We start from the raw sequence: 144,179 nt of genomic DNA, 5'->3' as shown, positions 1-144,179 counted from the left end.
AAACACCTATCCCCCCCAAAAAAAAACCAAAAAAAAAAACCAAACAATATGCATCCCCCCCACCACTAAGTGAACATATTTCGTCCTTGTGTCAGTGGAAATTTCACTGTAGTGGTTTCTTTATGCATTAGCTAACATCCTCGATTTCAGTTGTTTATATACTTTAAATTTCGTACGATATTTTCTGTATAGCAAAGATAGTTTTAACTGTTTGTTTAAAACTGGTAGATAAGCTCCCCATCTCCTCACCCCCTAAAAAAACGTAGGCATTGATTCATCTGATTCCTTAGCCAATGGTCAAACTTGCAAATTTATGAACGAGTGACCTTTATCACCATGTACAACCGTATTACTTAAACTTACATAGTCACATCCCAGAAAAACTATTTGGCAAAAGCCTTTCGTCCTTATTATCAACGGGTTCTCTATACTACCTATTGTACATGGTGAACATACAGAATGTTCTACAGCTTTCGCGATTGGCTCAGACGTCTAGAGAAGGTAGGCCATTTCATTGATGTATGTCTATTTTTAGACGCAGTTTGTTATAAACAAATCCACATGTGTATCGGCATATATATACTCCACGCGCTTCAAGAAAGTTATAGAAGATTCGCGAATTTAATTAGTTTGTAATATATAAACGGGCCGACTCTCCACTCGACTATGCACACAAGATTCAAAAGTGAGCACAAAGAAAAGGGTTACAAGTCAGAGCAGTGACAATCTTCCTAAGCGAATTTCAGTGCGAATATAAATAGGGTAGATACCTTTGCACTTCACGCATAATAGTAAAAGACTGAAATAATGACTGGAAAAGCACCAGCTATCGGTATTGACTTGGGCACAACTTATTCTTGTGTCGGAGTTTTTCAGAATGGAAAAGTAGAGATTATTGCAAATGACCAGGGAAACAGAACGACACCGAGTTATGTCGCTTTTACAGACACGGAGAGAATGATCGGCGATGCTGCTAAAAATCAGGCTGCTCTCAACCCTGAGAACACCGTATTCGATGCAAAGCGACTTATCGGTCGACGATTTGACGACCCGAGCGTTCAAAATGATATTAAACATTGGCCATTCAAAGTTGTTAATGTGGAATCCAAGCCAAAGATACAGGTGGAATACAAGGGAGAGACCAAAGTTCTTGCTCCTGAAGAGATCAGCTCTATGGTTTTGACGAAAATGAAGGAGACGGCAGAAGCTTATCTTGGTAAGAAGGTCAAGGATGCTGTAATTACAGTGCCAGCCTATTTCAATGACGCACAGAGACGGGCCACTAATGACGCTGGAGTTATCGCCGGTTTGAATGTCCTGAGAATCATCAACGAGCCCACAGCCGCCGCCCTGGCATATGGACTTGACAAGAACCTTAAGGGAGAGATGAATGTGCTTGTGTTTGACTTAGGGGGTGGAACATTCGACGTATCTATTCTGACAATTGACGAGGGCTCCCTGTTTGAGGTAAGGTCCACAGCTGGAGACACCCATCTAGGTGGTGAGGACTTTGATAACAGAATGGTTAACTTCTTTGCAGAGGAATTCAAGAGAAAACATAAAAAGGACATCTCCAAGAATGCGCGTGCCCTACGGCGTCTACGCACAGCATGTGAACGTGCAAAGAGGACTCTGTCCAGCAGTACCGAGGCCAGTGTAGAGATTGACTCTTTGCACGATGGCATCGACTTCTACAGCAAAATTACAAGGGCTAGATTTGAGGAGCTGTGCATTGACCTGTTCCGAAGTACACTTGAACCCGTAGAGAAAGCTTTGAGGGACGCTAAGATGGACAAATCTATGATCCATGAGGTTGTGCTTGTTGGTGGTTCCACCCGTATTCCTAAAGTGCAGAAGCTGTTGCAAGAGTTTATGAACGGCAAGGAGCTGAATAAGTCCATTAATCCTGACGAGGCTGTAGCTTACGGTGCTGCAGTTCAAGCTGCTGTCCTGACTGGTGTTCAGAACGAGTCCATCAAAGACTTGCTTCTAGTGGACGTCGCTCCGCTTTCGCTTGGTATCGAAACGGCTGGTGGCGTAATGACAAAGCTCATCGAGCGCAACACAAGAATCCCAACCAAAACATCGCAGGTCTTCACAACTTACTCCGACAACCAACCGGCTGTATCCATTCAAGTATTCGAGGGGGAGAGGGCCATGACAAGGGACAATAACTTGCTCGGTCGTTTTGAATTGACTGGAATTCCACCAGCACCCCGTGGTGTGCCCCAGATTGAAGTAACGTTTGACATCGACGCTAATGGAATCCTTAACGTTTCCGCCGTAGATAAGAGCAGTGGCAAATCCAACAAAATTACAATCACAAATGACAGAGGTCGGCTTAGTAAAGAGGATATTGACAGAATGGTGGCCGACGCCGACAAATACAAAGCGGAAGACGATAAACAGAGAGAACGCGTGTCAGCTAGAAATGCTCTGGAAAACTACATTTTCAGCGTGAAACAGGCGGTATCAGACACTGGAGACAGATTATCAGTAGACGATAAAAAGAAAGTGTCGGATACTTGTGACCAGGCACTCAAATGGTTAGACAACAATTCTCTGGCAGAAAAAGAGGAGTTTGATCAAAAGTTACAAGATGTTCAGAAGACGTGTTCCCCCATCATGGTAAAATTACATGGCAGTCAACCCCAATATGGCGCCCATACTAGCCAACAGGGATCTCAGGGCAGGCAGGGACCCACAGTTGAGGAGATGGATTAAACTAAGATGAAAGGTCTAAATCTAACGAGTTATGACTGTGATAAAGTTTGAAAAAATTGCTAAAGTATTTTATATTTAATATGATTGTACTGGACGTAAAACAAAATGGAAGTACAGACTTCTGTTTTTTTATATATATAGAACTGATTCGTTATCAAATATCGAATTCTCAGGTATTGTGGTGTACAAGTTTACAATTAATCTCTGTGGTCATTGCAAGCGGCCAGTTACCATTATGTCATTGGCCAGTATAATTAAAGTAACATGTCCTATACATTCGTGCATATAATTTCATGATTTTATGTGCATTACTGTTATATTTTATATATTTTAACGAATGTTAAGATCTTTACGTTTTATATTTTTACTTGTTGTACCTCGTGTTTCATTTACTCGAACGTTTTGTATAGTGTATTATTTTTAGATTTTCCCCAACTACTTTTAGTTGGCACCACATACTTATACATTCATGTTAGACACATTCTGTGTTAATGTTCGCCTAATGTTTAATAAAAGCTTTTAAATTTTTCTTTGCTATTTTCGACTGGAGGTTTAACTTTTTTCCTATTTCGGCATATAATCACACTTAAATATGCACACATCACCACATGCAGCCGACATTTCTGAAATCTCTCTATCTCTCTCTGATGCCACTCGTCTGTGGCATCATGCCCCAGTGCTAGATATCACTATAAACTCCCACACTGCAGGCATCGTAGCGATATGACTACAATTGTTAAAGTATACATCTCCCTCTCTCTCTCTCTTTCTCTCTTTCTCTCTCTCATGTCAACACAAAAGCACACTCGTTTTTCATTGATTACCTCCAAAGACAAGGAAGTGGCCAACACACGACGAAGCGGTGAGGAGTGGAGAGAGCGGTTGAGTACAGAGTGAGTCAAGTTTGGACAAACGGTTATATATATATATATATATATATATATATATATATATATATATATATATATATATATATATATATATATATATATATATATATATATATATATATAATTAGCGAAGTACCAAAATGTAATGTTTAATTGTCTGTTTCGTGACAGAATATACTCTTTCGGTGTCATGAAAATGTGTCGATTTGTTTTCCAGTAGGTCTTGAAATTGTACCGCCTATCCCACACCTCCACCGTGCGTATCAACTGTTCCATAAACAACAGGAACGATACAATCTTTCACAAATGCACAACTGAATGATACACCTTAACAACAAAGTATGTATCGCTTCTTTAAACATTTATGATTACAAACCGATACAGATCTATTTTTATCTTCATGAACTCCAGTCATTGAACATTTATGATTTCACACCAATACAAATCTGTTTTTATCTTGAAGAACTCCAGTCTTGAAACATGTAGGATTCCACACCGATACTGATGGTGTTACCTTCAAGAACTCGGTATTGGAGTAAAATTGATTTGCAAAATTTGCACAACGTACGAATCACGATATTAACGTGATCTCTATAAAATTAGCACACTGCACTAAGTGATATCAGAAAGGACACTGCTAACACTTGATGATGTACGATGCGAGAAAGTTAGTACCTAAAAGAAATCTATTCAGTGCCACAGCCTAATCTCACTCAGTGCTGCCTTTTGTCGCTAATAGTTACGTTTAAGTACTAACTTTTTCATAATTAAAATCAGGGATGCGGACAAATCGAGAAGAAAGAGAAAACAAAACCCCCTAGCCAATTAAGATATTTATGCACATTTTAAAAATATTACCACTGTTAAATCTGTTCTCACACAAAGATTTGCGAAATTATTATCCATCTCTTTCGCTATGTTGGATTTTTTAGCCAGTTAATAAAATAACATTTTGCTCAATACAAAAATTGAGCGAAATTTGTTATCTTTGTAATTAGTGTTGGTAATTCAGTAATTTACTAATTGGTTTTGAGTGCCCCACATGTACTCTACTCTGCCAGCTAAATCCAATGAACGGGCAAATTCAACGTGTGGGGTCTCATGAATGTTTCATTTGTGGTATGTCGAATACTTTAGACAGAAAACTACAAACTACAGCGAGGTTAATATCAAAATAATTTTAAGCATCGCTGCATATTTGATTGGACGGTTATGATAAATACTTTCTTTTCCTATTGACAGATCTACACGGGTGGAAAATTGTCAGACAGACGAATAGATAGATCTGCCGATAGACATGTTTGAAGACAAATAAAGGCAGACCGACAGAAAGATGGATACATACACGAAAACATAGATGCATGCTGCGTGTTCACTGTTCTCTAATAAATCTCAGGTGTTGTCGGAATAAGGTCTTGCAGGGCACTATCATTGAAAGTATTATGCCCCACCCCAACCACTCCTACAATATATGAAGGTCACAAAAACATAAAAGACAAGAACAAACAAACAAAAAAAAGAACAAACCAACGAGAAAAGAAAGAAAAAACGATAAAAGCTAATAAGGTTAGACAATACCAGTGTTGTCGTCATTCCAAATCAACATACCCTAACATGCAGATCGAAATGGCCATATATAATTCATTCCATTTTATAGTCAACAATTAATTTGATTTTTTTCTGGTGCCCCTGTTGGGTTGATGCCCATAAGCACGTGCTTAGCGTGCTTAATGTATCGTCCGGCACTGATCCCAGGAACATTAGAGGACAGTATTCGACTACTGTTTATAACCACCTATGACTGTTTAGAACTTGCTGCAAAGCATGTAGACCGATAAATAGAGTAGAAGATTGTCGGTAAGACAGGCAGAAAGGAAGGAAAACAAATAAAGATTAAAGAAAGATACATGCTAGTTCCTTGACAAGATGTTTGCCAATTCTCTCCTTGTCAGATTAATAGATATATACTGGGGAAAGAAAGACAGAAAGTAAGAACAGAGGTCAGATAACCAGACATAGGAATAAAAATTGGTTAGAGAAATGGTATACATATTGATAATTAGAAAAATGACACAGGAATTTAAATATCTGTACATCTGAGCCTATTGCAGTAATTCCTGCGGAATTAATCAAATATGATACCTGTCTTGTAGAAGATTACTTTGGCAACAGATTTCCAATGGTTCACGAATTTCCATCTAGTGGTTTACGAGGCGTGGTAACAAGCAGGCGGATGGAGGGACAGACGGGGAGATATTGAGAGAGTGTCACAATATCACCGTTAAAAACCCAGATGAGAATAAAATATATATATATGTATGTATATATATATATATCGAGAGAGAGAGATATAATATATATATATATATATATATATATATATATATATATATATATATATATATATATATATATATATATATATGTATATATGTATATATATATATATATATATATATATATATATATATATATATATATATATATATATATATATATATATATATATAGGAGAGAGAGAGAGAGAGAGAAAGCATCCTTCCTAAGGCGTCAAAACAGATTGGAATGGGCTAATGAAAAAGAATTTAGGCCTAGCTGTATCAGTAATACAAATGACAACTGTAACTATCATTTTATTAGAATTCTATGTTTGTCAAACACACAATACTCGCGCTTCTCTGTTTTAGACTCCACCTCAAAGTTTGAACCTCTTGCATAGGCATCCGTGATTGGATTTGCCACGAGGTAAACGTCAGTTGAATGTTTGTGAAAATCTCGATAATTTGGAAGCTAACCCCCGTTAGGTAGGTGTGTCAGTGATTTTGTTTATTTTGTGGGGTGGGTGGGGGAGAGGAGAACGTAGTGTGACTCAATGTCCGCTGCATGTATAAAACTGTATTTCGGTTTGTCATCCTTAGTATAGATTTTATTATATAAATTTATAATGTGACGTGTGGGGTAGACTATGTCATGGACTAGGGAATAAGTCTCCGAGAAGTAGAGGTAAGATCCTAGGGTATGTTCCAGGGGGTTCCAGTCTGATATTAGACCACGAAGTTGTTCTCCACCCTTCTTTTTGGCCGCCAGTCAACCCCCAACCCCCCCCCAAAAAAAGGTGGAGAACAACTTGCTGGTCTAGTCTGATATGTGTTGACAGTTGGTTCATCTATTGCGCATGCTATTTCTCAGACAAGTGAGGAAAATAACTTGTCTGAGACTTATCTACAACCACCCCCCCCATCAGCCTTTCACCACATGGAGGAAGGAAGAAGAAAACATTCCAAAGTGAAGGCACAATCTACACCCAAAGAATTATCATTCACCCAAGCTGAGTGTGTCAAGATTTATTGGTGTAGACGTGTTCAAGAAAATTACAATAGTACAGACGGATGGGTGCACTGTAATGAAACGCTTGTTTTGAAAGCAAGGGGATAACTAGAAAACGCGTGCACTGGCCTTTATTGCGAAGGTTTTTTCTTTCTTATTGTCTGCCACTCTTTCTGGTGTTTGTTCTGCGAAGAAAGAATGATTAATTAATATATAGGAGTTGTTGTGATGAAAAAGTAAAGAAAAGAACAGGAATATAATGACGGAAGAAAAGACCAAAACGTCCACATCAGAAGATTTCTCTACATTTCGATGGAAGACGGAGAAAAGCATTTATAAAATTGTGTGCATGTAATGTATTATGTGTGTATGTAAGCCTGTATGTGTGTTATTTTTGGGTGAGGTGCAGTCCACATTACAAAGTACAGTTCCCTCTTCAAATGGGGCATGATGAGGCTGACTGTTACTCACTGCCTATGTGTGTCGATATGTCCCATACTAATAGGAATAAAAAACATAATCAGTTCGTTATATATATATATATATATATATATATATATATATATATATGACTAAGAAGTTAAGTAAACAACCCACCACGCTCCCCCAACACCGATATAAATTATTTGTGCATAAATAGTAAAATATTAACAGCCTTATTCCGTTTCAGCACAAACTAAAAATTCTGGTATAGATTTACTTCATGGGTCCATGAATCACTATAAATGCTTCAGTTGACAATTAATTGTTTTATTTGTAATCTTTTCATATAAGGTCCTTGTCGGCAATAACAATCCAACTTCAATGCCCTAACCCCTCCCCTCTCGCTGTTTCGCCCCCTAACTAAATAGTCTAAATAATACTACGTGCAAGTAGTACTGGTCTCTCTCTTTCTCTCTCTCTCTTTCTCTCTCTCTCTCTCTGAAAGAAGACCATGTAAGACGGCTACATGAAAGGTCGAACTTCATGTCCAGTGAGAGAAAGTGAATGGATGGGTGGAGGAAGTTAACTCTCAAAATAATATACAAATTAGAATTTACATTAATATGTGATATGGGTGTAGTTTTTCTCTGCGTTGTAATAAAGAATATGGTTTCTTCTTTGCGGTATAAAATTGACATGAATTAGTAATTTGAAGAAAGAAAAAAAGCAGAAGAAACAAACAACCCACACAAAACACATATTCCCACCCCCACCCCTAAAAAAAAATTGCAAATAAAAACAACACGCTCCCCCACTCACTATGTGAACATATTTCGTCTTTGTGTCATTGGAAATTTCAGTGTAGCGGTTTCTTGATGCATTAGACTGATGATATCCACGTCTCCTCTCTCTTTCGCTCCCTTACTAGATAGACTAAATAATGCTACGTGCAACTACTAATGGTCCCTCTCTCTCTCTCTCTCCCCCCCCCCTCTCTCTCTCTCTCTCTACGTAAGAAGACCATGTAAGACGGCTACATGAAAGGTTGAACTTCATGTCCAGAGAGACAGAGAAAGTGAATGGAATGGGTGGGTGGAGGAAGTTAGCTCTAAAAAATATACATATCAGAATTTAGATCAATATGTGATATGGGTCTAGTCTTTCTCTGCGTTGTAATACAGAATATGGTTGTTTCTTTGCGGCATAAAATTGACATGAAGTAGTAATTTTGAAGAAGAAAAAAAACCCACACAAAACACCTATCCCCCCCCAAAAAAAACCCAAAAAAAACCCCAAACAATATGCATCCCCCCCACCACTAAGTGAACATATTTCGTCCTTGTGTCAGTGGAAATTTCACTGTAGTGGTTTCTTTATGCATTAGCTAACATCCTCGATTTCAGTTGTTTATATACTTTAAATTTCGTACGATATTTTCTGTATAGCAAAGATAGTTTTAACTGTTTGTTTAAAACTGGTAGATAAGCTCCCCATCTCCTCACCCCCTAAAAAAACGTAGGCATTGATTCATCTGATTCCTTAGCCAATGGTCAAACTTGCAAATTTATGAACGAGTGACCTTTATCACCATGTACAACCGTATTACTTAAACTTACATAGTCACATCCTAGAAAAACTATTTGGCAAAAGCCTTTCGTCCTTATTATCAACGGGTTCTCTATACTACCTATTGTACATGGTGAACATACAGAATGTTCTACAGCTTTCGCGATTGGCTCAGACGTCTAGAGAAGGTAGGCCATTTCATTGATGTATGTCTATTTTTAGACGCAGTTTGTTATAAACAAATCCACATGTGTATCGGCATATATATACTCCACGCGCCTCAAGAAAGTTATAGAAGATTCGCGAATTTAATTAGTTTGTAATATATAAACGGGCCGACTCTCCACTCGACTATGCATACAAGATTCAAAAGTGAGCACAAAGAAAAGGGTTACGAGTCAGAGAAGTGACAATCTTCCTAAGCGAATTTCAGTGCGAATATAAATAGGGTAGATACCTTTGCACTTCACGCATAATAGTAAAAGACTGAAATAATGACTGGAAAAGCACCAGCTATCGGTATTGACTTGGGCACAACTTATTCTTGTGTCGGAGTTTTTCAGAATGGAAAAGTAGAGATTATTGCAAATGACCAGGGAAACAGAACGACACCGAGTTATGTCGCTTTTACAGACACGGAGAGAATGATCGGCGATGCTGCTAAAAATCAGGCGGCTCTCAACCCTGAGAACACCGTATTCGATGCAAAGCGACTTATCGGTCGACGATTTGACGACCCGAGCGTTCAAAATGATATTAAACATTGGCCATTCAAAGTTGTTAATGTGGAATCCAAGCCAAAGATACAGGTGGAATACAAGGGAGAGACCAAAGTTCTTGCTCCTGAAGAGATCAGCTCTATGGTTTTGACGAAAATGAAGGAGACGGCAGAAGCTTATCTTGGTAAGAAGGTCAAGGATGCTGTAATTACAGTGCCAGCCTATTTCAATGACGCACAGAGACGGGCCACTAATGACGCTGGAGTTATCGCCGGTTTGAATGTCCTGAGAATCATCAACGAGCCCACAGCCGCCGCCCTGGCATATGGACTTGACAAGAACCTTAAGGGAGAGATGAATGTGCTTGTGTTTGACTTAGGGGGTGGAACATTCGACGTATCTATTCTGACAATTGACGAGGGCTCCCTGTTTGAGGTAAGGTCCACAGCTGGAGACACCCATCTAGGTGGTGAGGACTTTGATAACAGAATGGTTAACTTCTTTGCAGAGGAATTCAAGAGAAAACATAAAAAGGACATCTCCAAGAATGCGCGTGCCCTACGGCGTCTACGCACAGCATGTGAACGTGCAAAGAGGACTCTGTCCAGCAGTACCGAGGCCAGTGTAGAGATTGACTCTTTGCACGATGGCATCGACTTCTACAGCAAAATTACAAGGGCTAGATTTGAGGAGCTGTGCATTGACCTGTTCCGAAGTACACTTGAACCCGTAGAGAAAGCTTTGAGGGACGCTAAGATGGACAAATCTATGATCCATGAGGTTGTGCTTGTTGGTGGTTCCACCCGTATTCCTAAAGTGCAGAAACTGTTGCAAGAGTTTATGAACGGCAAGGAGCTGAATAAGTCCATTAATCCTGACGAGGCTGTAGCTTACGGTGCTGCAGTTCAAGCTGCTGTCCTGACTGGTGTTCAGAACGAGTCCATCAAAGACTTGCTTCTAGTGGACGTCGCTCCGCTTTCGCTTGGTATCGAAACGGCTGGTGGCGTAATGACAAAGCTCATCGAGCGCAACACAAGAATCCCAACCAAAACATCGCAGGTCTTCACAACTTACTCCGACAACCAACCGGCTGTATCCATTCAAGTATTCGAGGGGGAGAGGGCCATGACAAGGGACAATAACTTGCTCGGTCGTTTTGAATTGACTGGAATTCCACCAGCACCCCGTGGTGTGCCCCAGATTGAAGTAACGTTTGACATCGACGCTAACGGAATCCTTAACGTTTCCGCCGTAGATAAGAGCAGTGGCAAATCCAACAAAATTACAATCACAAATGACAGAGGTCGGCTTAGTAAAGAGGATATTGACAGAATGGTGGCCGACGCCGACAAATACAAAGCGGAAGACGATAAACAGAGAGAACGCGTGTCAGCTAGAAATGCTCTGGAAAACTACATTTTCAGCGTGAAACAGGCGGTATCAGACACTGGAGACAGATTATCAGTAGACGACAAAAAGAAAGTGTCGGATACTTGTGACCAGGCACTCAAATGGTTAGACAACAATTCTCTGGCAGAAAAAGAGGAGTTTGATCAAAAGTTACAAGATGTTCAGAAGACGTGTTCCCCAATCATGGTAAAATTACATGGCAGTCAACCCCAATATGGCCCCCATACTAGCCAACAGGGATCTCAGGGCAGGCAGGGACCCACAGTTGAGGAGATGGATTAAACTAAGATGAAAGGTCTAAATCTAACGAGTTATGACTGTGATAAAGTTTGAAAAAATTGCCAAAGTATTTTATATTTAATATGATTGTACTGGACGTAAAACAAAATGGAAGTACAGACTTCTGTTTTTTTATATATATAGAACTGATTCGTTATCAAATATCGAATTCTCAGGTATTGTGGTGTACAAGTTTACAATTAATCTCTGTGGTCATTGCAAGCGGCCAGTTACCATTATGTCATTGGCCAGTATAATTAAAGTAACATGTCCTATACATTCGTGCATATAATTTCATGATTTTATGTGCATTACTGTTATATTTTATATATTTTAACGAATGTTAAGATCTTTACGTTTTATATTTTTACTTGTTGTACCTCGTGTTTCATTTACTCGAACGTTTTGTATAGTGTATTATTTTTAGATTTTCCCCAACTACTTTTAGTTGGCACCACATACTTATACATTCATGTTAGACACATTCTGTGTTAATGTTCGCCTAATGTTTAATAAAAGCTTTTAAATTTTTCTTTGCTATTTTCGACTGGAGGTTTAACTTTTTTCCTATTTCGGCATATAATCACACTTAAATATGCACACATCACCACATGCAGCCGACATTTCTGAAATCTCTCTATCTCTCTCTGATGCCACTCGTCTGTGGCATCATGCCCCAGTGCTAGATATCACTATAAACTCCCACACTGCAGGCATCGTAGCGATATGACTACAATTGTTAAAGTATACATCTCCCTCTCTCTTTCTCTCTTTCTCTCTCTCATGTCAACACAAAAGCACACTCGTTTTTCATTGATTACCTCCAAAGACAAGGAAGTGGCCAACACACGACGAAGCGGTGAGGGGTGGAGAGAGCGGTTGAGTACAGAGTGAGTCAAGTTTGGACACACGGTTATATATATATATATATATATATATATATATATATATATATATATATATATATATATATATATATATATATATATATATATATATATATATATATATATATATATATATATGGGAAGTACCAAAATGTAATGTTTAATTGTCTGTTTCGTGACAGAATATACTCTTTCGGTGTCATGAAAATGTGTCGATTTGTTTTCCAGTAGGTCTTGAAATTATACCGCCTATCCCACACCTCCACCGTGCGTATCAACTGTTCCATAAACAACAGAAACGATACAATCTTTCACAAATGCACAACTGAATGATACACCTTAACAACAAAGTATGTATCGCTTCTTTAAACATTTATGATTACAAACCGATACAGATCTATTTTTATCTTCATGAACTCCAGTCATTGAACATTTATGATTTCACACCAATACAAATCTGTTTTTATCTTGAAGAACTCCAGTCTTGAAACATGTAGGATTCCACACCGATACTGATGGTGTTACCTTCAAGAACTCGGTATTGGAGTAAAATTGATTTGCAAAATTTGCACAACGCACGAATCACGATATTAACGTGATCTCTATAAAATGAGCACACTGCACTAAGTGATATCAGAAAGGACACTGCTAACACTTGATGATGTACGATGCGAGAAAGTTAGTACCTAAAAGAAATCTATTCAGTGCCACAGCCTAATCTCACTCAGTGCTGCCTTTTGTCGCTAATAGTTACGTTTAAGTACTAACTTTTTCATAATTAAAATCAGGGATGCGGACAAATCGAGAAGAAAGAGAAAACAAAACCCCCTAGCCAATTAAGATATTTATGCACATTTTAAAAATATTACCACTGTTAAATCTGTTCTCACACAAAGATTTGCGAAATTATTATCCATCTCTTTCGCTATGTTGGATTTTTTAGCCAGTTAATAAAATAACATTTTGCTCAATACAAAAATTGAGCGAAATTTGTTATCTTTGTAATTAGTGTTGGTAATTCAGTAATTTACTAACTGGTTTTGAGTGCCCCACATGTACTCTACTCTGCCAGCTAAATCCAATGAACGGGCAAATTCAACGTGTGGGGTCTCATGAATGTTTCATTTGTGGTATGTCGAATACTTTAGACAGAAAACTACAAACTACAGCGAGGTTAATATCAAAATAATTTTAAGCATCGCTGCATATTTGATTGGACGGTTATGATAAATACTTTCTTTTCCTATTGACAGATCTACACGGGTGGAAAATTGTCAGACAGACGAATAGATAGATCTGCCGATAGACATGTTTGAAGACAAATAAAGGCAGACCGACAGAAAGATGGATACATACACGAAAACATAGATGCATGCTGCGTGTTCACTGTTCTCTAATAAATCTCAGGTGTTGTCGGAATAAGGTCTTGCAGGGCACTATCATTGAAAGTATTATGCCCCACCCCAACCACTCCTACAATATATGAAGGTCACAAAAACATAAAAGACAAGAACAAACAAACAAAAAAAAGAACAAACCAACGAGAAAAGAAAGAAAAAACGATAAAAGCTAATAAGGTTAGACAATACCAGTGTTGTCGTCATTCCAAATCAACATACCCTAACATGCAGATCGAAATGGCCATATATAATTCATTCCATTTTATAGTCAACAATTAATTTGATTTTTTTCTGGTGCCCCTGTTGGGGTGATGCCCATAAGCACGTGCTTAGCGTGCTTAATGTATCGTCCGGCACTGATCCCAGGAACATTAGAGGACAGTATTCGACTACTGTTTATAACCACCTATGACTGTTTAGAACTTGCTGCAAAGCATGTAGACCGATAAATAGAGTAGAAGATTGTCGGTAAGACAGGCAGAAAGGAAGGAAAACAAATAAAGATTAAAGAAAGATACATGCTAGTTCCTTGACAAGATGTTTGCCAATTCTCTCCTTGTCAGATTAATAGATATATACTGGGGAAAGAAAGACAGAAAGTAAGAACAGAGGTCAGATAACCAGACATAGGAATAAAAATTGGTTAGAGAAATGGTATACATATTGATAATTAGAAAAATGACACAGGAATTTAAATATCTGTACATCTGAGCCTATTGCAGTAATTCCTGCGGAATTAATCAAATATGATACCTGTCTTGTAGAAGATTACTTTGGCAACAGATTTCCAATGGTTCACGAATTTCCATCTAGTGGTTTACGAGGCGTTGTAACAAGCAGGCGGATGGAGGGACAGACGGGGAGATATTGAGAGAGTGTCACAATATCACCGTTAAAAACCCAGATGAAAATAAAATAAATAAATAAATATATATATATATATATATATATATATATATATATATATATATATATATATATATATATATATATATATATATATATATATAAGAGAGAGAGAGAGAGAGAGAGAGAGAGAGAGAGAGAGAGCATCCTTCCTAAGGCGTGAAAACAGATTGGAATGGGCTAATGAAAAAGAATTTAGGCCTAGCTGTATCAATAATACAAATGACAATTGTAACTATCATTTTATTAGAATTCTATGTTTGTCAAACACACAATCCTCGCGTTTCTCTGTTTTAGACTCCACCTCAAAGTTTGAACCTCTTGCATAGGCATCCGTGATTGGATTTGCCACGAGGTAAACGTCAGTTGAATGTTTGTGAAAATCTCGATAATTTGGAAGCTAACCCCCGTTAGGTAGGTGTGTCAGTGATTTTGTTTATTTTGTGGGGTGGGTGGGGGAGAGGAGAACGTAGTGTGACTCAATGTCCGCTGCATGTATAAAACTGTATTTCGGTTTGTCATCCTTAGTATAGATTTTATTATATAAATTTATAATGTGACGTGTGGGGTAGACTATGTCATGGACTAGGGAATAAGTCTCCGAGGAGTAGAGGTAAGATCCTAGGGTATGTTCCAGGGGGTTCCAGTCTGATATTAGACCACGAAGTTGTTCTCCACCCTTCTTTTTGGCCGCCAGTCACCCCCCCCCCCAAAAAAAAAATAAATAAAAAAAAAACGAAAGGTGGAGAACAACTTGCTGGTCTAGTCTGATATGTGTTGACAGTTGGTTCATCTATTGCGCATGCTATTTCTCAGACAAGTGAGGAAAATAACTTGTCTGAGACTTATCTACAAACCCCCCCCCCATCAGCCTTTCACCACATGGAGGAAGGAAGAAGAAAACATTCCAAAGTGAAGGCACAATCTACACCCAAAGAATTATCATTCACCCAAGCTGAGTGTGTCAAGATTTATTGGTGTAGAAGTGTTCAAGAAAATTACAATAGTACAGACGGATGGGTGCACTGTAATGAAACGCTTGTTTTGAAAGCAAGGGGATAACTAGAAAACTCGTTCACTGGCCTTTATTGCGAAGGTTTTTTCTTTCTTATTGTCTGCCACTCTTTCTGGTGTTTGTTCTGCGAAGAAAGAATGATTAATTAATATATAGGAGTTGTTGTGATGAAAAAGTAAAGAAAAGAACAGGAATATAATGACGGAAGAAAAGACCAAAACGTCCACATCAGAAGATTTCTCTACATTTCGATGGAAGACGGAGAAAAGCATTTATAAAATTGTGTGCATGTAATGTATTATGTGTGTATGTAATCGTGTATGTGTGTTATTTTTGGGTGAGGTGCAGTCCACATTATAAAGTACAGTTCCCTCTTCAAATGGGGCATGATGAGGCTGACTGTTACTCACTGCCTATGTGTGTCGATATGTCCCATACTAATAGGAATAAAAAACATAATCAGTTCGTTATATATATATATATATATATATATATATATATATATATATATATATATATATATATATATATATATATATATATATATGACTAAGAAGTTAAGTAAACAACCCACCACGCTCCCCCAACACCGATATAAATTATTTGTGCATAAATAGTAAAATATTAACAGCCTTAGTCCGTTTCAGCACAAACTAAAAATTATGGTATAGATTTACTTCATGGGTCCATGAATCACTATAAATGCTTCAGCTGACAATTAATTGTTTTATTTGTAATCTTTTCATATAAGGTCCTTGTCGGCAATAACAATCCAACTTCAATGCCCTAACCCCTCCCCCCTCGCTGTTTCGCCCCCTAACTAAATAGTCTAAATAATACTACGTGCAAGTAATACTGGTCTCTCTCTTTCTCTCTCTCTCTTTCTCTCTCTCTCTCTCTGAAAGAAGACCATGTAAGACGGCTACATGAAAGGTCGAACTTCATGTCCAGTGAGAGAAAGTGAATGGATGGGTGGAGGAAGTTAACTCTCAAAATAATATACAAATTAGAATTTACATTAATATGTGATATGGGTGTAGTTTTTCTCTGCGTTGTAATAAAGAATATGGTTTCTTCTTTGCGGTATAAAATTGACATGAATTAGTAATTTGAAGAAAGAAAAAAAGCCGAAGAAACAAACAACCCACACAAAACACATATTCCCACCCCCCACCCCCCAAAAAAAATTGCAAATAAAAACAACACGCTCCCCCACTCACTATGTGAACATATTTCGTCTTTGTGTCATTGGAAATTTCAGTGTAGCGGTTTCTTGATGCATTAGACTGATGATATCCACGTCTCCTCTCTCTTTCGCTCCCTTACTAGATAGACTAAATAATGCTACGTGCAACTACTAATGGTCCCTCTCTCTCTCTCTCTCCCCCTCTCTCTCTCTCTCTCTCTCTCTACGTAAGAAGACCATGTAAGACGGCTACATGAAAGGTTGAACTTCATGTCCAGAGAGACAGAGAAAGTGAATGGAATGGGTGGGTGGAGGAAGTTAGCTCTAAAAAATATACATATCAGAATTTAGATCAATATGTGATATGGGTCTAGTCTTTCTCTGCGTTGTAATACAGAATATGGTTGTTTCTTTGCGGCATAAAATTGACATGAAGTAGTAATTTTGAAGAAGAAAAAAACCCCACACAAAACACCTATCCCCCCCCAAAAAAAAACAAAAAAAACAAAAACAATATGCATCCCCACCACCACCACTAAGTGGACATATTTCGTCCTTGTGTCAGTGGAAATTTCACTGTAGTGGTTTCTTTATGCATTAGCTAACATCCTCGATTTCAGTTGTTTATATACTTTAAATTTCGTACGATATTTTCTGTATAGCAAAGATAGTTTTAACTGTTTGTTTAAAACTGGTAGATAAGCTCCCCATCTCCTCACCCTCTAAAAAAACGTAGGCATTGATTCATCTGATTCCTTAGCCAATGGTCAAACTTGCAAATTTATGAACGAGTGACCTTTATCACCATGTACAACCGTATTACTTAAACTTACATAGTCACATCCCAGAAAAACTATTTGGCAAAAGCCTTTCGTCCTTATTATCAACGGGTTCTCTATACTACCTATTGTACATGGTGAACATACAGAATGTTCTACAGCTTTCGCGATTGGCTCAGACGTCTAGAGAAGGTAGGCCATTTCAGTGATGGTATCACGGTACCAATTGTTTTTCCATAGACCTTAATGCTAATGTTTGGGGAAATAAATATATTTTCTATCCTACTTTAGCATGCATGTCACACATTTTTCTAGAGAGCAGTGTTAGATTGTCAATTTGACAATGACAGAACCAGGTACTCCATTGCATTTGAGAGAGATAACTCCACTGGAACTAGACAGGGGTGAGAGTTATCTAGTCACAACAGGCACATTTTCAGCCATGTGTACCATATTTTAAAAAAATCATACAAAATACAAAATATAATCTAAATAGAAATTAACATACACTCACATGTTGCCAAGAGGCTACACTTTTTTTTAAGCCTAACAGAAAGTATAACTCTTACATAAGGCACCAATCACAGCTAGTGTTGTTCTTTATTTCTGAATGCAATCTTCCCTACACCTTAGGCTCCGCCCACCTGGTCTTGCGCAATTGGTACCGTTATACCTAAAGCAAACCTTAATTTTTCCTATAATCTGCAAAATGGTTCGGGACTGTATAAGTAACAAATGTACTTAGTCTCACTTGTGAAAAACAGTTTTATGAGTTGCTAAGCTATGTCTTATATGAATGTGTATAGAAATGTCATTGAGCTGTTTTCAACTCTTGTTTTCATACTTTAGCTTCACTAGCAAAATCATATTTTGAAATAAAATGAATTCCTTTAACTATGAGTTGTGTCTTATTCATATCAACACTTATCTAACTTCACTTTGGCAATATGGGATAAATCACATTATGTCATATTATGTAATAGCAAGGTCAAAGGTCAATGCACTAGTTAGCATGTACCTGTTCTACGCTTAAAAGGACATTTTGATCTAAAATAAAGGACTTTATATTTGTTTCATAAACACAGAACTTAACATCAGGGACAGGTTGATATGACCCAATCTTAAAAAATTGTCTAGGCTATCAACAACTTTCACTGCCTCTTAATAAATGGGGTCACTAACCCCAGTCCTTTCACACAGTTCAGCCTCCCCCATCCCTTCTGTAACACAAACAACAAACTTTCCTCCCCTAAATAGTAACTAATATTCATACAATAAGCCACACTGTAATCATACCTTATACAGTACAACTTTTAACCACTTTGGATTGGAATTTTTAATAATTTGGGGAATCAAGACCAGAAAAATGCCAAGAAAAAGTACTAAGCCTGGCAAATCCAAGGGAGTTAAAAACAGGAGGACAGTGTGTTTCTAAAAGGGACATGTACCTCACAATAAAGGGTTCACATACGACAACAATAATGATCAGAAAACAGAGAATAGAAAGTTTATAAGACTCACATCAGATCAGTATGTGGAGGCTGTGCCAAATCATAGCAATGAGAATCCATTGGCACCGGTACTGCTACGCCCGCTACCTGCATCAAGACTTCAGGTGGAACAGTGTGCATATCCATCTGTAATAAAAGGGTAAATAATGTCAAGCATACAGACACATGCAATTTGTATGGGTCATACACATTAAGTTCATATTAATTGGCTTCAATTAAACTGGAGTAAGAATAATTTAAAAAAAAACCAAAACAAACAAATAAATAGTAAGCTTTGCTCTGACAAATTATGGAAGCAGTTTTACTATAATTTGCATAGTTATTTAGTGATACTGTAATACTGTATCATTAATCTTCTGATTATTGGCAGAAAAAGTACTGAAAATGTAACTTTTTATTTCTTGAAAAGATTTGTGCTATGAAGGGAGATAACTTAATGAGATGCCCACACATGTGTAGTAATTTTCTTTTCATGTCTTAATTATCCATGTCATACAAGTCATTTCACATAAAAGTGATTTAAATTACATGCACTAAATCAAAGAAAATTACAATGCCAGAATGTGAGTGTTTACATAATCAAAGATCTATATATATACATATATCTTTATATAAGTACAGCAGAGAGTCTCAGGGTAGTTATTATTGTTCTTGTTTTTTGTCAGAGATGAGGAGTCATCCACTAATCGCATTATAAATGTTCATCAGAATGAAATAATGTGGAACAGCGTCTTCAGAGAACATGCACAAATATCCCCAAAGTGTTTGGGGTTTTTGAAATGGGACCAACAGTCTGAGGAACAATGGGGCCTTGGTTGGAGAGAACGGGCAATATGCAACACATGCAGTTATAAATCAGCAATGTTTAATCTGTATGAAGAAATGTACAATAAAAATCCTGGAAGTAAATCAGCCAATATAAATAGAGGGCTACAAGTGGGGCTGACACAAGTGTCCATGGGAAATGCTGGCCTAAGGAAATTACTCTTGTCTGCCAGTATTCCTGCCCCTTCCACAAAGGGGATGCAAAAGGTTTCAAACAAAATTTGTAAAGAGATTATACAAGAAAATATTTTGGATATGAGAAGTCGGAGACAAAAGCTAAGAGAAATTAATATCGCAAGGGGAAATCCACCTGATATCATTGATGTACAAGGAGATGGTTTATACAATAATCCTTTGTATTCTGGTGTTGGAAAAACTCCATTTCAGCCAGCAACACAAGTTTGCTACTTACAGGCTGAAAATGTAACATCAAAGAATGACATTATTGCCCTAACAACTAAAAATAAATTGTGTTCTCATCACATACAACACCAATCAGATGAACTTAATATGACAAATAAGACCTGTGATTGCACTGCAAATATAAGTATGGAAACTAATATTGGTGATGAGGAAACTTGGGCCTCGGAATGTCTTCTCAACCTAAAAGAAGATAATTTTGAAGTGCGGAACATAACAACTGATCCAGATACAAGCAGCTATAGGGCTGCAGTCAACCTATACAATGAGGGGATCACTCAGACTATCCCTAAACAGTTTATTGACACAAGACATTTCTCTGAAAACCATAGGAAATATATAAAAAGGTGCCCAAATTTGGTTCACATGATGCCAGGGCTTACCAAAGCTGCTAGACAAAAAATGTGTCAAAGGTTTGCCATTGACTTGAGTCAGCGGTGTCAGGTGGAGTTTGAAAATGCTTTTAATAAACTTAACGGGGATACTGACAGAGTCAAGGGTTGCCTTTCATACAGTGTAGATGCTATTGTACAGTGTTACCAAGGAGATCATAGTCTGTGTACTGATAATTCATATGCATGCAATGGTAACTGGTTGGAGAAAAGTCCATACTTGCCATCTAATTTTAAAATGCATGTAACAAAACTGTCTGAGGGCATATTGCGGGGTTGTATTAATTATCGTTTGGGACCATTAAATTTGGAAAAAACAAAATTAAACACAAATACTCAAAAGGTTGAGGCAGCAAATAGGGTTTTAAGGCGTTCATTACCAAGATGTATAACATGGACAAGAAATTTTCCTGGTAGAGCACACAGTGCAGTGCACTCTTTAAATAATGGGCCTGGGGAATCCATACTAAAACTATGCAATGCAATTGGCTGTAGCATTTCATCTGGAACTAGGGTTGCTCAAAGACTAGCTCAGGAGCAGAGAATTTTTACACGATATAAAGCATACAAAAAGTCAATGGCATTTAAAAGAAGAAGGTGTGAGAAAAGAACTTAACTTTATAAATTGTATGAAGAATTTCAAGAGAAAAAAAATTACAAGAAAGGGCTATTAATGCCAAATGTCAAAAAGAAAAGGGGAAAAGAAGACCATGTAAATAATAAATTACCAAAAATCACTTAAGCCTGCATTACCTATATGACACAAAGTGGTCTATGGCAACCGGTACAGCCTCCTTGAGTCCTACAGTGTTCTCTATCCTGGTTTATGGCATGTTGTTCTAGAACTAGATGTATACTATTTATACATGATTTATTATGACATATATGTGAAATATCTAAAAGGTGACCATAATCATCCATACGTGGTATATTGTGTTTAAATAAATTATTTTGTCGCATGTATGACAGTCTATGAGCAGACACAACTGATATTGAGCCATCTGGCCATACAACTTTCTGTCTGCCATAGCCGTCTTTATCAAATGCCCCTCTCCAAAACCAGCATGTGTTTTTTTCTGAAGATTTTATACATTTTCTATGTAAAAGTCTGTCAATATTAGACCAAAACTTCTCAATATCCATTGTTTTACCAAATGACACTATGACAGTTTATAAATGGCGGCTATGTATACTCGTTACTATGGATACACTGTGAAGCTGATCTTACCTTTAGGTATCACGGTACCAATTGTTTTTCCATAGACCTTAATGCTAATGTTTGGGGAAATAAATATATTTTCTATCCTACTTTAGCATGCATGTCACACATTTTTCTAGAGAGCAGTGTTAGATTGTCAATTTGACAATGACAGAACCAGGTACTCCATTGCATTTAAGAGAGATAACTCCAGTGGAACTAGACAGGGGTGAGAGTTATCTAGTCACAACAGGCACATTTTCAGCCATGTGTACCATATTTTAAAAAAATCATAAAAAATACAAAATATAATCTAAATAGAAATTAACATACACTCACATGTTGCCAAGAGGCTACACTTTTTTTTAAGCCTAACAGAAAGTATAACTCTTACATAAGGCACCAATCACAGCTAGTGTTGTTCTTTATTTCTGAATGCAATATTCCCTACACCTTAGGCTCCGCCCACCTGGTCTTGCGCAATTGGTACCGTTATACCTGATATATGTCTATTTTTAGACGCAGTTTGTTATAAACAAATCCACATGTATATCGCATATATATACTCCACGCGCTTCAAGAAAGTTATAGAAGATTCGCGAATTTAATTAGTTTGTAATATATAAACGGGCCGACTCTCCACTCGACTATGCATACAAGATTCAAAAGTGAGCACAAAGAAAAGGGTTACGAGTCAGAGAAGTGACAATCTTCCTAAGCGAATTTCAGTGCGAATATAAATAGGGTAGATACCTTTGCACTTCACGCATAATAGTAAAAGACTGAAATAATGACTGGAAAAGCACCAGCTATCGGTATTGACTTGGGCACAACTTATTCTTGTGTCGGAGTTTTTCAGAATGGAAAAGTAGAGATTATTGCAAATGACCAGGGAAACAGAACGACACCGAGTTATGTCGCTTTTACAGACACGGAGAGAATGATCGGCGATGCTGCTAAAAATCAGGCGGCTCTCAACCCTGAGAACACCGTATTCGATGCAAAGCGACTTATCGGTCGACGATTTGACGACCCGAGCGTTCAAAATGATATTAAACATTGGCCATTCAAAGTTGTTAATGTGGAATCCAAGCCAAAGATACAGGTGGAATACAAGGGAGAGACCAAAGTTCTTGCTCCTGAAGAGATCAGCTCTATGGTTTTGACGAAAATGAAGGAGACGGCAGAAGCTTATCTTGGTAAGAAGGTCAAGGATGCTGTAATTACAGTGCCAGCCTATTTCAATGACGCACAGAGACGGGCCACTAATGACGCTGGAGTTATCGCCGGTTTGAATGTCCTGAGAATCATCAACGAGCCCACAGCCGCCGCCCTGGCATATGGACTTGACAAGAACCTTAAGGGAGAGATGAATGTGCTTGTGTTTGACTTAGGGGGTGGAACATTCGACGTATCTATTCTGACAATTGACGAGGGCTCCCTGTTTGAGGTAAGGTCCACAGCTGGAGACACACATCTAGGTGGTGAGGACTTTGATAACAGAATGGTTAACTTCTTTGCAGAGGAATTCAAGAGAAAACATAAAAAGGACATCTCCAAGAATGCGCGTGCCCTACGGCGTCTACGCACAGCATGTGAACGTGCAAAGAGGACTCTGTCCAGCAGTACCGAGGCCAGTGTAGAGATTGACTCTTTGCACGATGGCATCGACTTCTACAGCAAAATTACAAGGGCTAGATTTGAGGAGCTGTGCATTGACCTGTTCCGAAGTACACTTGAACCCGTAGAGAAAGCTTTGAGGGACGCTAAGATGGACAAATCTATGATCCATGAGGTTGTGCTTGTTGGTGGTTCCACCCGTATTCCTAAAGTGCAGAAACTGTTGCAAGAGTTTATGAACGGCAAGGAGCTGAATAAGTCCATTAATCCTGACGAGGCTGTAGCTTACGGTGCTGCAGTTCAAGCTGCTGTCCTGACTGGTGTTCAGAACGAGTCCATCAAAGACTTGCTTCTAGTGGACGTCGCTCCGCTTTCGCTTGGTATCGAAACGGCTGGTGGCGTAATGACAAAGCTCATCGAGCGCAACACAAGAATCCCAACCAAAACATCGCAGGTCTTCACAACTTACTCCGACAACCAACCGGCTGTATCCATTCAAGTATTCGAGGGGGAGAGGGCCATGACAAGGGACAATAACTTGCTCGGTCGTTTTGAATTGACTGGAATTCCACCAGCACCCCGTGGTGTGCCCCAGATTGAAGTAACGTTTGACATCGACGCTAACGGAATCCTTAACGTTTCCGCCGTAGATAAGAGCAGTGGCAAATCCAACAAAATTACAATCACAAATGACAGAGGTCGGCTTAGTAAAGAGGATATTGACAGAATGGTGGCCGACGCCGACAAATACAAAGCGGAAGACGATAAACAGAGAGAACGCGTGTCAGCTAGAAATGCTCTGGAAAACTACATTTTCAGCGTGAAACAGGCGGTATCAGACACTGGAGACAGATTATCAGTAGACGACAAAAAGAAAGTGTCGGATACTTGTGACCAGGCACTCAAATGGTTAGACAACAATTCTCTGGCAGAAAAAGAGGAGTTTGATCAAAAGTTACAAGATGTTCAGAAGACGTGTTCCCCCATCATGGTAAAATTACATGGCAGTCAACCCCAATATGGCGCCCATACTAGCCAACAGGGATCTCAGGGCAGGCAGGGACCCACAGTTGAGGAGATGGATTAAACTAAGATGAAAGGTCTAAATCTAACGAGTTATGACTGTGATAAAGTTTGAAAAAATTGCCAAAGTATTTTATATTTAATATGATTGTACTGGACGTAAAACAAAATGGAAGTACAGACTTCTGTTTTTTTATATATATAGAACTGATTCGTTATCAAATATCGAATTCTCAGGTATTGTGGTGTACAAGTTTACAATTAATCTCTGTGGTCATTGCAAGCGGCCAGTTACCATTATGTCATTGGCCAGTATAATTAAAGTAACATGTCCTATACATTCGTGCATATAATTTCATGATTTTATGTGCATTACTGTTATATTTTATATATTTTAACGAATGTTAAGATCTTTACGTTTTATATTTTTACTTGTTGTACCTCGTGTTTCATTTACTCGAACGTTTTGTATAGTGTATTATTTTTAGATTTTCCCCAACTACTTTTAGTTGGCACCACATACTTATACATTCATGTTAGACACATTCTGTGTTAATGTTCGCCTAATGTTTAATAAAAGCTTTTAAATTTTTCTTTGCTATTTTCGACTGGAGGTTTAACTTTTTTCCTATTTCGGCATATAATCACACTTAAATATGCACACATCACCACATGCAGCCGACATTTCTGAAATCTCTCTATCTCTCTCTCTGATGCCACTCGTCTGTGGCATCATGCCCCAGTGCTAGATATCACTATAAACTCCCACACTGCAGGCATCGTAGCGATATGACTACAATTGTTAAAGCATACATCTCCCTCTCTTTCTCTCTTTCTCTCTCTCGTGTCAACACAAAAGCACACTCGTTTTTCATTGATTACCTCCAAAGACAAGGAAGTGGCCAACACACGACGAAGCGGTGAGGGGTGGAGAGCGCGGTTGAGTACAGGGTGAGTCAAGTTTGGACAAACGGTTTTATATATATATATATATATATATATATATATATATATATATATATATATATATATATAATTAGCGAAGTACCAAAATGTAATGTTTAACTGTCTGTTTCGTGACAGAATATACTCTTTTGGTGTCATGAAAATGTGTCGATTTGTTTTCCAGTAGGTCTTGAAATTATACCGCCTATCCCACACCTCCACCGTGCGTATCAACTGTTCCATAAACAACAGGAACGATACAATCTTTCACAAATGCACAACTGAATGATACACATTAACAACAAAGTATGTATCGCTTCTTTAAACATTTATGATTACAAACCGATACAGATCTATTTTTATCTTCATGAACTCCAGTCATTGAACATTTATGATTTCACACCAATACAAATCTGTTTTTATCTTGAAGAACTCCAGTCTTGAAACATGTAGGATTCCACACCGATACTGATGGTGTTACCTTCAAGAACTCGGTATTGGAGTAAAATTGATTTGCAAAATTTGCACAACGTACGAATCACGATATTAACGTGATCTCTATAAAATTAGCACACTGCACTAAGTGATATCAGAAAGGACACTGCTAACACTTGATGATGTACGATGCGAGAAAGTTAGTACCTAAAAGAAATCTATTCAGTGCCACAGCCTAATCTCACTCAGTGCTGCCTTTTGTCGCTAATAGTTACGTTTAAGTACTAACTTTTTCATAATTAAAATCAGGGATGCGGACAAGTCGAGAAGAAAGAGAAAACAAAACCCCCTAGCCAATTAAGATATTTATGCACATTTTAAAAATATTACCACTGTTAAATCTGTTCTCACACAAAGATTTGCGAAATTATTATCCATCTCTTTCGCTATGTTGGATTTTTTAGCCAGTTAATAAAATAACATTTTGCTCAATACAAAAATTGAGCGAAATTTGTTATCTTTGTAATTAGTGTTGGTAATTCAGTAATTTACTAATTGGTTTTGAGTGCCCCACATGTACTATACTCTGCCAGCTAAATCCAATGAACGGGCAAATTCAACGTGTGGGGTCTCATGAATGTTTCATTTGTGGTATGTCGAATACTTTAGACAGAAAACTACAAACTACAGCGAGGTTAATATCAAAATAATTTTAAGCATCGCTACATATTTGATTGGACGGTTATGATAAATACTTTCTTTTCCTATTGACAGATCTACACGGGTGGAAAATTGTCAGACAGACGAATAGATAGATCTGCCGATAGACATGTTTGAAGACAAATAAAGGCAGACCGACAGAAAGATGGATACATACACGAAAACATAGATGCATGCTGCGTGTTCACTGTTCTCTAATAAATCTCAGGTGTTGTCGGAATAAGGTCTTGCAGGGCACTATCATTGAAAGTATTATGCCCCACCCCAACCACTCCTACAATATATGAAGGTCACAAAAACATAAAAGACAAGAACAAACAAACAAAAAAAAAAAGAACAAACCAACGAGAAAAGAAAGAAAAAACGATAAAAGCTAATAAGGTTAGACAATACCAGTGTTGTCGTCATTCCAAATCAACATACCCTAACATGCAGATCGAAATGGCCATATATAATTCATTCCATTTTATAGTCAACAATTAATTTGATTTTTTTCTGGTGCCCCTGTTGGGTTGATGCCCATAAGCACGTGCTTAGCGTGCTTAATGTATCGTCCGGCACTGATCCCAGGAACATTAGAGGACAGTATTCGACTACTGTTTATAACCACCTATGACTGTTTAGAACTTGCTGCAAAGCATGTAGACCGATAAATAGAGTAGAAGATTGTCGGTAAGACAGGCAGAAAGGAAGGAAAACAAATAAAGATTAAAGAAAGATACATGCTAGTTCCTTGACAAGATGTTTGCCAATTTTCTCCTTGTCAGATTAATAGATATATACTGGGGAAAGAAAGACAGAAAGTAAGAACAGAGGTCAGATAACCAGACATAGGAATAAAAATTGGTTAGAGGAATGGTATACACATTGATAATTAGAAAAATGACACAGGAATTTAAATATCTGTACATCTGAGCCTATTGCAGTAATTCCTGGGGAATTAATCAAATATGATACCTGTCTTGCAGAAGATTACTTTGGCAACAGATTTCCAATGGTTCACGAATTTCCATCTAGTGGTTTACGAGGCGTGGTAACAAGCAGGCGGATGGAGGGACAGACGGGGAGATATTGAGAGAGTGTCACAATATCACCGTTAAAAACCCAGATGAAAATAAAATAAATAAATAAATAAATAAATATATATATATATATATATATATATATATATATATATATATATATATATATATATATATATATATATATATATATATATATATATATATATATATATATACATATATATATATAAGAGAGAGAGAGAGAGAGAGAGAGAGAGCATCCTTCCTAAGGCGTCAAAACAGATTGGAATGGGCTAATGAAAAAGAATTTAGGCCTAGCTGTATCAATAATACAAATGACAATTGTAACTATCATTTTATTAGAATTCTATGTTTGTCAAACACACAATCCTCGCGTTTCTCTGTTTTAGACTCCACCTCAAAGTTTGAACCTCTTGCATAGGCATCCGTGATTGGATTTGCCACGAGGTAAACGTCAGTTGAATGTTTGTGAAAATCTCGATAATTTGGAAGCTAACCCCCGTTAGGTAGGTGTGTCAGTGATTTTGTTTATTTTGTGGGGTGGGTGGGGGAGAGGAGAACGTAGTGTGACTCAATGTCCGCTGCATGTATAAAACTGTATTTCGGTTTGTCATCCTTAGTATAGATTTTATTATATAAATTTATAATGTGACGTGTGGGGTAGACTATGTCATGGACTAGGGAATAAGTCTCCGAGGAGTAGAGGTAAGATCCTAGGGTATGTTCCAGGGGGTTCCAGTCTGATATTAGACCACGAAGTTGTTCTCCACCCTTCTTTTTGGCCGCCAGTCAACCCCCCCCCCAAAAAAAAAAAATAAATTAAAAAAAAAACAAAAGGTGGAGAACAACTTGCTGGTCTAGTCTGATATGTGTTGACAGTTGGTTCATCTATTGCGCATGCTATTTCTCAGACAAGTGAGGAAAATAACTTGTCTGAGACTTATCTACAACCCCCCCCCCCCCATCAGCCTTTCACCACATGGAGGAAGGAAGAAGAAAACATTCCAAAGTGAAGGCACAATCTACACCCAAAGAATTATCATTCACCCAAGCTGAGTGTGTCAAGATTTATTGGTGTAGACGTGTTCAAGAAAATTACAATAGTACAGACGGATGGGTGCACTGTAATGAAACGCTTGTTTTGAAAGCAAGGGGATAACTAGAAAACGTGTGCACTGGCCTTTATTGCGAAGGTTTTTTCTTTCTTATTGTCTGCCACTCTTTCTGGTGTTTGTTCTGCGAAGAAAGAATGATTAATTAATATATAGGAGTTGTTGTGATGAAAAAGTAAAGAAAAGAACAGGAATATAATGACGGAAGAAAAGACCAAAACGTCCACATCAGAAGATTTCTCTACATTTCGATGGAAGACGGAGAAAAGCATTTATAAAATTGTGTGCATGTAATGTATTATGTGTGTATGTAATCGTGTATGTGTGTTATTTTTGGGTGAGGTGCAGTCCACATTATAAAGTACAGTTCCCTCTTCAAATGGGGCATGATGAGGCTGACTGTTACTCATTGCCTATGTGTGTCGATATGTCCCATACTAATAGGAATAAAAAACATAATCAGTTCGTTATATATATATATATATATATATATATATATATATATATATATATATATATATATATATATATATGACTAAGAAGTTAAGTAAACAACCCACCACGCTCCCCCAACACCGATATAAATTATTTGTGCATAAATAGTAAAATATTAACAGCCTTAGTCCGTTTCAGCACAAACTAAAAATTCTGGTATAGATTTACTTCATGGGTCCATGAATCACTATAAATGCTTCAGTTGACAATTAATTGTTTTATTTGTAATCTTTTCATATAAGGTCCTTGTCGGCAATAACAATCCAACTTCAATACCCTAACCCCTCCCCCCTCGCTGTTTCGCCCCCTAACTAAATAGTCTAAATAATACTACGTGCAAGTAATACTGGTCTCTCTCTTTCTCTCTCTCTCTTTCTCTCTCTCTCTCTCTGAAAGAAGACCATGTAAGACGCCTACATGAAAGGTCGAACTTCATGTCCAGTGAGAGAAAGTGAATGGATGGGTGGAGGAAGTTAACTCTCAAAATAATATACAAATTAGAATTTACATTAATATGTGATATGGGTGTAGTTTTTCTCTGCGTTGTAATAAAGAATATGGTTTCTTCTTTGCGGTATAAAATTGACATGAATTAGTAATTTGAAGAAAGAAAAAACGCCGAAGAAACAAACAACCCACACAAAACACATATCCCCCCCCAAAAAAAAAATGCAAATAAAAACAACACGCTCCCCCACTCACTATGTGAACATATTTCGTCTTTGTGTCATTGGAAATTTCAGTGTAGCGGTTTCTTGATGCATTAGGCTGATGATATCCACGTCTCCTCTCCCTTTCGCTCCCTTACTAGATAGACTAAATAATGCTACGTGCAACTACTACTGGTCCCTCTCTCTCTCTCTCTCTCCCCCTCCCTCTCTCTCTCTCTCTCTCTCTGTCTCTCTCTCTCTACGTAAGAAGACCATGTAAGACGGCTACATGAAAGGTTGAACTTCATGTCCAGAGAGACAGAGAAAGTGAATGGAATGGGTGGGTGGAGGAAGTTAGCTCTAAAAAATATACATATCAGAATTTAGATCAATATGTGATATGGGTCTAGTCTTTCTCTGCGTTGTAATACAGAATATGGTTGTTTCTTTGCGGCATAAAAGTGACATGAAGTAGTAATTTTGAAGAAGAAAAAAAACCCACACAAAACACCTATCTCCCCCAAAAAAAACTAAAACAAAAAACAAACAATATGCATCCCCCTCACCACTAAGTGGACATATTTCGTCCTTGTGTCAGTGGAAATTTCACTGTAGTGGTTTCTTTATGCATTAGCTAACATCCTCGATTTCAGTTGTTTATATACTTTAAATTTCGTACGATATTTTCTGTATAGCAAAGATAGTTTTAACTGTTTGTTTAAAACTGGTAGATAAGCTCCCCATCTCCTCACCCCTAAAAAAAATGTAGGCATTGATTCATCTGATTCCTTAGCCAATGGTCAAACTTGCAAATTTATGAACGAGTGACCTTTATCACCATGTACAACCGTATTACTTAAACTTACATAGTCACATCCCAGAAAAACTATTTGGCAAAAGCCTTTCGTCCTTATTATCAACGGGTTCTCTATACTACCTATTGTACATGGTGAACATACAGAATGTTCTACAGCTTTCGCGATTGGCTCAGACGTCTAGAGAAGGTAGGCCATTTCATTGATGTATGTCTATTTTTAGACGCAGTTTCTTATAAACAAATCCACATGTGTATCGGCATATATATACTCCACGCGCTTCAAGAAAGTTATAGAAGATTCGCGAATTTAATTAGTTTGTAATATATAAACGGGCCGACTCTCCACTCGACTATGCATACAAGATTCAAAAGTGAGCACAAAGAAAAGGGTTACGAGTCAGAGAAGTGACAATCTTCCTAAGCGAATTTCAGTGCGAATATAAATAGGGTAGATACCTTTGCACTTTACGCATAATAGTAAAAGACTGAAATAATGACTGGAAAAGCACCAGCTATCGGTATTGACTTGGGCACAACTTATTCTTGTGTCGGAGTTTTTCAGAATGGAAAAGTAGAGATTATTGCAAATGACCAGGGAAACAGAACGACACCGAGTTATGTCGCTTTTACAGACACGGAGAGAATGATCGGCGATGCTGCTAAAAATCAGGCGGCTCTCAACCCTGAGAACACCGTATTCGATGCAAAGCGACTTATCGGTCGACGATTTGACGACCCGAGCGTTCAAAATGATATTAAACATTGGCCATTCAAAGTTGTTAATGTGGAATCCAAGCCAAAGATACAGGTGGAATACAAGGGAGAGACCAAAGTTCTTGCTCCTGAAGAGATCAGCTCTATGGTTTTGACGAAAATGAAGGAGACGGCAGAAGCTTATCTTGGTAAGAAGGTCAAGGATGCTGTAATTACAGTGCCAGCCTATTTCAATGACGCACAGAGACGGGCCACTAATGACGCTGGAGTTATCGCCGGTTTGAATGTCCTGAGAATCATCAACGAGCCCACAGCCGCCGCCCTGGCATATGGACTTGACAAGAACCTTAAGGGAGAGATGAATGTGCTTGTGTTTGACTTAGGGGGTGGAACATTCGACGTATCTATTCTGACAATTGACGAGGGCTCCCTGTTTGAGGTAAGGTCCACAGCTGGAGACACACATCTAGGTGGTGAGGACTTTGATAACAGAATGGTTAACTTCTTTGCAGAGGAATTCAAGAGAAAACATAAAAAGGACATCTCCAAGAATGCGCGTGCCCTACGGCGTCTACGCACAGCATGTGAACGTGCAAAGAGGACTCTGTCCAGCAGTACCGAGGCCAGTGTAGAGATTGACTCTTTGCACGATGGCATCGACTTCTACAGCAAAATTACAAGGGCTAGATTTGAGGAGCTGTGCATTGACCTGTTCCGAAGTACACTTGAACCCGTAGAGAAAGCTTTGAGGGACGCTAAGATGGACAAATCTATGATCCATGAGGTTGTGCTTGTTGGTGGTTCCACCCGTATTCCTAAAGTGCAGAAACTGTTGCAAGAGTTTATGAACGGCAAGGAGTTGAATAAGTCCATTAATCCTGACGAGGCTGTAGCTTACGGTCCTGCAGTTCAAGCTGCTGTCCTGACTGGTGTTCAGAACGAGTCCATCAAAGACTTGCTTCTAGTGGACGTCGCTCCGCTTTCGCTTGGTATCGAAACGGCTGGTGGCGTAATGACAAAGCTCATCGAGCGCAACACAAGAATCCCAACCAAAACATCGCAGGTCTTCACAACTTACTCCGACAACCAACCGGCTGTATCCATTCAAGTATTCGAGGGGGAGAGGGCCATGACAAGGGACAATAACTTGCTCGGTCGTTTTGAATTGACTGGAATTCCACCAGCACCCCGTGGTGTGCCCCAGATTGAAGTAACGTTTGACATCGACGCTAACGGAATCCTTAACGTTTCCGCCGTAGATAAGAGCAGTGGCAAATCCAACAAAATTACAATCACAAATGACAGAGGTCGGCTTAGTAAAGAGGATATTGACAGAATGGTGGCCGACGCCGACAAATACAAAGCGGAAGACGATAAACAGAGAGAACGCGTGTCAGCTAGAAATGCTCTGGAAAACTACATTTTCAGCGTGAAACAGGCGGTATCAGACACTGGAGACAGATTATCAGTAGACGACAAAAAGAAAGTGTCGGATACTTGTGACCAGGCACTCAAATGGTTAGACAACAATTCTCTGGCAGAAAAAGAAGAGTTTGATCAAAAGTTACAAGATGTTCAGAAGACGTGTTCCCCCATCATGGTAAAATTACATGGCAGTCAACCCCAATATGGCGCCCATACTAGCCAACAGGGATCTCAGGGCAGGCAGGGACCCACAGTTGAGGAGATGGATTAAACTAAGATGAAAGGTCTAAATCTAACGAGTTATGACTGTGATAAAGTTTGAAAAAATTGCCAAAATATTTTATATTTAATATGATTGTACTGGACGTAAAACAAAATGGAAGTACAGACTTCTGTTTTTTTATGTATATAGAACTGATTCGTTATCAAATATCGAATTCTCAGGTATTGTGGTGTACAAGTTTACAATTAATCTCTGTGGTCATTGCATGCGGCCAGTTACCATTATGTCATTGGCCAGTATAATTAAAGTAACATGTCCTATACATTCGTGCATATAATTTCATGATTTTATGTGCATTACTGTTATATTTTATATATTTTAACGAATGTTAAGATCTTTACGTTTTATATTTTTACTTGTTGTACCTCGTGTTTCATTTACTCGAACGTTTTGTATAGTGTATTATTTTTAGATTTTCCCCAACTACTTTTAGTTGGCACCACATACTTATACATTCATGTTAGACACATTCTGTGTTAATGTTCGCCTAATGTTTAATAAAAGCTTTTAAATTTTTCTTTGCTATTTTCGACTGGAGGTTTAACTTTTTTCCTATTTCGGCATATAATCACACTTAAATATGCACACATCACCACATGCAGCCGACATTTCTGAAATCTCTATATCTCTCTCTGTGATGCCACTCGTCTGTGGCATCATGCCCCAGTGCTAGATATCCCTATAAACTCCCACACTGCAGGCATCGTAGCGATATGACTACAATTGTTAAAGTATACATCTCCCTCTCTCTCTCTTTCTCACTTTCTCTCTCTCGTGTCAACACAAAAGCACACTCGTTTTTCATTGATTACCTCCAAAGACAAGGAAGTGGCCAACACACGACGAAGCGGTGAGGGGTGGAGAGCGCGGTTGAGTACAGGGTGAGTCAAGTTTGGACAAACGGTTATATATATATATATATATATATATATATATATATATATATATATATATATATATATATATATATATATATATATATATATATATATATATATATATATATATATATAATTAGCGAAGTACCAAAATGTAATGTTTAATTGTCTGTTTCGTGACAGAATATACTCTTTCGGTGTCATGAAAATGTGTCGATTTGTTTTCCAGTAGGTCTTGAAATTATACCGCCTATCCCACACCTCCACCGTGCGTATCAACTGTTCCATAAACAACAGGAACGATACAATCTTTCACAAATGCTCAACTGAATGATACACCTTAACAACAAAGTATGTATCGCTTCTTTAAACATTTATGATTACAAACCGATACAGATCTATTTTTATCTTCATGAACTCCAGTCATTGAACATTTATGATTTCACACCAATACAAATCTGTTTTTATCTTGAAGAACTCCAGTCTTGAAACATGTAGGATTCCACACCGATACTGATGGTGTTACCTTCAAGAACTCGGTATTGGAGTAAAATTGATTTGCAAAATTTGCACAACGTACGAATCACGATATTAACGTGATCTCTATAAAATTAGCACACTGCACTAAGTGATATCAGAAAGGACACTGCTAACACTTGATGATGTACGATGCGAGAAAGTTAGTATCTAAAAGAAATCTATTCAGTGCCACAGCCTGATCTCACTCAGTGCTGCCTTTTGTCGCTAATAGTTACGTTTAAGTACTAACTTTTTCATAATTAAAATCAGGGATGCGGACAAGTCGAGAAGAAAGAGAAAACAAAACCCCCTAGCCAATTAAGATATTTATGCACATTTTAAAAATATTACCACTGTTAAATCTGTTCTCACACAAAGATTTGCGAAATTATTATCCATCTCTTTCGCTATGTTGGATTTTTTAGCCAGTTAATAAAATAACATTTTGCTCAATACAAAAATTGAGCGAAATTTGTTATCTTTGTAATTAGTGTTGGTAATTCAGTAATTTACTAATTGGTTTTGAGTGCCCCACATGTATTATACTCTGCCAGCTAAATCCAATGAACGGACAAATTCAACGTGTGGGGTCTCATGAATGTTTCATTTGTGGTATGTCGAATACTTTAGACAGAAAACTACAAACTACAGCGAGGTTAATATCAAAATAATTTTAAGCATCGCTGCATATTTGATTGGACGGTTATGATAAATACTTTCTTTTCCTATTGACAGATCTACACGGGTGGAAAATTGTCAGACAGACGAATAGATAGATCTGCCGATAGACATGTTTGAAGACAAATAAAGGCAGACCGACAGAAAGATGGATACATACACGAAAACATAGATGCATGCTGCGTGTTCACTGTTCTCTAATAAATCTCAGGTGTTGTCGGAATAAGGTCTTGCAGGGCACTATCATTGAAAGTATTATGCCCCACCCCAACCACTCCTACAATATATGAAGGTCACAAAAACATAAAAGACAAGAACAAACAAACAAAAAAAAAAGAACAAACCAACGAGAAAAGAAAGAAAAAACGATAAAAGCTAATAAGGTTAGACAATACCAGTGTTGTCGTCATTCCAAATCAACATACCCTAACATGCAGATCGAAATGGCCATATATAATTCATTCCATTTTATAGTCAACAATTAATTTGATTTTTTTCTGGTGCCCCTGTTGGGTTGATGCCCATAAGCACGTGCTTAGCGTGCTTAATGTATCGTCCGGCACTGATCCCAGGAACATTAGAGGACAGTATTCGACTACTGTTTATAACCACCTATGACTGTTTAGAACTTGCTGCAAAGCATGTAGACCGATAAATAGAGTAGAAGATTGTCGGTAAGACAGGCAGAAAGGAAGGAAAACAAATAAAGATTAAAGAAAGATACATGCTAGTTCCTTGACAAGATGTTTGCCAATTCTCTCCTTGTCAGATTAATAGATATATACTGGGGAAAGAAAGACAGAAAGTAAGAACAGAGGTCAGATAACCAGACATAGGAATAAAAATTGGTTAGAGGAATGGTATACACATTGATAATTAGAAAAATGACACAGGAATATAAATATCTGTACATCTGAGCCTATTGCAGTAATTCCTGGGGAATTAATCAAATATGATACCTGTCTTGCAGAAGATTACTTTGGCAACAGATTTCCAATGGTTCACGAATTTCCATCTAGTGGTTTACGAGGCGTGGTAACAAGCAGGCGGATGGAGGGACAGACGGGGAGATATTGAGAGAGTGTCACAATATCACCGTTAAAAACCCAGATGAAAATAAAAATAAATAAATAAATAAATAAATAAATAAATAAATAAATAAATAAAAAGGTGGAGTACAACTTGCTGGTCTAGAGCAGCAGAGGGGGCGAATCCGACATTTTGTCCAATCGTCATTTTGCTTAATTATTACTTCTGCACTCAGCGGATCCGGTGTAGTCAGCGCTGGTAAAAAAAAAACGACGACGTCGTTGGGGGATCGTCGCGTCGTCATTTGGTTTAATTAACACCTTCTGCGCGTCGATCCCCAGCGTCGTCGGCGTCCGGTAAGCACATCGACGACCGCGTCGATGTCATCGCCCCCCTCTGCTGCTAAGTGGTTATTTACAATGAAAATTATTTACAACTAACCGAATATTTGGTCAAGTCCGATACGATATCGTGTGCGAGGATCATGTAAATTTATCGTTACGAATCCATGTGGGGTCGACTGAGCATGACTAAAAAAGTTTCGAAAAACATTAAAGTCCATGTCACCGCCGCACCATGTCTGCCAAATATTTCGTAGCGTGTGTGTATCAACGCCGTTGATCACAGCAAGAATATTACAGTTGTCTCTAATTACTTTTGGAATCTGAGTGTATCGTTGAGTGACATATATCACGTCAGTGTTTTTATGCCTGCCTCTGGAAAATATCCTAGCTGGGTTTTTTTGATTATCTAACATAACATCATCGTACACGACTAGATTGTTAACGTCGCCATCAATATCATCAATACCCGGTGCATCATTGATATCCGTAATAAACTCAATAACATTTTTTTTAGCGATCGCTGATGCATTCTCGTTGAAATCTTTCAACACCTCGTAGCATCGATGAGGAAACTGTCCTAGTTACTATAAAATATTATTATGACACTTTCCTCATGTGTGACAGGTCAGTTTTGTAAAACAATTCCTTCATTACTCTGTCATGGGTCATTGTTGTTGTTGTTGTTACAAAATAAAAAAAATTTTTATTAAATAATGCCCCATCGGCGGATTTTAACCGACGAGGATACCAATGAAATAATAAGACTCCGTGGGAAAACACCAATATCGGAAATAGCAGATCGATACAAAATCAGTTACCAGCGCATTTATAAAATATGGAAAAATGAGCCCGACAATGATATCAGAATGATTGACCTCAGCATCGACGATGAAATAAACCAGATTGTTGATACACCCAGTGATGCGAATTCATCCATGGACGCCATCGTGGATAAACAGACCATTCAGGACTTGCAATGGCGGCTAAATAATTTGACCAACGAGAATAAATCATTGCAACGACAACTCAAACACGTGTCAAGCACGGCCGATTATAGTCGTATACAACGGCGCTATGATTATTTGCAACAGCGTTATGACGACTTGCAACAGCGACACGATGATATGCAACGGCGTCACGATGATGCGCAACGGCGTAACGATGATGCGCAACGACGTCACGATGGCATGCGACGCACCATTAGTGGGCTTCAGCATGAACTCGGAAATGTTCGGAAGGAATTGAATGAAGCACAACACGATAATGCGCTACTGATTCAGCGAATCACCGAAATGACCGCAGTTCCCCACAGCGAGCCGGAAATAATCAGAAAAAAGAATAAACCCCCCTCGGACAAACCTCGTGAGGATAAATTCACGATCAACGAAATTCCCGGTGTGGTATCTCGCAGCGATATTAGGTTTGTGAACCGCATGGACAGGGTGCTTCAAGATAGCGACTAGACTTTTCGTTCGGTAATTACCCATCGTTTGACGTCATGGTTTGGAAACATTTTTTCATATTCTCGTTGGTAATATTTGTCGCGGAGACATAACCGGGCTTTCGCTGAACGGCTTTCAAATATCATACAATCGTATTTATCCCCGCTGGGGAATTTCTGAACTGCATGATATTTTCCGTTTTTAAATTTTACATTGATCGGCATCCTCGGGCAGGATTTTTTATAGTCGCTGATGACGCTGTCGAATTTCACCGGGTGATATTCCAACAGCGACATTATAATTAAAGCCGTTATTTAATTAAATATTAAAATGATATCAGGTGGACGATCCTGGATGAACAGTTGTGCCGAAAACTTTTCCAGACAAGCTAGTCATTTCGTTGACGATGTTGCCTCGGGGCGAATTAAACTAGCACCACCGAAATTACCATTATTTCGGTACGATAAAACCAGAATAATTTCTCCGACGAAACAACTTTACAAGGACACTAGAGTCAATACTATCTGTTTAAATATCAACGAGAGAAAGATCATCGAATTTGATTCCACCGCGGAGACGTGTAAATGGTTCAACCTTAACCCGGACACAATTCAACAACCCTTTTTTCAGGCTCGAGATGGAATATTATGGATCGTGTTGCGCGGTGATATCGGCGCGGAAAAGCGGGCTTGGTTTGATGACATTGATACTCTATTTGATAACGCGATTAATAGTCTTCCAGAAAAATATCGGCTGCGGGTCAATTATTTACTCGAGTCCGGAGAAAACAAAACGAAATACGGCCTCAACCCCAAAATACCCACTGTTGCAGTTAATTTAACTAAACGAACAATCCTGCGATTCAGTTGTATCAACGAAACAAATAGTCATTTTCATGTCGGTACGTCACGAAAGCCGTTTTTTAAGTCAGCGGGGGATTACTGGATTGTAATTCGCGGTGATAAAAAACATTGTACCACCAAAGAGATAATTTCCGACGCGATGAAGAATTTAACGCCCGACCAGAAAAACGCGATGAGGAAACTGTCCTAGTTACTATAAAATAATAATTATGACGCTTTCCTCATCATCGGGAAAACCATCCATTACTCTGACCAGCCCTTCATTGATGAGGAAACTGTCCTAGTTACTATAAAATAATAATTATGACACTTTCCTCATCATCGGGAAAACCATCCATTAACCGACCACACATGGAATCGTAACGCGCTGGTATGTTCGTCCGTCGCGGTAACATCTCCCCCGGCGAATCCAATATCATCGATGGTCTCGTTGATCCACGCCGGATCATTTACAAAATCAGATTCGGGCCAGTCGGGATAATACAATGTGTAATTCGATCGATCCGTGTTTTTAGTATCATCGGATATCAATCGACCGCCGAATCCCTTGTAGATCGATTTGATTTTTTCAACGATATTTTTTAGCGTCAATTTACCCCTTCTGAACTTCATATCCGGAAATATATCGCCGAAATGTTTCAACAGCGCGTTATACTTGTCAAGTCGGTCTGGTTGCGCCAGCATCTCAGATACGCTATTGATTAACCCGGCGCGACTCACGGGAACGCTCTTCACGTCAAGTCGATCCGGAACTACATCGGGGAGACTTAACGCGCTAAGAACATTTCTAACGATGTTAAGTTGTTGCCGGGGACTGATTTTATCGGATCGACATGGCGTCGTTGCTACGGCGTTACCGTTATTATACTCGTCGACGAGAACACGCTGATATCGCTGCAGTCGCGAAACGTTTTTATTCAGATGTTCTATCCGGTATTTATCCAGTTTTCTTACGTCGGTCTGGAATACGTAATTGAGATACGTCAACGCCTTTTCATATGGCTCTAGCCGCTGTTCGGGGTCGTATTGGTAGTATTTATCGCCAGTGATTTCATCACTGATTTCATCACCGATTTTACTATTAACCGCAGCAATTCTCTCTCCGACGGAGGATTTTAAAAAATCATCTACGCGTGGATCACTATTGAGTACAGCGTCGCTGACTCGTTTCTGCTTTTGTTGTTTTTTTTTCTTCCATATTTCGTATTCATCTGGTAATTCCCATTCAACTGAATAACCGGTTCGTTTCATCATTTCAACGAGTCTGCACGTGAAATAACGTTTTGAATTGTTCTCGTCAATAATCGTGCTAATAAACATGTATCCGTAGCCGGTATGTACATCACAGCGGTTGGGCGTTCTAAACAGCAACTCCGTCGACGATAAATCCCTTTCATGTGATTCGATTGCGGAAATAATATCATCGCGGGTCAGTGGAAGCTCTGTGCGACTCCGTTTTGTTGCAGAGTAATGTATTTCCGAAATATTTCTGAAACGATGGATAGCTTGTTTGGTCGCCTCTACAGAATTTAATTCCTCGGAAAACACCGTCATGTACTTGAATCGCGGGTCCACAATGGATATCCCGGCCTCGATGGTACAATTGTAGATCACCACGTCGATGTTTTCAAACGCCGCAGTGGTATCAGCGAAATCTCGCTGTTTTTCGGCCGGGTCAGTGTCCGCATGATAGTACTTTACTCGGTATCCTAATTGCTGTAACAATTTGGCGAGCTTCTCCACAGAATAATTTCCGCGTTGTTTATTGTGCGCGAATACAACTACACGATTTCCTCGTCGTAACATGTCCAACAGTTTACTGTAGTTGTCTCGGTGAGACTGTTCCACAATAAATTTTTTACCATGATCGGGCCGATATTCGTTGGTGATGAATTTCATGTCCGGGCGATTCAAGTATTTCCTGAATAATTCCAAGTCGTCATTGTTAGCGTCCGCGTCAAGTACAATTACCCGTTTCGCGGATGAGATCAGCCATGTTAGTGTTCCCCAAATCTGTTTACCGCGTCTTGATGAGACTATCTGTCGAAGAATTCCGTGCCACTCATCCAGCAATAGAACATCGGGAATTCCCCCGACCCGTACAATTGATTCTATTTGTGAAATGACTTTACGAGGCTTTTTAACGTTGAATATAATATCTCCATGGATACTCTCGTACGATTCGAGATTGTAGTCGATGGCGGTCTTTCTGGTAAATGTCTTTCTGTACGATACGCACAACACAGACTGATCATCTCGTATTGATTTCCACGCTGACTCTGACTTGCCGAGTCCACAGTGGGATCCATCCATGTAGTCGTCGTTGAGAATGATTTTACATCCCCGGCCGCCTTCATGAACGGGTGACTCGTGATAAGTATAATCGGGAGTCCTCTTGGGAAACTCGCCACTGTAGTCCTTGCGGCGATAATTAAAACCCCTTACATACCTTTCGTAGAGGGTTTTATCGTTATCACCGGGGATTTTATCACTATCACGCTGTATTATTATTTTTTGCGTGCTTCTGTAACAACCGATCACAAACTGATCAGAGTAAACACGCACAAATGCATCAATGGCCTTCCCCTCAATGAATCCACCGATCTCATTGTACCCGTGACGTCGCTGACATATGCTGCAAAATGAGCCTGCAACTCGCCCCAGCGATATTATGTTGCCGAGTCGATTTGTAGTCCCGGTGATTTGATCGGGTTGTCCGGACAACAACGTGGAAAATTGTCGAATTTGTTCAGCGGTGATTTCATCATCGGTGATTTCATCACTGGTGATTTTATCACTGGTGATTTCAGGTTCCAGTTTTTCGTAACACGGCTGAATAGAGACCGGACAAGATAGCAGCGTGCTGGTGAATCCAACAGGATAAATCAATCGCTTATCAACGCTATTTGGTCTTGCCGACCTGGTTCCGGACAATTTGATGCTATACAGCCCAGCTTGCGTATCAACATTCCATGTTGGTCTATCCGCGGCGACTTTCTTCAACAGCGATTGATGTTCCTCGAAATCTACCGGGATCGTTCTTAACATGATGTGATAACCGCCGCTGGTTTCAAAAACCAAAACATCGTTGATAGAGTCAACTAACTCATGGAAATACGACAACAACTCGGCCAGCGATGGCGTCTTGGAATCCACGTCGATGGTAGGATATCTGCACCGGTGTTTCGGAATGATTTCATTGACCGCGGAATGTCCCTGAAATTCCCTTATATCCGGATCATCTACGAATACATAGAATTTTCCCATTTGCTGGATGATTACTCCACGAATTTGATAGTCCGCAACGGTGAGAAGATCAATTGCGGACTTTTTACTGGAAACACTCCAGGATGGACCCAAATGCCTTCGGTAGTATTCTCGCACGTCGTGATACGTTTCCGGGGACGTAAAAAATTCATCCGGGGACTCCTCGTAGTAAGATGTTCCGCGCCCCAATGCGTCGATGAAGGTGTTATTGGAATAATGATTATCCATTATACTGTATGCTTTTTAATATTTAATTGAATATTTAATAATGGTTAATAATAATGGTTAATCCGGCGCTTGCTGTCAATAAATGCAAATGGCTCCCTCAGGGATCAGTGGTCCCATGCGGAAAAAACTGCTACGGTGAGTTTTGCGGGGTGCATAACAGTAGATCAAAACAGGGGAGCAAGAACGGTCCTCAGCCCTGTCTCAGATGTGGAACGGGCGTCCGAGGAAGGATTAAAATTTGTATCAGCTGTGGAAGCCCCCAGTATCGGTCCGCGGTAGAATACTGCCAACGAAAGAATAAACCGATACCATCCCCGGAAGAATTCTTAAAATCACGATGGGGCGACCCGTCACTGTCAATCAATATTGACCTGCCACACATGGTTAAAATGTCAGACCGATGAAGGAAATGTCAATCAGTCCCGATAATGGGGAAAGTGTCATAATTATTATTTTATAGTAACTAGGACAGTTTCCCCACTGATGAAGGAAATGTCAATCAGTTCCCGATGATGAGGAAAGTGTCATAATTATTATTTTATAGTAACTAGGACAGTTTCCTCATCAATGAAGGGCTGGTCAGAGTAATGGATGGTTTTCCCGATGATGAGGAAAGCGTCATAATTATTATTTTATAGTAACTAGGACAGTTTCCTCATCGCGTTTTTCTGGTCGGGCGTTAAATTCTTCATCGCGTCGGAAATTATCTCTTTGGTGGTACAATGTTTTTTATCACCGCGAATTACAATCCAGTAATCCCCCGCTGACTTAAAAAACGGCTTTCGTGACGTACCGACATGAAAATGACTATTTGTTTCGTTGATACAACTGAATCGCAGGATTGTTCGTTTAGTTAAATTAACTGCAACAGTGGGTATTTTGGGGTTGAGGCCGTATTTCGTTTTGTTTTCTCCGGACTCGAGTAAATAATTGACCCGCAGCCGATATTTTTCTGGAAGACTATTAATCGCGTTATCAAATAGAGTATCAATGTCATCAAACCAAGCCCGCTTTTCCGCGCCGATATCACCGCGCAACACGATCCATAATATTCCATCTCGAGCCTGAAAAAAGGGTTGTTGAATTGTGTCCGGGTTAAGGTTGAACCATTTACACGTCTCCGCGGTGGAATCAAATTCGATGATCTTTCTCTCGTTGATATTTAAACAGATAGTATTGACTCTAGTGTCCTTGTAAAGTTGTTTCGTCGGAGAAATTATTCTGGTTTTATCGTACCGAAATAATGGTAATTTCGGTGGTGCTAGTTTAATTCGCCCCGAGGCAACATCGTCAACGAAATGACTAGCTTGTCTGGAAAAGTTTTCGGCACAACTGTTCATCCAGGATCGTCCACCTGATATCATTTTAATATTTAATTAAATAACGGCTTTAATTATAATGTCGCTGTTGGAATATCACCCGGTGAAATTCGACAGCGTCATCAGCGACTATAAAAAATCCTGCCCGAGGATGCCGATCAATGTAAAATTTAAAAACGGAAAATATCATGCAGTTCAGAAATTCCCCAGCGGGGATAAATACGATTGTATGATATTTGAAAGCCGTTCAGCGAAAGCCCGGTTATGTCTCCGCGACAAATATTACCAACGAGAATATGAAAAAATGTTTCCAAACCATGACGTCAAACGATGGGTAATTACCGAACGAAAAGTCTAGTCGCTATCTTGAAGCACCCTGTCCATGCGGTTCACAAACCTAATATCGCTGCGAGATACCACACCGGGAATTTCGTTGATCGTGAATTTATCCTCACGAGGTTTGTCCGAGGGGGGTTTATTCTTTTTTCTGATTATTTCCGGCTCGCTGTGGGGAACTGCGGTCATTTCGGTGATTCGCTGAATCAGTAGCGCATTATCGTGTTGTGCTTCATTCAATTCCTTCTGAACATTTCCGAGTTCATGCTGAAGCCCACTAATGGTGCGTCGCATGCCATCGTGACGTCGTTGCGCATCATCGTTACGCCGTTGCGCATCATCGTGACGCCGTTGCATATCATCGTGTCGCTGTTGCAAGTCGTCATAACGCTGTTGCAAATAATCATAGCGCCGTTGTATACGACTATAATCGGCCGTGCTTGACACGTGTTTGAGTTGTCGTTGCAATGATTTATTCTCGTTGGTCAAATTATTTAGCCGCCATTGCAAGTCCTGAATGGTCTGTTTATCCACGATGGCGTCCATGGATGAATTCGCATCACTGGGTGTATCAACAATCTGGTTTATTTCATCGTCGATGCTGAGGTCAATCATTCTGATATCATTGTCGGGCTCATTTTTCCATATTTTATAAATGCGCTGGTAACTGATTTTGTATCGATCTGCTATTTCCGATATTGGTGTTTTCCCACGGAGTCTTATTATTTCATTGGTATCCTCGTCGGTTAAAATCCGCCGATGGGGCATTATTTAATAAAAATTTTTTTTATTTTGTAACAACAACAACAACAATGACCCATGACAGAGTAATGAAGGAATTGTTTTACAAAACTGACCTGTCACACATGAGGAAAGTGTCATAATAATATTTTATAGTAACTAGGACAGTTTCCTCATCGATGCTACGAGGTGTTGAAAGATTTCAACGAGAATGCATCAGCGATCGCTAAAAAAAATGTTATTGAGTTTATTACGGATATCAATGATGCACCGGGTATTGATGATATTGATGGCGACGTTAACAATCTAGTCGTGTACGATGATGTTATGTTAGATAATCAAAAAAACCCAGCTAGGATATTTTCCAGAGGCAGGCATAAAAACACTGACGTGATATATGTCACTCAACGATACACTCAGATTCCAAAAGTAATTAGAGACAACTGTGATATTCTTGCTGTGTTCAACGGCGTTGATACACACACGCTACGAAATATTTGGCAGACATGGTGCGGCGGTGACATGGACTTTAATGTTTTTCGAATCTTTTTTAGTCATGCTCAGTCGACCCCACATGGATTCGTAACGATAAATTTACATGATCCTCGCACACGATATCGTATCGGACTTGACCAAATATTCGGTTAGTTGTAAATAATTTTCATTGTAAATAACCACTTAGCAGCAGAGGGGGGCGATGACATCGACGCGGTCGTCGATGTGCTTACCGGACGCCGACGACGCTGGGGATCGACGCGCAGAAGGTGTTAATTAAACCAAATGACGACGCGACGATCCCCCAACGACGTCGTCGTTTTTTTTTTACCAGCGCTGACTACACCGGATCCGCTGAGTGCAGAAGTAATAATTAAGCAAAATGACGATTGGACAAAATGTCGGATTCGCCCCCTCTGCTGCTTCTAGTCTGATATGTGTTGACAGTTGGTTCACCTATTGCGCATGCTATTTCTCAGACAAGTGAGGAAAATAACTTGTCTGAGACTTATCTACAACCCCCCCCCCCGCCTTTCACCACATGGAGGAAGGGAGAAGAAAGCATTCCAAAGTGAAGGCACAATCTACACCCAAAGAATTATCATTCACCCAAGCTGAGTGTGTCAAGATTTATTGGTGTAGACGTGTTCAAGAAAATTACAATAGTACAGACGGATGGGTGCACTGTAATGAAACGCTTGTTTTGAAAGCAAGGGGATAACTAGAAAACTCGTTCACTGGCCTTTATTGCGAAGGTTTTTTCTTTCTTATTGTCTGCCACTCTTTCTGGTGTTTGTTCTGCGAGGAAAGAATGATTAATTAATATATAGGAGTTGTTGTGATGAAAAAGTAAAGAAAAGAACAGGAATATAATGACGGAAGAAAAGACCAAAACGTCCACATCAGAAGATTTCTCTACATTTCGATGGAAGACGGAGAAAAGCATTTATAAAATTGTGTGCATGTAATGTATTATGTGTGTATGTAAGCCTGTATGTGTGTTATTTTTGGGTGAGGTGCAGTCCACATTATAAAGTACAGTTCCCTCTTCAAATGGGGCATGATGAGGCTGACTGTTACTCACTGCCTATGTGTGCCGATATGTCCCATACTAATAGGAATAAAAAACATAATCAGTTCTTTATATATATATATATATATATATATATATATATATATATATATATATATATATATATATATATATATATATATATATATATATATATATATATATATATATATATAGATATATATGTAAGTAAACAACCCACCACGCTCCCCCAACACCGATATAAATTATTTGTGCATAAATAGTAAAATATTAACAGCCTTAGTCCGTTTCAGCACAAACTAAAAATTCTGGTATAGATTTACTTCATGGGTCCATGAATCACTATAAATGCTTCAGTTGACAATTAATTGTTTTATTTGTAATCTTTTCGTATAAGGTCCTTGTCGGCAATAACAATCCAACTTAAATGCCCTCCCCCCTCCCCCCTCGCTGTTTAGCCCCCTAACTAAATAGTCTAAATAATACTACTTGCAAGTAATACTGGTCTCTCTCTTTCTCTCTCTCTCTTTCTCTCTCTCTCTCTCTGTAAGAAGACCATGTAAGACGGCTACATGAAAGGTCGAACTTCATGTCCAGTGAGAGAAAGTGAATGGATGGGTGGAGGAAGTTAACTCTCAAAATAATATACAAATTAGAATTTACATTAATATGTGATATGGGTGTAGTTTTTCTCTGCGTTGTAATAAAGAATATTGTTTCTTCTTTGCGGTATAAAATTGACATGAATTAGTAATTTGAAGAAAGAAAAAACGCCGAAGAAACAAACAACCCACACAAAACACATATTCACCCTCCCCCCCCCCAAAAAAAAATGCAAATAAAAACAACACGCTCCCCCACTCACTATGTGAACATATTTCGTCTTTGTGTCATTGGAAATTTCAGTGTAGCGGTTTCTTGATGCATTAGGCTGATGATATCCACGTCTCCTCTCTCTTTCGCTCCCTTACTAGATAGACTAAATAATGCTACGTGCAACTACTACTGGTCCCTCTCTCTCTCTCTCTCCCCCTCTCTCTCTCTCTCTCTCTCTACGTAAGAAGACCATGTAAGACGGCTACATGAAAGGTTGAACTTCATGTCCAGAGAGACAGAGAAAGTGAATGGAATGGGTGGGTGGAGGAAGTTAGCTCTAAAAAATATACATATCAGAATTTAGATCAATATGTGATATGGGTCTAGTCTTTCTCTGCGTTGTAATACAGAATATGGTTGTTTCTTTGCGGCATAAAATTGACATGAAGTAGAGCAGCAGAGAGGGTGAACAGACCATAGAATTCCGACAAAACAAATAAAACAAACAAATAAATCATCTCGTAGAAAGGTCCAGATTTTACAAATGAACTTTCCTTGAGATGTTTATTTTTGCAATGACCGATTGTGCTAATAAAACCTCAGTTTGAAATAGTAGCTGAAAAAATAAAGTACTCTACGTGTTTATTTATTTCTTGTTTATTTTTTTGACGACCAACGTTGGTAGGTACCCTCTCTGCTGCTATTAATTTACCACCATACCAAGTTTGATGAATATTTTTCAACGCGTTCTCGCTGTCGTTTTTCTTCATCTGTTTCATCTTCATCTGAATCTTCGGAATTTGTTCTATGTTTCAAGTAATATTCAAGTTCTGATGGTGGTTTTTCTATTTTGGGATTTATGTTCTTTCTGTGTTTATAATATATCATCAAACTTCTGTATCGATCTCCACCGCAATTTTTACAAATCTGATATAATCCTCTAACGCCGTTGTTACATCCAACACATCTTCGTGGACCAGCATGAGGATTTTTCTTTATAAGATAATTATGTTTCTTGCAATATTCTCCACGGCACCTTTTGTTGCATTTATCTGTTGTTCCTTGACGTAACCACGCACAGTTGTTCATTATATTAATGATATCTGTTTAATTTAATTTTATCATCACCCCTCTCTGCTGCTCCTCTTCTGCTGATATTAATTAAATTATTATGTTATAATAAAAATGGTACATCCAGAATCTCATACTGCAAGAACAGCTCGAGAACGATTAGAAGCAATTAAAAAATTTCTTCCTGTCAGAGACTCATTTAGAAAAAATCTACAAGCGCAACAAGAAGCAAAAGTTGAGTATGAAGAGGACACTAAAAAACTGTTTAAGCCCGTCACTGCAGCTACTGAACAAGTTACAACTGTCATCAAAGAAGATCTTCTTCCGGTATCAAAAAAAATAGCAAGAAGAACTAAACAGACGAGGGAGATTTTACGAGGCCTTCCAACTGACATAGCCGCAGCTCAACCTCCACCTGTTGATGAGGAAATACTTGAAGGTATTGAAGAACTTCGTACTGAAGTCGCCGATGTGAGAAAAAAACTTGCATCTAAATCCAAACCAGCTGGAGAAAACGTAGAATTAATTGCAAAATTTAACGAAGGAGTTGTTGAGGAAATTAGAAAAACTGAAAGAGAGAGATTACCTGAAGCAATATTAAATAGTTTATCTAATAAATCTAGTATTTTAAAACCCCGTTATGAAAAAACAAATGATGATAATTTCATTAAATGGATATATCGCGTATATTACAACAAAAAACAAGCTAGAGGTTCAGAATTTGAAGAACTTAAAGAAGAAGTAAAAAGACTTTATAGAGAGAGACAGGAACAACCAAAACAAGGAGAGTCCTTCCAGTATCAGCTTCCTCCACCTCTGCAACAAATAGAACAACAGCAATCTTCTTCGCCACAGCAAAGGTTGAAGTCGAAAATTAAAAAGACTAAAGAGCTAATTAAATTACTACCCTCGAAGAAAATTCCTGCACCGGTTGTAACATTTACACCGACAGGTTCACCACATGGATTTCGAGAAGGTTCACCCCCGGCCACCACTGAAGTTCTTACTCCGGTAATGCAACCACCAGTATTTAAAACACCTCAAGATGAACCTAAAACAGGATCTGGTTTATGTCCTGATAATATCATCAATGACGTGTCACGGTTAGAAGTTCTCATAGGAGGAAAACGTGCCGGAAATAATTCACCAGAAATAACCAATGAAGCAGCTGATATTTGTCGGCGACTATTTCAAGGTGGTATCATGGATATTGGCGTTTACCGAGAACTTATTGATGAGCTCGTTGATGACTAGTTGTTAGATAAATGGTAAATAAAATAAGATGATCGTGCATGATAATCATCGTAAACCCACACAGGTTAGAGCGGTAAACTCACGATTACCAATCTATGAAGCAATTTACGGAAATGGACTTGGTGATGTCATTCGAGGATTATTCACGAGGATAACTCCCAAAGTAGCACCTGTTGCAAAACAATTATCGATGAAGGCTATTGATATTGTTCGTGATAAAGCTCCTGGTGCAATTGTCAATGTTGCTGGTAAGGCGTTCTCGGCGATCAAAGAAAGATTATCACGATTATTGCGACGAAAACAACAACCACCGGTGAAACTGGCAAGTACTGAGGTGATGCCTGCAGATGTTAGTAAAATAATAAATCAGGCTGCAAATCAAAAACTAGCGGCGATATCTGAAGAAGCAGAAAAAAATATAACATCAAATTTAATAGCAGGAAGTGGTCTTCGTCGACGATGATCATCATTTGGAAAAATGGTAACTATAATAAAAATGTTCAGGCGCGAATCAGACCCAGCATTTGATATGGAGGCACCTGTCCTTAAGTACGAGTCAGTACGTGATTATCAATTTTATTCTTATGACGCAAGACTACCAAATCAGCGGGGGAGAATCGAATTACAGGTTCATGATACAAGTAGATATTTCTTGCCCGCTGAAGCGTTTATTGAAGTAGAAGGTAAACTTGTAACGAATGTTGTAGCTAATACGCCATATGCTGCTAATTTGCGTGTTGGTTTTGTCAACAACGGAATTATGACACTGTTTGATAGCGCCACATACATGATTGATGGAAAAAATATTGAATCAATTCAGAAGGATGTTGATGTTGCTACAACAATAATTGGTCTGGCGAGATATTCTGACGACTTTACAAGATCAGCTGGTCCAACAATGATGTTCGCTAAAGATATCACCGACAACGCTAACCATAATCAGTATACCAAGGTATTCACTCCAAGGGCTACTGCAGTTGATCCACAGGCAGAAGCTGCCAACCCCGATCGTGAAGATAGACCAGCTGCTGAATTTGAAATTATAAAAGATATTGCCCCGACTTTCAACTTAGGGTTTGCAACACGCCGGGCGGCGCTGTCGGGAGGTGATAGAAATTTTTCGTGTGCAATTCCATTATCTCACATCTTTGGATTTTGCAGAAATGTTAGAAAAGTCATCTTTGGAGCTAAACACACAATTGTGCTCGTAAGAAAAGGTGATGATAATGATGCAATCTGGCGAGGTGCTGGTGTTGCTGATGCTGGTAAAGTAAATATATCAAAACTTTCATTGTGGATGCCAGTAATGACTCCATCTATTACTGAGGAACAAAAATTACTATCTTTTATGGATCAAGGGGGTAAATCATTGCTATCATGGTTAACAGTAACCACAGATGCTGCTCAAAGCAATATTAATGGTTTATTTACATGGCATATAGCATCACAACAGGGTGTTTCTGCACCACGACATATTTTTATTGCACTACAAGATAATGCTCGGATAAATGATCAACAACGTTCACATATGATATTTGATAACCTTGGAGTTAGTGAAGTTTCTTTACGGATAAATGGACATCAAGAACCATCCGAGGATATACAACTAAATTATGCACAAAATCATGTAGCGCGCGCATATCATCGTTTAATGTCATTCATGGGACGTGATCAAAATATAGATACCGGGTTGCAAATATCACAACTAGATTTTACAGGTCGATATCCGATTTATTATTTTTCACTAGAACATCTTGATTTATCCAAACAATCTGTTGTTGATATACACTTTCGAGCTCATGTTACTGCCCCGCCAGCTGGTGGCTTTTACAGAGCGATCGCGGTCATACTTAGCGACAAGGCCATGTTACTTGAAGGTGGCAGTGGTCGAATGAGGGTCGTTGATGCACCGGTGGAAAATCTTTAATCGTGTTATTTAGAAAAAATATATTTTATATAAAAATGTCGTATGGTCATGTTAATGTTACTCTGACTCCTGGTCAGGTAAAAAAGCTTCAATCAAAAACCGCCAACAAATGCGGAACTAAAATATCACTAAAACGAGATCAAATTAGTGGTGGTCCAAACAAATTATCGTTGACAAATAATCAGATTAAACATTTCAATAAAGCCCTAGAATCAAAAACTGGAGTTCAATTCCATCTCTCCCCGAGCGCCATCAAAGACATGGTTAAAACGGGTGGTATATTTCCACTTCTTGCGGCCATTCCGGCATTAATAGCTGCAGCTGCTCCAGCCGTAGCAAAAGCGGCCGCGTTAGGTGCTGTTGGAACAGCCGCTGGAATGGCACTAAAGAAAGCAACAGGGCGGGGATACAAAAAAAGGGGGCGCGCTCTAAGATTACCGGGATCTCGTTGGGGGAGAGGCCTAAGGCTTCCAGGGTCATTTCGTTAAATGTTCCATCATCAAATTTTGATTTACTTGATGCTGCTAAAAAATTAAAAATATCCGCCTTTAGAGGTGTTTTTATGCGAGATCAATTACCGAAACAACCAAACAAACTAGAAACAGGTATTATTAATCTTGACAAACGTTCTGGACCCGGTACTCATTGGGTATCATACGCGATTGATCCGCGTGGAATTGTTTATTTTGACTCGTACGGGTTAGCTCCACCTGTTGAATTTATCAAGTATGTCGCACCACTCCACGCAACAACTAGCGGTTATAAAGTTTGGTATTCAACGCTACCCACACAAACAATGACAGATCCGCCAATATGCGGCCGTGAAGTAATTAATGTACTCGACGCAATATCAAAATCATCCAAGCCGCCACATAAAGTCGTGCACGATTATACAAGCAACCGATATGTTGCGCGTAAAGCATTTTAAACAACGGATCTTATTATAATGGTTGACATTTACGGAAGATCTTCTACTGGTAAGAAAATAAAATCCGACGTTGATCTGTCAAAGTATGCGACTAAAGATGACCTCGCTGATATTATGAACCTTGCTGGAGTTGCCCCAGATGAAGTTGTTATTTTTCAAGATCGATATGGTAAACTAAAAACCAGCAATATCAAATGGAATGATATAGTCCGGCGAGTACTTGGTGCAGTTACGGATAATATTCCCGTGTTTACTGATAGCGGCAAAATCAGAGATTCAAGTATGTCACTTAAAACCATCAGAGATGAAATTGTAAAAAGTGTTGCTAATCGCGTGAGAAACACCGGTGACACAATGATGGGTGAACTCAGCATGAACGGAAACAAAATAGTAGTTTTAAAAGATCCAACATCTGACGAAGACGCAGCAACAAAAAAATACGTTGATGTCAACTATGGCACCGTAGACGGTAAATTATCCACGCTACGGGCCGAGTATGACGTTCACACGGGCGCGTTTACAAGGCTTCGAAGAAATTTTCAAAAAGCCGATGATGCCATAAATAAGTTCTTTGGAAATCCTTCCGTCATTGACATGAAACTTTCTGATATCAAAAGTAACCTAGACACGATCAAACGAACACAGCTAGACATCGTAGCGGGAATTCCTGAGATTATCAATAAAACCAATCTGATTAAAATTCCAGCTGAAATAACTCCCGGGCATATCACAAACATCGTATGCACGGTATCATCGGGATTTGCAACATGGTCAAAACAAAATAATACCATCAAATATACCGCAACAGTCACTGGCGTGTACAGGCTGTCTGTGTTTAGTGCTGCAAAATTTTACATATTTACAACGTTTCCATGGCGTCATTCCACCGACAGGTTTCCCGGGGTTGTATCTGTTGTATTAAATAGCGGAACCGAAGAAGTATTTATGCTGGAAGCAACTGATAAGGAATTAACCGCAACATCTTACTGGTGGTGTTTGGAATTTGTAGCTGAAACACCTCAATTGTTTACTGCATAAAAATATATATGGACGGTGCACAATACAGATACAATCAAGCGCGTGAATGGCAGGCTGCGCTAAAAGATCAAGTCGATCAATATACAGTAAAAGTAAAAAAATATCGACGACGATTGGTTATCGTTGATGTGATTGTTTATTCAGTATCCGCTGTTGTTGCTGGAACCGGTGTAATATTATCAGCGTTGACAACGATGGCACCAGTAGCTGTAACTGTTTGTATTTCGGCAGCAACAACTATTGCAGGTGTGCTTGGTATCATCACAAAAAAATATGTACTTGTACGAACGAAAAGTTATCCGATTACAAAATAAAATTACATACAGTGACGGTAGCATACTCGAAATTATCCTCGTTGTTATCAGCGAGTCTCAGTGATGGAATTATATCTGATTTCGAATTTTCAATGATGACCAAAATATACGATGAAGGTATTAAAGATACAAGTATTAATAATGACAGAATTACTCCAGCAGATCGTGACCAACACAACTCCGCCAAAGATAACGATGATCTCGGTAAGTTCAACTAATCCTGAATTTAGTGTTAATTTTCCTACTGCAATTCCAGTAAAAGAAATAGCACTAGCTCAATTACGGGTATATTACAGCTGGCCCAATATCAGATCAAAATCGTTTCATGGTACACCAGCAAATAATTCGCTTGTATTTACTAACAAGAACAAATCCGATGGAACACCTGACTGGGTTGTTGTTGGAATACCAACTGGCAGTTACGAGATCGAACAAATCAGTGAGGAATTTGCGCGTAGAATAAAATCAATAACGGGGAAGGAATCAAAAATATCAATAAACGTTCATGAGCCGACGTTGTCCTCGACGGTTGAAATAAACTCGCCTGATTATGCCGTTGATATTTATCAATCTTCAATCAGATCAGTGCTAGGATGGCCTGAAATTCCCCCGGTGCATAAAGGACCACCAGAACCAACTCGGGATGATTTTACGTCAAAGACCAGTCTTCGTCATGATATTAAAATGAATTCAGAATGGCTAGATTACATAGAAGTAAAACCAGGATGGAGGGGGGAAACACCTGTATATGATCCTAGAGCTCTTTTGTATAATCTTAATGAACGTGTTATTGCTTTGAATATTGATTCTATATTTGCTTCAATAAACTTAGACCATGAAATACAGGTAAATAATTTACGTGATAGTTTTCAAGAGTATTTATTTGATTCAACATCCGCGCGCGATAATATTATTAGGTACATAGAAGTTTTAAATTATATAGTTAATTCTTCTGAAGTTATCTATAACAGAATTAGAGATATGGTTCTTAAGTCATCAAGCGATTATAAAAAATCCTTCGCAGCCAAGTACAAAATACCCGAAGCTGACATTGTAACGTTTAAGTTTCCTGATTATAATCCGGATAAATTAAGAAAATCTGTCAATGATGTCATTGACGAGTTTTTTCCTAAAATACTCCATGCATGGAGAAAACTAGCACCATATCCAACTGTTCTCAGACATGATAATGATCCACACGGCGGCGGAAGACACGTATCCCCGCGGATCGTTAATATAACACCGACGGTCGCGGTCAATCTGGTTTGTGACGTAATCGATGGCAGCTATCAAATAGATCTCGGAAGATCAAATCAGGCTCAACAAGGATACATCCTGTACACGTTCACACCACAAGTTCCCCCTGGAAATTTAATCGTGCAAGAACCAACTAATCCCGTGTATTTGCGGTGTCACAATAATATGTTAACACGAATCAATTTTAAACTCACAGACCACCTTAATCGCTTGATTGACATACGTGAAGAAGAGCTTGTAATAAATCTGTATGTAAAGTCGTAAGGACTTTTGTCTTAAGGATTTCTGTCGTAGATCTTCATGTGGAGGAGGGTTTTACACGCGAGGATTTCTTAACAGTTAGAAGAACATTTGTAACAGAGATCAGACTCAAATTCGATCAACTTAAAAAAAATAATATTTATTAATTTTACTGAAATTGTACAAATTACTTGATTTTGACTACCAACTACCCCCTCAGAAACATAAAAATGCACGAATTACTTGATTTTGACTACCAACTACCCCGTCAGAAACATAAAAATGCACGAATTACTTGATTTTGACTACCAACTACCCCATCAAAATCAAGAAAGTTCTAACCTTGTCAAATTGTTCCTAACAAATTTTATTTATTATAAATTAATTTTATTTATTTATTTACTGAGATTTTTATTTTTTTTTTACTAAAATACAACGAAATTGCTCAATTTTCCTGATTTTGACTACCAACTACCCCGTCAGAAATCAAGTAGTTCGTGCATTTTTCTTTGATTTTGACTACCAACTACCCCGTCAGAATCAAGTAATTTGTGCATTTTTCTTGATTTTAGTAAAAAAAAAATAAATCCTCAGTAAAAATAAAATTTATAATAAATAAAATTTATTAGGAACAATTTGACAAGGTTAGAACTACTTGATTTTGACTACCAATACACGTGGTCAGCGTTGACATGGACCCCAGTTACCAAAACTTTCATTTTCATTATCATCAGTAACGAGGTTACCTTGGATCGTTTCATCAGTAACGAAGTTACTCTGGATCGTTTCATCAGTAACGAAGTTACTCGCTGACATTATTTTTCTTAATAGTCTTATGCGAGTACTAATCGTTTTCTTTGCCTCATACTCGTGGGATAATAACGACTTAATTCTTTCTACGGCGGTAGAAAGAGGAACGAACTCCTTCACATGATCATCTTCTACGGTAGCTAGCGACTGAAACATTGCCGATTGAATCCGTTTCATGAGCCTGTATTCAGATGATAGTGTGTGTGTCCCCATGGTTTTACGTTCTTGTAAAATCTCAAAGTCAGAAACTATTTTTTCAGGATTAAGTTCATCAGATATATTAATTCCATCTTTTTTTAATTTTTTAATAGCGACAATTACATCATTGATATTTTCATGGTTCATTATATAATATATGAATCTTTAAAATAAAAAAAATATCCCTAGAACACCTATCGAGTGTATTAGCGAGTTCGTCGGGATGTTTCAGGGACAGCACAACCAAGAACTCGTAGCTTGCCACCGCAATCTACCAAGTTCATTAGGCAAATATTCCCTCTACGAGAGCCCCTAACCCGCCAAACAACGGTCTAGAGGCCCAAGAGGGAGGACGGCACAACCCTCATAAACTCGTAGCTTGCCACCGCAATCTACCAAGTTTAGAGGATATACACATAACATATAACTAACTAAGGACAGCACAGTCCTCATTAAACTCGTAGCTTGCCACCGCAATCTACCAAGCTTAGAGGATATACATACAATGAATGAAGAGCCCCTATCGAGTGTATTAGCGAGCTCAGATTATGAATACGGTACTAACTAAGGACAGCACAGTCCTCATTAAACTCGTAGCTTGCCACCGCAATCTACCAAGTTTATCGGACATACATATATACAATGAAATGGTTATATACAATGAATGAAGAGCCCCTATCGAGTGTATTAGCGAGCTCAGATTATGAATGAAGTACAAACATATAACTTAACTAAGGACAGTACAAACATGTACGCTCAGCAAAATCACACCCACAATAATTAATCCAGTGGGTGATACGAAAATATGTATCAACCACAAGTCAATATTGTGGTTGTGAATTTGCTGAGCGGAGGGGTTCTTGCGGTTCCCCCCACTATTATAAAAATCGCAATTATGCGCACCACCGACAAATTGTCAGCCATGGGGATTCGATCCTGGACCGCGAGCGCCACAGTCCAATACCATACTGATCGAGCTATCAAACATTGTTACGAACATATGTTTCGGAAGTTAATATATAGCTAAGGAACCAATATTTACACTAAACAGCGGTTTCTGAATAATAACGGTTTCTGTATTTAACAGTTTCTGTATTTGTAGCGGTTTCTGTATTTATAACAGTTTCTGAATAATAACAGTTTCTGTATTTAACAGTTTCTGTATTTATAACAGTTTCTGTATTTATAACAGTTTCTGAATAATAACAGTTTCTGAATAATAGTTTCTGTATTTATAACAGTTTCTGAATAATAGTTTCTGTATTTGTAGCAGACCGAAAATCAATAATAACAGTAGCATTAATGCACCAGTCAAAGAACTTTCCAGAATGTAAGTTCAGTGAACACACAACTGCAGGTCAATTACAATGAGTAACGGTTTCTGTTTACACACAGCTTCCTACGGATCAATAATATTATCTTTTGTATGATGGGAAAATATTTAAAAAACATAAATAATACTTCTACGAGTAATTAGTTACGATGTAATTAGTTACGATGTAATTAGTTAAACTGACTAATTACGATCATAAAAAACCAACCATCTACGAAGAAAACTATATATTACAAAGTAATCTCCCCTTAAATCAAAAATTCAGTAGTGTATGGAGGACCTACTGTGACATAAATTAAAAAAATTAATTCAATGTGGTGATGATAGTTAATAATGTGGTGATGATAGTTAATAATGTGGTGATGATAGTTATTGATACTGAAATGTAATTTTCTGTTTATATTTTTTCGAGAAAGCTGTTTTATATATATTTTCTGCCACTCTTTGTACTGATTGCGGGTGAATATCAAAATATTTCGCAGCAGAAGATATTGAACGAAACATAATTTCTTCACCAGTTTCTATGTTTGTGGAAATTACCGCCCTCTTTCCGATTGTCTTACATCTTCCTGTATTTCCACGTGTATTATTCTCGCTGTGAGAGATAGCTTGTAAATTGGATAAATTATTGTTTTGAGTGTCCCCGTCAATATGATCAATAACAAGACCATCATTGATCACTCCGAAGAAACATTCATACGTAAATCTATGACACAGATGATGTTTCTTTTCCCCCCCGCATGTGAACATTAGATAACCAGCATTAGTAATATAACCAACTTGTTTTTTTAACTTGCAGTGTCTGATGACACCATTAATATTTGATTCATAGTTTGTTATGACAGGATGTGGGACAAATATATTTTGCTCCATTATAATAATATTATATGTTTAAATCATTGTTTGTCTGAAATCTTGATATATAATCCTCCACGGATTTTATAGCGTTTTCACCGCTATTATTTTTTTGTCATAATATCTTTTAAGTTCTCTGAACCGTTTCCCGCCGCACTTCCCACATAATTTTGTCTTTCCACGTACTCCAATACCACACCGTAGACATGGTATTGGTCCTAGACTTCCTCGTCGTATGTTTTGTGAGTGCATCCAACAAAATTCCTTTCTACAGGATTTGTTGCATCGATTTACTGAGCCGATCATCAACCATCTACATTGGGACATTGTATATATATATATATAATTTTCTTTATTTAAATATTTGTTTTAATTATATGAACGAGTTTGAGAGATTATCCCAAACTAGGCCTGTTAAGTATAAATTCAACCTTGACAGATTATCTTCTGACTTGCCAGTACGAGATCTGGTTGATCCGAAAAATAAAAGTTTGATCTCGAAAATTCATGACGCTAAGAAAGAATTTTACACGGATGGTGCATCTCATACATGGTCAACGTTCAAGATTATACGCACTGACTTTGTCACGGACGCTACAATGAACGACAAGCGAGCGGCAACTATCATTAACTACATCGCTGAATACGAGGGCAATCAAAAATATTTCTTCAGAGTAAAATTTATTGTATTAACAGAAACAGGTAGTTGGATTATCCGTGACAAATATGATCCTGTCCTTGGTAATAATAAAACTATCATATTAAGTAAAAATTCCAGACCGGGTCTATTGACTGGTATTGATAAACCGTATTATGAGCGAGCGTATCCTGTAACAGCGGTTATTTATGGAATTTATGAGATAAATAAAAAACCTAACGTTGATAAACTAGCGCCGATGAAATTATCATCCTTGACCTTGTCAAGGTTAAATTGTGTGGCTGAACGAGTAATAGAACACTTTACAAACGCGATGCGTGGAAATGGATTAACTGATTTAAGGCGTGAAAAAATAAACTCGTGGGCTGATTCAGTTAAGGATACCGGTGCTACAATAAAAGATGTTGCTGAGTTAGGAAAAATATTAAAATTTCCAATAACCGTAGCAACAATAACAGGAGAAGTACTGTACCAGTCGAAATATAAATCGAAAGGAGCTCCAATAAATATTATCGATCATAACGCGCACGCATGGACTAACGCGGTAACAATATTTCCACGTGATCGAACTGTTAGATTTTACCCCACAGATAATTCTGGGGCAGATAATTCTGTGGCAGATAATTCTGTGGCAGATAGTATGTTTGATTTTATCAACGAAATAAGTAAAACCGATCCTGTATCGGTATGGTTATTCAAAAGTAATGAGGAGGGTGAATTTGATCAGTTTGTCAAACCGAACGGTGAAATATATCGCACAGAATCCCTCCATGACGAGATGAAAAATCTTGCGACGTTTTTACAGTGCAAACACGCGGAAAATACTGACAAATTACTAACTAATTGTTTTACCGTTCCATCTGTTGCGGCTCATTTCGCCAGAGAACGAAATTCATGGAAACCAACACGATTTGATTTACTCGAGGACGTACGCGCAAGTTGCGTCGAATATAGACATGGCGGATTATGGAATACCAAATACAATTACAATGATGTTATTTCGGTTGATATGGTTGCATGTTATCCAGGAAGTTTTCTGGGATACGGAGACTGTTCTACGTACTTTGAAAGATTTGGTCACCCTACAAACGAGATGACGCGAGTGGCAATTAATGGACCATTACCTGATTTTGATCTGACTGGATTCGCCTGTATTGAGTCGTTCGAGTTTAACGAAAATCTTCACAAGATTTGTTATGTTTGGTTTGGCAGACATTTTTGTGAAAAACGTTGGGCACCTATAGTTTTGTTGCGATATATGCTAGATTGTAGGATACTGACATCGTTGGTGGTCAGTGAGGCAATTATATCATATCATGCACAGACCAAAGTTTGGTTGCCCATGTCAGATTCTGAAGTTATCAGCGAGTTTAAGGAAAAATATCCTGATGTTTCCGAAGATGATATTCCTAATAAACTCAAAACCGCAAAAGATCTCGGTAGAAAAATTATAGGTAAATTTACTCAAGGTGGTGCATATGATTATAAAAGACATCACGCACGATTAATTTTAGATGATGCCGAGTACGATTTTATAATCGCTGATACAACGGCGAAAAATACATTTGTAAATCGAGAGAGTGTTTATTTATCCGACGGAACAAAATTAGGTACGATCGTTAGTTACATAAATGACGTATCCCCGCAATATACTCATCTAAGATCTTCCATGTTGGCTTATGTTTCTATAAATTTATTATCGATGATTAATAGATTTCCTGAGACCGCAGTCAGAGTCGCAACAGATTCGTTTTATATTTCAAGTAAATATTTAGAACCTGTTATGAAATTTACAAGTAATGATGAACGATGGGGTTCGTGGAGAATAAAAAAGGAACTATTACACAATTATGTAGAATCAGCAGATGTTCCAGTGAGAGATGTTTATCGTGAGGGTAATAAAATATCAGAAATGTCGAAGGCACCATCGTTGAGTGATCCAATAACTAGATATAAGACAGTATATCTCAATGGACCTGGTGGATGCGGCAAAACGACTCGAGCGATTAATGTTTTTAGAAATTCAGATATGATCGTGCTGACACCCACACATAGACTTGCACGTGAGATGAAACAGCGGCAAGTACAATCGTGCACGTATCATAGTTTCTTCCGATGGCGCGGGGATACATGGACTCCTCAACGGATGGGGGAAAAATATATACCTAAAATAATTATTTGGGATGAGATATGCACGGTCTCATTGGATACATTAAAAATGTTTCTTGATTGGTTGTTGACGAAAAATACAGCCATAATAATGTGTGGCGATCATGGTCAACCGCCGCCCTTTGTTGGACCATCTCCACATGATTGGTTAAAAAATTTCGTTGATTATTACGAAGAAATAGATGATGATCATAGAGCTCTTGATGCAAATTTGAAAGAGTTTAAAAAATTAATCAGATTACAATCAAACAAAATTCAGTGTGAAATAATACGTGGAGTGATCTCAGAGACATCAATGAGTGATTTTTTGAACTCATGGAGACCCACCGATTTGATCGTAGCAAGTAGAAAAATAATCAGAGACGCTTTACAACAACAGTTATTTCAGCTACATAAAGAACAATATTCAGAACTACCCGTACCGTTGTGTTATAGACCATCAGATACACGAAAACAGAATATTAATGTTGATATTCCAGGACAGACAGAGTCAAGGAAACAGAATCTCGTATTAAATGATATTGTCGCCGTTGATATCAGTGTAGTCGAAGATGCATTACGCGCTGACAAATCTCCATGGGTGTTAGGATACGCTATGACGATCCACTCGTCTCAGGGATTAACTATTTCTGATACACGAGTCTGGATTGTAGACGATCGCATCGAGTGGTCAAATTTAGTTTATTTAGCGGTATCGAGGGTCAGAAATATATCTCAATTACGTAGAATTATAATTCCTGAAATCGTTGATAAATTTAACATCATCGATGATGATATAATAAGAAAAAAATTAATCGGATACAAACAATCTGACAAAAAAAATAAACGCGACTTTGATCTTGATGTTGAATTTATTATTGAGTTAAAACAGCAGCAGAACAATCATTGCGCAAGTTGTAATTGTATAATGTTATGGCGGTATTCGAGTAATGATTCAAGACAATTTACCGTAGATAGAAAAGATAATAGTCGCGGTCATACACGAGAAAATACCATGTTAACCTGTCTTGAGTGTAATCGACGTAGAGGCGCTAGTGCTAGTTAAGTGATCGAAATCACCGAAGTGATCGCGGTGGTAGTTGTGTATCCGCGGGAATTATTTGTAGTTGTTCACGTGTAAATCCACGTTGAGGAGCAGCAGAATCTAATCTGTAGATTGCAGGTCTGGAAACGCCTACATTTCTTCCAGTGGATCTTGTCACGGTAGATATTTTGTGTGTGGTAACACTCCAAATAGGATCAGTTGCTCTCGCGCTACCACCTTCAAGTTCACCAGGCTCATATAAATATCTGACTGTGACATCACCTAATATTTTTTGTTTTCCAGCATCTTTTCGTTGTGTTGGTATATTTTTTTTTGTGACCGCGCTAATGGGTTTCATGTTGGTTGTTCGTGTGATTTCATTATTTAATGCAGCTATCACGATTGGTAATCTTGCAACCCATTCACGAGATCTCTTATCCTGAATAAATTCCCTCGCGTATTGATATCCAAATAACCGTTCAGCAAGTGTTCGATTAAATCGCTCAACAATTGCTTGATCACGGTGAATTGCAGTATGACCTCGTCGTATTTTGGTATTATGTTGTTTCATCAGCGATGATACTGGACCAAGAAATTCCCTACCAGGATCAACCTGTAGTAGCTGTGGCCATCGTAGACCACCTCGTTGATAAATTCGTTCAAACGCATCGGCTACTTCAGATGATGTTTTCGCCGATAGCGGTTCTGCTTCTTTATATCTACTTGCAACATCAACTACGGTTAGCGCGTATTTGTACGTTTTTCCACGTACAGTATCATGCGGTAAAAACAGAATATCAGCTTGATGAACTTCATTAGGAACACTGACATCGAAATACGAGTACTGAATGTGTTTAGGACGTGGTAGATAAATTTGCCATATTGCTTGTTTAGATAACCACGTTTTAGCAGTAGAATGTTTAACCGATGCTGCATCAGCGAGTTTACCAATTGCTGCTTTGCCTCTCCAGTATCCTCTCGGCGAATAATAAATTGATTCCATTATTAATTACCAGCCCCAATCGCTAATTTACCTTTCATCGAGGATCTTACTAACCAATTAGCTAATGATTCTCTAATATTTTTATTTTTTATAGAATTTAATGAATGAATTAATTTTACATCTGCAATATGCCTATCTTGTAGATTTTGACTTTTATAAGCTACATCATGAGCATGACAAGCTCGATCAATAGCATTTATTGGTTCCTCGCCTGGTTTTGGTTGATCTTGATTATCGAGCCTGATATCGAGTCTGGTATCAGGACCGCAATAATTATATCCTGGTAGATGTTTTTCTCCGCTGTATTTAGCCCATGGAGCACCTGGAAACTTTGACATCAAATTAGCAATATCACCACCGCGCTTATTAGGTAAAAACGAAAATTTCTTTCTACATCATACAGAACATTTTCCACCGTACGCTATTTTTTTATTTTTTGTTGTAACCGTAGCTAAATCAATAGTTGGAGTTTTAACTTTACAGCGTAAACAATATAAATTCATGTTATAATATATATGGATATAATTGATTTCTCAGCAACTCGGCAGCGAGAGCCAGTTAAGCATCATCCTGCGCTACCGAACTCCATCAGAATGATTATCATAGGACCATCTGGATCGGGTAAGACGCAATTATTACTTAATCTGATAATGAGATGGTTGAAATGGGATAAGTTGTATTTAGTAGCACCATCCGTTGATGATCAGCGATGTTATGATGTACTTAAAGATTTCAATGAAAACGCGCGATTACTGGATGAAGATAATGATGTTATAGAGTTTATAACCGATATTGATGAAGCACCATCCGTAGATGTTTTGGACGGATTTATTAATAATTTAGTTGTATACGACGATGTGATGCTAGATAAACAATCAAATCCAGCCAGAATATTTTCCCGAGGGAGACATAAAAATACAGACGTGATCTATGTTACTCAACGATATACACAAATTCCGAAGGTGATCAGAGACAACTGCAACATTTTAGTTGTGTTTAATGGCGTAGACACACACACGTTGCGAAATATTCATCAAACTTGGTGTGGTGGTGACATGGATATAATTAAATTCAAAAATTTCTTCTCACGAGCGCAAGCTACCCCGCATGGATTTATAACAATAAATTTACATGATCCAAGAACAAGATATCGTGTGGGTATTGATAAAATATTTGGGTAACAGGGGGAGCAGCAGAGAGGGTACCTACCAACGTTGGTCGTCAAAAAAATAAACAAGAAATAAATAAACACGTAGAGTACTTTATTTTTTCAGCTACTATTTCAAACTGAGGTTTTATTAGCACAATCGGTCATTGCAAAAATAAACATCTCAAGGAAAGTTCATTTGTAAAATCTGGACCTTTCTACGAGATGATTTATTTGTTTGTTTTATTTGTTTTGTCGGAATTCTATGGTCTGTTCACCCTCTCTGCTGCTAGTAGTAATTTTGAAGAAGAAAAAAAACCCACACAAAACACCTATCCCCCCCAAAAAAAAAAACAAAAAAAAAAACAAACAATATGCATCCCCCCCACCACTAAGTGAACATATTTCGTCCTTGTGTCAGTGGAAATTTCACTGTAGTGGTTTCTTTATGCATTAGCTAACATCCTCGATTTCAGTTGTTTATATACTTTAAATTTCGTACGATATTTTCTGTATAGCAAAGATAGTTTTAACTGTTTGTTTAAAACTGGTAGATAAGCTCCCCATCTCCTCACCCCCTAAAAAAACGTAGGCATTGATTCATCTGATTCCTTAGCCAATGGTCAAACTTGCAAATTTATGAACGAGTGACCTTTATCACCATGTACAACCGTATTACTTAAACTTACATAGTCACATCCCAGAAAAACTATTTGGCAAAAGCCTTTCGTCCTTATTATCAACGGGTTCTCTATACTACCTATTGTACATGGTGAACATACAGAATGTTCTACAGCTTTCGCGATTGGCTCAGACGTCTAGAGAAGGTAGGCCATTTCAGTGATATATGTCTATTTTTAGACGCAGTTTGTTATAAACAAATCCACATGTATATCGCATATATATACTCCACGCGCTTCAAGAAAGTTATAGAAGATTCGCGAATTTAATTAGTTTGTAATATATAAACGGGCCGACTCTCCACTCGACTATGCATAGAAGATTCAAAAGTGAGCACAAAGAAAAGGGTTACGAGTCAGAGAAGTGACAATCTTCCTAAGCGAATTTCAGTGCGAATATAAATAGGGTAGATACCTTTGCACTTCACGCATAATAGTAAAAGACTGAAATAATGACTGGAAAAGCACCAGCTATCGGTATTGACTTGGGCACAACTTATTCTTGTGTCGGAGTTTTTCAGAATGGAAAAGTAGAGATTATTGCAAATGACCAGGGAAACAGAACGACACCGAGTTATGTCGCTTTTACAGACACGGAGAGAATGATCGGCGATGCTGCTAAAAATCAGGCGGCTCTCAACCCTGAGAACACCGTATTCGATGCAAAGCGACTTATCGGTCGACGATTTGACGACCCGAGCGTTCAAAATGATATTAAACATTGGCCATTCAAAGTTGTTAATGTGGAATCCAAGCCAAAGATACAGGTGGAATACAAGGGAGAGACCAAAGTTCTTGCTCCTGAAGAGATCAGCTCTATGGTTTTGACGAAAATGAAGGAGACGGCAGAAGCTTATCTTGGTAAGAAGGTCAAGGATGCTGTAATTACAGTGCCAGCCTATTTCAATGACGCACAGAGACGGGCCACTAATGACGCTGGAGTTATCGCCGGTTTGAATGTCCTGAGAATCATCAACGAGCCCACAGCCGCCGCCCTGGCATATGGACTTGACAAGAACCTTAAGGGAGAGATGAATGTGCTTGTGTTTGACTTAGGGGGTGGAACATTCGACGTATCTATTCTGACAATTGACGAGGGCTCCCTGTTTGAGGTAAGGTCCACAGCTGGAGACACACATCTAGGTGGTGAGGACTTTGATAACAGAATGGTTAACTTCTTTGCAGAGGAATTCAAGAGAAAACATAAAAAGGACATCTCCAAGAATGCGCGTGCCCTACGGCGTCTACGCACAGCATGTGAACGTGCAAAGAGGACTCTGTCCAGCAGTACCGAGGCCAGTGTAGAGATTGACTCTTTGCACGATGGCATCGACTTCTACAGCAAAATTACAAGGGCTAGATTTGAGGAGCTGTGCATTGACCTGTTCCGAAGTACACTTGAACCCGTAGAGAAAGCTTTGAGGGACGCTAAGATGGACAAATCTATGATCCATGAGGTTGTGCTTGTTGGTGGTTCCACCCGTATTCCTAAAGTGCAGAAACTGTTGCAAGAGTTTATGAACGGCAAGGAGTTGAATAAGTCCATTAATCCTGACGAGGCTGTAGCTTACGGTGCTGCAGTTCAAGCTGCTGTCCTGACTGGTGTTCAGAACGAGTCCATCAAAGACTTGCTTCTAGTGGACGTCGCTCCGCTTTCGCTTGGTATCGAAACGGCTGGTGGCGTAATGACAAAGCTCATCGAGCGCAACACAAGAATCCCAACCAAAACATCGCAGGTCTTCACAACTTACTCCGACAACCAACCGGCTGTATCCATTCAAGTATTCGAGGGGGAGAGGGCCATGACAAGGGACAATAACTTGCTCGGTCGTTTTGAATTGACTGGAATTCCACCAGCACCCCGTGGTGTGCCCCAGATTGAAGTAACGTTTGACATCGACGCTAATGGAATCCTTAACGTTTCCGCCGTAGATAAGAGCAGTGGCAAATCCAACAAAATTACAATCACAAATGACAGAGGTCGGCTTAGTAAAGAGGATATTGACAGAATGGTGGCCGACGCCGACAAATACAAAGCGGAAGACGATAAACAGAGAGAACGCGTGTCAGCTAGAAATGCTCTGGAAAACTACATTTTCAGCGTGAAACAGGCGGTATCAGACACTGGAGACAGATTATCAGTAGACGACAAAAAGAAAGTGTCGGATACTTGTGACCAGGCACTCAAATGGTTAGACAACAATTCTCTGGCAGAAAAAGAGGAGTTTGATCAAAAGTTACAAGATGTTCAGAAGATGTGTTCCCCCATCATGGTAAAATTACATGGCAGTCAACCCCAATATGGCGCCCATACTAGCCAACAGGGATCTCAGGGCAGGCAGGGACCCACAGTTGAGGAGATGGATTAAACTAAGATGAAAGGTCTAAATCTAACGAGTTATGACTGTGATAAAGTTTGAAAAAATTGCCAAAGTATTTTATATTTAATATGATTGTACTGGACGTAAAACAAAATGGAAGTACAGACTTCTGTTTTTTTATATATATAGAACTGATTCGTTATCAAATATCGAATTCTCAGGTATTGTGGTGTACAAGTTTACAATTAATCTCTGTGGTCATTGCAAGCGGCCAGTTACCATTATGTCATTGGCCAGTATAATTAAAGTAACATGTCCTATACATTCGTGCATATAATTTCATGATTTTATGTGCATTACTGTTATATTTTATATATTTTAACGAATGTTAGGATCTTTACGTTTCATATATTTACTTGTTGTACCTCGTGTTTCATTTACTCGAACGTTTTGTATAGTGTATTATTTTTAGATTTTCCCCAACTACTTTTAGTTGGCACCACATACTTATACATTCATGTTAGACACATTCTGTGTTAATGTTCGCCTAATGTTTAATAAAAGCTTTTAAATTTTTCTTTGCTATTTTCGACTGGAGGTTTAACTTTTTTCCTATTTCGGCATATAATCACACTTAAATATGCACACATCACCACATGCAGCCGACATTTCTGAAATCTCTCTATCTCTCTCTCTGATGCCACTCGTCTGTGGCATCATGCCCCAGTGCTAGATATCCCTATAAACTCCCACACTGCAGGCATCGTAGCGATATGACTACAATTGTTAAAGTATACATCTCCCTCTCTCTCTCTTTCTCACTTTCTCTCTCTCGTGTCAACACAAAAGCACACTCGTTTTTCATTGATTACCTCCAAAGACAAGGAAGTGGCCAACACACGACGAAGCGGTGAGGGGTGGAGAGCGCGGTTGAGTACAGGGTGAGTCAAGTTTGGACAAACGGTTATATATATATATATATATATATATATATATATATATATATATATATATATATATATATATATATATATATATATATATATATATATATAATTAGCGAAGTACCAAAATGTAATGTTTAATTGTCTGTTTCGTGACAGAATATACTCTTTCGGTGTCATGAAAATGTGTCGATTTGTTTTCCAGTAGGTCTTGAAATTATACCGCCTATCCCACACCTCCACCGTGCGTATCAACTGTTCCATAAACAACAGGAACGATACAATCTTTCACAAATGCTCAACTGAATGATACACCTTAACAACAAAGTATGTATCGCTTCTTTAAACATTTATGATTACAAACCGATACAGATCTATTTTTATCTTCATGAACTCCAGTCATTGAACATTTATGATTTCACACCAATACAAATCTGTTTTTATCTTGAAGAACTCCAGTCTTGAAACATGTAGGATTCCACACCGATACTGATGGTGTTACCTTCAAGAACTCGGTATTGGAGTAAAATTGATTTGCAAAATTTGCACAACGTACGAATCACGATATTAACGTGATCTCTATAAAATTAGCACACTGCACTAAGTGATATCAGAAAGGACACTGCTAACACTTGATGATGTACGATGCGAGAAAGTTAGTACCTAAAAGAAATCTATTCAGTGCCACAGCCTAATCTCACTCAGTGCTGCCTTTTGTCGCTAATAGTTACGTTTAAGTACTAACTTTTTCATAATTAAAATCAGGGATGCGGACAAGTCGAGAAGAAAGAGAAAACAAAACCCCCTAGCCAATTAAGATATTTATGCACATTTTAAAAATATTACCACTGTTAAATCTGTTCTCACACAAAGATTTGCGAAATTATTATCCATCTCTTTCGCTATGTTGGATTTTTTAGCCAGTTAATAAAATAACATTTTGCTCAATACAAAAATTGAGCGAAATTTGTTATCTTTGTAATTAGTGTTGGTAATTCAGTAATTTACTAATTGGTTTTGAGTGCCCCACATGTACTATACTCTGCCAGCTAAATCCAATGAACGGGCAAATTCAACGTGTGGGGTCTCATGAATGTTTCATTTGTGGTATGTCGAATACTTTAGACAGAAAACTACAAACTACAGCGAGGTTAATATCAAAATAATTTTAAGCATCGCTGCATATTTGATTGGACGGTTATGATAAATACTTTCTTTTCCTATTGACAGATCTACACGGGTGGAAAATTGTCAGACAGACGAATAGATAGATCTGCCGATAGACATGTTTGAAGACAAATAAAGGCAGACCGACAGAAAGATGGATACATACACGAAAACATAGATGCATGCTGCGTGTTCACTGTTCTCTAATAAATCTCAGGTGTTGTCGGAATAAGGTCTTGCAGGGCACTATCATTGAAAGTATTATGCCTCACCCCAACCACTCCTACAATATATGAAGGTCACAAAAACATAAAAGACAAGAACAAACAAACAAAAAAAAAGAACAAACCAACGAGAAAAGAAAGAAAAAACGATAAAAGCTAATAAGGTTAGACAATACCAGTGTTGTCGTCATTCCAAATCAACATACCCTAACATGCAGATCGAAATGGCCATATATAATTCATTCCATTTTATAGTCAACAATTAATTTGATTTTTTTCTGGTGCCCCTGTTGGGTTGATGCCCATAAGCACGTGCTTAGCGTGCTTAATGTATCGTCCGGCACTGATCCCAGGAACATTAGAGGACAGTATTCGACTACTGTTTATAACCACCTATGACTGTTTAGAACTTGCTGCAAAGCATGTAGACCGATAAATAGAGTAGAAGATTGTCGGTAAGACAGGCAGAAAGGAAGGAAAACAAATAAAGATTAAAGAAAGATACATGCTAGTTCCTTGACAAGATGTTTGCCAATTCTCTCCTTGTCAGATTAATAGATATATACTGGGGAAAGAAAGACAGAAAGTAAGAACAGAGGTCAGATAACCAGACATAGGAATAAAAATTGGTTAGAGGAATGGTATACACATTGATAATTAGAAAAATGACACAGGAATATAAATATCTGTACATCTGAGCCTATTGCAGTAATTCCTGGGGAATTAATCAAATATGATACCTGTCTTGCAGAAGATTACTTTGGCAACAGATTTCCAATGGTTCACGAATTTCCATCTAGTGGTTTACGAGGCGTGGTAACAAGCAGGCGGATGGAGGGACAGACGGGGAGATATTGAGAGAGTGTCACAATATCACCGTTAAAAACCCAGATGAAAATAAAAATAAATAAATAAATAAATAAATAAATAAATAAATAAATAAAAAGGTGGAGTACAACTTGCTGGTCTAGTCTGATATGTGTTGACAGTTGGTTCACCTATTGCGCATGCTATTTCTCAGACAAGTGAGGAAAATAACTTGTCTGAGACTTATCTACAACCCCCCCCCCCCCGCCTTTCACCACATGGAGGAAGGGAGAAGAAAGCATTCCAAAGTGAAGGCACAATCTACACCCAAAGAATTATCATTCACCCAAGCTGAGTGTGTCAAGATTTATTGGTGTAGACGTGTTCAAGAAAATTACAACAGTACAGACGGATGGGTGCACTGTAATGAAACGCTTGTTTTGAAAGCAAGGGGATAACTAGAAAACTCGTTCACTGGCCTTTATTGCGAAGGTTTTTTCTTTCTTATTGTCTGCCACTCTTTCTGGTGTTTGTTCTGCGAGGAAAGAATGATTAATTAATATATAGGAGTTGTTGTGATGAAAAAGTAAAGAAAAGAACAGGAATATAATGACGGAAGAAAAGACCAAAACGTCCACATCAGAAGATTTCTCTACAATTCGATGGAAGACGGAGAAAAGCATTTATAAAATTGTGTGCATGTAATGTATTATGTGTGTATGTAAGCCTGTATGTGTGTTATTTTTGGGTGAGGTGCAGTCCACATTATAAAGTACAGTTCCCTCTTCAAATGGGGCATGATGAGGCTGACTGTTACTCACTGCCTATGTGTGCCGATATGTCCCATACTAATAGGAATAAAAAACATAATCAGTTCTTTATATATATATATATATATATATATATATATATATATATATATATATATATATATATATATATATATATGTAAGTAAACAACCCACCACGCTCCCCCAACACCGATATAAATTATTTGTGCATAAATAGTAAAATATTAACAGCCTTAGTCCGTTTCAGCACAAACTAAAAATTCTGGTATAGATTTACTTCATGGGTCCATGAATCACTATAAATGCTTCAGTTGACAATTAATTGTTTTATTTGTAATCTTTTCGTATAAGGTCCTTGTCGGCAATAACAATCCAACTTAAATGCCCTCCCCCCTCCCCCCTCGCTGTTTAGCCCCCTAACTAAATAGTCTAAATAATACTACTTGCAAGTAATACTGGTCTCTCTCTTTCTCTCTCTCTCTTTCTCTCTCTCTCTCTCTCTGTAAGAAGACCATGTAAGACGGCTACATGAAAGGTCGAACTTCATGTCCAGTGAGAGAAAGTGAATGGATGGGTGGAGGAAGTTAACTCTCAAAATAATATACAAATTAGAATTTACATTAATATGTGATATGGGTGTAGTTTTTCTCTGCGTTGTAATAAAGAATATGGTTTCTTCTTTGCGGTATAAAACTGACATGAATTAGTAATTTGAAGAAAGAAAAAAAAGCCGAAGAAACAAACAACCCACACAAAACACATATTCACCCTCCCCCCCCAAAAAAAATGCAAATAAAAACAACACGCTCCCCCACTCACTATGTGAACATATTTCGTCTTTGTGTCATTGGAAATTTCAGTGTAGCGGTTTCTTGATGCATTAGGCTGATGATATCCACGTCTCCTCTCCCTTTCGCTCCCTTACTAGATAGACTAAATAATGCTACGTGCAACTACTACTGGTCCCTCTCTCTCTCTCTCTCCCCCTCTCTCTCTCTCTCTCTCTACGTAAGAAGACCATGTAAGACGGCTACATGAAAGGTTGAACTTCATGTCCAGAGAGACAGAGAAAGTGAATGGAATGGGTGGGTGGAGGAAGTTAGCTCTAAAAAATATACATATCAGAATTTAGATCAATATGTGATATGGGTCTAGTCTTTCTCTGCGTTGTAATACAGAATATGGTTGTTTCTTTGCGGCATAAAATTGACATGAAGTAGTAATTTTGAAGAAGAAAAAAACCCCACACAAAACACCTATCCCCCCCCAAAAAAAAACAAAAAAAAAAAACAAACAATATGCATCCCCCCCACCACTAAGTGAACATATTTCGTCCTTGTGTCAGTGGAAATTTCACTGTAGTGGTTTCTTTATGCATTAGCTAACATCCTCGATTTCAGTTGTTTATATACTTTAAATTTCGTACGATATTTTCTGTATAGCAAAGATAGTTTTAACTGTTTGTTTAAAACTGGTAGATAAGCTCCCCATCTCCTCACCCCCTAAAAAAACGTAGGCATTGATTCATCTGATTCCTTAGCCAATGGTCAAACTTGCAAATTTATGAACGAGTGACCTTTATCACCATGTACAACCGTATTACTTAAACTTACATAGTCACATCCCAGAAAAACTATTTGGCAAAAGCCTTTCGTCCTTATTATCAACGGGTTCTCTATACTACTTATTGTACATGGTGAACATACAGAATGTTCTACAGCTTTCGCGATTGGCTCAGACGTCTAGAGAAGGTAGGCCATTTCAGTGATATATGTCTATTTTTAGACGCAGTTTGTTATAAACAAATCCACATGTATATCGCATATATATACTCCACGCGCTTCAAGAAAGTTATAGAAGATTCGCGAATTTAATTAGTTTGTAATATATAAACGGGCCGACTCTCCACTCGACTATGCATAGAAGATTCAAAAGTGAGCACAAAGAAAAGGGTTACGAGTCAGAGAAGTGACAATCTTCCTAAGCGAATTTCAGTGCGAATATAAATAGGGTAGATACCTTTGCACTTCACGCATAATAGTAAAAGACTGAAATAATGACTGGAAAAGCACCAGCTATCGGTACTGACTTGGGCACAACTTATTCTTGTGTCGGAGTTTTTCAGAATGGAAAAGTAGAGATTATTGCAAATGACCAGGGAAACAGAACGACACCGAGTTATGTCGCTTTTACAGACACGGAGAGAATGATCGGCGATGCTGCTAAAAATCAGGCGGCTCTCAACCCTGAGAACACCGTATTCGATGCAAAGCGACTTATCGGTCGACGATTTGACGACCCGAGCGTTCAAAATGATATTAAACATTGGCCATTCAAAGTTGTTAATGTGGAATCCAAGCCAAAGATACAGGTGGAATACAAGGGAGAGACCAAAGTTCTTGCTCCTGAAGAGATCAGCTCTATGGTTTTGACGAAAATGAAGGAGACGGCAGAAGTTTATCTTGGTAAGAAGGTCAAGGATGCTGTAATTACAGTGCCAGCCTATTTCAATGACGCACAGAGACGGGCCACTAATGACGCTGGAGTTATCGCCGGTTTGAATGTCCTGAGAATCATCAACGAGCCCACAGCCGCCGCCCTGGCATATGGACTTGACAAGAACCTTAAGGGAGAGATGAATGTGCTTGTGTTTGACTTAGGGGGTGGAACATTCGACGTATCTATTCTGACAATTGACGAGGGCTCCCTGTTTGAGGTAGCAGCAGAGGGGGCGAACAGACCAAAACAGTTTTACAAGTAACCCCTTCCAGGAAACTATTCCTCGATAGAGGGCTTATTTCGACGAAATAAACCCTTCTATTCAGAATACAGGACAAAAAAAAAATGTCCCAAAAAATTCGGAGAGTCTCTCCTCGAGAAATTTTTCGAATTTCCCCAGGGATGCAATGCATTTCCGCTGGCAACTTGGGTTACTTCAATAAATCTGAAACAGTTTCCGTGGCGGGGTCGTTATTGAAAAATCCATGGGGTGGGTCCAGCCCCCCCTGCTGCTCTACGAAGTCGAAGATTTCCAAGGAAACATTTTTATGTTAACCATACAGTGTATCAAGGCCGATACGGTATCGTGTCCGCGGGTCGTGTAAATTTATTGTCACAAATCCATGCGGGGTTCTTTGAGCGCGACTAAAGAAATTCTTAAACTTATTAATATCCATATCGCCGCTACACCATGTCTGATGAATATTTCTCAGCGTATGAACATCAACTCCATTAAACACAGCAAGAAGATTACAGTTATCCCTGATTACTTTTGGTATTTGTGTGTAACGTTGAGTAACATAAATGACATCGGTGTTTTTATGACGACCTCGTGAAAATATTCTTGCAGGATTTTTTTGCTTGTCCAGCATCACATCATCATACACTACTAGGTTATTTATTTCCCCGTCGAGGTCTTCCACGGACGGAGCTTCTTCAATATCAGTTATAAATTCAACAACATCCTCGCCGTCTTCACTCAGCGCTTTTGCACTCTCATTAAAATCTTTTATAACATCATAACAACGTTGATCATCCACAGACGGAGCTATCAAGTATAGTTTGTCCCATTTCATCCACTTCATTATCATGTTCAGCAACAGCTGTGTTTTACCTGATCCTGACGGTCCTATGATGATCATTCTGATAGAATTTGGTAGCGCGGAATTATGCTTGACTGGTTCTTTCCTTCGCGTCGCAGAAAAATCAGTGATCTCCATTTGTATATAAGGAATAATAATTATGGATCTATATTGTGTGAAGTGTAAGGCACAAACCCCTACGAATGATCTAACAACCATTACAACAAAAAATAACAGACAAGCACTTTCTGGTAAGTGTGCGCGATGTGGCACAAAAAAATTTAGATTTCAAAAAAAAAGCCTGACAAAGTCAGCGGAGGTGACATCGCAGCAACCCTCGGACGACTTCCAGGTACCCCTTGGGCTAAATATCCCGGAGAAAAACATCTCCCAGGATACAATTACTGCGGTCCAGGGACACGACTAGATATCAGACTTGATGAACAGTCTAAACCAAAACCGGGAGAGTATCCGATAAACGCTATCGACGCAGCGTGTCACATACATGATGTTGCTTATCGAAGTAAAGATCTACAAGACAGGCATATCGCGGATGTGAAATTAATTCATGCACTAAGCGCCATAAAAAATAAATCATTTAGGGAGTCACTCGCTAATTGGTTAGTAAGATCAGCGATGAAATCTAAATTAGCATTAGGCGCTGGATAATTAAATAAAAATGCAAGCGATTTATTATTCCCCGGCCGGATACTGGAGAGGTAACTCAGCAATTAATAAACTCGCCAACGCGGCATCAGTAACACGCGAGGTTGCCAAAAATTGGCTATCAAAACAAGCAATATGGCAAATCTACTTACCACCACCTCGACAAATCAATTTTGCACATTTTGATGTTAGTACCCCCAATGAAGTTCATCAGGCTGACATATTATTCCTGCCTCATGATACTGTCCGTAGAAAAACATACAAATACGCGCTAACAGTAGTTGATGTTGCTAGTAGATACAAAGAAGCAGAACCGTTAGCGACTAAAACAGCGTCCGAAGTCGCCTCTGCGTTTAAACGAATTTATCAGCGAGGACCTCTAAACTGGCCACGATTATTACAAGTTGATCCTGGCAAGGAATTTCAGGGCGCGGTGTCATCGTTGACAAAGCAGCATAACGTTACCATACGACGAGGACATACTGAAATTCATCGGGATCAGGCAATTGTTGAGCGATTTAATAGAACACTCGCTGAGAGATTATTCGGATACCAGTACGCGAGGGAATTCATTTACGATACGAGATCTCGTGAATGGGTTGCAAGACTGCCAAACGTGATAGCCGCACTGAATAATGAAATTACCAGAACAACAAACATGAGACCTGTAAATGCAATCACAAAAAAATATATACCCCGCGTCAGTGAACGTGTTTCAACGCAGCCAACGACGCTAGCGTCCCCGTTGCTGGGTAATGTCACCGTTAGGTATTTATACGAACCCGGCGAACTCGAAGGAGGAAAAAAAAGGGCAACTGATCCTATATGGAGCGTTACAACACATAAGATATCCAGCATAACCAGATCAACTGGGAGAAACGCAATCTACAGATTAGATTCGACTGCTCCTCAGCGTGGATTCACACGCGAGCAACTTCAGGTGATTCCCACGGATACACAATTACCACCTCGATCACTTAAATAACTGCAGCAGCACCTCTGCGTCGATTACACTCAAGACAGGTCAACATCACATTTTCACGCGTATGACCGCGATTACTATCTATTCTATCTACGGTAAATTGCCTTGGATTATTTTTCGAATACTGCCACAGCAATAAACAATTACAACTCGCGCAGTGATTATTCTGCTGTTGTTGTAATTGTATAATAAATGTTTCGTCGAGATCAAACTCGTTGCCATTTTTTTTGTCGCTCTGTTTGTAACCGGCTAATTTCTTTCTTATTGTATCATCAGCGATTGATCTGTTGATGCTGTCGGAGATAACATCATCTAATACAATTCTTCGTAACTGACCTATCCTTCTTACTCTTGACACGGCTAAATAAACTAAATTTGACCACTCGATGCGATCATCAACAATCCAAACTGTTGTATCTGAAATAGTTAGTCCCTGCGAACTGTGGATGGTCATAGCGTATCCTAGCGTCCACGGGGATTTGCTCATTTTCAGTGCCTGTTCAACAGCATCAATATCAACTGTGACAATATCATTTAATACTAAATTCTGTTTTTCCGATCTCCCAGGTATATCAACGTCGGTATTCTGCAATCGCGTATCAGCTGGTCTATAACACAACGGCACTGGCAACATGGGAAATTTCTTCTGATGTAACTGAAATAACCGCTGCTGAAGTGTGTCCCTGACTATCTTTCTACTTGCCACAATTAAATCACCTGGTTTCCACGTTTCCCAAAAGTCGCTCAGCGAAGTCTCTGGAATTATTTCACGCATTATCTCACACTGGACTTTATTGGTTTGTAGCCTGATCAACGCCTTAAACTCTTTCAGCGTTTCATCGAGTGCTCTAACATCGTTAGTTATTTCCTCATAATAATCTACAAAAGTTTTCAGCCACGTGTGTGGAGATTCACCTGTAAATGGCGGTGGTTGACCATGATCGCCGCACATAACAACTGCGGTATTTTTCTTTAGCAACCAATCCAGAAACTGTTTTAATGTATCCAACGGCACAGTGTCTATCTCATCCCAGATTATTTTCTCGGGGATATATTTCGTTCCCATTCGCGTAGGAGTCCATGTGCCGCCGCTGTATTTGAAAAAACTGTGATACGTACACGCGTTAACATCCCGTTGTCGCATCTCCCTGGCAAGTCTATGTGTGGGTGTTAGCACAATCATGTCAGAGTTTCTAAATAATTCTATCGCGCGAGTTGTCTTACCGGAACCACCAGCCCCGTTGAGATAAACTGTTCTATGTCTCACAACAGGATCGTGCACCGGCGGCAGCGAAGTTGTCGTAGAAATTGAAAATTTCCCAGATATTTCTGCGCCGCGATATTCATCCTCGATTTCAACATCAGCTGATTCACAATATCCATGCAACATTTCATTTTTTATTCTCCATGAACCCCACGATGGATCATTCGGTATAACCTTATTCAACGCCGCTAAGTGTTTTTTATCGATATAGAATGAATCCGTTGCAACTCTCACTGCGTCAACGGGAAACCTATTAATCATCGACAATAGGTTTATTGATACATAAGCTAGCATCGAAGATCTCAAATGTGTGTACTGAGATGATTCTCCGTCGATATAACTAAAAACAGTTCCTAATTTTTCCCCGTTTGACAGAAACACATCTTCGCGGGTACAAAACGTATTATTCGTGGCGGCATCAGCGACAATAAGATCCAATTCGGCCTCGTCCATGATTAATCGACTATGATGTAGTTTATGATCATACGCTCCACCTTGAGTAAATTTTCCTATTATTCTTCGTCCTAGATCTTTTGCTGTGCTTTCATCAGTTCGGGGAGCTCTTTCGATGATAGTGTCGATAAACGATTCTGGATATTCTCGGAAATTTTCAATTTCTACGGTGACTTGCGGAGTTGGCAACCAAACTTCGGTTTGACGACAGTAGCATATAATCGCTTCACTGACCGTCAGCGACAGCAGTATTCGACTGTCAAGCATGTATCGCAATAACACTATTGGTGCCCATCGCTTCTCAACGAAATGTTTACCAAACCAAGCATAACACACAGGATGTAAACCCGTAGCGAGTTTAAACGACGACACACAAGCAACCCCGGTCAGGTCAAAATCAGGCAATGGTCCGTTTATGGCAACTCTTGTCATCGAGCTTGTAATATGACCAAACCGTTTAAAATACTCACTACATTCCCCCCGCCCAAGAAAACTTCCTGGATAACACGCCGTCATATCCACGGATATCATATCGCGGTGATCATACTGGGTATTCCACAAACCACCGTGCCCGTATTCGATACAGCTCTGTTGAATATCCTCGAGAAAACTCTTCGGGGTTGGTCTCCATGAATTTCGTTCTCGGGCTATATGCGTGACAACACCCGGGACAGTAAAACACTGCGTCAGTAACGTATCAGTGTTCGTCGCATGATATTTTTCTGCGAGTTTTTTCATTTCGTGATGTAATGCCGCCGTTCTGTATACCTCCCCGTTGGGTTTCACAAACTGATCAAACTCTCCCTCGAGGTCACTTCGGAATAACCACACCGACACTGGATCGGTTTTACTTATCTGATAAATAAAATCAAACATAGAAATGCTGGCATTTCCGCTCGTGGAACCACTAGCATTTTCCAATTCCGGATAATACTTTACAACACGATCTCGAGGAAATATCCTAACCGAGTCAGTCCAGGCGTGACTGTTATGATCGATAATAGTTATTGGTGCTCCACGGGAATCATATTTACTCTTGTACAATACCTCACCGGTCAACGATGAAACCGTTATAGGAAATTTTAGTAATCGTTCGAGCTCGGCAACATCATTTATTGACGCTCCTTCATCCACTACTTTTGCCGCCCACGCTGCTATTTTAGTCTGTCTTAGCGGTGTTAGGCCGTTTCCTCGCATTGCATTTTTAAAATGTTCCATTACTCGCTCGGCTACACAATTCAACCCTGTGGATTTTATCAATGACTCTGACATCTTCATCGGTTTGAGTTTATCAACGCGTGGTTTCTTCATCGGATAAATTCCATAAATGACTGCGGTCACAGGATACGCTCTGGCATAATACGGTGTATCAATCCCAACAAGTACTCCCGGGTTTGAGTCTTTGGTTACGACGACGGTTTTCCCCCGCCGGGCATCAAGAATAGGGTCTAGTTTGTCTCTGATAATCCACGTTGTTTCACCTGTTTCCGTGTCGTCGACGCCAACGATAAATTTTATCTGAATGAAATATTTTTTATCATCGAGATACCCAATTATGTTCGACGCGATTGTATCGTTGATGGTACCATCAATGATGGCATTTTCAGAAATGATTTTATACGAAGACCACACATGTGCAGCACCATCACGACGAAACTCTTCTTTGGCGTTCTTGATAACACCAATTACGAGTGTGAGTTCTCGTCGTCGTCGATCAAAAGTTAACCGGTCAAGATCGAATCGACCGCCTGCGGGTTTTATTCTGGATAGTCTTTCAAAACTCATTATTATAATTAAGACAAGTATTTAAATAGACAAAAATATTATATATAATGAACGGAAACTCAAAGAGTTTCTCCGGCGATGCTAGCATCGCTCATGCAAAGCATTTCTCATGCAAGTGGATCAAACTAAATTCATCAGAGCCGTGTAGCAGACGTTGCAGAGGCGAATACTGTGGACAACATGCTCAACAGGTCCGCGGTGGGAGTCTAGGACCGATACCATGTATCAGATGCGGCATTGGAGTACGAGGAAAAACGCAATTATGTTCAGCGTGTGGGGGGAAACGCTATCGAGAACTAAAACGGTATTATGATAAAAAAAATCCAGCCTCGAACGCTCTCACGGAGCGTGATTACATAAATAAGTTTTCAGACAAATTATGAATTAGACAAATGATTTGCTTATAGTATAATGAATCAGGAATTCACCCCCGAACAAGAATTTGTTCCACATCCAACTATTCCAAATTATGAGGCAAACCGAGATGGCACGGTGCGACACTGCACGCGAAGACGACCAGTTGGTACAGTTGATAATGCTGGTTATTTAAGATTTACTGCCACGTGCTCAAAGAGGTATTTATGTCATCGTTTCGTCTATGAGGTTTTTAACGGAGTGATCCCTAAGGGTTTTGTCATTGATCACATTAACGGTAACATACTTGATAACTCTATAAACAATCTTCGCGTGGTCACTCAGAGCAAGAACTGCCTACTGGGTAACACAGGGCGTTGTAAAACAGTTGCAAGAAGAGCTATTAAATCTATAAACGCAGGTGAAGAAATTGTATTCCAGTCAATAAACGCCGCCAGTAGGTATTTCGGTATTTGTTCACCTGTTGTACAGCATGTCGCAACCGGGATCTACAAAACAGCATTTTCAAAGAAGCTCAAACAGAAGATTTCATTCTGTTATATCATTGACAACAACGATAACTCAGTATAAGAAAAAAAAACGAAGAGTTTCTCTGGAAATGCTTTGCATTTCTCGTCCAAGGGACTTCTCAGAAACGCTAGCGTTTCCCAATTTAAAAATATAAAAATATATAATAATATGAATCACGAAAACATAAATGTCATAATTGTTGAACTCGAAAAATTGCAACAGCGGGGTTTTAATATTTTACTAGACACTGAAACAATTATGTCAGATTTTGAATCCTTGAATGAGCTATCACGGTCCGGGAAGAACAATCTCCCTGCCAGATATAGGTTCATTAAGGGTTTGCAAGATCGCATTTACAGATCGCTTGCCACGATAACGTCCAATCAGGTATCTGAATTTATTCCACTGTGCGTTGCAGTTGAGAAGATCAGGCTTGAATTGTCATCCGAGTATGAGACTCGAAAATTAATTAACACCAGGGTGAGACTGTTAAAAGGGTATATAAAGAATTCAGACGCGGAAATGCCAGGCATTTCCGACACAAATACTAGTATTTGTGACGCCGAAGAAGTATAAATACCACCGCGTGCACGCCAGCGTGGAAATGTCGAGTTGAGAAATTCAAAGAATTTCCAGGGTAAAAAAAAAGTGTATTATTTTTTTTTGCCTTGGAATTTCTCAACTCGAAGAGTTTCTCTGGAAATGCAAAGCATTTCTCATCGATGAGTGTTCAGGATTTGCTTGAGCGTTTCAACATCAATACAACAATGAGAATAGTTCATAATCTGTTCTCGTTGACACCAAGCTGTGATCATATGATTTTGCTGTAGCTGTGTTAATTGTGACGACGTCAACAAGAAGTCTTCGTCGCCGTACACGTCAACGATTATTTTAACGGGGAAATACTGTCCCGAGAAGTCCCTTGGACTTCCTGAGAAATGCTTTGCATTTCCAGAGAAACTCCTTGAGTTTCCAGAAACGCTAGCGTTTCCAAATGCGGTTTTTATTGCCTCGTGAAGAATTTGCTTATCATGAATATGAACTCGTGCGTGAATGTACTCACACATTATACACAACCGTTTTTTTTTAAATGCGTGAGCGTGGAAACTCGAAGAGTTTCTCATGCTAGCATCGCCAGAGAAACGCTATGCGTGGAAACTCTTCCAGAAATGCTTTGCATTTCCAATTTGGAAACTCGAAGAGTTTCAGGACTTCACCAGTAAGTTCACGGAGACAGTCTCGCCACGCAGGTCCAACAACCCCCCCCCGTTGGTCGGTGAGTTTAAAATTTATCGTTGACAACCACGGATTATTACACCGCAGATAGACCACATTGATTGGTTCTTGCACAATCAGAAAACCAGGAGGGTCTCTTGGTGTAAACGTATACAGGATAAACCCCTGCGTCGCCGTCGTAGTATCTGATGCGCTGTAGCTACCGTCGATGACGTCACATACAAGATTGACCGCGATAACATCTGTGATATTTACGATCCCGGGTGAGATGTGTCTGCCATCGGATGCTGTACTGTTGTCGTGTCTTAAAATAACAGGTTGTGGTTTTGTTCGCGTGTACGTGGCAGAAATATCTTCGAAAGATTCCGCGATGAGATCCTGGACTGATTTTCTCAGTGTGTGCGCGTTATATCCAGGAAGTTTAAAATCTGAAATATCCTTCACGGGAATACCAAATCGGGCTGCAAAATTCGATCTTTTTTGGGTTCCATAATCGCCTTTGTGATCCAGTAGATTCTGAATTACTTTTTGATTCATAAATTCCATCGTGGATACGAGTTTGTTTAGTTTTTCTATGGTGGTGATAATGTTCGTGCGAGAACTGCTTGCAGTTCCAGGTTTTGTTATATCAGAGATATAATCTTGAAAATATACTCGCAACAGGTCTAGCTGTTGTTTATGTGCTTGTTTGATCGGATTAAAAAAATGAGCTTCTATGTCTTCTGGAAGGTATTCACGGAATCTCCCGTCTTCGAAAGCTGTATATATTATATCCAAGGGGTATCTATCTAATGTTGAAAACCGGGCTTGGCCTGATCGTAATTGATCTGAAAATAATAAATGCTCGCCGTACACGAGGTCGTGTAGTTCTTCCTTCGTGGTCTCGAAATCCGATTTTTCAGGTTTTGGTGGACCCGGTTCAACCTCGGGTCGTTCTTGTGGCCATCCTAATACTGTTCGGATTGAGCTGTTATAAATATCCACGGCGTATCCCGGTGTTGAGATTTCAATGACCGCAGACAGCGTTGGTTCGTGCGCGGTCACAGATATTTTGGCTTCCTTGCCGGTGATTCGTTTTATTTGGCGTTGTATCTCATTGTTGATTTCTTCGATCTGATAACTCCCAGTGGGTAGCGTAATTGTATCCCATTCAAGTTCACGTTGCGGGTCCGCGCTGGGTCTCCCGAACACAAACGAATTATTCGGCTGCTGACCGCCAAATGATGCCGACCTGATATTGGGCCAGCTGTGATACGCACTGAGCTTTGCTAATGCGATTTCACTCACACGAATTGGAGTTGGAAAATTAATGCTGAATTCTGGTGTCGTCGAGGACACTGAGATCATTGTGGTCCTTACCGGTGTTGTGTTTGTGACTATTTGCTGAAGCAGTTCCTGTGGCGTTGCCATCAGTGACATTATTTATTTGTTTAGTTTTCAAATAGTCATTGTACACATCTGACATTAGTTTGAATTCAGAATCTGATATCAACGCAGCGTCGCTGGATTGCGCGTCTAACGATGATGATATCAGCGATGATAATTTCTGGTATGCGGTCGTGGCTGTATTTAATTTTGTCGTGTAATCGTGTAATTTTGTGTTAGCACACGAGGATATTTTTTTTGCTATGATGCCGAAAACTCCTGCTGTTGCTGTAGCAGCGGAAACAGAGATCGTGGCAGCGACTACTGCAGTTACCGGAGTGACCGCTGATAGTATTACTCCCGCGGATGCAACAACGGCAGATACTGAATAAACCATAACGTCTAACACTGTTATGCGTCTGCGGTATTTTTTTACTTTTTGACTGGTTACTTCGATGACAGTTTTTAACTCAGATTGCCACTCACGGACTTGATTATATCGATATTGTTGAGCATCTGGAAATCCTTCGGATTTCAACGTTGACATTTATTTAAAAATCGCTGCCGATTTTCAATTACGCGGTAACCAATTGAGGTGTTGAAGCGACGAATTCCAAACACCACCAGTAAGATGTTGCTGTTAAAGTATCGTCGGCGGCTTCAAGCATAAATGTTTCCTCGGTTCCGCTGTTTAGTATTACAGTGCAAACCCCGGAATACTTATCGGTGGAATGTCTCCAAGGATATGTTGTGAAGATTTCAAATTTAGCGGCTGAAAACACAGACAACCTGTAAACACCGGTGGCTGTTGCTGTATATTTGATAGTGTTATTTTGTTGTGACCATGTTGCGAATCCCGATGATACCGTGAATACGATGTTGGTGATATGCCCGGGAGTAACTCCAGTGGGAACTTTAATCAGACTGGTTTTGTTAACGATCTCAGGAATACCCGATACGATATTCTGCTGTGTTTGTTTGATCGTGTTAATGTTATTTTCTATTATCTGAACTTGATCTGAAAAACTTTTTTCCGTTCTGACTACACCTAACCGGGTATTAATCTTATTGATATCGTTGGCGTTATTAGTAAGATTTGGTATGATTTCAGAAAGTTTCGTGTCGACGACTGGAGGAGTTCCAAAGAACTTATCCACGGTCTCATCAGTTTTTGCGAAGTTTCTTTGGAGTCTTTTAAACCCGTTCACGTGAACATCATACTCTGACCGCAGCGTATTTAGTTTACCGTTGACGATGTCCACGTATTGTTTGTTTGACGCATCCTGGTCGGATTCGGGATTCGCTAACGCGGTTATTTTGTTGCCGCTCATGCTGAGTTCGCCGGTCATTACGTCGCCGGATTTTATTACTCTGTCGATGATTAGGCCAGCAACGAGTTGGTACTGCGTGTCGACGTATTGTTTATTTGCGGCATCTTCGAGACCTTCCGGATTTTTTAGAACGGTTATTTTGTTGCCGTTCATGCTGAGTTCGCCGGTCATTACGTCGCCGGCTTTTTTCACACATTTATCAACACCTTTATCAATACTGTCTTTGATGCTTGCGATTGATATGTTCGAGTCCTTGATGCGGCCGCCATCACTAAATGCAACGAAGTTATCCTTGGTAGCTCCAAGAACTCTGCGAATTATGTCATTGAACTTAATGTTGCTTGTTCTTAGTTTTCCCTGCTTGTCCTGAAAAATAGCAACTTCATCTGGGTCAACTCCAGCTATATTCAAAAGATTATCGACTTCATCTCGGGTCGCATATTTTGAGAGATCAGCATCTGTGCCAGGTTTGACTTTTCTTGTGAAAGGTCTTCCGTAAATATCCACCATTATTCTTATTGCTGTTTTTCAAATGCGAGCATGAAAATGCCTAGCATTGGAAACGCTAGCGTTTCTCGATGCGGTATATTCATACACTACTCGATGCGGAGGAGTTGCTGGATTTCTTGAGATTGCATCAAGAACATTTAAAACCTCGTTCCCACAAATGGGCGGATCAATTAATGTTTGTGTTGGTAGCGTCGACTGCCACACTGGAACATTATAAAATCTGCTGTTGAGAGTGCGAGGCACTCCGCGGACATACTTGAGAAACTCAACTGGCGGTGCTAAACCGTACGAATCAAAATAGATAATTCCACGTGGATCGATCGCGTAAGCAACCCAGTGAGTTCCCGGACCGTCTTTGTTGTCGAGATTGATAATGCCAGTTTCTGGATTATTTGGTCGTTGCGGTAATTGATCTCGCATGAATACACCTCTGAAATGTTTTATACGCAATTTTTTAACAGCATCGAGTAAATCAAAATTGCTCAACGGCGTTAGAATTTTTTTGGATACCATGATGGTGGAGTTCCTGGTAGTCTTAGACCGCGTCCCTTTTTTTTGTACCCGTGTCCGGTTGCCTTCTTTAGTGCCATTCCAGCTGCCGGTCCAAGTGCACCGAGTGCTATCGCCTGTGCTGCCGCTGGTGATGGAGTTCCCGATAATCTTAGACCGACGCGCCCCCCCTTATATCCGTTTCCGGTTGCCTTCTTTAGTGCCATTCCAGCTGCGGTTCCAACTGCACCTAACGCTGCAGCTTTTGCCGCTGCGCCAAGTAATCCTGGAATTGCAGCAGCTAGTATTGGGATGAGCGGAAATATTCCACCGGTTTTAGTCATGTCCTTGATAGCTGCAGCAGAGAAATCAAGGCGGATACCGGTTTTTGCTGTTAGTGCCTTATTAAAATGTTTAATCTGAGTATTAGTCAACGACAGCTTGTTTGGACCACCAGTAATCTGATCTCGTTTTAGTGTTATTGATGTCCCGCACGTGCTTGCGTTCTTTGATTGCAATTTCTTCGTTTGACCGGAAGTCAAGGTGACATTAACATGACTGTATGACATTATATCCTAAGTTTGATTTTAATTGCGTTACATATTCTCGATTGGAGCGTCGATGACCCTCATTCGTCCGCCAACACCTTCAAGCAGCATTGCTTTATCGGAGAGTATGACAGCGATCGCTCTAAAACCAGCAGGCGGGCCGAGGGGAAACTCACCTACACGAGCTTTGAAGTGTATATCAACGACAGATTGTTTTGTTAGATCCAAATGTTCCAGCGAAAAGTAATAAATCGGATACAGCGTTGTAAAATCCAGTTGTGATATCTGCAACCCGGTATCAATATTTTGATCACGTCCCATAAATGTCATCAAACGATGATACGCCCGTGCAACTTCATTTCGCTCATAATCTATCAGTATATCCTCGGATGGTTCCTGATGCCCGTTTATTCGCAGCGAAACCTCAGAGACACCAAGTTTGTCAAATATCATATTACTCTGTAGTTGGGAAGACAACCTCGCATTTTGCTGGAGTGCAACAAAAATATGTCGCGGCGCTGATATTCCCTGTTGTGATGCTATGTGCCACGTAAACTGCCCAGCACCGGCACCTTGAATGGAATCTGTTGATGTTGTTAACCACGATATCAGTGATTTACCACCTGTGTCCATGAAAGAGAGTAATCGTTGCTCTTCAGTGATCGATGGGGACATCACTGGCATCCACAAAGCAAGCTTGAATAATATTACTTTACCGCCAGCAACACCGTCTTCTCGCCAGATAGCGTCAACGTCATCACTTTTTCGGTTAAGTACAACTGTATGATTGGCTCCAAAAATAACCTTTCTGACATGTCTGCAAAATCCAAAGATGTGAGACAGTGGAATTGCGCATGAAAATCTCCTACGTTCACCTTTTAACATTAATTTACGTGTAGCAAAACCTAAATTGTAATCTGGACTAGGCCTTAATATTGGAAATGCAGCACCTGGTCTGGCCGGAAATCCAGCCGGTTGCGGGTCCATAGCAGTGCCTTGTGCTGTTTGTACTTGAATAGTAGATCTGTGTTCAGGATGATCAGAATTATCCTTAGCGAACATCATAGTCGGACCAGCTGATCTAGTGTAATCATCTGAGTATCTCGCTAATCCCAGGATTGTTGTAGCAACGTCGACATTATCCTGAATTATTTCAATTTCTCTTCCGTCAATGCTGTATGAAGCACTTTTGAACAGCGCCATGATACCGTTGTTAACAAAACCAACTCGAACATTAGCTCCGTATTCTGTATTAGCGTCAACATTTGTTACAAGTTCACCCGTGACTTCAAGAAATGCTTCAGCGGGCAGGAAATATCTACTTGTATCCTGGACTCGTAATTCAATTCGTCCGCGTTGATTAGGTACTGTTGCCTCATAAGAATAATACTGATAATCGCGCACGGACTCATCTTTTAGTGTTGGTGCATCCATGTCGAACGCTGGATCAGATATAGGTTTAAACATTTTATATAAAATTATTGTCTTCTAAAACGAAATCCGCTTCCTGATATCAAGCTTGTATTTATTTGTTCGGGTGTTTGGGTTACAAGCTCTGCAAGTTTTTGATTGGCAGCCCGATTTATTACTTTACTGACGTCCGCGGGCATAAGTTCAGTACTGGCCAGTTTCACCGGTGGCGGTTTTTTTGATCTGCGAATTAACCGTGACAGTCTGTCCTTGATTGACGCGAATGCTTTCCCGGCGAGATCACCAACAGATCCAAGGGCTTTATCCTTGACAACATCAATAGCTTTCATCGACAATTGTTTTGCAATCGGTAACACCTTAGGGGCTATTCTTGAAAACAAACCAGTAACTGTATCACCGAGACCATCTCCGTAGGTTGCTCTGTAGACTGGTAATCGCGAGTTCACTACGCGGACTGGTAACACGCTAGTGTGTCTAGGTTGAGAATTGTGCACGATCATTTTATTTAATTATTGTTTCTCTAACTAAATTTGCTAGTCGCTGTGGTAACCGTCTGCGAGTTCATCAATGAGTCCCCGGTAAACGCCGATATCCATGATGCCACGCTGAAATAGTCTCTGACAGATATTTGCGGCTTCGTTTATAATTTCCGGAGAGTTGTTTCCGGCACGTTTTCCTCCGATGAGAACTTCTAGCCGTGATACATCATTGATGATATTATCAGGGCAGATGTGGTTGTTATATCCGCGACCGGTGTAACCTTTTCCTGTTTTCTTTAGTTTTGCTGATATTTTAACAATTTCATCAGTTACAGATCTTTCCCTTTTTTCTATCTTTTCTACCTTAGAGTAGGTACCCTTTTTCGGTATTCCTTTTTGTAATTTTTCTCTTTCCTCCTTTAAATTTTTTAATTCATTTTTTAATTCTTTTATTTGTTTTTTCAGTTTTTCCTCTTCTTCTGATATATCGGGGGGGATGGGCGACGAAACAGGAGTGGTAAAATCATCATCAGGAGCGCTAGCCCCCATTTGTTCACGCGATAAAATTTCAGGCACTGGATCAGGCGGTATCATTGCAGGGTCTATTTTTAGAGCTGGTGGTTTCTTCTCCTGTAGTTTCGACTGTTTTTTCATTTCCTTTTCCTGTATTTTTTTCTTCTTTTCTTCCTCCCTTTCCTGCCTTTTCATTTCCATTTCCTGTATTTTTGCCTGCCTTTCCCTTTCCTTTGCCTTCATTTGTTGGTCTCTTAGTTCCTTATTAACCCCAATTACGCCAGTTTTTATGAAATTATAGGTATCATCAGTGCTAGATATTCGAGAAATACCTCGGTTTACTTTGTAAACATAATCCCTCCAATCAGCCTGGGTTATACCCGAGGCAGCTCCTGGTTTTAGAAATTCTTGCCGGTTAGGATAATTTAAGACAATCCAAGTAGAAAACTCCTTAAGTTCATCCACGCTAGTAAGTGGAATATTTTTTATCTCAGTAATACCATCTTCGGTAAATTTATTAATAAATGTTTCCTTAGCAACTGTCACTACTCCGGCGGCACCTGGATCAACTACAGCACCTTCATCTGCCTGTTGCTGTTTAAGTTCTTCTATTGCTTGAAGTAACCCTCGTTTTGTTTTGGTAGGGTCAGCAGGATCAGGTTTTCCTACAATTGCAGTTTTAACTTCACCAGTAGCTGCTGTAATAGGCTTAAATAATTCCTCCGCAGATGTTGCAAACTCAACTCGCGCTTCTTGTCTTGCTCGTAATTTTTCTTTAACGGAATCATGGACCGGAATAAATTTTTTAATCGCGGCTAGTCGTTGTCGTGCCAATCTAGTTGTGAGTGCTTCTCCGATATTTGCCATTATTTATTTGTCCATGATTTAATTTCCCCGCATGGATTTGTGACAATAAATTTACACGACCCGCGGACACGATACCGTATCGGCCTTGATACACTGTATGGTTAACATAAAAATGTTTCCTTGGAAATCTTCGACTTCGTAGAGCAGCAGGGGGGGCTGGACCCACCCCATGGATTTTTCAATAACGACCCGCCACGGAAACTGTTTCAGATTTATTGAAGTAACCCAAGTTGCCAGAGGAAATGCATTGCATCCCTGGGGAAATTCGAAAAATTTCTCGAGGAGAGACTCTCCGAATTTTTTGGGACATTTTTTTTTGTCCTGTATTCTGAATAGAAGGGTTTATTTCGTCGAAATAAGCCCTCTATCGAGGAATAGTTTCCTGGAAGGGGTTACTTGTAAAACTGTTTTGGTCTGTTCGCCCCCTCTGCTGCTGAGGTAAGGTCCACAGCTGGAGACACACATCTAGGTGGTGAGGACTTTGATAACAGAATGGTTAACTTCTTTGCAGAGGAATTCAAGAGAAAACATAAAAAGGACATCTCCAAGAATGCGCGTGCCCTACGGCGTCTACGCACAGCATGTGAACGTGCAAAGAGGACTCTGTCCAGCAGTACCGAGGCCAGTGTAGAGATTGACTCTTTGCACGATGGCATCGACTTCTACAGCAAAATTACAAGGGCTAGATTTGAGGAGCTGTGCATTGACCTGTTCCGAAGTACACTTGAACCCGTAGAGAAAGCTTTGAGGGACGCTAAGATGGACAAATCTATGATCCATGAGGTTGTGCTTGTTGGTGGTTCCACCCGTATTCCTAAAGTGCAGAAACTGTTGCAAGAGTTTATGAACGGCAAGGAGCTGAATAAGTCCATTAATCCTGACGAGGCTGTAGCTTACGGTCCTGCAGTTCAAGCTGCTGTCCTGACTGGTGTTCAGAACGAGTCCATCAAAGACTTGCTTCTAGTGGACGTCGCTCCGCTTTCGCTTGGTATCGAAACGGCTGGTGGCGTAATGACAAAGCTCATCGAGCGCAACACAAGAATCCCAACCAAAACATCGCAGGTCTTCACAACTTACTCCGACAACCAACCGGCTGTATCCATTCAAGTATTCGAGGGGGAGAGGGCCATGACAAGGGACAATAACTTGCTCGGTCGTTTTGAATTGACTGGAATTCCACCAGCACCCCGTGGTGTGCCCCAGATTGAAGTAACGTTTGACATCGACGCTAATGGAATCCTTAACGTTTCCGCCGTAGATAAGAGCAGTGGCAAATCCAACAAAATTACAATCACAAATGACAGAGGTCGGCTTAGTAAAGAGGATATTGACAGACTGGTGGCCGACGCCGACAAATACAAAGCGGAAGACGATAAACAGAGAGAACGCGTGTCAGCTAGAAATGCTCTGGAAAACTACATTTTCAGCGTGAAACAGGCGGTATCATACACTGGAGACAGATTATCAGTAGACGACAAAAAGAAAGTGTCGGATACTTGTGACCAGGCACTCAAATGGTTAGACAACAATTCTCTGGCAGAAAAAGAGGAGTTTGATCAAAAGTTACAAGATGTTCAGAAGACGTGTTCCCCCATCATGGTAAAATTACATGGCAGTCAACCCCAATATGGCGCCCATACTAGCCAACAGGGATCTCAGGGCAGGCAGGGACCCACAGTTGAGGAGATGGATTAAACTAAGATGAAAGGTCTAAATCTAACGAGTTATGACTGTGATAAAGTTTGAAAAAATTGCCAAAGTATTTTATATTTAATATGATTGTACTGGACGTAAAACAAAATGGAAGTACAGACTTCTGTTTTTTTATATATATAGAACTGATTCGTTATCAAATATCGAATTCTCAGGTATTGTGGTGTACAAGTTTACAATTAATCTCTGTGGTCATTGCAAGCGGCCAGTTACCATTATGCCATTGGCCAGTATAATTAAAGTAACATGTCCTATACATTCGTGCATATATTTAATGATTTTATGTGCATTACTGCTATATTTTATATATTTTAATGAATGTTAAGTTCTTTACGTTTTAAATTTTTACTTGTACCTCGTGTTTCATTTACTTGAACGTTTTGTATAGTGTTTTACTTTTAGATTTTCCCCAACTACTTGTAGTTGGTACGACATACTTATACATTCATGTTAGATACATTCTGTGTTAATGTTCGCCTAATGTGTAATAAAAGTTTTAAAATTCTTGTTTGCTATTTTCGACTGGATATTTAACTTTTCCTATTTCGGCATATGTTCACACTTAAATATGCATGCATCACCATGTGTCAACATTTCCGAATTCTCTCGATTCGTTGGCTTTAGTGGTTAGAGCTTATGTCTCAGATGTGATAGATCGCGGGTTCCAAGTCAGGTCAAGTCATACCAAAGACTTATAAAAAATGGTACTAGCGGCTGCATTGCCTGGCCCTCAGCATTAAGAGGTTAGTGTTTGGACTGATTGGCCTGGTATCAGCTTACATATAATCTCTCTGGTCATTTGAAGCGCCCAATTGCCATTATGTCATTGCCAGTGTATTTTAGATATGTTAAGATGTTTCAGTTTTACATTTTATCTTGTAGCTCATATCTCATTTACTTGGAAGTTTTATACGTTGAATGTTTAGATTTTTTCATCTACCTTAAGTTGGCACAACATATATTGTACATTCAAGTTAAATAATCCTGCATTAATGTTTGCCTAATGTTTGACAAGTTTTTTAAAAAAACGTTTTTCTTTCATTCTTTTCTGGTGGTTTAACTTTTTTCTATTTCAGAATGTTTTTGACACTTATACATTTAATCAGCACCACATGCAATTAAGATTTCCAGCATTCTCTTTCCTCCCCCTCTCTCTCTTTTTCTGGTGGCCTAAGTGGTTAGAGCGTACACCTCTGAGGCAGTAGATCACGGGTTCCATCCTACACCAAATCATATTGATGACATAAAAATGACACTAGCAGCTGCATCGCCTTGTGGTCAGTATTAACAGGTTAGTGTTAGGACTGGTCAGCCTGGTGTCAGGATAACGTGACTGGGTGGGACATCATGCTACATGTCAGCAGCATGATTATCCAGAGCTGGAGATCACAATAAACCGTCAAACTGCAGACATTATCACAGCGATAGGACTAAAATTATTAAAGCTACTTTAAGAATATTAATCACTCATAATCTCTCTCTCAAGCTCATGTCAAAACAAAAGCACAAACATTCTTTGTTCACCTCCAAAAACAAAAGTGGTCAATACACGAGGATGTGTGAGGAAGCTACTGCTCTCAGTGAAATGCAATTGGATGTGTCAGTTTGTTTTCTAATATATCTTGGAATAACACTGCCTATCCTGTGTCAGCCATACACATTGACTGTTCCCTAAACAACAGGAACAATACAATCTTTTGCAAATGCACCATGAATGATAAACATTAAAAACAAGGTATAAATCTCCTCTGTAGACATATAGGATTACACACCAGTTACAGGTCTTTCTTCATCTTTGAGAACTCACTCCATTCTTTCAACAAATATGATTACGTGCTGATACAGATCTGTTTTTATCTTTAAGAATTCCAGTCTTTAAATATTTATGATGACACCAATAGATTTTTTTTGCTCTATCTTCAAGAACTCCACTCTTTAAACAGTTCTGATGACTGAACGGCCAATACAGATCTATTTTTATCTTCAAGAACTCTAGTCTTTAAACATTTTGATTTGCACACAGATACAGATGTTTTTATCTATAAGAACTCGCTATTCCAGGTAAAACTGATTTGCAAAATTTTCTCAATGTACCATCGATGACATTAACATTCTTTCTAAATATAAAATAAGCCCACCACACTGAGTGATGGCTGCAAGGACTTTGCTAACACATGGTGATACAGGGAGTGACAAAGTAAAAAGTCATTCAGTGCTACATCCTAAATAATTTTCCACGTCTTTTCCTATGGTGGTTTTGTAGCCAGTTATTAAATTTACATTTTTTCAATGCAAAATTTAGTGAAATTCCTGTTATTTAATTGTGGTAAATCAGTAATTTACTAATTGGTCTGGAGTGCCCTACTCTGCTAGCTATATCCATCCCAAAAAGTCTGCTGCTTTTATATGTCTCTTTTGTAGTCTGTCAAATTCTTTAGACAGAAAACAATGAACTGCCAATAGCCATGTTGGAAGAGAAATAAAGGCAGATAGATGGATACATACATGAAAACATACATGTTGCATGTTCTCTGTTCCCTTATGAATCCAGGCTGTGTTGGATTAAGGCCTTGCAGTACCTTAAGCATTGAAAGTATTATTCCCCCCACCTACAAAATATGAAACTAAACAAAATTTTAAATCAAAAACAAGAAAAAATAACTAAAACAAAAACAAAAATAAAAAGTTGAAAAGGTGGGAAAATACCAGTGTTGCCATCATTCCAAATGAAAATACTCATAAATGCAGATCAAAATGGTCATATATAATTCATTCAATTTTATGTAGATCTGCAGACAGACAGAGAGTCAGATGGTTACATACATGAAAATACAGATACATTTTGCTGGTTTTCTGCGTTCTCTTATGAATCCCAGGAAAACCTGAGGACAATGTTCAACTGTTAAGAATTTGCTGGAAGGCATTAAAACCAACATGTGGACAGACTGGAAGAATATCCGACAGGCAGAGAAACAGAAAAGAAGACAAATGAAGGTAAGGAAAGATACAGGCTAGTTCCTTGACAAGCTGTTTACGAATTCTCTCCTTGGCAGATTAGGCACATACTGGGGAAAGAGGCTGGACATGGAACAAAAATGGATAGAAAGAATGGCATGCACAAGAATAGACATATATATATAATGCATATATATATATATATATATATATATATATATATATATATATATATATATATATATATATATATAATGCATATCTATAGGATTCATTTTCTCTTCACCAGCACATTTTAACAGTGACATTGCGATAAACTCTAAATATCCCCGTCTGTCCCTCTCTATCTGCTCGTAAGTTACCATTTCTCAATAAGCGCTGGATGGAAATTCACAAACCAATTGAATTATTTTGCCAAAAGTAATCTACTGCAAGACAGGTATCAGATTATATTATTATATTATATTATTATACAGCAAATACCTTACAAAACATCCTTAATCAAAAGTTGAATGATGTCTAAAAGACATGTTTCCCCATCATGGTGAAATTACATGGTGGTCACCCCAAATACGGTGCCCATACTAGCAAGCAGGGATCTCATGGCAGGAAATGACCGACAATTGAGGAGATGGATAAAACTAAGGTGAAAATTGTAAACCTAATGAGCTGTAACCGTGATAAACTGATGGAGAAAAAAATTCACCAACTTAAAGGAAAATTACCAGCCAATTTTATAGCTAATACGACTGGTGCTTGATGTAAAACAAAAACAAAGGAAAACAACAACAATACAAAAGAAAGTATAGATTTCTGTTTTAGCTGTTTAAAATGCTGCATAATTGATGTTGCTGAGTACAAGTTTATATTTATGTGTGCAGATGTTTTAAGATTCTGTATGCACTGCTGTTATATTTCATAGAATTTTAAGATCTTTATATTTTATATTTAGGTTGTTTGAACATTGTACATAAGCTGGCAACAAATAGTTACTGTTCAGCCTAAGTGCGGTAAAAAGTTAATACATACATAGTTTAAAGTTGCATACATGCTGCATTAATGTTTGCCTAGTTTTTAATAAAAATTTAAAAAATGTATAATTTTTTTATATATCTTTTTGCTCAGCAGTTTAACTCTTTCCCAACTTACCATATGTTCATGCAGAAACATGCACACTGCATTTCATGCATCCAATATTCTTTGATCAATCTCTCTCTTTACACACATACCACATACTTGTTCATCCTCAAAGACAAGGAAGTGGTCAATATTTTTGTGTGGTGGGTGGGTGGAGTGTCAGTGCAATTTGGGTAACATTTTTGCACTAATAACTATAAAGATATAGTGCAAATACTAAAGGTAGTGTTTGATTGTTTGTCTCATGATAGAATATAATTTTTTGTGTAACAAAATAGGGAATTGTTGAACTGCTTTGGAATATGACTTGAAATAATACTGCCTATCCCTTACCTCCCTGTACATATAGACAGCTCCACAAACAGCAGAACGGTACAACATTCAGCAAATGATTCAGCAAACGAATGATAAAGGTTAAGAACAAGATATATTTCAACATTACTCAATGATACAAAACTGCTTTTACGTTCAAACAACTCACTACTTGTAAAATATGCTCAATGAATGAACATCAACATTAACATTCTCTCTAAAAAATAAAATAAACATACCTCATCTTGTTTTATAAGAAAACAAAACGAGTACCATAAACAGGACATCAGAAGAAGCCATGTTTAATTGATATCTATGCAGATAACTGATTGTTGGCAGGATGTACTTTTGTTCTATTAGGCGCACAAATCAATAGACGTCTTCCTTATCCTAAGTGCAAGCCATAACAAAAAAACTGATCAAGTATGATGTAGAACAAATGTTGTCCTGTGGAAGCAGTTGTATTCTTCCAATCATACTGTCCGTGACATTTTACCTTTTGATCCCCAAACTGACAAGGGTCTTCCATAAGCCTAGTACAAGCTATCAACGTTTGATGTCCACAGATGCTGAAGAGCTTAAGTTATTGTGCAGAAACCAATTTTTTTATTTCAGCTACATTTACCTTGACCTTTGGTCTAAAAAATCAGCAGCATTCTTCCCAACGTAAAGTGGAACCATCTACAAAGCTGGATAGCCGTAGATTGTAGAGAACTCAAGTTAGTTTGCGTAAATAAGTTTACTTTAAGTAGTGACAGTTAACTTGACCTCTAAGCTTTTTATCGATAGAGTTCTTCCTTACTTCAACGTTTGGTGACTGTTTTGAACAACTGAAGTTAAGATGCTTAAATGAAACTGGCACCAGATGGACAGAAGTTCAGATAAAAAAGAAACATTATACACTTCACATTATGGCAGGCATATAAACATCTATGTTCCAGAAACCTCTAAAAAGCAAGAATGGGCACACAAATGCACAGAAAAATCCCAATTTATAATATATATAGTAAACGGATAGCATATATGCAAGTCTCCAATTCCAACATATAAGAACAGATATGAGCACAAACTACAAACTTTGTTGATCCGTCCAGGGAAAGGGACAACAGTTCGGTTCTTTTAAGAGCAGGAACTGGGGCTACAGGTTGTTTATCCAACAGTGGGCAGAGGGGTTACTAACAGGGACTCTCACTAGCATGGAGATGGGCTACAACCTAGTGACTAAGAACTGGGCAATGGGCAACAAACTGGACATCTTCGGAGTGCTGATGGGTTCAAACATGTCTCAATAATGAACAATAATGTCATAAGAAAATAGGGTTTTGGGTATATGATTCTTTCTTTGTGATTTTGGCTGGATGCGTAGTGATATAAATAACGGAAAATTGCAGGAACTGGCCTGATGATTTCTAGATATATGGTTTTCTTTGAAAGAAGATGTGGGCAAAGGGGAGTAATTTCTCTAATTCTTTTGGTCATGGCCACTAAGAATTCTCCATATGTCTGGTGATTTAGGGAAGTACAATTTCATGGTGTGTGTTTGTATTTGTTGAGTGTGATAGATAAATGTGGTGGAGGGGATTTCAGTAAAAACATGAAAGAAGACCTGTGGCAATCAGCCTGGCTACATGGTAGGTTTAAAATGGATTTATAAAATCTTGCTTTTTGCATCTACTCTAGTTATATTTTCTTTTGTGTTTACTTTTCACATCAGTCATTTCTTTTGCTCTGTGTCCTTACTTGTCCTAATGTGCACAGACATTTTATTTCCCTTACTTTTCCTAATGTGCACAGACATTTTATTTCCCCTTTCCAATATTATAAACTGGAGCGTTTACAGGGGTGTGGTTACATTGTTCTTTTTAGAGGATGATGGGGGTGGGGTATTTCTAGCAGTAGTAATTGCAACGAATAATCGAGAAAATCTGCTCTAAATCCAATTTGAATTAGTCTCTGGAACTCATCGCTGAATATTTCATTTACTATCTTGTACTGAAGTTATTGTTTAGTATCCTGGCTTATGTTTTCAAATCAACAAACTCTTTTGTTTTTGGTTGTAAAAATATTACTGAAGCAACAGGAACAACAAAATGGCCTCTATCTTTCCATGCAAAGTATTCCTCAACAAAGAAATTTAGAAACAAATGACTGGTACCTAATGTCAAAGAGGAATCGACTGTATCATTAGAAAGCAAACAAGACATAAAAATTCAAACTCAAATTGCCTTTGGGGCAATAACATTAGGTTTAGTTTAGCATTCAGGTTTTCCCAACTCTTTTTCTAAGGGGGATACACCATTCTTGAGCCACCATTACCCTGACCTTTGAAATGTCAACAACAAAACTCATCTATACATTTAAGTGCACACTCTCTACAAACCTTGCTTTTGAACAACACTTATTATGCTAAGTATATTTCCTTCTTGAATCGAAGTGACATTGACTTTTGAGCTCCCATCATTGACTGCCAACCCCAACCCAATGTATAGGATTGATTTTGACCTTCCGCCCCACCCCAATGCATAGGACTGATTTTGACCTTCTGCCCCACCCCAATGTATAGGATTGACTTTGACCTTCCGCCCCACCCCAATGTATAGGCTTTGGTCCTACCCAACATGCAAGTCATCACACATTTGGGGAAGGTACATAGTCGAAAAACTGAAATGTCCGTGCAGAAACAATGTCATTTTCTAGCAAAAATTACACTTGGTCTTTTGTCCCCCAAATCGCTTCAATATCACCACAAAGGCAAGTCATCCACAAAGATCAGTCCAGGTCTGTGATGTAATACTTAAGTTATTGTTCAGAAACAAATTTTCTTCTTTCAGTCACAGTGACCTTGACCTCTGACATGGTGGTCCAAAATTAAAATGACCAGATGTCTTTAACTTGCATAGTTTATGCATTATCTAGTCTACCAGGCAAACCTAACAAAACATTGTGTGCAAAAAAGCACTTTTGTTGGGTCAGGCTAAAGCCATTCAATATTTTTTAAGACTTTGTTTACGTTTAGTTTTTTTTCTAGGTTTTTAAGGTCTACTTCTAATCTTATAGTGGGCAAACAGAGTTTCTCAGGATTCTGGTTAAGACCATTTCTTCCTTTTCAACTGCTGAAAGTTGAAACCATTCTGATATTCTTCTGCAATAACAAAATTTTCAAATTAGCTGTTGTGATAATAATAAATGTACTAATGGACAGATGGACAACAGACATCAGACAGATGACAAACATCAGACAGACAACATACCATCCCATCAGCTATTCTGGCCTATCACCAGTAGAGCCAAAAACATCAAACAGTTGCTGTCAAAGACATACACATATACATATGCAATTGCCCTTTTTCTCTTTTGACTCACTTGGACAAAATAACATTTTTTTATGAACAGACCTGCTCCAACATAATGTGTACATCTGTAGCATGTACACATAAAAAATAAGAAAAATAATTCATATCTCCCACAAGAGCAAAAGCACAATGTAATAAAATAACAGAATGTCCATGAAACATGCATACAAACACTCAAATAAAATAGACAAATAAAACTTAATCTCTTTTTCAGAAGGTCAACAAAACATAATTGTCTTTCTCTCTAATGAGTAAATTTTACCGTAGAGAAATCATACCTTATCCATTCACATACCCTATTGCAAGCAATAATGACTGGGTATTTCAGAAGGTGCAAAACTCGTTTTGTAAGGTGCTTTTCCTCCAAATTAAAGGGGGGGGGGGGGTCAACGGAAGATCATGTCTCAATTTTGTTTCTGGCAGGAAAGAAATCCATATGTCTTAAAAATTAAAGTGATACCGTAATTGAACCTTGTTTTCGTTAATAGTTTCCTGAGCAACTGCCAATCATCATCATCAATATTAAATGAAAATAACGGGTAACAAACTGACATATGCCATGTGCTTTTCAAATTACAAAAATTATTATAAACATTAATTATCAAAATGAATAGATAGTTTATATCAAAGTATACTGTTATTGTAAAGACATTAGGATAAATATATGATAAACATGAAACAAGATATGTACAAGAAAGAAATTTCTATTATACAATCAAAAACATATCTATTAAATAAAAGTTTTTTTTTAAAAGAATAAATACTAAAGGCAAAATATGGCAAAAATCTTCAGTTAATAGACTTTTGTCAACAGGAATTAATTACACATCCAATTTATGACCTCAAATACTGTAAAAAAACAACTTGACCAAATTCAACAGAAAGCATATTTGCAGAATGTCTTGTAACACTGAACAAATGGTACTGAGGTGTCATCAAATGCAATTAACAAATGGTACTGAGATGTCAATAAATGGTATTGAGGTGTCAACAAATGCAATTAATAAATGGTACTGAGGTGTCAACAAATGCAATTAAGATACAAGCAAGAGGCCAAAGTGGGCCTGAGATGAATGAAAGCAACTGTTTTAAGCTTTCTTCAGGCTGTATACCTTATTCATATCTGATGGCACACAAGTATTATTTGTCAAATACTGAAAGGTCTCTATGAAAGGGCTTTCAGTTACATTTGCTCAAATTCTGTTAAGCAGTTTTTTTTTATTTTAAAAAATGGTTTTCTGTTTTTTGTAACAGAAACCATATTTTAATGGTTGAATGGTTTAAGAGACTGGCATTGTTTCCATTTTTGGCAATAATGAAGTTAGTGTCATATTTCGAATCTGTTATTTTTCTTTTCTTGGGAAACAAAATTACCATGAAAGTAAAAGGGTCCATATGGTGACAGCTCATTATTTTCAGCTAAAAGGCGATAACTAACAAAAGCAGACGATAAAAAGTGATACAAGTCTTTAGCACCTCCTTGAACAAGAGTTGTTGTTGTGGGGTTTAACGCCATTTTTCAGCACACGATAGGTCATGCATGGCGGCCAGTATTAATGGTGGAGGAAGAACCCTGGGAAGAACCACTGACCCACGAGAAGCTACTGGTAAGCTTTCTCACATACCCACATTGGCTGAATCCTAGACTCGAACCCATGCAGAGGTGAGATGGCAGTGATCCATAATGGAGAGCGCTTTAGACCACTCGGCCACTCGAGGCCCCTTGAACAAGAGTAAAATCTGGCTGCATAGTAAAGGTGCTTAAGTGATGAACAAAATACAATCCATCCATAAAGTCTGGTAATTGCAGTGGGCGGAGAAATTTAGCTATTATGCAGAAACCGTAATTTCTTTCAGTCACATTGACCTTTGGATCCTAACACAGATAGTCTTTTTCCATGCTGCAAGTGCAAACCATAAATAACATTTGTAAACTACTGAAGACGGAAAAAATGACTTTTTGTGCAGAGTTCAATGAGTCAGTAACACTGACTTCTGACATTTAAAACCCAAAATCGATAGGGCTCTTCATTGGCAGTCATATTGGCACCATTTTCATTATTATACATCATAAAAACAATTTTGGATGACAACATCATGTCATCATGATGATCCATCCAGTAGCTATAACAAGAGTTCAAAATTGGATGTCAGATCAGCACCATTTTCACTTAGGACCACATTAAGTGTTTCTGTGAAAACCCCTGTATTCATCTGACATCTGTACAGGAAAAGTGATAACAAGATTTTCAAGATGACCAATGTGATGGCCATAGTGAATGTGCAAGGGCTGATATAACACATAGTGTTGAAGGATACTCTTGGAACAAACAAGCAATGCTTGATGTAATCACAAAGTTAATGCAAAGGCAAATACTCTGACACAATATTAAAACTACAGCAGGCAATCAATGTCCTTTCACATCGTGTTCAAATCCTATAGTCTGCATCAAACTGTTACAAGGACTAACTCTATATTCACACTAGGACATCAACTCTAATTCATGTTGATTTTGGGGAAGTGGGATTAATAATCATAATCTCAGTCAGATCAATCAACATGAGGTATATAAATAATCCCACAAATGGTGATGTCTACTCTTTGAAATGTACAATGCTGGCCAGGCAATATAAGCAAGAATCCATGTCACAACACGAGCCAGTGTCTGGATGCTTTCTGATTGCATTAAATACACAATCACACCATTTCTACCTTGCTCTATTTCCACATGTATTCAGCAGTCACCTGTCTGAATAGGAAATAATTTTCACTTCACAAAGACGACTGATTCAAATCTGCTAGCCAATGCTAAATGTAAATAACAAATATAATGGCCAATAATATGTGACAAAAAGCATCCACTATTAGGAATTAATTCATAACATAAAAACTTGATCATCATTATTTTATGATTCTTACAAATATTTTGGAATTAGTAAAGTTAAGGAGATAATGTCAAACAAACTCTACTGTTTATGGTTTCAACAACGTTTAAAGTAAATACCACCACAAAAATAAATACACCAATGAAAGCACAATGTCATGGCATCCTATGCCAATGGTTGCTATCCAGTTTGAATTAAATTGTCTCCTGCTTACAGTTACAACAATCTTTAAAGTAAATACCACCACACAAATAAATACACCAATGAATGTAAAATGTCATGGTAGCCCATGCAAAACAGTTACTATACAGTTTGAATCTGGCTGCCTCCATTTAGGCCATCTTCCTGATGTCCAATTTCTGATGCTATGGCTTGCAGTTCCTCCAATCCTTGGTAAGTCCTTTCATATTTGTGTGCAATGAGTTTTCTATAAAAATGAGCAGCAAAGAGGAGAAAGACAATCAGCACAGGTATTACTATCACTGTTGAGGCAATGGCTGCGTTGACATTTATGCCGATAAACTGGAGCCAACATATCACAACAATTTCTGCAAGAAAAAGAATGATTCCAAGGCCCGTGGAAAAAATCCATGCCATAGTGATGAAGATGACCATCTTTTCATGTGGAGATTCATGGACTGCGTTGACGTTGTGAACATTGCTAACGGCTTCGATGTTGGGCAGGATGCATGTGCTTATCATTAGGGCCAATAAATGCACCGACACGAGAAGTGTGGTGCATATACTGAACAGGATCAACAAGAACCCTGGCACATTTCTGTCAACTGTTATTTCCACAAGGGCCACCTAAAACAGAAACATAAATTATTAAGCAAACTGAAATGGTACATTCTGACATATGGAAAATGATCTTTATTCTGTATTTTGATGAATTGATAAAACTTCTATGGCTTGTAATTTAATAAACATCAATCATTAGTGAAAACTGCACTAAAATCTGACTAGAAGTCTTATGATACAAGCAATTTAGATGTTACAGAGATGGTCAGTCTTAATATTACATGCATTTGACTTTAACTTGCAAACTAAACTTGACCCATACATAATGCATATTTCTGATGATAAACATGGGGTTACAGGTGGTACATACTTCTTACAATAAACCAGAGGCCAGCATACATGTGGTATATTTTTCTTATGATAAACCATAGGCCAGCATACATGTGGTATATTTTTCTTATGATAAACCAGGGTCAGCATACATGTAGTACATTTTTATAATGATAAAATAGGGGCCAGTGATACATGAACAGCTCTCCCTCATCATAATGTGGTAATCAGGGTCTATCATCGCAAACAAAGTGATGCACTGAACCACCAAGTATTGAGAACACCATAAAATACAAAACTTTTATACAGCAGCACAATAAAAAAATTCATGGTTGTCAAATTTTGTATTTCTATTATAGCTGGTCACTATTTTAATCTGGCCAAGTAGAAATGTGTAATTTTAGAACTTGCCAGAGTGAGTGGATTTTTTAACCCTTGAATATACCCTAAGCCTGTTCAGAGTAACCTACAATATATACAATAAAGTCATTACTATGGAAGGTTTACCACTGAAAAAAAACCCAAACAACCACATTTCTACTTTCAGCTGTACTGGTCAGAAAGGGTCTTCTTGCAGGATACAATTTACATACAGTGCTGTATGGGAAAATATGTGATCATAAAACTTAACTACCGGTAGTACAACAAAATGTATGCCACAGTGATCTTCTTTTGTTGTAATAATGTAGTAGTAACAGAGATATATAAAGTTAAATGATTCTAACAGAACCAAGAAATCAACTCTATAAGCAAAATTTCAACAAAGTCAACCCCCCCTTTTCAGAACATTTTGAAGAAGAAAAAAAAAAACGCAAGAAACAACTGGCAAATGCAACAAGAAACCAGCGATGTGAAGCAACCAGGACCATTCCCGAGCTCTCCTTCCCACTAATGACAGCCAACCATTCAACTGTAAGGGACCTTTATGGACCCACAGACTGAGACCGAACTATCAGGGTTCCTTGAACCCATAAAAGCCTGGGGGAGATGGCACCATTCCATTCCCCAGGAACAACTAGCAAGCTGCAGTGTAGTCAGAAAAAAGTGGCACATGCACAATTGTGCGTACGCCACTATAATTAACCTCAACATTAACAACAAGTCAATGAAACATGCAATATGGGTCACAGATACCCCATTTTGCAATATAGAGAGTGACTGCAGCCCAGATGATAAGGTGACAGACTTGTAAGCCATGGGTTGTGGGTTCAATATCTGCTCAAACCAGCTTGAATCAGATGCCTCAGTGTGTCTTTGGGAAAGAAAAACATTTAGTTCCTATTCCTTCAGCACAGTATAGCCTATAATATTGCTTGAAGTGCCGTAAAAAAATAACAACCAACTTTCTGAATAAAGGTATACTGGCAGTATTTATCAATAAATCTCATCCAACTCAAATTTAACAATTCTAGATTGGACAGTAATTATACTGCAAGCCATAAACTTGTGTGGTCAAGAGCTAAATGCATAAACTTAACCAGAATTGTGGTCATGGTCAGTTTTTGTTTTAAGGGTGCTGTACTAAGAAATGCATATCATCATCACTTTCATGATTCTAGCAACAACAGTACCCAAGAAATGAACATCAAACACAAAATTTAATTCAGGTCAGTCAAGCATAAAATAAAGGCCGTAATGACCTATTTTTGCAACAAGGCTTAAGTGCATCTCCTCAAAAAGCTTCATGATTCTAAACAAGATAATACATAAAATGCATGCCAAAAACTAATGCATTCATGAGCTAAATGCAAAAACATAACCTAAGACAGCAAAATGTAGGTCACAGTGACCTTTTTAGCTGTAAGGGTGTGGTAATAATACAGATGCATACAATTAAATAATCTAATAAACAGTTTTTGTGAAATAAACTTCAAACACAATACAACCAAGGTCAGTGAAGGATGATTATGGATCACAGTGACCTTCTTTTGGGGTGAGGGTGTAGGACTCATCAAAATGCATCCCCACACCAAATTTCATGATTCCAGGTATACAATATCCATACACAATGCAAACAAACATAGTCATGAACAATATCCATACACAATGCAAACAAACATGGTCATGAACAATATCCATATACAATGCAAACAAACATGGTCATGAACAATATCCATACACAATGCAAACAAACGTGGTCATGAACAATATCCATACACAATGCAAACAAACATAGTCAAGAACAATATGCCAAAACTTAACTAAGACTATAAATAAAGTACATATACATACAAAGATAGGTTCTGCCCAACTCCAAACTCTTTAGTCCAAATTTACTCTGACCCTTGCCACCCCATTTTTGATATTTGGACATTGATGTTGGGGTGTAGGAAACAAATCGAACATATGAATGAATGTCATGTAATCTTTATAGAAAAATGAAAGAACACAAACTTATCAAAATATTTATTTTGAAAACAATGACCGGAAATCAATAAATATTAAAGCAAGTAAAACCAGATTCACTAAGCAGACAGCACATGTCAATGCAGTAGTCATGTGACACCAACAAAAACATTTCTGATACATGCTCAGTACTTGCTGAAAATGGCTTTCTCCACCCTGCTGCAATACTAAGTTTTCTGATCACTGTTCTCAGAAAATATATGTTGAGAATTAAGTGTGCATTATATTTATTTCCACACATTAAGTGACATCTTACTGTACTACCTGCCCCTGATATGTATGTTGAAGTGACATTTTTAAGTATTACCTGCCCCTGATACATATGCTGAAGTGTGTGTGTGTGTGTGTGATTTGGATTTTTAACGCATGGTAGCTTTAACAATTTTTCAGTCATATCGCTATGATGTCTGCAGTGTGGCAGTTTATAGTGATGTCTAGCACTGGGGCATCACGCCACAGGCATGTAGCAATACGTCCCACCTAGTCACATTAACCTGACACCAGCCTGACCAGTCCTACCACTAACCTTTTAATGCTGAGTGCCAAGTGAGGCAGCTGTTAATACTATTTTTATAAGCTTTGGTATGACTTTGCCGGGGATCAAACCCATGACCTCCAGCATCAGAGGCAGATGCTCTAACCATTAGGCCACCGGAGTGGTGTATGTGGAAGTGACATCATGCTAGAACAAAGAGCTCACTAACACTGAGACTTTAGTAATCTGATCAAAATCAGATTTCAACTGCCCTACATGAATGTCTGACAGTGACCACTTAAGGGTCATGTTAAGGTGACCTATTTTATTTCCATAACCGCTAATTTTATCAGCCAATCAGATGAAGTGTAATATCTTAGCATTTAGGAGATTGAGCTGTATAGGTGAAGAGCATCACTGTGTGCCGAATGATTTGATTCACTTCTGAATTTCCGAGAACTGCATTTCCATTGGCTAACTCAAAGTTACCAGAATATGGTCCCAAAGCTTCTTTTGTCAGGACAGTGGCAATCTGATTTAATCAGAATGAGACTATGGTGTAGTAAATTTGCTATACATTATGAAATGAATAGTAATCATGAAAAGAAATTTAAATGAGTCAATGCTACACCTACAGTCAATGTGCTCACTGAAAAAGAAAATTTAAATGGGCCAATGCTACACCTACAGTCAATGTGCTCACTGAAAAATAATAATTATTATTGAGAAGAAAAAAAAGAATATATTGTGCACTCGAACACAATCTCAGCATATTTTCTAATGGTTATATTTACAAACGTCACATTAAATAACCAAACTGATCCATATTTTAGATAAAATTATCAATAACAGCTCAATAACAAGGTAAATGGGTGACCCTACCTGATCCAACTTTAACTGATCTTCTCTTAACACAGTATTTCTCCATGTTCTACTTTTGCTGCTCTTATTTATTTATAGTAATTCTACAGAGCAACAATTTGCTATCCATGTGTACAGAGTTAAAATTTCTGTACCCTATTAAAGAGGACATTTTTTCAACTCACATCTCTTTCTCTGTCTCAAACACCAGTTTCCTTGTTCTCTCATTTACCCCAATCGAGTGACTAAATGTAATGTCAGAATTCTAATTTCAATGTTCAGAAGGATTTGTGCAATCACTTGTATTAATTGTACGACTGGAAAGAAAATTAGAAAGAAAAAAAAATACAGAATGAATAACTGGGCTATTCAGAGACCTCTTCATAATATTGCATAGTTTGACACATTATATGATATTTACATCCCCATTTAATATGTCTTTCTTCATTCTGAAATTATAAAAAGTTGTCATTGGTGTTTTGGGGTTTAATGATATTTTTATGGCAGTGATCAGTAAAAGTGAGCACTTTACAAGATTTGGCTACCTGGGGCCCCAAAATTAAAGAAAAAGGGAATAAATACCCTTTTCTTTTTTGATTACATTTTGTGACAGTATATTATACAAAACTGTCATTTTCACTTTAAATGACCAGGTACATGTAATCTGTATGCTTGCTCTACAATCGTGTCACACAGAACAGCAAACCACAAATTGGTTAAGGGTGGTAATGCATTTAAGTTTGGAACATGCCTCAATTAAGGAAGGTAATGCATTTAAGTTTGGACCCTGACTCAGTTAAGGGAGGCAATGCATTTAAGTTTGGAACATGCCTCAGATAAGGGAAGTAATTCATTTAAGTTGGGACCAGGTCTCAGTTAAGGGAGGTAATGAATTTGCTAAGTTTGGGCAATCTAATCCTTCATTAATTTTAATGGTAAATTTCAGAAAGTTGGTTCCAGTAAATTTTAATATTTAATCGACACTTTATGTTCTACAAAAAGCATGAAAAATCACACACACACATTAGGGCAACAGTCAGTTTAGACTAGTCTTAGATAAAGAACTTTCAATTGTCTAAGTATGAGCTAATTAAAAAACCATTTCTTGACTAAGCTTGTGCCAATAATTCCATAAAGGAATTATAATGTTTATGGCATGGTTCTATCTGTCTAGCATGTCTCAGGGTGTGACTGAGTTCTCTGCCGTTTTCCAACAATTTCCCCTTTTCTACATTGTATCATTCCATCCAATTATTCCGCATGTGGATTTTGGTAAAAAAGTTACAAGACCATCACAATGCATGAATCCCTATTTAAACATGCTAAAACATATTTTTCTTACTGAATCTGTACATGTATGGATCAGATGATTGGGGAAAATTACATGCTTTAAAAAAATTAAGGGCAAAATATTACAATATATATTATACACACTTATGTACATGTAACAATTTTATCTCAATCTTTTATAATTTCTAGAATGAATATATAGGAAAGAAGTATATGCAATTTTGAAAAAAAGGAACCTCTCAACTCAAGACAAAATACAAGAAACATTTTGTCTATCCATGTGGTAAAAGAATATCTTAGAATTAGCTATCATTTAAAATAAATCATAGACCTGTATGTCCACTGAATACAGGTGATGCTCGATTTACATGTGTTCATGTCAATGCCATTTTTAACAAAGAAATAACATTAAATTTGCACTATTTTGCACATTTTTATGCCATCGCTGTTGCTATGTGATGTGACTCATACATACATCAACAATACTCTTACTCAGGGTTTCATAAATCTCATGATTATTTTAAAAGTATGATTTCTCCATAAATATAAGAGAAGACATTTATTTGTTGTCTAACAATTAAATATAAATGTAAAGAGCTTTAGTGTATGATTAGGATTTTTAATGTAACTTTAACAATTTCCCAGTCATATTACTATGATGTCTGCAGTCTGGCAGTTTATAGTGATGTCTAGCACTGGGGCATCATGCCGCAGATGTGTAGCACGATGTCTCACCCACTCACATTATCCTGACACCAGGCAGACCAGTCCTAACACTAATCTCTTAATGCTGAGCACCAAGTGAGGCAGCTGTTTGTATTATCTTTGGTATGACCCATGACCTCCTAAATCCGAGGCAGATGCTCTAATCACTACTGGCCACAGGAGCAACCTAAAGAGCTTTTTACTGACGCTGTTATTTTTGGGACGAGTAATGTCTTTGGACATCCTTTCTGGGGATTTTGCCCAAACACCAAGAATTCATTCTCATATATTCTTCTTCATTCTTGCCCTAACAACTTGAGCTGATATGGGATCAAAAAACATGGCAGCACAATGCTTCTGGTGCACAGAAAAAATGTTGTTGTTGTTGTAGTGTTTAACGCCATTTTTCAGCACACGATAGGCTATACATGGCGGCCAGTATTAATGGAGGAAGGAAGAACCGGGGAAAACCTCAGAAAGAACCACCGACCCACAAGAGGCTACTGGCAAGCTTTCTCACGTACCCACGTTGTCTGAATCCAAGACTCAAACAAGCGCAGACAGGTGATATGGCAGTAATCTGTAACTGAGTGCTTTAGACCACTCGGGGCCCCCAGAAAAAATGTAATGCACTGAAACACCTAAACATATTTAAAACACTGAAATGCACTTCATCTTGTTATATCATGGTGAATGTATACATCATCCCTTTGACAACTTAATTGTACACTAGAGTAGACGGATTTAAAATGAGCAAATAAAACGAAAATTAAATCATAGAAGTCTGCATGTACCACAGGATTCTGGTGGATTCTATATGAAAAGGTTTGTGACCGCAATGGTGAAAATAAAGGTTAATTCGCCAGATTGGATTAATGACATAGTCGTCCGAGAGTTACGCATTTGTGCGTCACTGTCTTTTGAATACATGTATATGTGTAGTTTTTCAGTCTCCTTGCGATTCTGAAGCGATAAAAGACGCGCGAGTAAAGTCGAATCGAGCGGAGGAAAGTGGTCACCGTTGCACTCCCGGTGTTCATTTATATTACCAATAAGGTGATTTCATGTTGTCCGATTTAGCGGTACTTTATTGACAAAATGTCTGTGGATGTACCAGAATATAGGTATAGATATGCATAATTAATATTACAGTAATTCTGGATATATTAAGTTTAACGTCTAGATTTAATTATTTCATCCATGATTGATGGTCAGAGGATGCCTTCAGTCTCACCATTGCAAACCCCGACAGCAGTGCCGACGTTCGGCTGGATGCCTTGAGTTTCGCTCGACTTAAATACAATCTTCTCCATGAAAGAACTGTGCTGGAATGTTGACTGGCCATTTGGTTCACATAGGATCGAAATAACCACTCCTGGTACGAGTTTTCACCCGCCCCTTGCATATAATTGGCTTTTTATGTCAACACACTTATAGCACCACTAACTGTTTGCAAATTAAGTAGATTTCCGGAAGAAGTGGGTAAAGTAAGGTACGTGTTGGTTTCAAGAAGTGGAACGAAACCGAATTAAAATAACGTTATGCCTTTCGTTGGCTGTCGAGATGTCTTGAGCGTCGCTCATCCGAAAATGCTAACATATAGTGGTGTTTGGATATGTACATTTTCTTTTATGTTCCAATGTGAATAAAGCTAGGTCACTGTTTTTCATGCAACAATGCCACATAAAATTGGTTACTATGACCTTTTTTTAACGAATGACATGTTGCTCACGGATTGGTTGCTTTTGGGTCCAACATATTTCATCATTTATTGCAAAATTAGCAAAATCACTTCTTAGAGAGACCAATGTGATCCAGCTTTCCCCGACTAATGCAGATCTCCATCTTGTATTCTTGTTTGCAACTGCTAAACCAGAACAAATTGATGCATCTCAATGAATATATGTGATTTTGACCCAAATTACCGTTACACTCTTCACCATGGCTAACAATGTTGTATTTACTTTCAGTCGCTACTGACTGCATAATTGTAAGATACGTAGATTATTAACAAGTCTGTTTCGCAAAAACCTTACCACGCGTTAAAATGCAGGTCACAATGATTAACGTAATCTTCAACTATATTTCCCTCACTGATTACTGGGTATGTATCATTAAAACCAAGCGGTTTAAAGCAATAAGAACATTCAAAACAAGCGGCTTAAACCAGCAAGACTAGAAAAAGACAACCATGCACACAAAAAAATTTATATTTTGCAGCCGACACATTTTCTTTTAAATAATTCTCTAAATTTGCTTAAAAGCCTATGAGTAATATAACAATTAAATATTCGGGATATAATTTGCGCTTACATAAATTTACATAAAAACAGATGTCGTTATGGCTCATCAATTTCTAGGTCAAAAAAAATATTTTTCAGTATCAGCAAACAATCTGAAATACACTAGTTGAAACGTAATAAAGTTAAAAGGTTGAATTCCTGTAGAAACAGCCACGTAAAGTTTCGCAAACATAACCGTTTTTTTGTTTGTTTTTTTGTTTTTCTCGTCTATGTTGTATATTTGCCTTTGAAAAAGACTCATTTAAGAGTCGAAAGCGCTCAGGCTAGCTAGATACTAGTTTCGCACTGTTCGCTGTCAGGTTATTGCATTTATCTTAATCAATTCCTGACACACGTGATCCTTGCTGGACCCAGTGCACTTGAAAGGATTGTTATTCGCCGGATGGCAGATGAACTTAAATATTGACAGTATTTCGTTAAGATAGGTCGTGCTACTTTGGATTGAACCCAAGTAGAGCTATCACGTGACCATCATGCAGTAGCATACATTGTACACAACATCAACTTAGTGTCAGCTTTTGTGATTTCGTTTTGATGTAAAGTATTTTGTGCGACGCAGATTTTAAATGGAGAATAAACAAGATAACTCAGAGCAAGGTCGAAAATTGGTAAGAGCAGTTGTCATCATTGCAAGAACTTTGTTAAATCTGTGCATTGTTATGTATGAGCAGCCATTTTGCTCACAAACTAAAAACGCACAGGGGAACTTCTGGTGTATTTCATAGTGTTTATACAGTAATTAAGTTAGTGGCAAACCATGGAAGTCGTTACGTAGTCTTACAAACGTTGCTTTTGGGACGAATCTATATGCTTGCGCACCATGTGGTTTTGTTGGTCGTGTGGTCAAATGCTGTAAGTCTGACGCAGTTGTACAATAAACTTAATTGTTTGTGTAACGAGAAGTAAATTCGGTACTTTCGTCCAGAACTTAAGAATATTATAGGTCGTCAACAGTGTTTCAGTCTGAATCTGAAAAGCGTATGTGGTCAGACAACCGCCCCCAAAAGAAGAAAAAAATGGGCACATTTCGTCGTCTTTTCTTCAAATTGAGCTCATAATAATATGGTCGTAATAGGTATAAAATGGCATTTATCAGATCGAAAGAAAAAACAAAAACGGTGAAACAAACGAGATTGTAAATGATACATTCAGATCCAGACAACTCTGGAGTTGAATTATGTGCAGGTTTATAAACGTTGATTTTAGAAGTGCATTTTATAGCGGACGACATTAAATGCACATATATTTCCATACAGATCTTCAGTTAGGTATAGGACATGAGCAATGAAGTACTAGCTTTTGAAACTAAACAAAGCTATTTTTCAATGGAGATGCAACCAAGAATGATCAAAATAAAGTCAGAACTGTTTATTATATGGTATTTGGCTTAATTTCTACAATAGAAATGGATGGGCATGTGCAGTGTCATAATTGTGTTTTTATATTTTCAGAAAAATATAGCCCCACATAATTTCATGAAAATGAATTTGAGTAAAAAAAACCTCTTGATTTTGGTTCAAAATGAGGCTATTCCTTCAGTTTAATTAGGACAAGGAATGAAAGCTATAGTAAGTCAGAATTCTCAGCAGACTTCGTGGTCAGATTTCATGCTTTACCAGCTGTGGTCAAATTTTATGGTTTATTTCTCAGGATATATTTATGGTTGATTCATGGAACTAGAATTTTTTGTTGCAGTTTTGTTTACACTGCACCCTTACTACAAAGGTAAGTCAGCTTGACCTAGGTCAGATTTTAGCTAATGACCAGCTGTGTTTATTCACCAGGTATATATATACTTAGATACATGAAAATTGATAAGATGTATATTGGTTATTGCTGCATCCTCATTATAAACGTAGGTTATTTTGACCCATATTTCATGCTTAGTCAGCCTTGGCTACCTATTGTGTTTTGTGTATTTGACAGTCTATATTTGTGCTAGAAAAATCAAACTAGATTACTGCATTTCTTTAGTACCACACCTAACAATAAAAGTAGGTCATGGTGACCTATAGTTCGCATTTTCTGGTTTTAAGGAAGTTTTTGCATTTATCTTATAACCAAATAACCTATATACTTCTTGTTATGCTAAAAATCATGGAATTTTTGAGGGGATGCATTTTTATGAGTACTGCATCCTAATTGCACAAGTATGTCACTGTGACCCAGCTTTCATGCTTCACTGGACAGTTTTATACATCTCTTTGTACCATACTCTTAAAACAAAAGGTCATTGTGAGCAACATTTCTGTGGCATAGGCTACGTTTTAGCTATCACCACATTATGTTCCATATACCACTGTAATGGAATCACATTACTTGGTGACAATATGCACTTTGATGATTACTATCCCCTCATTTTAGAAATAGATCAACATAACCCATATTTAACATGTCATCGACTTTGGTTCATTGTTGGTGTTTTAATTGTTTTATAATAGATGTCATTAAACTAGATGATTGTGTTCATATTAGTACTGCATTCATATCATAAAAGGTTTCTGACCTTCACTCTGACTTTTTTCTGGCTGATATTAAGCTTTCATATTAAGCTCAAAGCCAGACTTATATTCTATAAACATGCCATCCTCAAGAATCATGAAGCTTGATGGGGAGGTGCATTTTGAGAACTCCTCCCACATTTCAGTAGTAGGTCATTATGGGCCACATTTTATGCTCTACTGACATTGTTTAAATTTTGTGTTTGATGTTGATTTATCAGATGTTCATGATATAACCTTGAAATATGTATCTATGTTGTAACCACAACCTTAGAACAAAAACAGGTCATTGTGACCTATAGTCATAATTTATTGACATTTGGCTAATTTTGTACGTTTTGGGCAGGTTATATGCATACAATCTTCCCCAGAATCATGAAGTATGATGAGTGGATGCATGATGACAAGTTCTGCATCCTTAATGTAAAAAAGGTCTCAGTGAGCTATATTTTATTCTCTGGCGACGTCGTTGAAATTTAATGTTTTAAGTTCATTTTTGTTATTTCAAACATGAAACTTGATAATGGGATGCATGACTCCTCCAGTGATCCTCCTATTATCTGCCACCACTTCTGCACTGGGAAAGTAGCATTGTTAGACAGGTAGTCTTTGCAGAAGAGGACTTTATTTGTGAGAAATATGTGTATGTACATGTAAGATAGCTACATGTAACGTAAAAGCTTTTAATATCTTCGTTTAAAAGTAACATTAATTATAAAAAGGTTCTTCCTGTATTAAGAATTGAATATGTAGGAATAGTTCTTGATTTTTAAGAGTGAAATATGAGTTGGGTACTGATGGCATGTATGTTGCAAAACCATTACTCCATTTTCCCACTGCTGTAAAGTAATTGGGCAGAAACTCTTGAACTCTTTCTATTGTCTTTGAGTTGAATAAATTCTCCTTTTTAACATTTACATGATGATGTTAAAGTTTTGTGGTGATTTATTCCTGTGTTGCTAATTGTAGTGCAATTCAATCATGCAGAAAAAAACATGGGTAAATGTCTTGTTTATAAAGGATGTGATACATGTACTGTCACAAGTGTTTTGGTCTTTGCCTGATACCTTGTTTTGTTTAAGGAGCATTTCTTTTTGTGTTTGAATCTACAAAATCTATATTTAGCTTATGTTGACCATGTTCTGATCGTGACATTTACCTTCAGTCATAATCATCAAAGGGAACTCGAAAGCTTTGTGAAGCCCAAAACTCTATCACACAAACATGATTATTCTCCATTTCAAAGCGGAATTCCACTTTTTTTAATGACTTGAATCAAATTTTTCTTGATATAGTCTGCTTTTTATATCCTCTCCAATCCTTTTTTTAAAAAGCGGTCTGTTCACTTCTATTCTGCAATGACCCTTGTAAATTATTTGTTCATATGTTAGTTACCACACAACTCTCGTAAAGAGTATTCTGATTGGTCAAAGGTTTAAATTCATCCAATGAATCTTTGTGTAATGGAAACTGATGGCAATGGAAAGAAGAAGCATGCTTGCAAAACATGGTTTCCCGAGTTGTTGAGAGAGACCATGATGCAAAAAGTTTAGATAAAGGTTTAAAAACTTATGGAAATGGGAATGGCTGGAGTGAAAAGTTGACGGAATTTAGTTGGTCAGTTTTTATAAGAAAACTGTACGCTACAGGACTGGCATTTTGTGACCTCTGCAATAAAGATGTGAATTAAGGTAATCGCAGTTGGAAGAGTTTGGAACAGCACCTACAGTAGATGCTGCATACGAAAAAATTGAAGCTCAGAAGGCATCTGGAAAAAGAGCAATTAATTACTAATAGAAGGATTTCTTGCATGAGACAACAGATGTAGCCCGCTGTCGGGATATGCACACTGCATGTTGCTAAGCACCCGCTTGAAAGGAAAAAGGCTCACATTGAGAAGGAAAAGAAACTATTGCACATTGAGCCAAAAAAGTCATTGGTGACAAGAATTCTGTGCCAAAAGACTTGGGTTTTCTATTATTATGAGTAGGTGGGCATTTCATCATCTGTCATCTTAATTCTTGCTGTATAGTGCCATTTGCAAGTTAAAACTTGAAATTGAAAAACAAATCGATGTAAAGATTTAGAAAAAAATTTAGTAACAAAAGATATTGATTGCATTTTGTTGTCAAGATCACTTTAGTCAATTAAATTTTATGCATGATATTTCCAAGGCCTACTAGAGAGACTGTCAAAAGCTGCATAGATGTGAGCCATGAAATTTGTGGATTATGCTCTGGTTTTAAATTTGCTGAAGTAGTTTTTTCAGAAAACTGGAAGGGTATACTAATTAGATTGTTGAAATGGACTCTAGTCAGCGTCAGAGCCCTTCTGAATAGTGCTTCCGCTTCAGTGTCAGAAAATAGTTGTCTAGTGCAGTACAAATTTAGCTACAAATTTAGACGTTACAAATTTTCAGACCATTGTTTCTTTAAGAATTGTGAAATTGGGCAGAAAACATAATTTTGTCACGAGATTTCAGAAATGGAGGGGGTTGAAATCCATGACACATTAGGACCGTTATTTAAGTTTTCACTTGCTGCCAATAGCTGGGTTTTTTTCCCTGTAGTAATACTAGATGTATTTCTTCATGTAATACAAAAGAAAACTCTCTGATATTTGAACGAGGAGTAAAGCCATGCAAATGAAATGTATTAGGCATGAAATTTCCATGTATTATTCATTAATGTTGAATCGAAGCTTGAACTTGCTTTCTAGACCTCTCCTTGTAAGTGTACCTGAATTTAAATGAATCATGTTCATTGGTAGATAGTCTGTAATTTAAGATAATGGTACATCATGGCACCAGTTACCAACCATTTTGTTTAAAACTTGGGACCATGATGTAATTCATGTAACCAGACAAATATTGCTCATGCTTTTGGGGGTGTACACAGATATTTTACTGCACCAGAAATTGAAAAGGAAACTAAAGAAATCTAGCAGCTTCCAAGCAAAATAATGCACTAGTTTTGGGGCTAAAATCTGTTTAGGTCCTAAATGGAAGAGCAATTTCTGTGATAAAATTTGTAGCTTCATGCATAAATGAATTTAAAATTGGCATTTTCCTTTTTTCCTTACTCAACCATACTGCATTCAATATGGATGAATATTTTTGCTTTTTAAAGATTTATGCTGACCTGAAGTATAGGTTATTTTATTATTATATTATCAGTGATATGAATACAATTATGGGTAATACTGGGAGAGAAAAAATTTCCTTGAACATTTAATATGTCTGATATTTGCGTTACATTATGTAATTGTAATGGCAGCAGGTGAAAAATTAATACAAAAATACATTTGATGACATTAAAGTAAAACATAAATGTAAAGTACCAAGATCATTTTGTATATAAAGAAACTGTTAGAAATAATGAAGTTTATGATCAGAATCACAAATTGAGCTTAACACTGATAAAGCCAATAATGTCACAATTGTTTAAATCATATTGCTGTTGTATCTGAACATAGTCATGATGACATTGACACTGGCTGGATGGTCATATTGACACTGGCTTGTCACAAACATCCATTAAGATTGCAATGGATGGATGGTCATATTGACACTGGCTTTTCACAATAACATTCATTAAGATTGCAATGGATGGATGGTCATATTGACATTGGCTTGTCACAAAAACATACATTAAGATTGCAATGGATGGATGGTCATGTTGACACTGGCTTTTCAGAGAAACATCCATTAAGATTGCAATGGATGGATGGTCATATTGACACTGGGTTATTCAAAGCAAAACCATGAAAATTTGACTGTTTTGATAACTTGTTGACTGAAACATTTGCATTTGCAGTTTCCTTGTTGGCTTCAGTTTCTTCACTTTTACCACCGCTACGGTGGCCTAGTGGTTAGAACGTCTGCCTCGGATGCAGGAGGTCGTGGGTTCGATCCCCGGCCGAGTCATATCAGAGACTTACAAAAATGGTACTAACAATTGCCTTGCTTGGCGTTCAGCATTAAGAGGTTAGGTTAGTGTTAGGACTGGTCGGCCTGGTGGCAGGATAATGTGACTGAGTGGGACATCACGCTGCATGTCTGCAGCATGATGCCCCAGTGCTAGACATCACTATAAACTGCCACATTGCAGACATCATAGCAACATGACTGAAAAATTGTTAAAGCTACGTTAAAAATCAAAATCACACACACACACACACTTTTACCCATATTTTTGTGGGGGTGGGGACATGAACAGTTTAATGATTTTTGTTGCAATAGGCAATATATTTCTGTTCTACTAAATACTTGTTTGTTGCCATGTACAACTTGTGTACATTTCAGCGTGTGAAAGAGAGGAAGACGTACACTGATGAGGACATTGATGATGATGAGATTGATGGGAAGAGAAACTACAGTGTGGATGAAAAACTCAAGTCCAACAAATACAACAAGAATTATGTCAAATTCATGAAAGGAGAGGGTGAGATGACTACAAGGCACTAATCATTGGCTTTAATCTTGAGTTGTCAAATTTTGATTGGGTGAGAGGGGCTGGAAAAATTCCCTTCTCACCAGCTCAGCTTGGAAAATAGAATACTTTAAGGGCCTTCCATGGAAATATATTTCTTTGTGCCATGAAATTCGTCAAATTTTAAATTTGGAGCCACTTTTCAGCCATAGGAGCCATTTTATGCCATGATGCAGGGACTTAAATATATGCACAATATTATATTGGCCCTATTTTTAATCTATACAAACATGATAATAAAACAGTTTTTACATGTTTTTATTACATTTCAAAGCACAAGAATAAATTTTAATAAATATAACCATTATATACATGTGAAGTTCAATGTACAGCATATGGAAAGCAAGAATGAATGAGAATGTTTCTTTATAGCTGATAATACAAAATACTGCTTAGTCTTTTTGAACAATGTCACTGACACTTCATCAAAATCTGCCTCAGGTTTTTTCCATACCATTTCTTAAATGCTTTCCTGAAATTTAAATTCTCAACACTGGGCCCATCAGTACAAATTCTAATTAAATTAGTAGAGATACTCATAGAATTTCCTAAGTTTGTTTTGATGACAGATTCTGGTGACTGAATCCCCTTCACAGCCTGCAGTAGAAATAGGGGCAACAAGTAATCTGGTACCTGCCTCAGATACACCTGGATATAAATCTTTTTTTTTCAGAGCCCGATTAGCAGTTTTCTTATTTGCTTGATACAAACCTGTTTTATAAAGTAAATTTTAAATTTTTCATTGATATGACTCTGGCCCTTTATAGTCAATGACTGCATCCTTTCAGCGGCATCCTGTGTTACTCAGTTAAGTTCAGACAACAAAATGTGTCATCAAGGTAAATAATCCACAATACACTAAGCTGTCCCAGATGCATCTCTCACAGTTCGCAATAAATATAAAGTAACACATGCAAAGGACACAGTCATTTGCCGACTTGTTCAGCAGTAGATTATATCCCCTGGTCATTCCTTATTTCCTACTAATCACATTTAATTGCTTCTCAAAACTGAATGATGGCTTGCAGTTAGCTGAAACCATGTTTGAATAATATCGTATTCATCATCTACTGATATGTTCCACTGACTGCCACAGATTGTGAAAACAGGTATTAAGTGGCCTGAGTTGCTTATATCGTTGAAAACTTAAAAATTTCCTTTGTAAAAAATTTGTTGCCAGCAAGTTTCACCCGTCAGTAAAAAAAATAGCGCCACTTTCAAAATTTGTTCACATTTGGCGTCATATCCGAAGCCTAGTGGAGGCCCTGACTTTATTACTTGACCAGAATTTAATATCATTATGAGGGAAAATTTGTATTTTACATATTACAAAAATGTCTATTTTGATTGAACATTGAATGTATGCTTATATCATCAAAATCTCTGTTGAGTTAAATTGTGATTGAGAACCATGTATGCCAATGGTGTGATCTTGCATCTCATTGATTGACCTTGTTTAAGGTTGCATCTAGGATGTGTGCTTGTGAGAATCAAGCTAAAATTGAAAATTTGTGCAAAATTATTGAATCGATGTGGGTATAATCATAAAAAAGATGATTGTTGGGTGAAGAATTTCATAAATTATACATGCTTTATATCTAAGAAATGTAGAAATGACTTTTTCTGCCTGTGTACAAAGATGCAGTTATGTGTTGTCATTTCAGTTGGTCGAGAGCATTTGGTAGCCAAGATACACCAAATTTGGAAGAACTACCAGTTCTTTAACAAATTGAATTTATCTAATCACATTACGGAAGGTTGAGTGTGATTGGACATATTTGTTTCATTAAAGAAATTGCACTCCTAGTTCAGTCAACTTAAGCATCCCAGTCGGGGGATTTTCTGGACAAAGAAAAAGGCATCAGAGTAAATAGTTTGACTATAAGCTGTGCAGCACTGTCAATTTGGTCTGCCAAATGTACGATATTCTTGAAAATTTGGCTTCCAGTTTTCATGTCAGTGCTGTAGGAACAGAGCTGCACAGCATTGATTGTTATTTCAGTAAGCTGTGCCTCCCTCCCATAGGATATGTTTTTACTGTACCACATGATTCTGCTTAGTGAAATGGTTAGCTGTCACTTTTTAGAGATGTAAGACACTAGAGTGATATTAGGTCCAATTTGGCCTTTTGCTGTCTTTAAGGCAAGTTACTTTTGAAAGTTGACCAGCCAGCTGATATTGTTTATGCTTTTCTTAATTAAACCAATAACCTTGGGAATGAATTTGATGCATTTAGTGTGCTTAGTGCAACCAAACTGAGTATTGTTTATGCATTTCTGATTTACATTACTAACGTATAGGCAAAATATTTTAAAGCTACTTTTGTAGGTTTCTGATGCTCATCAATAATCTTTGGCAAGGCACTTTAGCAAAAGTAATCCAGGTTTTTTTGTGCATTTGTGGTAACCATTGCCCATAAAGACTAGAGCCACTAAATGCCTTAAAATGTTATTGTTTTAATAATATGCCTGAAATATTTTTTGTTTCAATATTGTTATTTGTATATGCATTTTTTGAACAGAACATTAACCCAGTATGCTTTTCATCTGAACCTCTTCCAAATTAATTTGCTATTTTGACTCATTATTACACATATCCATTTCCTCTAATCTTCTGGCAATTTTCTGACCATGGAAAAGAGTTTGAAAATAACTAAGAAAAAGAATACAAGATTTTCTGAATGCTGTGACCAGGATGAATTTCATTTTATCGAAACGTAACAATGTTAAATATCACACTTGTAAAAGTTGCTTACGATTTTTATCCCAATATTTATTTAGCACTTACTGGAGATAGATTAGAGGCATGGTTCAGTAATGGATACATAGACATGGTGTTCATTAATCATGGTTGGTTCAAATGCAGATTGTTAGATACAGAGTGCATATCTGCTATTAAATATTGATTTGGTTGAGCATATTATGCTATAACTGTCTGTCCATCTTTCTCTTAACCCTTTACCTCATGCAAGCACCCTTTGGACGCCTCTACTCCATTCGCTTGGAAGCGCCTTTTGACGTCTCTACTCCATTCGCATGGAAGCGCCTTTTGACGTCTGCTGTAAACAACGGCCATTTTAAGCCGGTTTTCATCGTGCCACCTTTGGGGAAAACCCCCTATTAAATACTACATTCATTTCTGCAAAAGACAATTACGTCAGATCATGTGGTCACAGTTTATGCTCTGGTAGATATCTGCTATTTAAAGTAACTGGTTCATAATCTCCACTCTCCAAAATGGAGGTCGCGGATTTCATTCAGTACTTACACGATTAGAATCACAGCTATGAAAGATTCAGTAACTTAGGTAAAGGCTCTGATATTGATGTAGGCAGCAATTAGTTTTTATGAATTATCAAATTCAGATGACTTCGTGATGTAGACGCAGACAAAAAACTTAAAGCACATGAAAAATTCTTCCGTGAAAAAATAATTACACAGCTATAACAATTGGACTTTACTCTTAAATTTTTCCACACATAATAAAATTGCTGTTAAACATAACAACATACACTACATTGCTTAACAGTTAACAGGCAGGCCTATGCATATGGAGTCGATTAGGTAACGTGTTCTATTTATAGTGCACTGCACTGGGTAACTTTGCTCTATGAGGTAAAGGATTAAGGGGTCCCCAGGTGGTCTAATGCAGGCATGTGCATCCTACAACCTTTGACCTGGTTTTCTCGGGTTACATTTACATCAGATGAGTACATTTAAAAATCACTGCCCGACTTGTGCCCTGGGTGAAGATGCACGTTCCTGGTCTAAGGCACTCATTTTGACCACACAAACTCTCATCTCTGTTTTTGAGACCTCAAGTCTTGGCTTTACCAATGTGGGTATGCAGGAAAGCTTTCCTCTAGTTTCCTGTGGGTCAGTGGTTCTTCCCAGGTTCTTGGTCCGTCTATAACCTATCATGTGCAGAAAAATGGTGTTAAACTCTACAAAACCAAATGGTTACAATATACTTGATCAGAGCTTTGTTAAAGAACATTGTATTCTTAATCACTAACAAGCTTTGTACAAGAGTGATACAGTCTTAGTGGACTAGCATAATACAGATGACTGGGAACACAAGTTTGCAAGTGATATAAAACTTGACACTGCTGCCTTTTAGGATGTGTTGCTGATATTGTTGTGCACCTTTTCTAATTTGTACTGTGCAAAAAGATGCAAGAGTGCAGCCAGGAGAAACCAATTTACAATGGTTTCCATCTTCATTGTTTGGAGAAGTAGATCATGTGACAATCTTTGACAATCTACAAGAGGCTATAGCTTTGATTTTCAGTTGTTGATATCAAACAAGAACTTTTAAATAACAAAAGTTTTATACAGTGTGGCATTGTGGTAATGTCTTTTAGCTTATGTTTGGTACGGTAACACAAGTAGCAACAGGGTCATATTTTTTCCATTTATAATGTTTGAATGAAATAGATGGTGAGGACGGGCATATATAACTTGAAAATATAAGTCTTTAGAAGATTTACTCGTTTAATATCATATGTCAGCAGTGTTCAAATGTAACTTTAAAATACAAATCTGTCTTGAGAAGATTTACTCATTTAATGTCATATGTCAGCAGTGTTCAGAATATTTAAACTCAGCACTAAGTGTTTTGTTCTGTTTTCAGACTTTACTCTGAAATACCTTCAAGAAAGTGGTTTGAAATATCCAGTTTTATTTCTTGAGAAAAGTGGACTTGGATTGAGGTAAGGAGATTGTACGGGCTTTAGTTTTCACCCATGGATGAACCATAAAAATGTCCAGATATGAGCAAAAAGTCATAAAATGCCACTACTTTTTCATGAACCATGATGAAATGAATACAAGAAAGCAAAGATTATGTGTATGCTAGTTGTTTGGATTTGACACTCATAAAATAAATTGTCTCTGGGTCTGCAGTTTTTTCTTGTCCTTATAATTCAAGTTAGTCCTGTTAATTTTGCATGAAATTAACTATTTGGTATTTTCCCATATTAAAGTAGAAAAAATCGTATTGTAGTCAGACTTTTGCAGGTACCATTGTTAACCATGCCATGTGGGACAATTTTAGTTCACAGAAATGCTGCTAAATTTTTAATGCTGTGCTTATGGTGGTGAAAGTGGCTAATTGTGTCACGAGTCCCCTACGGTGGAATTATTACTTACCCCATAGAAGGATAGACAATTAAAAGGTTAAATAGCTCTGAGCCCCCAGTTAGCAAAGCTGACGGCCTAGGTATAGAAAATATAACAGATAATAAGGTGAAAGGTATAACAGTTTAATAAACTATATCATGGTATTTAACAATTACAGGAAAACTTTTCTGTAAAATTGCTTCCAATCAATACAAGACCTATCCAAATTGCCCGTTATTTCATCATGCAAAATTAACGGTGAGAGTGTTTCCTTCCTTCTATGTTACACATCTGTAATTTCTGCCTTTTATTCCTTTGTTGGTAGCACTCTCCTTGTCGGTACTTCCGGTACCCTTGTTTCCATTTCCTGGCCCTGTGCCTTTGCACAACTGCTTAATTCTATTTGTTTTCCTCGTCTCCTTCTCTCTGATCTTTGGGTGGTGTCCTATCACACCAGGAAAGCTTCCTGTGGATTAGAAGGGAATACAGTTTTGCCCCCATGTTTAAACATATGAGAATTAACACATTCTCACAGACTTTTCAGCAGCATAATAGCAATTAAATCATTGGTCAATTCATACACTCACATCTAAATATTCCATACATGCTTGTTCTACAATAAAGGTTATAACAACACAATAATATCATGACTTCTGATACATGCATGCATGTCCCTAATTCTCTATATAGTATTGTCAACATCAACAATATTCCTACGCATTTTCTACCTTACAAATTATAAAAGACATGTACAAATATAAAAATGCCTAACTATACGTGCACAAGGCCATCATTACCTAGCTATGCATAATCCACACTGTATATTCAAATGCAAACAAGCGCAAGTTCTAACACTAATCACTATTAAATTCTGTTCTGCACCACGATGCAATATCGTAGCAGGTTACACTTTGATTTGATCCTAATAACTAAATACATTAATCTTGAATATTACTAATTTGCTATATGCTACATTACGACATGTTAATAATTCAGCTATACATAGAAGATTCAAGTTCTGCTAAATTAAATGCACATAATAATTTATGAATCTTATGACACCTAGTTTGGAAAGGAAAACAGATTTGGGCGAAGATATTTTACTGCAGAAGCCTTTGTTCCAAATCTCGTCTGAAGTTCTGGAACTCCCTTCCTGCCAATGAGCATGCAACTTTGGCATTCTGAGTGCAGTCTGGTGTCTCCAACTTCCTATGATTCGCTCTTGCCAGTGTCTAGACATGCACTGATTCGTTCGCAATGAACATAACAGAATAATTTCTGTTTACGTGAGAAACTCTCCCCAAAATTGACCATCTTAGTTCTGATTGGATACCGGTGGTGTCGTTGAAAACTCTCTGGGGTAGTATCACTGATGTGTTATAATGTCGGGTTTACAGTCTCCAAGCCGAAGCTGACTGGTGACATCACTGCTGATTGCAAAAGAAACAGAGTTTCTCACCACTGTGGCTAGTTTATCTTTGAAGTAACCATGAATTTGACCATAATGCAATGGCTAAGATATGGATAGGTATTTTCTTTGTTTCAGAATCGGTCTAAAGTCGTAGTATTATATAACATGTATTGACATTACACAAAGTACATTGAATTATGAATTCGATCAGAAGACATTTATAAACATGAAGCATGACTTGTTAGCAAATTTTCTCTCACAGCGTGACAGTGTGAATGCTAGAGATATACGAGTATTGACTAAGTGACAGTCTTTGTTTCTGATTTGCTAATGACAAATTGAAATTTAAAAGAATGTTTGAATAGCCACATGTATATGTGTATTTTTTATATATGGGGTTTAATCGCACATCGGCACAGTACTGGTTATATATTGCTGGTTAATAGTTACAAAATCGTAAAGTAAATACAGAAATAAAACCCTTTAAATAAATGTAAACATGTAGTCCAGCAGGATCAAAGATGAAGGTAAATATGTGAAAATTAATTAAAAGATACAAAAAGGAAAGATGAAGATAAAAACAAATATAAAATCATTTCAAAAATATTGACTGCTTTTAATGAGAGAGATGCTTTTTCATTGTCTTTAGTAGTGTATATAAAAATTCAAAGATTCCCCGTTTAAAAGAAAAAGAAGTTCATTGAACAGTACTGCATATATTCTGACAGAAATGTAGATGCATCATTGATAAATTGACAAAGCATACAGCTGCTTTGAAAACTTAACCAATTTCACCTCATAACAGCTCCATTTATTTCACCGCCAATATATGTACAACATAATTTTGTTTATGGTTTTATTTTGTTAGAAGTATATAATAAATAAGTTATTGAATTTGCACTGAAAAATATTTGTGTGGATTCATGAGTCTAGTTGGTCCTAGAAGAAAATGGTTCTGGTCTTACATCCCACATGGCTGCCACAACAACCATCTTGAAAATTTGTTATAACCACTTCAGAATGGAAAAAGCTTTTTTATGTTGATCCAAAATGAAAATGGGTGCTGCTTTGACATTCAATGAAAATAGTGCTGATCTATCATCCTATATGGCCACCATAGGGCAATAATCTTGAAAATGTTGTTATTGCTACTTCCAAAAGAAAAGCCAGATCCATATGGAGTTTTCACCTCTTATGATGTCTCATTGATCCTAAATAAAACATGGTGCCACTTGGACATAAAAAATGGCCTGTGTGACAACCTTGTAAATGTTAGCAAAGCATTCCCTCGATGCAAGGTCATACCAACATGGGACTTTCCTAAAAGACTTAAGATGTTTGGTGGAACCTGATTGAAGTGGTGCTGATCTGAGATCTGATGGCTACCACAACGGCCATCCTGAACATGGGATTTTACCAGCAGACCTTTTATGATGAATAGATGAACCTGAATGAAAGTGATACAAAAATTTGACATCCATTATGGCACCTCTCCCAAAAATCTTATCGCTACTCCTTCTGAATTGCATGTCATAATGACAGGAAGTTTTCATCACAGAATGCTTGTATTGTCATGGTGGCCCATAATATACATGATACTGATCTAACATACAGTAGGCCAACATGGCAACTACCTTGAAAATGTTGTTTTTGGTAGTCCTGAATAGATGACCATATCAATATGGTTTTCACCAGAAGACTTCTTGTGATATATGGTGTGACCTATATAAAAATGGTGCCAATCTAACATCCAGTATGGGTGCCACAAAGACCATCTTGAAATTCTTAATGCTGTTTCTCCCCAATGGATGGTTTTATTGACTTCGGTTTTCATCAAGACATCTGAGGTCATGTTGGTCCTAAATGAAAATAGTGCTGATCTTACAGCCAGTATGGCTGTAATAGCAACTGATGTGAAAATGTTTTTATAGTTCAAGAATATCAGATGGTTTCAGCATTTCCACAGTTAAAATCGGAAGAGTTTTTAGTTTGGATTCCTGAAAGTTTTTTTCAGCAAATGGAGCATCAGTCCCAAGGAGACTCATTTTAAATTACAGAAGTCAACTCCATACCTAATTCATCCTTAAAATTTGTGACACTTTGATTGCTATTTTTTCTGGTTTATATCGGAGTAACTTTGTGTTGTGGCATGACCTAGTACACGTAGAAGAAGAAAAAACCCTCATCTTAAAGAGGCACTGATTAAAATGTACCGTGATGTAAAATAGCAAACTATTTAGAATGTATCATATTGTAAAATAGCAAACTATTTAAAATGTATCATGATGTAAAATAGCAAACTATTTAAAATGTATCATAATGTAAAATAGCAAACTATTTAAAAATTAATGAAACCTTGAGATCAATGAAACTACTAAGATAGTTTTCTGTAGCATAATAGTTATGACTCCTTAGCTTTTGACCTTATCACAAGGCCTTCATCGTAGGAATGGCTTCTGGACTGGAGTCATGGGATCAGCTAAATGTTAACCACATGACAAAATCCTTCAGTATGGTGGTGGAATTTTCCTTCTGGAATAGGGTTCAACACTGGCTCCTCCCCCCCATGATTCAATTGCTTCTCTTATTTTCCTCCTAAGTATATTATTCTCCAAATACTCTGATACTATTCCAAGAAAAACTATGCCCTGTTTCTTTGCAGTGTTCTCCATTGCTGTCAGGAGTTCTATGTTGGTGTATACGTGTTCTTTTACTCTTGTTTCAGTGCTTTTTACAGTTTCCCCAATGTATTCTTTTCTGGAGTGCATTGATGACAACACTTGTTAATCAAAGAAGTTTGGTCTTTTGGATGTACCAATATTGAGTGGATGGTGTTTCAGGGTTTCTGGATCACATTTATTCCATGTTTACGGAAGTTTTTTTGTAATCTTTCTGAGAACCCACTGATACATGGTAAAGTGACAGTTATACATTTGTCTCCTTTGTCCTTCAGATGTTCCTTCCTTCTCCATCCTTTTTCTGGAAATACCAACATCCAGTCTTTGTAACTGTTGGCCCTCAAAAGCTTTCTTTCCTCGTTTGAGAATGGGAAATGCTATATGTCAGCCTAAGTTTGTCTAATAGAAAAGACTCCCCTCACTTTCCTTATCCTAAAGTGAGATGACAGTGACAGAAGGAATCTTACATTTATGGTTATTTATCTTTGCTGAGGCTTTGTGAACAGAAATAAATTTTGTTATATTGAAATTAGCTGAACATATATCACTAACTTGTTTGGTTATTTCCTACAGTACTTGATAAAAATGTGTCATTGGTTCTTCAATTGAGGCACTCAGAGGAAGTTAATTCTTTACACAAAAGTCGTCAAAATATGGATTGGACTGCATGATTTTTATTAATCTATCAGAATATGTTTAATGATCTCATTTTCATCATTTACATGTTCTGAATAAAAAGTATCACCATGTATCACATCAAACTGGCAAAGCATCCATATTTGATATGACATGTAAGATATGAGCAGGCTTGTTTATTCCTTGTTCTATAATGTCACTGTGGTCCAGTAACCAGCTTCATCACGATCTTTCAAAGAGAAAGTTGCTAGAGGTTTTTGATCAGATGCCAGACAAGTTTCTGGTGACCATCATAGCGTGAAGGCCATATTCTGCTTAGATGTATCAATGGTAACTTGTTCTTTGCTGCTATAAGAAGTTACTCCATTAAAATAAACAGTTTATTTTAAAAATGATTTTGCTGAGTGAGGAACAGGGCTCTGAGCAGCTTCTCAATGTTATGTGAAAGGTTACTGTCTAAATTACATTTATGATCCTTGACAAAAGATTTGTTATGTTGCTCAACCAGCAACTGTTTTTAATAGATCATAGCAATAAAAATAATTGTCAAGATACATTATAAACATGTAAGGCTCTGTAATCTTGAACAGAAAATAAAAATTTGTTTTTGTTGATATTTAGGGTGCCCAGTCAGAATTTTCAAGTCAGTGATGTGAAGCAGTGTGTAGGTAAGCATATCATACATACAGGTAACTTTACATGTTGTTATTTACAAGTCAGATAATGGCTTACAAATCTTAAATTACAAGCATAAAGAAACAATGTTTTTATCTCTTCTGATCATGGACCAGCAGAGTTGATGGGATGGCCTTTTCGTCCATTTGTTCATTAACACATATTTGTTACTGCTACTTCATTGAAACTAATTGGATGATTGCCTTGAAACTGTATACACACATTCGTCCAATGATCTAGTTGGTCCTAAATGAAATCTGTGCTGTTTACACATGAATTGGCTTACTACAGCAGCCATCTTGAATATCCTGTTATTGATACTTCTGAATGGATCACACGAACATGAGGTTTTCACTAAAAGACTTGTTATAATGTCTAGTTGGTCCTGAATGAAAATGGTGCCGATCTGATGTCGGCCGTCAGCCAGCTTGAAAATCTTATTATTATGTCTCTTGAACAGAAAGTCACATAGACATGGTATTTCCACCAGAAGACTTGGATATCAAGCTGTGTTGAAACAAAATAGTGCTGATCTATTGTATAATGTGGCTGCTATGATGTATAATGTGGCTGCCATGATGTATATTGTATAATGTGGCTGCCATGATGTATTTTGTATAATGTGGCTATCATGATGTATATTGTATAATGTGGCTGCCATGATGTATTTTGTATAATGTGGCTATCATGATGTATATTGTATAATGTGGCTGCCATGATGTATATTGTATAATGTGGCTGCCATAATGTATTTTGTATAATGTAGCTGCCATGATGTATATTGTATAATGTAGCTGCCATGATGTATTTTGTGTAATGTAGCTGCCATGATGTATATTGTATAATGTGGCTGCCATGATGTATATTGTATAATGTGGCTGCCATGATGTATTTTGTATAACGTGGCTGCCATGATGGCCATCATGAAAATCATATTGCTACTCTTTCTGAATGGATAGTCATATCACCATGTGGGTTTTAACAGAAAGACTTCTTATAATGCATGGTTGGTCCTGAACAAAAATGGTGCTAGTCTGTTGCCCAGGATTGTCATCATGGCAGCCATTTTGATAATCTTTTTTATAGCTACTCCTCCTGAACAAAAAGTCATATTGCCATTGTTTTTTCACCCGAAGACTTATTATGACACCTAGTTGATCCCAAATGAATATGGTACTGCTTGCACATCCAGTATGGCTGCTACAGTCGCCATCTTGAGAATGTTGTTATTGCTACCCCTTCAGAATGGATGGTTATTTCAACAAGGGTTTTTTACTGAAAGACTTCTTTTGATGTCTGGTTCGTCCTAAATGAAAATGGTGCCAATCTGACCTTCAAAATGGCAGCTAAAACAGGAAGTCATATAAATGGTTTTCACCAAAAGAATTCTTATAATACTAGCCATCTGGAAAATCAGGTTATTGTTACTCGCCTTAAATAGAAAGACGTTTTGACACTGGGTTTTATTGTAAAAATTAGTGTAAAATATTCTCAAGTCCAAGTATGTTTATTATACTGTTAAAGATGGCTGTGACACCTTTTGCTTAGAGGGCATGCATGAAACTTGATAGTAAACTATAATTTATCAAGAATTACCAGAAGATGCCATAACTCTCATGGCTTCAAAGTTAGCATCTAAAAATACAGTATAGTGGTGAAAATAACAGTTTAAGATATTTGGAAGAAAAAGAAGCATATTTGAAACACTTTCAGAAGAATTGCAGCTTGCAGAAAAAGTGATTTCAGACATCTCGCAGTTTTGCACCTTGAGTTTGGGACCATGGGTTTACTGCAACATTTTGTCCTGTGTCCCTCCAATCTTGACTCCTGCATACCCACTAGGCATGCTTTTTCATCAGGGAAAAATAGAAAAATAACACTTTGTTTTAGTGCACATCTGTCTATGTTGACTGTAGCAATGGCCAGAGTTGCTAGTGGTGATACAGTCTTGAAAATGACAATTGATTCCATTTTATTAATCAAAATTCAGCTGAGTTGCAATGCAGAGTTGCTTAAGATCGCTAGTGTTGCTTAATTTCAAGATCACATTAATAACAAAAATGACTACATTTCTGAGGTGAAAGGTTTTCATTAATAAACAATTGGGCATTTAATCAATGGATTATTGGTCATGGAAAGAAATATAATTCAGACAAAATGGGAATTATTATAATATTATATTATAATGAATGCTTGTAGATGAGTGAACACTAAAGTTAAAATGAAACCAAGATCAGGAATGTAGTTTTTCTCAGGACATCTGACAGGAGCCCTGGATGGCTGAGTGCTCTAAAGCACTCGCCTTTACTAATCACTCCACATGGGTTCCTGTCTCAGGCTTGGTCAGAGTGGGTATGTGAGAAAGCTTGACAGTTGCTTCCTTTGGGTCATTGGTTCTTACTTGGTTTTTGCCTGATTCTTGCTCCACCAGTTGTCAGGTCAGCATGTATGGCCTTTCATGTGCTGAAAAAAATGGCTTTAAGCCCCAAACAACAATAACATTTTTACATGTAAATGTTTATATGGATCACTTGAGCACATGATGAAACATTTATGACAGTTATGTAAGTGTCTAAGGATAAGATGATAGTGCCAGTGACAAAAGGTAAAATGTCATATTTGTCAAAGTAAATTTGAGTTTCCTCTTTTTTATTTTTTAAAAACCCAATGTTCTTGATTAAGTACTATCTTGTATTTTTGTGTGGGTTTTTATATGCAATACTATATGTCTGTAGATTGGTGTAATCATCATCAATAAATCATGTTAATTTGCAAACTGACCATTCAAAACACGTTAAAAGTGCCTGGACTCTCACTTAAAACAGAGATGTGGATCCCTACCAGTGTAAAGTACGTAGTTGGTATACCCAATCAAATTCTCTATCTTATTGATTAATATTGCTGCTAAAGAGCTTGGATGATTTCTGTTGTCTGATAAAGCATACAGTTTATTTTGTGGTCTGTTTGGTTAAAGTATATAGACACTTGGCAGCTATCTTGAAAGTCATGGTTTTGCTACTCCTAAATGGAAAGCCTTTTTTACATGTGGTTTTCACCAGAATGTTTATGGTGTCTAGTTGGTCCTAAATGAAAATGATGACATCAAAAATCCAGTTACCACTACTCCTGAACTGATATACCAACACAAGTTTTTACTAACACACTATGACATCTAGTGTATTCTGAATGAAAATGGTGCTGATCTTAAAAACAGTGATGCGTATCTTGAAAATCTTGTTTTTGCCACTTCTGTATGGATGATGATTTGAGCATAGGATTTTCAATAAATTCCTTCTTATGATGTCTAGTTGGCAGAGCAGGTAAGACGTAGCATTTCATGGAATTCTTGTTGTCTCTATTGCCAGGTAGCCGCAGGATGCTGGATGTAATGGATGTCACAACACAGAAAGGTATGGAAATGTCAATGAAGGAATGGGTCCGTTACTATGAGAATAAAGATAGAGATCGACTTCTAAACGTTATCAGCTTGGAGTTCAGCCACACCAAACTGGAAAACTATGTTGAATCACCATCTCTTGTAAGTCAACATGTATTGAACTGCTGATTATGTTTCTTTCCTTATTTTGCTGCTGCTCTTTTCTTTGTGATTTTAATATCAGCTTAAATTTGGCCAAGATAAAGTTTTAGATTTTTAATTAAAATTTAATAAGGTTTTGCCACCTATTTGGTCTTTGAACATTTTGTTTCCACATAATAATCCAAGGTCATCACATATTTAAAGCTTTTTGTATGAGGCTTATTACAAATTAGACTGAAGCCATGTGTGAGTTTTAAAAATGTTTTTCTGTCTAAATACAACTGCAATATGGCTCCTGCGGACTTGTAAGTTTGCTTTTGAATTTGTAACCAAGATTTCTTTAATTATTGCATATTCCATACATTTATAGGGACATATTCCATACATTTATAGGGACATATTCCATACTTTTATAGGGACATCTTGGTTCTACATTATGGACATGTTTTTTTGACTGATGAAAAGATTGTCACATTCATTACATATAATTATGAAGTTATCAATGTAATTACATGTAATTTTCACATTATCAGTGTCATTACATGTAATTATTGTTATTTGCACATTGGTTGTGCTCTTAAGTTATCAAGATGAAATATACATTCATTTAGCATGGAACATCCACATTTACTATAATATATGTGCAGGAACCTTGAAGGTTTTGTGGTGTTGATTTCTAGCAAATAATAAACTTGTCATGAAGAATTGCCAATACGTTTAAAATTATAAAAGTTACACATCAGGTACTTGTGATGTTCTTAGGTCTCTATATTTATTGGATAGTTTACATGAATGTGGCAACTATTTCTTAGCAAGCTGTTGAAGGGCTTAGGTGAATGTGGTATTTGTTTCTTTGTAAGCCATTGAAGGGTTAAGATGAATGTGGCAACTTTGTCTTAGCTATTATAGGGTTAAGATGAATGTGGCAACTTTGTATCAGCAGGCTATTGAAGGGTTAAGATGAATGTGGCAACTTTGTATCAGCAGGCTATTGAAGGGTTAAGATGAATGTGGCAACTTTTTCTTAGCTATTGAAGGATTAAGATGAATGCCAATTTTTTCTTAGCAAGTCATTGAAGGGTTAAAATCTATGTGGCAACTTTGTCTTAGCAAGCCATTGCAGGATTAGAATGACTGTGGCAACTTTTTATTAGCAAGCTATTGAAGGGTTAAGATGATTGTGGCAACTTTTTCTTAGCAAGTCATTGAATGGTTAAGATGAATGTGGCAACTTTTTCTTAGCAAGTTATTGAAGGGTTAAAATCAATGTGGCAACTTTCTTAGCTATTGAAGAGTTAAGATGAATGTGGCAACTTTGTTTTTGCAAGCTATTGAAGGGTTGAGATGAATGTGGTAACTTTGTCTTAGCAAGCCGTTGAAGGGTTAAAATGAATGTGGCAACTTAGTCTTAGCAAGCTGTTGAAGAATTAGGATGAATGTGGCAACTTTGACTTAGAAAGCCATTGAAGGTTAAGTTGAATGTGGCAGCATTGTCTTAACAAGCCACTGAAGGGTTAAGATAAATGTGGTAACTTTTTCTTAGCAAGATATTTAAGGGAAAAGATGAATGTGGTAACCTTTTCTTAGTAAACCCATTGAAGGGTTGAGATAAATGTGGTAACTTTTTCTTAGCAAGCTATTTAAGGGAAAAGATAAATGTGGTAACTTCTTCTTTTCAAGCCATTGAAGGGTTAAGATGAATGTGATAACTTTTTCTTAGCAAGATATTTAAGGGAAAAGATGAATGTTGCAACTTTGTCTTAGCAAGCCCATTGAAGGGTTGAGATAAATGTGGCTACTTTGTCTTAGCAAGCCATTGAAGGGTTAAGATGAACGTGGCAACTTCGTCTTAGCAAGCCCATTGAAGGGTTGAGATAAATGTGGCTACTTTGTCTTAGCAAGCCATTGAAGGGTTAAGATGAATGTGGCATCTTTTTCTTTGCAAGCTATTGAAGAGTTAAGATGAATGTGGTAACTTAACAAACTAAGAAACAGTTCAGATAATGCATACACATTGTCTTGGATTTTTTTTTCTTCATCACATACTGTAGAGAAAGGTCAGACATGTAACTGAATGTTTATTCTAGATTTTTATCACAGCCATGTTTGTTGAAGTAAAAGCATTTATATTGATCTATGAAATTGAAAATGAAATTGGCATGTCTATTTTTTATTTGAAAATATAAATTTAATGTGTTAAGAGTGTTGGGTTAGCATTTGTAATCTGAAAAACATAATCTTTTGTGATGTATCAAAGCTACAGCTTCAGAAGTTAAATTTATAACATTAATCTTTCCCTTTAAATAGTAGAATGTTATAGTGATATATGTGCCAACAAATTTGTTTACCCTTGTGTAAAAGATGGCACTTGATTAATTACAGGTTCGACAGATAGACTGGGTAGATGTTGCCTGGCCACAACATCTGAAGGAGTGTCAGACAGAGGCAACAAATATCATTGAGAAAATGAAGTACCCAAAAGTACAGAAGTGAGTTACTGGAAATTTATAAGCATGTTTGACAATTGATTTCACAAATTTATTACAGGGGATGACAGTAACCTTGCCAATTATTCCAGAGAAGTGAATGTCATTGATAGGGAAGTTAAATTTAATGAAAGTAATCAAATAATGAATTCCACTGGTTGGTGACAAGAAGAGCTCTTGTGATATCCATGGCCATTTCTCTGTCATCTGACATTCATTGGCACATGGTTATTATTGCTACTCCAAAACTACTGGAGTCATTGCCAAAAAATGCTACAGACACATTCATACCAAGGTCAAGTTGGTCCCTAATGAAAAATGTGCCCCTCAGACAGTATGGCCACAATGACAGCCATTTTGAAAATCTTGTTATTGCTACTATAAAATGGATGGTCATGTCAATAATGGCTTTCATTAAAGATTTTCTTACAAGATACAGTTGGTCCTAAATGAAAATGGTGCTGACCTGACATATATATGGCCACCATGGCATCTTGCAATCGCTGCTTCTCCTGATGGAAAGCTGTAATGATGTGAGGTTTTCAGTGGAACACTTCTTATGATGTCTGGTTTATTCTAAATAAAAATGATGCCTCTCAAACTTTAGTATGATCACCATGGTGTCCAGCTTGAAAATCTTGTTATTGTGAGGACCTGACTTACAATATGGCTGCCTCAATGATTATCTTGAAAATCTTGTTATAGCTACTCCTGAAGAATTGATGTCCGTATCAGCATAGCATTGTCACAAGTTCCTCTCATGATATCTAGTTGGTCCTAAATGAAAATGGTGAGGACCTGACTTCCAGTATGGCTGCCTCAATGATTATCTTGAAAATCTTGTTATAGCTACTCTGAAGAATGGATGTCCATATCAGCATAGCATTGTCACAAGTTCCTCTCATGATATCCAGTTGGTCCTAAATGAAAATGGTGAGGACCTGACTTCCAATATGGCTGCCACAATGATTATCTTGAAAATCTTGTTCTTCTTACTCTTCTTGAATGGATGGTTTTATTGACTTGATTTTGCTGTAAGACTTCTAATGATCTCAAGTAGGTCCTCGGTGAAAATGGTGCTGATTACAGCCAATATGGGTGCAACAGTGGCCAGTTTGAAAATTTTATCACTCAAGATTTTCAGAGATGGTATCGACACAAAGCAGTTAAAATAAAAAATATGGTTTTTTCTTGGATTCATTGAATGTGTTTTGGCATTTGAGCATCAGTCCCTCTGAGTGACACTTCTTTTTAAACTGCTGTTTTTTTCTTCTTGTGGTATATGGCTGGCTGTTCTTGTATTAAAATGATGTTAATACTGGCTCCAAAAAAAGATACCATAATTGCCATCTAGAATTTTTTTTATAGCTACAATTTAAATGGGTAGTTGTATAGACATAGGGTTTTCACTAAAAGACTAACAACATATTGCCAGTTCTAATGGAAATTATGCTGATCTGACTTCCAGTATTGCACCCTAGCCATCTCAAAAATCATGTTATCACTACTCCTTTTGCATGAATCGTGATAGCAGCATATAGTTTTCATTGAGACGCTTGCACTGTTTAATTGGTTCTGAATGAAAAAGACACATCTAACCAGCAGCATGTCCACACACTTTTGTGAAAGAGTATTGAAAACAAGACCTAATTGATCTTGGTTTCAAGACAAAGGTTATTGCTTTCATTTTTTATTAAATTAAGCTTATGAACACAGAAGCTTGTAATTATACACCTCTCCCTCGCTAACTTATTAACCCATTTATAATAGGGGTCAGGCATGAACCCCATATTTTTTATAGAAATTATTGAAAAAGAATTTGCTCTCTATCTCGTTGAATGTGAAGAAAAGAAGATAAAACATAAAGAATCATTTATATATTGATTGTTTTATTATAAAAAAACACAGGTTAGTGCCTGGAAATTTTAATCAACATCATTAAATTCTCAGCAACTGAACTTTCAGTAAGAAGTAATTCATTATATTAAATTTTCTTTACAAAAAAACTCATTGCACTCTAAATAACTAAATTTAATGACATTTTGATCATTGAAAATGTAACTAATTCCTATTAGTAGCAACACTTTAAGAAATAATTACCAAGTAAATAAGTTTTGTCAAGTGAAATCTGTTTTAGTTCTATCTTTTAATTGGGTTTAAGTGTAACCATCATAAATGTGATGTGCTCTCTTGTATTAAAATGTGAAAAATATTAGTATAAAGTCACAGCTATATCTGCAAGCATTCCAGTTAGAACTTAATTAAGTGGTGACTATGTTTTGATTTCTGACTTTCTGAAGTATTTGTTTTATTGTTACATTGAATTTAAAGCAGGCCTGCTTTGTATTGTCACATTAAGTTAAAAGGCCTGCAGGTCCTACCTGTGTAAGAGCTAGTGACCACGGTCATGTCAGGTCAGTTCATTCAAAGTAAGATCAAAGACACAGCATTTAATTTTCCTTTTGGCATTGAATTTGCCCTTGCAGAGTAAGATCAAAGACACGACATCGAATTTACCCCTGAGGAGTAAGGACAAAGACACAACATCGAATTTGCCCTTGAGGAGTAAGAACAAAGACACGACATTGAATTTGCCCTTGAGCAGTAAGAACAAAGACACAACATTGAATTTGCCCTTGAGGAGTAAGAACAAAGACACACATTGAATTTGCCCTTGAGGAGTAAGAACAAAGACACAACATTGAATTTGCCTTTGAGGAGTAAGAACAAAGACACAACATTGAATTTGCCCTGGAGGAGTAAGAACAAAGACACAACATTGAATTTGCCCTTAAGGAGTAGGAACGAAGACACAACATTGAATTTGCCCTTGAGGAGTAAGAACAAAGACACAACACTGAATTTACCCTTGAGGAGTAAGAACAAAGACACAACATTGAATTTGCCCTAGAGGAGTAAGAACAAAGACACAGCATTGAATTTAACCTTGAGGAGTAAGAACAAAGACATGACATTGAATTTGCCCTTAGGCTAAAATCTATCTGCATATTTAGGTGATATTTGAAATCAGCTGTTAACAATGTTCAGTTGGAGACGTTTTTTATTTTCTGCCTTTTATATTTAAATTAAGATACATTGGCACCAAAGGAAGCTTCAAACTTTTCCCTTTCATTCTGCTATATTTGTTAAAAAATTTTATGGAATAGTGATTGATAATGTTGGTGAAAAAATATCTTTTGCTAATCTTAAGTTAACCCTGATTGTTTTTTTAAAATAATAACAATGGGTAAATTATTGAGTTAGCAATTAGCAATAATGCATTTTTCAATGTATTGAGAGAGTTTTACTGTAAATTTTGTGCATGTTTTGGATTTTTAACATAGCTTTAACATATCTCCAGTCATATCACTCCAAAATTTATCTTGTTAACTTAACCCTTGTCTACATCCTGGCGCAGGGGCCCCGAGTGGCCGAGTGGTCTAAAGCGCTCACTGTTATGGATCACTGCCATCTCATCTCAGTCTGCGTGAGTTCGACTCTCAGGCTCAGCTAACGTTGATACGTGAGAAAGCCTGCCAGTAGCTTCTCATGGGTCGGTGGTTCTTCCCGGGGTTTTCCAGGGTTCTTCCTCCACCAATTATACTGGCCGCCATGTATAGCCTATCTTGTGCTGAAAAATGGTGTTAAACCCTACAACAACAACAGCAATAACATCCTGGCACAAAGTAGTGAAGTCCCCATTGCATAGGTCCAGGTCATTAGTGTTTGTGGGGAAAAGGTCACATGACAAGCATATCATGTACCATTTTTTATGTACTGGTGTTAAAACCTGTTTTTTTTAATGCATGAAAAAAATTCTAGTTATTTTGCATCACACAAAATTACAGTGCCATCCTGATGATTTTGCAGCCTTTGGAAACTTTTTGTTGAGAGTACTGAAAGAAGAGTGAAGTTTTAACTACATTGACAACTAATATGTATGTTGGCACAGTTTGTACAGATAAGGTGACTTTCATAAATGGTCATGCCATAGTTCATTTTACGCACATTCATCTTACTTATATCTGCATTTTTTAAAAATATACTGTTATCAGCCATGTTTCTCCAACCATGTGTCTTGTTTCATTACTTTTGTTTGCGAGTCAATTTATATTTTAACAGAATACGTAGACAACAACAATGCTTCTGATCCAGGATGCAGTCCCTGATGGAAGTTGAACGGGCAAGAGGGTAGAAAGTCAAATTTTTTTAGCTAGTAGGTTCTTGCCTGTAACAAGAACTCTGTCAATGTCGGTTGAAGGAGGTTGATCAAATTCATTAAAAGGTTCGTGTAAGATCAGTAGTTGAAAATTAAGATTTCAGATCAGTTGGTGGAGGATTGGATTTCAGGGTCTTTGGTTTGATACTTGCCCGTGTTGACTGCCTCAGTCTTTGAGTAAGGCATTTAGCTCCCATTTCCTGGTCACAATACAACCAGTAATGTACTAAAAATGCAGTTAGAACCAACAGTCAGATCTTTCATAAAGCTTTGAGAGTGGTGTCTAGAGGGGGTTCAAGTTAGAAAAAGTTGGATATTGCAATGACTTGTGTTTCTAGTTGGTTTTTTTTTTTATAATTATTTTTTTCTTTATTAAACACTGAAATTTGCCATCTGCATTTCAGGTACTGTTTGATGAGTGTTGCAGGCTGTTACACAGATTTCCATATCGACTTTGGAGGCACTTCTGTTTGGTATCATATACTGCATGGAGAAAAGGTCAGTAACCCCTTTGACTTGAGCCTCCAGGGATTATGCTTAAGGACAGTTTTCCCCACTCCCTCCCACAACAGCAGGGGTCATTTTTCTTTCCAGTTGCTTGGGGCTATTTTTCACAGATGGGTAGCAAAAATTCTCAGTTTCTAAATTCAAATTTGAGTGTTTCTGATGTTTTCCATCTGGAACTATTCTTGATACGTGGAATTAATATAAAGTGCCTTTAACACACACTGTATGTAGGGAAATATAAATGAAGAGGACTCCTTAATTTAATTTAAATAATTTTGCATCTAACATAGGTGTTAATGATATTAAAGATCTAATTGTGTTTCTTTGGTGATAATACATTTAATAAATTTATCTTCATTTTGACACAAGATGAAGGTATTTAATCACTGATCTTGCAAGATTATGAAGAACAAGGCAAGGGGAACACAATGTAAGCATTGCTAATGACATCTGGCTTTTGATGATATAAAGATTATGAAGAACAAGGCAAGGGGAACACAATGTAAGCATTTAATGACATGGCTTTTGATGATATAAAGATTATGAAGAACAAGGCAAGGGGAACACAATGTAAGCATTGCTAATGACATGGCTTTTGATGATATAAAGATTATGAAGAACGAGGCAAGGGGAACACAATGTAAGCATTGTTAATGACATGGCTTTTGATGATATAATGAAAGGCAATTTTTACTTCCTTCCTATAGTAAAGAAGCAGAGTATAGAAAACTAAATGAACTTGAAAGAATTTGAAAACATGTTTGAATGTGTGACTTTGAGAGTAGAATGGATAATATAATACTTTCCGTGAATTTTTTGATAGACTTAAGGTAAAGAGACATGACATATTTACTTGCTATTATTACTTTGCTATCTCTTTTCCTGAAATTAGTCCCCAGTCCCATGTCAAAATTCCATCATTCAGTTAGCAGTTGGAGGTATAGAACAAAAACATGGTCCAGTCAGAGGCCCAAGTCACTTCTACCATTTGAAATAGTCATTTTTTAAAATGAATTTAGACAGTGCAGTAATCATACATATCTCTGGCAGTGGAGAACTTGGCAAATGCAGGTGTTGTCTGCCCTAATTTCAGTCATTTGTATCTATTTTATGTTGTAATTGACCTTTTCTTTGTAGTCTTGGTAATAATTTTCAATAATCTGTTGTCAGCATCGTATGACTTCACTTAAACAGTGGGAACAATGAGAATACAAGTGTTGGAAGAGGAGGATAAGTTTCTAGAAGGGGTGTACAAAATTGGTGTGGTCTGATAAGAATATTGGACTGGAGAGAGTCAGCGAAATATAGTATAATGAACAGATTTTGCATTCGATTCTTGATTGAACTGGTAGCCAGTGGAGGTTACAAAGCAAGGGGGAGGTGTGCTCAGTTCTTCATACTCGAAGGATAATCTGCATAGTTCTGTTTTGAACTTTCTGAATTTTCTTTAGTAGATACTGAGATAAACCAGATTGAATTGTAGTAGTCCAGTCTTAAATGTACTAAGGATTGCATGAGTGTTTTAGTGGCATCAGCAGAAAGAAAATTGCAAATGTTGCTGATGCATCTCGGCCTATGACATGTTGGTGTAATGAGAGAGCACTGTAGAGAGTGACAACTAGGTTTCACACTATCTGAATGTTAGTATTGCTGATACTTACTGTTTGAGGTAAAGGATAAGAATGAGAAAGTCTTTGCATGGTGATCAGCATGTCTTCAGTTTTATCATCATTCATCTGCAGCTTGTTTTATGTCATCCACAACTGCACATCAGAAATGCACTTCTCTATATCTTGGATGGTAACCTCAACTTCATTTGGGCAGCTAGATTGTATATTTGAATATCATCATAGTACAATTGTTGTGACACCCGGATGTCGATCTGTGACACTTGAGAGTGGGTGAGTATAATTTGAAGAGAACGGGCCTCAGAACAGTCTTGACGAACAGCAAAATATAGATAACTGGGCAGGACTTTTTTTCATTTACGTACACAGTTTGTGTCCTGTTGACTAAGTAGGATCAATGGTACTTAACTAGTAATAGGAGTCCCCAAAATACTCTATCAGAATCACTTCCTGGTGTAAGAAATTCACCCCGAAGCCAATACCAGGAGGGACTAATGACACCTCACAGTATAAGGAATTCACCAACTCACTAGTCTCAGGAGGGATCAGAAACACTTATCACTGTAAAGAAGTCTACAAGAAATCCCTGGAATGGATCAGTGGCACTTTCTGGTGCATGCAGATTATCAGCCCACTAATCCCAGAAGGGATCAAGGGCACTGCCCTGTTTAAGGAAGTTAAAGATGCCCTAAGCCAGTTCACAGGTTCTGTCTTTGTTTATGTTCATCAAAGGCAAGTTCCCTGGATATGGAATCCTTGTGACAATCTTGGACACCAGTCATTGGACACTGAACAAAGCAATATAAACTGGTCACGGGTGTCTGTCACTGGTTACCGGTCATCTGGCACAAGTCACCAGCCAGGTCAAATACTGGTCACTGGGCATTTGTTTTCTGCCAATACTGGACTTCCTAGTTTTCTGCTATGGACCATGGAACATTCTGCTCCTGCTTGAGAATGGGGGCAGGTTTATGCTCTCCCTCCCCATTTCTGTGTTTCCTTTTAATGCCTATGGGACTTGGGTACCAGGTGGTAAGTCTGGAATGTCTCATTTTCCTCCAATGGTGCCATTTTGAGTTTCACATGGCCATATTGGTCAGTTTACCCTTTGTGCAGTGACCACTGGTTTCAGTGGTATTTTCAGAGCTCAGTTGCCAGCTTGGCTGCTTAAGCATCTGGTCTGGATTTGGAAGCAACTCTGGTAGTGTAATAATAGCAGTTAATATCTGGCTGCTATTAAAGTGTAGGTAAAACTAATTTTAATTATCCATTAATTACCTTTTATTGTTACTAGATGCCCTCCTCCCTCCCTGCTCTAATGTCCTTTCAGTTCAGTGGAACCCTGCTATAACGCGATAATTGGGGTCCAGAAAATTGGATTGCGTTAATATCGGGGTCGTGTAAATGTGGGGTTTTACAGTATTTTACTTTTTTCAGAGAACAACTTATTGGCACATATATGTATACTCATGCCTAATGTATATGATAAATAGGGTATCAACACCGTTTATCATGCCGTCATGGCATGTAGTTCATTTATAATGCATTTAATTTCATTGAAAAATTGCACACAGATTTACAATATTCAGCAGTTTTTTCCCCAGATCATTATGTCTGCATTTAATGTCTAACATACAGCATAAACAGAGTATCAACACCGTTTACTTCCAATCTGATATCGTACTGTCTGGGCATGCAATTAATCCATAATATATGTAATTCCATTGCAAAAATTGCATACATAAACTGTTCAATAATTTTCTCACACATCATTATGTGTCTGAATTCAATGGGAAAAACTGACAGCAAAATTAGGTTAAGAAAGATGAAGCACGTGTATGGCTCATTACGTTGCAGGATCTATGAACGATGTCTGTACAAATTTCACACTGCTAAAATTTTCTCATATGTGTTTCCTTATACATTTATCCATTGCAAATTTCCAATAATTATTGCTTGTACGCCTATTCGTTTGAATGACTACAGCAAGAATAATTAAAAATCAACACATGCTTTCAGCATGCATATAACTGTTACTTCAGATTTTGTGAATATCGAAAGAAACGTGTGAAAACTACTATACTAATCATTGCACAAAGTGCAGAGAACGACTTGCATTTGTGAACTTGCTTTTCCATAACGGTAAAATATTTTTATGAAAGATAGGAAATTAATAATGAGTTCATAAACACCATATCCATGTAAAACCAGAGAACTAAGTGCAGTAGACCTGCAACTGTCACAAGTCACTTTTATAAAAAAATTTAAGCTGAATGCATGTACAATTTCACACCCTTTCAATTTCCAGCTAATAACACCACCAAGCCCAGCAAACATCTTGGCCGCTTTTTGTTTTTTGATGTTTATTAAACTATGAGAATCTTTCATCAACCATCACATTGTCTGCTGCTTGATTGTGTATGCAGTTAAAGAAGAAACACTTGTTGGCTATTGTTTGAGCAACAATTGTTTACAGAATTAATTGAAGACAATTACAAAGATGACTTACTGGCTTACTCATGGACCAGTAGTATGTAACATTTCCGATAATGTTTATTTTGGCATAACACTTCAAGAACCTGGTGAAATTGTTAAATTTCAGAATCTACGCCATGATTGTATATATTAAAATTCATACGTGAAATCTTCCCCAAAATGATAATAAATGTTTTACACACTATTTCTGGTACTTTAAAAAAATATTCTTTCCCGGTACGAGAAAAATACACATACATGTATTTAAAATGTCAGGAACCATGCCACAATCATATTAAATTGAATTCATACGCGATCTCTTACCATAATGATAATAAATTTTTTATACACTGTTTCATGTACTTTGAACAAAAAATATTTTTTCATGAGTGAATGAATATACAAAATCTTGGGAGCCACACCACGACCATGTTATATCCAAATTCGCGTCATAGCAGGGTTGCACTGTATTGGTTTATGTCAGAGAAGGACAGTATTCTGAATAACAAAAGCGATTCCGGTATGAGATTGGGGCTGTATTTTGTTTTCTTCTATACCTAAAATTATTTATTAGAGGCAATTGGAGGAGAGAATTCATCTTGGACCAGTGACTAGCACCAAAAAAGGATAGTAAAGTAGTAGTAACAGATTA

At 37.8% G+C, this 144,179-nt stretch overlaps 8 protein-coding genes across 8 annotated transcripts; 7 read left to right on the top strand and 1 right to left on the bottom strand.

Moving 5' to 3' along the window:
• The first annotated feature begins 618 nt into the window (after positions 1-618).
• Positions 619-3,253, top strand: LOC149771064 (heat shock protein 70 B2-like). Its single transcript, XM_089948880.1, has one exon. The coding sequence runs from the start codon at positions 808-810 to the stop codon at positions 2,722-2,724; it is 1,917 nt and encodes a 638-aa protein (XP_089805006.1). The 5' UTR covers positions 619-807; the 3' UTR covers positions 2,725-3,253.
• Positions 3,254-9,218: 5,965 nt separating this feature from the next.
• LOC149771063 (heat shock protein 70 B2-like) lies at positions 9,219-11,870 on the top strand. Its single transcript, XM_089948873.1, has one exon. The coding sequence runs from the start codon at positions 9,425-9,427 to the stop codon at positions 11,339-11,341; it is 1,917 nt and encodes a 638-aa protein (XP_089804999.1). The 5' UTR covers positions 9,219-9,424; the 3' UTR covers positions 11,342-11,870.
• Positions 11,871-22,433: 10,563 nt separating this feature from the next.
• LOC149771062 (heat shock protein 70 B2-like) lies at positions 22,434-25,093 on the top strand. The gene has a single exon (XM_089948870.1). The coding sequence runs from the start codon at positions 22,648-22,650 to the stop codon at positions 24,562-24,564; it is 1,917 nt and encodes a 638-aa protein (XP_089804996.1). The 5' UTR covers positions 22,434-22,647; the 3' UTR covers positions 24,565-25,093.
• Positions 25,094-30,999: 5,906 nt separating this feature from the next.
• Positions 31,000-33,659, top strand: LOC149771061 (heat shock protein 70 B2-like). The gene has a single exon (XM_089948878.1). It carries the CDS (start codon positions 31,214-31,216, stop codon positions 33,128-33,130), a length of 1,917 nt encoding a protein of 638 aa, XP_089805004.1. The 5' UTR covers positions 31,000-31,213; the 3' UTR covers positions 33,131-33,659.
• A 31,723-nt stretch (positions 33,660-65,382) lies between these two features.
• On the top strand, positions 65,383-67,955 carry LOC149771060 (heat shock protein 70 B2-like). Its single transcript, XM_089948876.1, has one exon. It carries the CDS (start codon positions 65,510-65,512, stop codon positions 67,424-67,426), a length of 1,917 nt encoding a protein of 638 aa, XP_089805002.1. The 5' UTR covers positions 65,383-65,509; the 3' UTR covers positions 67,427-67,955.
• Positions 67,956-73,240: 5,285 nt separating this feature from the next.
• LOC149771059 (heat shock protein 70 B2-like) lies at positions 73,241-91,916 on the top strand. The gene is made up of 2 exons (XM_089948881.1): positions 73,241-74,027; positions 90,135-91,916. The coding sequence occupies exons 1-2, from the start codon at positions 73,368-73,370 to the stop codon at positions 91,389-91,391; spliced, it is 1,917 nt and encodes a 638-aa protein (XP_089805007.1). The 5' UTR covers positions 73,241-73,367; the 3' UTR covers positions 91,392-91,916.
• A 3,993-nt stretch (positions 91,917-95,909) lies between these two features.
• Positions 95,910-110,326, bottom strand: LOC149771058 (calcium release-activated calcium channel protein 1-like). Its single transcript, XM_089948883.1, has 2 exons — positions 110,095-110,326; positions 95,910-102,859 (listed from the first exon to the last, which is right to left on the bottom strand). The coding sequence occupies exons 1-2, from the start codon at positions 110,263-110,265 to the stop codon at positions 102,356-102,358; spliced, it is 675 nt and encodes a 224-aa protein (XP_089805009.1). The 5' UTR covers positions 110,266-110,326; the 3' UTR covers positions 95,910-102,355.
• A 1,147-nt stretch (positions 110,327-111,473) lies between these two features.
• Positions 111,474-139,562, top strand: LOC149771057 (lysine-specific demethylase 2A-like). Its single transcript, XM_089948867.1, has 7 exons — positions 111,474-111,771; positions 117,968-118,106; positions 122,787-122,865; positions 128,621-128,667; positions 132,040-132,212; positions 134,595-134,701; positions 139,322-139,562. Exons 1-7 carry the CDS (start codon positions 111,730-111,732, stop codon positions 139,560-139,562), a joined length of 828 nt encoding a protein of 275 aa, XP_089804993.1. The 5' UTR covers positions 111,474-111,729.
• Positions 139,563-144,179: the final 4,617 nt, after the last annotated feature.

Source organism: Sinohyriopsis cumingii, unplaced genomic scaffold (genome assembly GCF_028554795.1).
Source record: "Sinohyriopsis cumingii isolate HCF-2022 unplaced genomic scaffold, ASM2855479v2 utg002132l, whole genome shotgun sequence".
NCBI classification, from domain to species: domain Eukaryota; kingdom Metazoa; phylum Mollusca; class Bivalvia; order Unionida; family Unionidae; genus Sinohyriopsis; species Sinohyriopsis cumingii.
This window is presented reverse-complemented; position numbering and strand designations above follow the sequence as displayed.

Excerpts from the sequence above, each read along its gene's own strand:
- LOC149771064 (XM_089948880.1), top strand. The coding sequence starts at position 808 with ATGACTGGAAAAGCACCAGCTATCGGTATTGACTTGGGCACAACTTAT.
- LOC149771063 (XM_089948873.1), top strand. The coding sequence starts at position 9,425 with ATGACTGGAAAAGCACCAGCTATCGGTATTGACTTGGGCACAACTTAT.
- LOC149771062 (XM_089948870.1), top strand. The coding sequence starts at position 22,648 with ATGACTGGAAAAGCACCAGCTATCGGTATTGACTTGGGCACAACTTAT.
- LOC149771061 (XM_089948878.1), top strand. The coding sequence starts at position 31,214 with ATGACTGGAAAAGCACCAGCTATCGGTATTGACTTGGGCACAACTTAT.
- LOC149771060 (XM_089948876.1), top strand. The coding sequence starts at position 65,510 with ATGACTGGAAAAGCACCAGCTATCGGTATTGACTTGGGCACAACTTAT.
- LOC149771059 (XM_089948881.1), top strand. The coding sequence starts at position 73,368 with ATGACTGGAAAAGCACCAGCTATCGGTACTGACTTGGGCACAACTTAT. Across the intron at positions 74,028-90,134 it reads ACGAGGGCTCCCTGTTTGAG|GTAAGGTCCACAGCTGGAGA; the intron begins GTAGCAGCAGAG and ends TCTGCTGCTGAG.
- LOC149771058 (XM_089948883.1), bottom strand. The coding sequence starts at position 110,265 with ATGCAAGGGGCGGGTGAAAACTCGTACCAGGAGTGGTTATTTCGATCC. Across the intron at positions 102,860-110,094 it reads TGCTGTCGGGGTTTGCAATG|GTGGCCCTTGTGGAAATAAC; the intron begins GTGAGACTGAAG and ends TTTCTGTTTTAG.
- LOC149771057 (XM_089948867.1), top strand. The coding sequence starts at position 111,730 with ATGGAGAATAAACAAGATAACTCAGAGCAAGGTCGAAAATTG. Across the intron at positions 118,107-122,786 it reads CAAATTCATGAAAGGAGAGG|ACTTTACTCTGAAATACCTT; the intron begins GTGAGATGACTA and ends TTCTGTTTTCAG. Across the intron at positions 122,866-128,620 it reads AAAAGTGGACTTGGATTGAG|GGTGCCCAGTCAGAATTTTC; the intron begins GTAAGGAGATTG and ends GTTGATATTTAG.